This window comes from Ictidomys tridecemlineatus, chromosome 3, assembly GCF_052094955.1.
Source record: "Ictidomys tridecemlineatus isolate mIctTri1 chromosome 3, mIctTri1.hap1, whole genome shotgun sequence".
In the NCBI taxonomy this organism is placed as follows: domain Eukaryota; kingdom Metazoa; phylum Chordata; class Mammalia; order Rodentia; family Sciuridae; genus Ictidomys; species Ictidomys tridecemlineatus.
In genome coordinates this window covers 174,918,656-175,062,834 of record NC_135479.1, presented here as the reverse complement: position 1 = coordinate 175,062,834, position 144,179 = coordinate 174,918,656, and the positions used below count along the sequence as shown (strand labels likewise).

General features: G+C 40.8%; 2 long non-coding RNA genes across 2 annotated transcripts; one reads left to right on the top strand and one right to left on the bottom strand.

Annotated features, from left to right (window-relative positions):
* Nucleotides 1–28,118: 28,118 nt before the first annotated feature.
* On the bottom strand, nucleotides 28,119–33,394 carry LOC144375891 (uncharacterized). Its single transcript, XR_013435743.1, has 3 exons — nucleotides 33,217–33,394; nucleotides 30,434–30,564; nucleotides 28,119–28,873 (listed from the first exon to the last, which is right to left on the bottom strand). It is a non-coding gene; the product is annotated as an uncharacterized LOC144375891 (long non-coding RNA).
* Nucleotides 33,395–33,560: 166 nt separating this feature from the next.
* On the top strand, nucleotides 33,561–81,789 carry LOC144375890 (uncharacterized). The gene is made up of 4 exons (XR_013435742.1): nucleotides 33,561–33,714; nucleotides 72,260–72,434; nucleotides 74,113–74,233; nucleotides 81,627–81,789. It is a non-coding gene; the product is annotated as an uncharacterized LOC144375890 (long non-coding RNA).
* The last annotated feature ends 62,390 nt before the right edge of the window (nucleotides 81,790–144,179 follow it).

Sequence of the window (144,179 nt, the reverse complement as noted above, 5' to 3'; positions counted from 1 at the left end):
TCTTCTTGCCCCATCTCCTGACCAACTTCCTGCTGCCTCTCTTTCTTCCCCTTATCCTGGGGGATCAGGGCACCAGGCCTCTATCTGTTCCTTTCTCTCTTTCCTTCTATCCCCAAATGTTGATTCTTCTCTTTGTGGCTTCACTCATTGATTCAGATGTCTTCTCTTTGTGTGCTGGGGATTAAAGAATTCAGGGCCTTGCACATGCTAAGCACACACTCTACCACTGAGATGCACCCCATCAGAAATATTTCAGGCCCTCAAAAATGCTTCTGTACAACCAGGCATGGTGGCACACACCTGTAATCCCAGTGACTTGGGACACTGAGGCAGGTTTGAGACCAGCCTCAGCAAATTAGCGAGACCTTGATTTACACTAAAAAGTAGCAGGGACTGGGGATGTAGCTCAGTGTTAAAGTGCCCCAGGGTTCATTACCAAGTAGCAAAAAAATAAAACCTAGACACTGCACTGGGGATAGAAAGCACCCTGCAAACAGCATGCCCAGCCTACTTTCAGTGTGAGGGCAGCTGCAACACAAGGTCCTGAGCACCATGGGGATTGCCAAGGGTAGAGAAGAGAGAGGGTATCATGGGAACCATGTTGGCAACCCAGTTCAAAGCACACAGGTACATGAAGAGGAGAAGCCCAGAGAGTTAAGTGCTGAGACAGCTACTTCTGGTTTCAGAGGCTGTGTCCAATCCCGATAGAGTAGTTTGAAGATGTCTTCTGGCTTTGGCCATTAATGACAGCATCATCCTGACAACAAGGGCTGGGCGGACCTAGGCAAAAAGTGAAAAGTGAGCTAGTGAACAAGGTCAACTCTTTCAGGAATTAAGGTCCTGAAGGTACAACAGGTGGAGTGGAGCCCTGGGATGTTAAGGGTCGGATTTGTATGGCTTTTAAGAAGAGGAACAAACATTTGTAGATGACCAAAGAAAGGAATGGTAGTAATAGTAACAGCACCACTAAGGGCAATTTCTGGTAAAAGCCACTGTTCTATGTGGTTTACATGAATTCACGCACAATTCCCTGTTTTACAGATAAGGAAATTGAGTGACCAGGGGCTAAGTAGCATACACAAGGTCTCCTTGCTCTTAAATTCTAGAGCTGGGATTTTAACTTATCTGGTCTTCACCATCTTCACCAGAGTCTTTGCCACAAACCACCAACAAGTGACTCCAGAAAAAGTTGCAGTCTGGAGTATGGTGGGAATAAAAGTTGGAGCATGAGATCAGCGCCTTAAATGGGTGCTGCAGGTAACGGAAAGGAGCCCTGTCTGAAGAATCCCAAGGTGCAGACCTAATTTAAGTTCCTTGAGACTTGGGGAACCTGGATTTTTAGGGCCTCACGCTGAGCAGATGAGGAAGGGCAATGGCATATGGCCTAACCTGGGGCTGGAAGAACCACAGGATGTGGGAAGTGTAAAATCTGCCAGGAAAACTCAATGGTGATACTAGAAGCAGGAGAGAGGAAAAGAGAGGCAGACTACAGGGCTGTAAAATAAGGCCAAGCACAGGAGTCACAGGTGGGAGGGAACCACATATGGCAGTAGTGGGCTGGTGAATGAAAGGATGAGAGGTGATGAGCAGAAAGGCTCCTCTGTCTGTTCAGCTGTCTTGGGGTCTTCAGCTTCCCCGTTCTCACTGATGCCGACCACCAGTCTTTCTGAAAGAGCCTTTAGTCAAGTCATTGCCATATTAAATAAATCCCATGCCAGAGATGCCCACACCCATCATTCCTAGTCAAAGCTCAAAGAAAAAGAAATACAGACACACAGATGGGGAAGAAAGCAATGAAACTGGATGGTGCTTCCCATGCTTAGAAAGGGTATTTGTTTCCATTTGCTATCCCACATGCCAATCATGTCCAGATACATTCTCACTGACACACTCACTAGCATATGGATCCTCTGCATATCTTAAACACATCAAGTTGGCCATTGGAAAGGACCATTACACCCTGGTACAGTTAATAAATGTTGAAGAGGAACGGGAAAAAACCTGCAGACCTCTACTCCTAATTCTATTAGTGACAGTTTGCAAGTTGGGTTACAGAGAACTGCCAGTGTGTGAGTTCAAGGGATATTTCAATTGCACCAAAATTTCATATTTCACCAAAATTTCAATAATGTACCTTGCAATTGATGCCGTTAAAGTTGCGCATGAAATAAAGTATTAAGTTTGGGACTTTCCCTCACTTATGGTTCTTCCTGGTTGTGTTTGCAGTGTTCAACTCTTAAAAAATGAATAAAATTTTTTGGAAAACCCAAAGCCGAAAATTGAAGGACTTCCTTGAAGGCATATGCACATGTCTACAACTGATCTGGGTCATCAGTTTCTCTGGGAACATACATTGCTTAGCATGTTTTGCCTTTCCTAAAAAATATTCCTTTTGAATCTGAGAAAGTAAAACATTTGCCTGTGGTAAGTCAGAGGTGTAAAAGTAAGACTTTTGCAGTTCACTATAGGAAATGCAGGGAAGGGGTCCAAAAGTTCAGAAAACTCTGGGATTAAGTCCTGTGAATGTTTGGCCCCAGAACAATGAGAGAAGTGAGATGAGCTGAAGAATTCTTGTAATGAACATTTACCATACATTGATACTGAGCAGGATTCGCAGGCAAGGAAAAACCCTGTGTGGACCTGTGCAAAGGAGATCTCAGCATCCATCCCTTTTCCTGCAAAGAAAAACAACTGCACAGGGCCCATGCTGGCATCTAGCCAACCCACCTTTCATTACCCAATCTCCAAATCAAGCACACTAGTGGAAAACGATTGTTTCCATAATTTTATCATACAAGGGACAGAAAAATTCAGGAAAATCCAAGAAGGCATAAACTTCTCCCTCGACTGCTAATCTGACAATTGTCTATTTGAACATGGTTTCTTCTCAGAGAATCATACACTGCAGCATGTTCACGGAGACGTCAGTGCTCTCAAGCCACATGTAGGCAGCCAGGAGTCCAGAGCCTTCAAATGTAAAGCCTCTTCATGGGAGTGGAAACCTCAGGCAGAGGCTCCTGGCACCAGCACAGCAAGATGCTGGAAAGAGTATGGGCAATCTCGCGATCCCTTGGTCCAATGGGGCAGGCTGGGCACCGGTCTTCCTGGTTTCCTAGAGGAGTCCAACTCTCCTGGTGGGGCCTGTGGCTCCTGCTGGGTCTGAGGACTTGGGCCATGGCAGGCAGGCAGTTCTGGGCCTCTTCTCAAAGTGCTGTGCAATCCGGATCCGTGGATGGGCCAGTCAGAGCTGAGAAACCCACAGGGTCTTAAAAGTGTTTCGCGGTTGAAGTTCTGGTGATCCCCAGAAAGGAAGCCCAGCCTGGGATACAAAGGCAGAGGTCAGGGCCCAGCATCTGCTTCCTCGATGCCTGGCAGTGCCTGGGGCCCTGGAGCATATTCTCCCCAATCCTAGGCCTCCATCACACAGCGGGGAAAGTGCTTCTCCATAGCTGCAGACTCTCAGAGGGGGAAAAGCCTGCAGAGACTGCTTGCAAGATAATTTCTACTCTCCTGGGCTCCTCTTGACCTGAAACACAGGGTGTGGAACTTATGGAGACAGGATCTCATGGGTACATTTCTGCTGAAGGGCAAATTTAATCATCTTGGATGTCCGTGTTGGACTGAATGGATGTTGTTGAGAGATAGGTTTCAAACCACTTTCTAAAATCCCAGAATCCTCATCACCGGTGGCCATGACCCACACCTGACTATCCTGGTCTCCAAGAAGGGAAAGTGAGAAAAGAGGGAGAAATAGAGAGGGAGAGATTGAAAGAGACTATGAGTCAGCCTTGGAGGAGGCAGGGGCTGGAGAATTGCAAGTTCAAAGCCAGTATTAGCATTTGAGCTAGACAGAAGACCTTGAGAGGAGGTTTGTGGAAAAAAAAAGAAGAAAATGCTGAGAATGTGGCTCAGTGGTTAAGCAGTTTGGGCTCAATCACACTGCATTAGGGTTCTGGAGAGGAACAGAATGAAGAGGAAGTTTGGTTATAAAAAGGAGACTCACTGGGTTGGCTTACACACCAGAAGCTGGATAGTCCAAAATGGCAGTCTGAGGGCTGGAGAGCTAGAACAACAAGCAGATAAATTCCCAGAAAAAGAGAGATAAGGGTGCTCCCTAGTAGTAGGCCAAACGCTTCTGGAGAATCGCTGGCACAGCCTGCTTTGGAAGAGAGAAGAAGCAAGAGTCTTACATTCAATCACAGCAGCAATCAGCAACTGTTCAAGAGGAATAAGCTTGCATCTGCTGCTGCCTTGCTTTTTATTCCAACTTTTATTCTATCCAAGCCATCATCTTATTGGAGGGTGCTGCCCACGCTTAGGGAGGGTGTTTGTTTCCATTGGCTATCGCACATGGCAATCATGTCTAGACACACCCTCACTGACACACCCATGAGCCTCTTGATCCTCTGCATCTCTTAATCTCATCAAGTTGGCCATTGGAAAGGACCATTACACCCTGGTACAGTGAATAAATAAATAAATAAATAAATAAATATATAAAGTAATAAATTAATTACTATCCCAGGCTTCTGGAAACTCCCTGGACAATCCCTGGCAGAGTTCACTTTGCAGGAGTGAAGGAGCAAGAGTCAGATATCCTCAAGTGATGGCAGCAGCCATCAAGAAGAGAAGCACTGGCATTTGCTGCTGCTTCCTTGTTCTTTCAAAATTTATTCCAAGCAAGCCGCCATCCTATAGAATGCTGTTCTGCCCAACTTTAGGGAGGGTCTGCACTTTAGTTGCTATCTCACATGCTAATGATTACTAGACACACCCAGAAGGCTCTGAATCATTGGCATGTTCAAATCCCATCAAGGTGAAGGAATGTTAACAGTAAAGAGGGCTACCAACACTGAATCAACAAGAACACCTGAAAAAATCTACAACTTTATTGCCATTAAATCAGGAAGCAAACACAAGGTGAGGCTGGGGATAGAGGTGAGTGGTATAGAGCATTTGTCCGAGGCCCCACCTGGGTTAAGTGTCCATCACTGGAAGGGGGGTGGGGGAGAAACACTAATAAGCAAAAGTTCTGGGCATAGCAGTTTCATCAGTGAATTCTATGAAATATTAAAAGAAGCATGGCTTTCTACTCTTAATCTTCTTTCAAAATGTTGAAGAGGAACGGGGAAAAAACCTGCAGACCTGTACTCCTAATTCTATTAGTGACAGTTTTCAAGTTGGGTTACAGAGAACTGCCAGTGTGTGAATTCAAAGGATATTTCAATTGCACCAACAGAAGATAGAGAAATAAGTGATTAAAATATCAGAGCTTAGGCTGGATTGTCACTCTGTCGTAAGTCTACAAATATCCCTGAAGACTGTGTTTTGGATCCATGAGTTGATAAGACAGATTTCATTCAGTTTACCCCATTTTTGTGCCAAATCCCCAAATATCTATCAAAAGAAGGTAAATTTCCTTGTCCTCTTCTGGGAATATTCCAGAAAAAATCCAGTGTCTATTTAAAGAACTTGCAGGATCCAGCTGCTTTCCAAATGTGATGTGCCAGATTTTTGATTGCTGGAGAGCTACAGATTTCTTAGGATCCAGGTATTCCCTTCTTAATAGAACCTGGTGCCAAAAATGATGTACAGCAATCTGTCCCTTCCAGGGTTGCTGGCTGAGTCACATAAGAAGTTAGTAGAAGGCCTTGGATGTCTAAGATTTGGAAAATCTAGAGCTGATGACAGTTTGCTGGAAGAGAGCAAGTTTTAGAGGGTAAGCCACATCATTGCAATTAGGAAGGTACAACAACAACTGATGGACACTTCTTAGAAAACTCATAAACCCCAATTTAATTGTTAAATGGAGGAGATGATGCTAGTCTACATCACCCCTGCCTTGTCTTGGCATTCCAGCCCTTTTTTGAAGGAACAAAGACCACCCAGCCACAATTGTCCTATTGTAAAAGTTTCTGATTTTCTTCACCTCAAAATATCTATATTCATACTTTGAAACAATTTATTCCCTGAAGTACAGTGCATGCAGAAAAGTGCACAAATAGTTGTATTACATTCAACCTAGGGACTGTCTCAGGACCAGATTCAATTGCCCCTGGCTACTTCTTCATGTGGCCAAAATTATGTCTGTAGCTGATCAAAGCTGTTCAGTCTAACTGGGCTCCCCTGTGAACTCCCTGGATCCTCCTGCCACTATGAGGACACAACGCCACACAGAGAGTAGTGTCCATATTCTCAAGAGGCTGTCTGCGGGGCCATGTGATGCACTTCAGAGGTGTGGGTAAGTCAGCTTTCCTCAGGGCAAACTTGGGAAAAATCGAGGAAGGGGCTTTCTTTTTCCTTTCTGGACTACTTACTGTAAGGCATGTTTCCCCCATGTATCTGTTCCAAGTGATGGAGCTGAGTGACTATTACTGTGTCAACTTGTATTATTCTCCACCTTTTTTAGGCCTAATTTCACTTTTCTCTCCTTTTTACTGCCCTGGAACAGTAATTCCCAAATAAAGCACTTAATTCCTCTCTTAGGTTGTTTCTCAGGGAATTCAGGCTCAGGCAGTGCTCAGGTAACCACGACTTGGGTCAAGAAAGAGAACATTATTGGCCCTTCAGAGGACCTCCAATCTCCACCCTTTCCTGTTGCTCTGAGGTAACCAGTATTCTGATTCTAACACCATAGATTATTTTGCCTATTCCAGAAGATATTCTATATATGCAAATAATAAAACATGCACTTACCTTTGTGTGTCTGGCTATTTTTTACTCAACGTTATGTTTGTGAGCTTTATCTGAGTTGAAGTTAAGTTACTTACTAGAAGTTATAGTTAAGTAACTAGAAGAAGAATATGGTTAAACATACACTAGTCTGGATGAAGATTGCTTGAATTATTTTTTTAGTGTCAGATTTAAGAAATCTGCTTCATTTAAAGAAACAAAGATTGCCTTTCATATTTTATTCTAAGACTTTCAATTTAACATTTTACATTTAGGTCTGTGGTTCATTTGAGGAATTTTTAAAAAATTTATGGTGTGCAGTGTGGAAGTGTGGGTGTAAATTCCTTTTTCCCCTTCATCATTTGTAAGCTTATCTTCATTGAATTGTACTTGTAATTAAAAAAGGTTTAAAGAAACCACAATCTATTTCAAGACTCTTTCTTCTGTTCTGTCCCATAGATATATTTGTCTATTCTTTCACAAATACTATATTTTTGATCATGTTAACTTAAAGTTATAATAAGCCTTGAAATCAGGTAAAGTAAGCCTTTAATTTCAGTCTTCTGTTTTGAAATCGTTTCAGCTATTCAGTCAACTTTAATTTCCACATACATTTTAGAATCAGATTATCAATTTCTAAAAAAAACATACTGTAGTATTTTTAAAGAATTTCCATGAAATCTATAAATAATTTCTGGGAAGCACTGACATTAATAACGTTGTCTTCCTGTCTATTGACATGGCTTGTCTCTCTGTTTACTGAGAATTTGTTACTATCCATCAAAACTTCCTATTTTTAAAGTTTAAATCTGTAATTTATTTCCTTGTCTTTACACCTATGTTTTTCATGTTTTCACTAAACATGTTGTAGTAGTTTTCTAAAGATTCTTTGGGATTTTACTATTTGGAAAAGCATATCTTTTTCATATCTTTGTTTATTAATTTTATTTTTTTTTGTGGTGTTAGGATCAAACCAATGCCTCCCACATGCTAGGCAAGTGCTCTACCACTAAGCCACAGTCCCAGCCCCAGACAAGCATATCTTTTGTAAACAGAGAATTTTATTTCTGTATGTTATACACACAATATACTCTTCCAAAATCTTTTTTTGTTTTTATTTATATATGACAGCAGAATGCATTACAATTCTTAATACATATATAGAGCACAATTTTTCATATCTCTGGTTGTATGCAAAGTATATTCACACCAATTTGTTTCTTCATACATGTACTTTGGATAATAATGATCATCCCATCATTTCTAACCCCATGCCCCCTCTCTTTCCCTCCCACCCCTCTGCCCTATCTAGAGTTTGTCTGTTCGCCCATGCTCCCTATCCTTGTCCCACTATGAATCAGCCTCTTTATATCAAAGAAAACATTTGGCACTTGATTTTTGGGATTGGCTAACTTCACTTAGCATTATCTTCTCTAACTCTATCCATTTACCTGCAAATGCTATGATTTTATTCTCTTTTATTATTGAGTAATATTCCATTGTATATATATGCACATTTTTAATCCATTCATTTACTGAAGGGCATCTAGGTTGGCTCCACAGTTTAGCTATTGTGAATTGTTCTGCTATAAACTCTGATGTGGCTGTGTCCCTGAAGTATGCTGTATTTAAATCCTTTGGGTATAGACTGAGGAGAGGGATAGCTGGGTCAAATGGTGGTTTCATTACCACCTTTCCAAGGAATATCCAACTGCTTTTCATATTGGCTGCACCAATTTGCAGTCCCACCAGCAATGTATGAATATGCCTTTTCCCCCACATCCTCACCAACACTTATTGTTGTTTGTCTTCACGATAGCTGCCATTATGATTGGAGTGAGTCTTTATGCTTTAATTTCGATTTCTTGCCTTATTATATTTGCTAGAACCTCCAGTACAATGCTGATCAGAATGTTTGAGAACAATATCCTCACCTTGCTCCTAATCTTAGGGGCAAAATATTCAGACTTTTACCATAGTTTTGTGGACATCCTTTACTTAGATGAGGAAATTTCTTTCTTTTTTTTTTTTTTACTTCTAGCTCTCATGGATTTTTTCTTTTAAAGAAAATCAAAATGGACATTAAATTTTGTTCAATGCTTTTTCTGAATCTACTGGGATGATATGAATTTTCTTCTTTATGTAGTGAGTTACATTGATCATTGAATACTGAACCAATCTTGCCTTACTAGGATACAGCCCATTTGTTCATTATCTTTCCTACATTTTACTGGATTCATCGTTTCAATATCTTATAAGAATTTCTGTGGCTTTGTACATGACACTTTTTTTTGCTATTTGCTTTTCTGTTATGTCTTTCCTGGTTTTAGTATCAGGGTAACACTGGCTTTTATTTTTTAGGGATGAGGAAATTCATTGGTGTCTTTTCTTAAACTATAACTTCTGTAACTACAGCCTCTGTAAGTATAGTTTTCTGTAACTATAGCATGCATACCATTTCTTTATGCAGGCACCTATTTTCTCTTACATTGCAGATTGGTTGGTTGCCTTGGACAATCTGGATATTGCAGTTATATTTGTTTTTATTTTTTTTGTGTGTGTGTGTGTGCTGGGGATTGAACTCAGGAGCACTCAACCACTGAGCCACATCCTCAGCCCTATTTTGTATTTTATTTAAAGTCAGGGTCTCACTGAGTTGCTTATTGCCTTACCATTGCTGAGGCTGGCTTTGAAGTCACAATTCTCCTGCCTCAGCCTCCAGAGTCACTGGGATTACAGGTATGTGCCACTGCAGCCAGCTGTTTTGAACTTTATAACAGTAATATAATGCCATATATTATTTTGTGACTTCCATCTTTTGCTCAAAATCCTGTTTTCTATTTCATCAATTTATGAAATAGAAAGTTATAGTAATGTAATTTATTTGTTTTGCTAATTTTTGTTTTATGTTTCAAGGCTCATACACACACACACACACACACACACACACACACACACGCAATTGCTATATAATCCTGGTAAATTTTTATATCATTTCTAGTGAGTCTCTTTTCTCCTAGAATTGCTCCTTGTTTCTCCTAGCAATGCTCCTTGTTTCTCCATATTGTTTATTTTACTTACTATCAACATATTTATTTTAGTGATTATTGCATTATATATCTTTTCAATTCTTTTATATTCAACATTTCTGTAACATTCCTTTATACACAACATAATATTTGATTTTTAATATGAAATTTCATAATCCTTGTCTTTTAACTGGAGCATTTAGTCCATTTGCATTTGAGATAATAGGTGGCATATTTAGGTTTAATGCTACCAATGAATATTGTCCAGTATTTTCTGTTTTGTATATTTTTGTGGCCTACTTTGAATGAATTGAATGTCTATTATTCCTCTGTTATTCCTTTATTAATTAACTTCTATACTAAACCATGCATGTTTTACATATCAGAGTCTAGGATTAATGGAGTCTTTAGTTATTCAATGATTTTACCTCCCGCACCGCTCAAGCCATGCAACAATCTGAAAACATTTAAATCTCTTGCTTAAAATGCATTTTAATTCTATCTTTGATTTGTTTTTATACCCTCAAGACATTATTAATATTTTATCCAACCACTGTTCCTTTAAATTTACCTACATAAATACTACTCTTTTTGGGGGGTGGTTGCCAGGGATTGAACTCAGGGGCACTAGACCACTGAGCCGAATCTTAGGCCTATTTTGTATTTTATTTATAGAGACAGGGAATCATTGAGTTGCTGAGTGCCTCACTTGTTGCACAGGCTGGCTTTGAACTTGCCATCCTCCTGCCTCAGCCTCTGGATGATCAATGATCTTCTGGGATTACAGGTATGCACCACTGCACCTGGCTTTCCTTGATTTTCATTCCCTCCTCAACCCTTCGCTTTCCAGAACTTCCACTTTGTGATCTCTTTTTTATCATTTAGAATTTCTTTTATTGAGGGCCTTCTGTTGTAAACTCGGTATTTGCTTATTTCTTTAGTTTTCCCTTATAGGGTGAACATCTGTAAAAGACAGAATTGGTATTATAAGTAAGTAATGAAAGGGTAGACAATTCCATAGTAGATTCTGGAACAGTGACTTTCCATCTGAAAGAAAAATATATTCCTACCCTCAACTGTAAAAATAAAAAAATGAAATTAAATTAAAATTAAAAAGAAAAATTCTGATAGATCAATTGTTTAAATTGGGAAAAAAAATTTGAGATTTGATTAGAGATGTATGAACTATATTTATGTTGTATCCTGGGAAAGATTTCTTAAATTGAAACAAAATATAAATTATAAAGAAATGACCTTGAGATTTCAGTTTATGAGAATAATAAAGCCTGTGTATTGAACAAGTTAAAAGCCAAGGGACACATTGGAAAAAATATTTACAAGATATATAATGAGGGATCATATCATGAAAAAAATGTCAAATGAATAAGGAAAAATCTAATAGATGTAACAATAGAAAAGAATGGTTAAAGTATGTAAGTTGACAGTAAACAGAAGATCAGTGAACAGGTTTCTGCTTAGTTATGTAAAGAAAATCTTTATTGGACATACTTTTCATTTTTTATATGGGGCTATACCTCATAAGTTTGGGGGGTTTGAGCTTGGGATGGGGGAAGAGGGCCACTCTAACATCCCACACAAGTGAATCCCAGACAGGCTGGGTTTTAATTCTCTTTCAGATAACATGGCAGCTTGTAGGAAATGCTCACTGTGTGTGGATGCCCTCCTCTCCTGCTCCTCCTCAAAATGGTGGCTGGGTACACGGTGGATGGAGGCTTTCCTCACCTGAGTATCATCCTCCTTGTCTTTACCAGATTCTTAAACAGGAAGTAAGGCCAAAACACCTCTGTTTCTGTCTCTGTCTCTCTCTTTCTGGCCTTCTTCTCAAATAATATGAAGGATTTTGAATTACAGAAGCTAAAAGTTATGGTGTCTGGGAGTGATGAATGCTTTTTATTTTGTCTACCTTTTCTTTTCCACATTCTACTTTTTTGGAAAAACTAATCTTTTTCTCTTTTAATTCTTACCCAGTTAGATGTTGGTTCTCCTTGCACTGTTTTCTATTAAAACTCTATGTTAAGACCTCCAAACTTAGCTTTAAAATTTGTTTAATGAATTAAGATGTCAATTTTCTGCCTGGGGAAAATTTGATTCTCATGATAATTGCCTAATAATGGACTAAAAAGAAGCCAGCTTAAAAATAAGTGCTTTAATCCAGGTTGTACCTGTCCTTCCCACTGAACTTGTGGTAAATTGAAATAGTAAGATGTATTAAAGTGCATCGGATTATTTTAAAAGTGATCCCCTTGTACATATTTAAAAATTGCATTATCTTACCAGTAATTATGAAAGTACAAAATTTAAAACTGAGATACCATTGGAAAACAATTTAAAGTGATATGGTCTGATGAGAGACTTCTGGAGCTCTTCAAATGTTGTAATCACTCTAGAGAACAATTTGGTAAACTCTTCTGAAATTACAACCCATTAATATAACCAGGTGTATTTCCTAGAGACACTCTTCCTAGGCACACAGGATGAAAAGTTCAAGTTCATTTGTAATAGTAAAAACCGAAATCACTATGAATCTAATGAATAGATAAAATATGGCATCCAAGTGGCTCAGGAGGCTGAGACAGGAGGATCTCGAGTTCAAAGCTAGCCTCAATAACTGCGAGGTGCTAAGTAACTCAGTGTAACTTTGTCTCTAATAAAATACAAAATTGGGCTGGGGATGTGGCTCAGTGGTTTAGTGCTCTTCAGTTCAATCCCTGATACCCTACACCCCCCCCAAAAAAATGGCATATTCATATGATGGAAACTCAAATCTTTAGAAAACATCAACTATATTTGTAAGTCACTATTTAGAAAACAGAGTGAGGGAAAAAACAAATCAAAGAATATGAAGCCAGGTATGAAAATCTAATCACTTACAAAACAACATAAACTTTGCTTACTTATATCAATACTTATGTATAACGTATATGTAGCATTTGTATTTTGATTGGAATAATATCAACTTCATGTTGTGATAGGAATGTTCTGGAAACAGGAGTGAGGAATGCGGTAAAAGGATATACATCATTTAAACTAATTTCTTTGGGCCAGGGACGTGGCTCAAGCGGTATCTCGCTCGCCTGGCATGCATGCGGCCCAGTTCGATCCTCAGCACCACATACAAACAAAGATGTTGTGTCCGCCAAAAACTAAAAAAAAATAAATATTAAAAATTCTCTCTCTCTTTCTCTTTCTCTCTCTCTCTCAAAAAAAAAAAGTAATTTATTTGAAGTAAAAAAGACACTGAGGAAATAGTACTACGAATAACTCCAATTCTGGGTGGTGGGCTCATAGGCATTGGGAATGAAAAAATTCTCAAAAATAAATTAGACCTAATGTCTGTGCTTGAAACAAAGGGTGTGGTAGTGAGCAGTTGTACTTTTTACCACCCTCAGGATTTAGAAACATTTCCAAAAGGTCCAGTGCATTACATTTGTATTTTTTTTCATTTATTTATCTAATATATATTTATCTTGGTTGACCAGATCCAAGAAAAGAAAGTAAGGAAAGCAAGAAGAAACAGGAAAAAAAAAAATCATTAATCAGAAGCACCTCATAAGATATTGGAGCAATCCTACTTGCAAATTCATAATTACATAAAGAAGGAAAGACAACAACCTTGATCTTAGAGAATGGAGAGATACATATGGAAGTGGTGAAAAATCGGGTAAAATTGAAAAAAAAAGTTGAAATGAGTTTTAAGCAAGAGTTAGGATGAAACAGGGAGACAGGAGTTGGCAGAGGTGGAATAAATAGCTCAGCGGCAGAGGCCAGGGAACTAAAAGTCCATGGTGGGTTCTCTGAGGTTACTTATTCAAACAAAAGTGCCAGCCTTCTCTTCTTTTTTGGTGTCTTCACCTGCTACTGATTAAGAAATTTCGCTAAACAAAACAAAACGAAGGGGAGAACAATCTCAAACCAAACCAAAAAGAAAATATGTAGCTGTCCACAGTCCTCCAATGAAGATGTCGCGTCTCTGGGTGGTTGCTTTTTCTGTGCTTACAATGGGTCTTGCAGATCCACTAATACCCTCAACCAAATGGAGTCAGTTCACTCCTGGTAGAGGTTTTTGCTGCCACTGAGGTTCTGGACAGTCTCAAGTAGCAAGTACCCATGAGCACTTGGAAGGAAGGAGCCTAGAGACTCACTTGGAGGGAAGGAGCCCCAGTCCCTGGCCGGCTGGAGGGTCCATGTCCTCTTTCTCATAGGCTCTTCTTGGCTGGAGATCTCTGGGACAAATTCTTCTGCGAATCCCTGCTTGACGACCACGTCCTCCCTGGGGCGCTCAGGAAAGTGCCCAGTTCTGGGCCATCGGGAGAGTCTCCCTGGCCTCCTGGGCGTTGGTCGGTGGCGCCCACAAGGCCCTCAGGGATCAGGATGAGGGTGTGTCCTTGAAGAGACACTTGCAGGACCGAGGTTGGAGCGGGCTTCAACACCAGGTTGAATTCGTTCTGGGGGTGCCTGTAGATACCTGCGGCCAGGACCACCACAGAGATGAGCGCGGTGGCATCAGCTGTCCCCGCGGAATCTTGCAGGCTGGGCGCCGCCTGGAGCTCTGCAGAGTCTGCGGGGTCGTCCAGTCTTGGTATGGTCGGGTCCTCCCGGCTGTGGTCCCCACCAGGGCGCCGGGCAGGCGCTGGGGCTGCATGGGCACAAGGCCATCATTGCGGCGGCGCTCTCGGTCCCGGCCTAGTGAGTGTGGGCCGCGGATGGCGCGGTCCTGCGCGCGGGGCTATGACAGACAGGTCTTGATGACAGGTTAGGCTAGCTGGGAGGGCGGGCCGCAGTCCAGGCTTCTGGAGAACCACGCCCATCTCTGGCCTCCGCCCTGGAATAATTGGCTTTCCATCTGCAGGCGTGGACGACAAGGGCTGAGACTTTGACGGCTCAGGGCGTGGCCAGCGGAATGGCGATGTGTAGTGCAATAGCAGGGAAGGGTTTCAGGAAGGCTAGGAAAGGGAACACCGCCAGGACCAGTGGTCCTTATTGCTCATATTTCTGATTAAAAACAAACCAACCGACTAAAACTCAAAATGCAACCTATAAACGACTTGCTTACTTTAGAAGTAGCCTGTGTCTAATGTCTCTTCTAAATTTTCCAGAAGACTATGAAAGAGAGCTTTATCTCAGCACTCATCACTGCTTTTCCAGCCTATCTACATATGCTTCTAGAAATTTCTTTCATTTATGAGAGAAATTAGAAATATAAAATTTTCTTTGATAAAAGAGCTTTTTAGGAAATAAAGAGAATAGTATTTTGTTGTAAGTCAGGCCCAGAAAAAAAAAAAAGTTTTTTTTTGTATTCAAATCTGATATTTGACCTTTATTAAGTGTAGAAATTAGTTTATCCTCACAAATAGTTAAGAAAAGGAAAGAATGTTTTACAACATTAAATGCCTGATTTGTGTTGGACACGGGAATCAAATACACATGTTTATTTGGGTGCAGCTGTTCAAGCTTGTAATACCAGCGGATCATTGTCAGGGTGAGGCAGGAGGATCGCCAGATTCAAAGCCAGCTGCAGCAACTTAGCAAGGCCCTAAGAAATTAAAAAAGACCCTGTCTCTAAATAAAATATTAAAAAAGACTGGGGATGTGGTTCAGTGGTGAAGTGCTCCTGGTTCAATCTCATACCAATCAAACACCCCGTCCCCCCAAAAACACATGTTTAATTTTATAAGACACAATTTTTTATTTTTTAACCTTTAAGATTAGGGCAATTAGATATGAAATTTCTGGGTATTGAGTGGCATCTAAACAATAATAGATAATGCAAACTTTCTACCTGGCTGCCCCAAAGCATCTTTGTGTAAGGGAACACCGCTGGGAGGTTGTGTTCTCTCTGTACCGCATTCTTGACTACGCTTAATGAGGTTGGATTTTAAAGCATTTATCAGTCTGTTGGTATGAAATGGTATACCATGTGTTTTCTATTTCCCTGATTACTCAGACATTGATCATGTTTTTACATATGTATTGGCCATCCATGTAACATCTTCTGTGGAATATCTTTGTTGTTTGGCCATATTTTTTTGTTATTGATTTTTGGAACTTGTTTCTTACTTACATATATTGAAATGATCTTTACCCATTTTGTGATTTGTTATTATTCACCTTATTTATATTAAACAAATGCTTAATTTTAAAATGGTTTCAACTCCATGAGTTTTATTCTTTATGATTGTGATGTTTGTGTATTGTTTCAGAAATACTCCCTATTCCAAGGTCATTCTATATCTCTTTCAATATTTACATCTTCACCTTTCAAAATGTAAACTCTTTATCCAGATGTAGCAGGCTCTTTTGTAATCATGAGAAAGTGATCCAGTTTTTCCCCATATGCAAAACCAATTGTCCTGATATTTTTTAATTAAAAAATTCATCTTTCCTCACTGAACTGCACAATTTCATATATATATATATATATATATTCATTTAAGTGTGGATTTCTTTGATCTTTCTGTTGCATTGATTTTTCTGTTTAGCCAGAGATAATTTCATACAGTTGACATTTTAAATTATTACATTTACTTTTTTTTTTTTCTTTTGATACTGGGGACTGACCTCATAGACTCTTTACCACTGAGCTACATCCCTAGCCTTTTAAATTAATTTAAAAAAATTGAGACAGGGTCCTTTAAGATCAGGTAACAATTTTTATTCTTATTAATGGCTAACAATTACATACAATTATGACATAAAATGTGGTGTTTGATAGATGTACGAGTTTTGGGAAAATTAAATCAAGATAATTAACATACTCAACACTTCATATACTTTTCATTTTTGTGGAGCCAACATTTAGAACCTATTTTAGCAGTTTTGAAGTATACAATACATAATTATTAACAATAGCCATCATGCTATACTGTATATCTCAAAACTTATTCTGGTGAAACTGAATCTTTGTATCCCTTGACCAATACCATTCACTATCTCCCAACCACTAACTACCCTTATACTCTCTGTTTCTATGATTTTGACTGGGAGTTCACATAATAAATTAAGAAATGCTTTATTAATATTTTATTTTTTGTTTTTTATTTAACTTTTTATTTGTTCTTTCTAGATAAACATCAAAGTAGAATGTATTTTGAAATAGTATACATACATGCAGTATAATTTTCCATTCTTATTTTGTGCATATCTTAAAAAGATTCTTTCATTTAAGTGAAAAATTTCAGGCCAGAATTCCAGTTGTTTTGTATCAGTGCTTTGCAGCTGTTATTCCACTATTTTTTTGTCTTCCATTTTTTTTTCCTATTGAGAAATCAGCTTTCTAACTCTTTGCCTCTTCATTGTAGACATCTTCTCTTTCTGCCATCAATCTATCCCCCTTTTCTTGTTGTGGTGCTGATGATTGAACCTAGGGCCTCACCTACTCTTTCTATATGTCCTCTCCTTATCATTTGGTGTTTTGTAGGCTTACAATAATCTGTCTAAATGTGTACTTATTTATGATCTTGAACATCATTGTGCTTCTTTAAAAAGCTTGCTACAACTATGCCCAGAACTAGGTGTCTTCTTTCTTCAGCACTGCAAACCCCTACCTCTATTGCTGTAGGATCATGAAGACTAATCTCATGTGTTTTGTCCTTGTTCAAGGTGAGAATCTCTTTTTATCTCATAAGATTTAAATCCTCAAATACCCTGTTCATGACATCTTCTATCTCCTTCACTTCTCCTCCATCTTTTACACTTATTATTTGGTATTATGGAGCTCATAGTCAATAATTCAGAACTGCAAAATCTCAAGCTTCCCTTTATCTTTCTACAATTGACCTTGCTTGCTCTGAGTACCCTGCTTTCTTTGTAAGCTTCAACACTGGAGAGTGTCTTCCACAGCCCTAGTATTTTTAGGGGTTCCTCTTGCTCCCAATTGCTGTGTTCTTCTTCTTCTTTGTTTTTCTTGCTCCTCATTGCCACTTCCCAACCAGTTCTTTCTCCTTTCTAAATTTAATATTATCAGAGCCCACTTTTTTTTTTGGTACTGGGGATTGAACCCAGAGGAACTCAACCACTGAGCCACCCCCCAGTCATTTTTTACAGTTTATTTAGAGACAGGGTCTCACTGAGTTGCTTAGGGCCTCACTAAGTTGCTGAGGATGGCTTTGAATTTGTGACCCTCCCACCTCAACCTTCAGATGTTAAGATGATCTGCTGGGAATATGGGTGCCACCACACCCATCCCACCCACTACTCTTTCTTAGTGCAGCCCTCCACTCTCTGTCAAACATTGGGGCTCTTACTCCTCATTTCTTGAATGCTTTTTACTCTATTCCACATTGATTCTGTCACACTGTTCCACATTGATTCTGTCATAGTTCCTAATGATTTAAAAATATGCTTGGATAATACTTCCAAAACAATGGTATGTCTCCATCTTTCATCATTCTCAAGCAATCCAAACTCCTGTATCTCATTTTCTAGTCAATATCTTCACTTAGCTATGTAACGAGCAACTCAAATCATACATGTCCAAGACTGAACTAATTTAAAAATCATTTTCTAATCTCAAAGGCTTTCTGATCTCAGAAAACAATATTTCCATCTTTTTTGGTGTGTTCATGCATGCATGTGTGTGTGTGTGTGTGTGTGTGTGTGTGTATGTGTGTGTGTGTGTATGAGCTCAGGCTCCAAACATTCAAGTTACCCTAACCCTCTCTCATCTTTCACTTCAACAAATCTTGTTTTTTTTCCAATCTTCAAAATATATCTGAGAGCTGGGCCTGGTGGCACACACCTATAACCCTGTAATCCACTCAACTGTGATCCAATCAGCTCCAGAGACTGAGGTGAGAGAACCAAAAACACAAAGCCAGCCTTAGCAAAAAGCAAGGCACTATGCAACTCAGTAAAACTCTGTCTCTAAATTAAATTCAAAATGGGGCTGGGAATGTTTCTCAGTGGTTAAGTGCCCCTGAGTTCAAACCCTGGGAACCACTTCCGCCCCCAAGCACCAGAAAATATGTCTCAGAAATACCACTTCATATCATTGTTTCTGTTAACTACTTTCATTTAGGGCAGAATCATTTCTTCTGTGAATTATTATACTCCACAAAGATTGATTTTTTACCAATTTGTTCTTGGCTGTATTCCCAGGGTTTTGAAAAATATCTGGTACACAGAAGGTACTCAATACATATTTGTTGAATGAATGAATGAATGATTTTTCTATTAACACATCCACAGAATCCTCATTCATACTGCTTTCCCATTCTCTGGGTGCTCATCCTCTTCGTCTCTGACAGTGATGGTAGATGGAAACCTCTGTCTAAAGTTTGTGAGCTTCTCTTGCATGTTTTATATATTTTTACCTCTTCCCCTTAGCTTTATGGATGATTTTAGTATATTTAGATTTCCAGTTAGTTCTCTCTATTCTTAACCCATTCCTTATATTCACCACTACAATTTTTATGTATTTAATTCCTGTAAGTTTTCTTTAGTTCCCCTTTAATGTTTCCATCTCTCTCAATCAAATTACATTAATTGATTTTTTTTGTGGTTCTGGGGATTGAACTCAGGTCCTTGTGCATGGGAGGCAAGCACTCTACCAACTGTGCTTCATCCCCAGCCCAATCAAATTACATTTATTTAAAAATATTTTATAACTGGTAATCTATCACAACCATTTGAGGGACTGACTCCTTTGTCCTGTTTTAGGTCTACTTTTTCTCTTTTAGTGGTGTGTTTCCTTATGTATTCTTTAAGTTTGGGTTGAGAGCTTAGAATCACTAGAAGCCTGGGATTTTCTCTTCAGTGTTGTGTAATCACTGAATTTTATTTTCTGTCTCCAATAAATAGGCCATTACAACCAAAGCTCTAGATCACCAGAGATTCTTAAGGAGACTTCTTGCTTCAACATCTACTGTCTTCTCTAGATTCATGATTGGTCACTAGTTTTGGCTTTGAAGGATTTCTTTTACATTTTTATAATATGTGTTATCCCATTAAAATATTAATTTTTCTCCATGGCTTTCCAGAGAATTGTTTTTAAGGATCTCTTGGAACTGTTCCATTAACATGTGACTGAAAATGGATTTGCTTAGTGTCTAGTTTAGATTAGGAGGCTCTTGTAATAGAAGACACAGTTTTGTAGATAGGGCCACCGACCTACAGAATGAGCAGATAATTAGGTAGAGACTGACTAACTGCTGTGCTATTGAGGGAGCAGGAGGGAGCGTTGAGTCATGGTGGGAACTGTGGACAAGACAATAGTAAATACAAAGAGATTTCATCTACTGGAGACACGGCATTGATGTGTTAAATCATATTAAAGTAGGTATCTACTCTCAAAAGAAAGATACAGACTTCTAGGTATCAGAAATGGAGTAGGAAGTTCTATTTCTCAATGCAGAGCTGATATTTTCATGTATTTCTTGTAGCAAGACTAAAATATATAGTGGCATTTGGGATTTCGACTCCTTTTAGGTGTCTGAAAATCAGACTACTGCCATGGTCAGAGGCTGAGGAGGCACTTACCACTATTTCAAGAGGCCTGCAGTGGATCAGGAGAGGCAGGTGGAAACTGAGAATGAGCAGCTATGGGATTGCTTGGCGATAAAACCTATAATTTTTCAGAGAGACAAGTTATAAGTGTACCAAAGGTCTGATTCTGAGTTGTGGTCCTTGGTGAACTAGGAAGTGGAAACTGTGAATACTGAAGATGAATTCCCACTGTACTCTCATCAATGATGTATACTAAGTTTATGAGGCAACAAAATGTGATTAACAACAATGGGAGATTTTACTTGTAAAGAAATTGAATTAGCTAGGAATGGTGGTGCAAGCCTACAATCCCAGTAACTCTGAGGCAGGAGGGTCACAAGTTCAAAGGCAGCCTCAACAACTTAGCGAGGCCCTAAGCAACTCAGTGAGACGCTGTCTCTAAATAAAATATTAAAAAAGGCTGGAGATGTGACTCAGTGGTCCAGTGCTCCTTATTTCAATCTCTAGTACAAACACAACAACAACAACAAAAGGAAATTGAAGTAACTGAACTGTTAAGAGTTTAAAAATTTTCAAAACTTAAGTATCGAAGCAATATCCATGAACATACCTAAATAGGACTTTTTGATATCCAGTGGGAGAAGTCTTAAAACAAGAAGTAGGTACAAATCGAGGAAAAAAAAAATAATTGAAACAAAAACTTTCCTACAGAAGCATAAACAAAAGATAGATTGGATAATGCCATTATGTATGTGATTGGATTTTCAACCTGGGCACATGTGAGATATACTGAAATTAGAGAGCCTAAGATTTTGTTAAATTCTATCAAGAGGTAGTTAAATTCTATCAAGCCAAAGGGCAAGAGAGCCTGCCTAGAGACAACATTGCAGGAAGGCTGTAGACACGAAAGACAAATAAATATTTTTTAAAATACTAAAATGTGATCACCCTCTCCCCCTTTATTTTTCTCTAGCTTCTGCATATGAGAGAAAACATTTCATCTTTGACTTTCTGACTCTAGTTTATTTCACTTACATAATGTTCTCCAGTTTCATCCATTTGCCAGCAAATAACAAAGTATCATTCTTTTTTATGACTGTACACACACACACATGCACACACACACAAAATGTGTACATATACACACCATATTTTCTCTCTCCACTCCTCTGATGATGGGCACCTGGGAAGATTCCATAACTTGACTATTGTGACTTGCATTGCTATAAACACTGATGTGTCTACATCACTATAGTATGCTGATATTAGTTTTTTGGATAAATATCAAGGGCAGTTGGGTCATGTGATTGTTGTGTTCCTGTTGAGACTCAAATCTCCATATTACTTTACACAGTGAATCTACTAATTTGTAGTCCCACTAACAATGTTTGAGTGTATTACTTTCTCTACATCCTTGCCAGTATTTATTATTTTTTATTCTTGATGATTGCGATTCTAATTGGAGATGAAATCTCAATGTAGTTTTGATGTACATTTTCCTGATTTCTAAGGATGTTGAACATTTTGAACATTTTTTTTCATGTTTGTTAGTTGTTTGCATTTCTTCTTTTCAGAAGTGTGTTTAATTCCTTTGCCCACTTACTGATTGGTTATTTTGTGATTTTTTTGAGTGGGGATTCAGCTTTTTCAGTTCTTAATATATTTTAAGTATTGATTCCCTGTCAGAAGAGTAGTGGTAAAGATTTTCTCATTCTGTAAGCTCTTTATTCATGCTCTTATTTTTTTCCTTTGGGACATCAGTGGAATGGAGAAGAGAATTGAGAGAAAAGAAGGAGGGGTGGGAAAAGTGTGGAACTGTGGAGTGAAATTGATCATATTATGCTATGTACAAATGTGAATATGTCATAGTGCATTCTATCATTATGTATTATCTATAAAGAAACTGATTAAAAAGCTAAAAATAAAAAGAAGGAAGACTAATACAGAGGAAGAGGAACAGGGGAGAAAGGAGGTAATGAAAAATGGAAGTACTGGGTATTAAAATAGAACCAATTATATTCTATGCATGTATGAGTGTCAAAAATGAACCCCACTATCATGTATAACTATAATGCAATAATAAAAACATTTACAAATCAAGGAACACAAAAAGTAAAATAAGACAATTTAAAAATATACTATGATGAGTAGAAAAGTCACATATAAAGGAATAACAACTTGATTGGCAGACTTTTTATCTTGCAACCACAAAAATGGCAATAGGCAAATATTGTTCAAGCAGTTATATATCATTTTATATTTAAGAATGAATATGTAATAATGGCATTTTTTTCTTTTTAAAATTTATTTTGCATTACAATTCTTAATACACAACTACACAATAATTTATCATATCTCTGATTATATATAAGGTGTGTTGACACCAAATTCAAATATTCATACATGAGTAATAATGGCCTTTTTAGGCACACAATACTAAGAGAGTTTATCATGCAAAACCATGTTAAAACTTACAGAACCAAGATAGTTTACCACACGTAGGACATGGTGGAAATAACTATTAAAGATATTCTTCAGCCAGATGAAAATTGAGGCTAGACTGAATGAGTTGAATGTTAAGAATAAAAAGGTAGGAAAGAATTGGTAATGTGAGGGTGGAGTTGTAGCTCAGCAATAGAGCCCTTGCTTAGTCCATGGAGGCACTGGGTTCAATCCTCAGCATCACATAAAAAAATAGATAAATGAATAAACTAAAGGTATTTTGTTCAGGTACAACTGAAAATTAAAAATAATAATTACTAAGGTGCGGTGGTCAAGCTGAATATTTACTGATGTTTTGAAATGAAATGACCCTTTGACTTAAGTTTTGTAACATTTTACTTTATAGAAATGAAGCAAACATAGTAATAAATTAACATTCAAATGTTACAAGTTTTATTTACATTAGAAAAAAACAGGGTACAATTTAAATGGAGGAAAACACTGTGGAATAGCAGTAAAGCAAACATTTCCATTAGTCTATTGGTTTAAATCACCAGATGAACATATTTTAAAAATGTATTCCAATGCATGCTGACAACATCTGATAAAATTCCACATAAATCTCAATTACATTAAGAAGTAAATTTGAAGAGAATTTCTTCAACAGGTTAGGAGACTGCTGAGAACAAATACCATACAATCAGATGTAGCAACCATCATAGTATTTGGCAGTTCACTGGGGCAGCAGGTGGAAAAATCAAAAACTAGACATGCTATGGCTGAATGTCTTCATCACTCAATGGGAAAACACAAAAGAAAACTCACAGCATAAGAAATCCAGTGATTTCTTGGTTTGGGGGAAAAAGAGGGGAGTGGTGATATGAGTTTAAAAGTGCATTTGAGAGAAAACAACGTCTACAAAAGGCAGGGAAATGGTGTGTGTGTATGTTTAGAGAATGATCCTGTGAAGAATCTCCAAAATCTGAAAACACAGTTTTTGGTTTCCCTGAAGATTTTCCATTTCCAAGATGAAATGTGGAATCTGCCTTCTCTTTCTGATGTCTTTATTTCCTTACAATCGGGTACAGAAAAAACTATTGTCAGCACAGAATTGCTGACTATTGAGGGGCTCTGGGGATCCAGCATGCACCCCAGAAGAGTGTCCAGGAGTGTGTTCCGGTTGTGCAGTGGGGAGAAGTTCCTTTCTTCCTAGAACAGAGGTCTGCAGGCTTTGCTCCTAGGGCGTGGAGAGCGCTGAGGACGTACCTGGGGACTTGAAGTTGCAAAGGGAGGTAGAAGTTGCAGCGGTGAGGTGGGGAAGGGCCTCAGAAGGTGGAAATCCAAGTCATAGGCGGGATTAGAAGAGCGCCTCACTGGACTAGGGGTGGGGGCCCAAGCAGGGAGATATGGGATGGGCCCCTGCGGGCCGGCTGGAAGGTCCATCCATTGCTCCTCGAAGGCCTCTATTTTTCTGACGATCTCTGGCATAAATTCGCAGAAGAATCCCTGGTCGACGACCATGTTCTCACCAAGGGGTATCAGGAAGGCGCCCAGTTCCGGGTCTTCAGGACAGTCTCCCTGGCCTCCTGGGCGTTGGTCGGTGGCTCCCACGAGGCCCTCAAAGATCAGAATGGGGTTGTGTCCTTGGAGATTCACTTGCAGGACCGAGCATGGCGCAGGCAATAGCACCAGGTCGCCATCATCCGTGGGTACCAGGAAGGAGCAGCCCGCGGCCAGAACCACCAAGGAGGTGAGCGCGGTGGTGTTGGCTGCTGCTGCAGAGTTTTGCGAGGTGGGTTCCGCCGGGGCCTCTGCAGGGTCTGCAGGGTTGTCTATTGGCGGCGTTTAGCAGGGCCTGGTCCTCCAGGCTGTGGTCCACCCCTGGGCGCAGGGCATTCGCTGGGGCTGCGTGGACGAATGCCCACCATGTCGACGGCGCTGTGGTGGATGCTCCCGTTTCTGGGCAAAGTGAGTGCAGGGCGCAGGTGGCGCGGTCCTGCGCCATGGTGACAGTCAGGTCCAGAGGACAGGTGAGGTGCGCTAAGCTTTTGGGTGGGCGGCAGTCCTAGCTTCTTTGGATCTGCGCCCACTGCTGTGCTTGGCGTCCCACTTTGGAACCTTGCTCCTATGCACTGACCTGGATGCGCCCTGGAGGGCCAGTTATATTGCCTGCGCAACCCAAGTTCCAGTGTCACGCTAAGCTCCGCCCCTACGGAGCTCCGCCCCTAGATGGGAGGAGTCGGCTGGCTAATAGCTTTGGCTGTGGTATGTCTCTGTGGGGAAATACCTGTCTGGGCCCTTAGGGGGCAGAATCACTTGTGTTTCTTGGGTGGAGGGATAAAAACAGGCCTAGAATTTCAAGATGGCTAATGGTAGAATTCATGTTTTCCAGGATTCTGGGGAAAACACGCAAAAAGACCCTTGCACCTAGTAATCCCCAACCGCCAACCCACCCAGAGGCTACTTAAAGTTCCCCTCTCTCTCCCCCCACCCCCCCTCCCCCCAGCTTTGTCCTTTCTGCTGCTGGGGATTGAACTCAAAGACTTACACATGCTATGCAAGATTCCCATTCCGAATTTATTATTATTATTATTTTTTTTTTTGAGGGGAGGGGAAGGTACTTCGAACTAACTGTTGCTGAGATTGACTTTGAACTCCTGATCCTCTTTTCTCAGCCTGATGAGTGCTGGGATTGCAGGCTTGCACCACCATGGCCGGCCTGAAATTCTTTTTAATGTTTGACAATCGTTTTATCTTAAGAATAAATGAAAAATGTAGATTTTTCTTTTAGGAAAAGTGCTTTTTAAATACTAAAATGAAAAGCTTTATGGCAGTTTGTTCCTGAAGGTGAAGGCCTCTAATAAAATTGTTAATTGCATTATTAAAATTAAAGCAATACAATTAACATATTTTTTTTATTGAGCACTTATATGTCCACCATTTTCCTGTTTTAAAAAATGATTTTTCTAGGCATAGTGGTGCTTGTCTGTAATCTGGTAGATTTGGCCAGTTGAAACCAGAGGATCCCAAGTTTAAAGCCAGCCTCAACAATTTAAAGAGATCTTAAACAATTTAGAGAGACCCTGTCTCAAAAAAACAAAGGGCTGGGGATTTGGCTCAGTGGTTAAATTGTTACCCCTGGGTTTAATCTTTGGTACTTCCTCACCCCGGTTTCGCCAGATATGATCTTTTTTTCCCCTTACAACAGCTGAGGCTCTAAGTGGTAAAGCAAAATTTCCCATAATTAAACACTTCATTTATGTAGGTTGTAGAATCAAATGCAATCGTTACTTTAAATCATATACTTAATTTATATATTTATTGTGTACACTTAACAAACACTGATTTGGTACTGTGTGTCCTTTCATATTAACATGTGTGTCTACTCTGTTTTATTCCCAATGTTTTTATTTCTTGGTTTACATTCGCGGGAGCCCAATGTGTTTCAATTTCACTACATTCTTGCAAACATTTATCTCTCATATGCCTGCCTGTCTGCTCGCCTGCCTGCTTTTTTTTTCCCATTCATCAGTGCATATAAAATGTACAGAATGGCAACTTTCACTGTGGCTTATTGGTACATAAACAAAACCATAATTGGATTAATTTCATTCCCCAGTGGTTCCCTCACTGTTCCTTCTTTTGTCCCCTGATCCCTTCCCTCTACTCTCTTCTCTTCCTTCTAATTTCATGAGGTCCTTTTTTGCCTTCCTAGTTTCCACACAAGGAGAAAACACGGTACTTTTCTCTCTGATTTTGACTTATTCACTCAAAAAAATTATGGTCTCCAGTTTCATACATTTTTCTACAAGTGACATATTTGTTCTTCTTTACATCTGAATAAAACTGCATTTTGTGTGTGTGTGTGTGTGTGCATATGTGTGTGTGTGCATATGTGTGTGTGTGTGTGTGTGTGTGTGTGTATACAGACACCTTTGTTGATCTCAAAACTTGGCTAATGTGAATTGTGCTGCAATAAACATGGTATGCATGTTATCTGTAAAATGTGCTGTCTTTAATTTTTATTTTTTGATAAATACCCAAAAGTGGTATAGCTGGATCATATAGAAGATTTATTTTTAGCCTTTAGAAGAACCTTCATAATGATTTCCATAGTGGCTGTACTAATTTATATTTCCACCAACAGTGTGTAAGAGGTTCTTACCCCATCATGCCATCCTCACCAGCATTTATTCTTTGTATTCTTGATGGCTGCACTTCTAACTGAAGTAAGGTGGAATCTCAGTATAGGGTTTTTTTGTTTTTATTTTTGTTTTTGTACTGGGGATTGAACCCAGGGGCCTTTATCCACTGAGCCACATCCCCAGGTCCTTATTTGTATTCTATTTAGAGACAGGGTCTCACTGAGTTGTTAAGGGCCTCACTAAGTTGCTGAGGCTGGATTTGAACTCACAATCTTTCTGCCTCAGCCTCCATAGCAGCGGGATTGCAGGCATACACCACTGTTCAGTATAGTTTTGATGTGCATTTCCCTTTATTTATTTATTTTTATGTGGTGCGGATTATCAAACCCAGGGCCTTGCTTATGCTAAGCAAGTGCTGTGCTGCTGAGCCACATCTTCTACCCTGTTGTGCATTTCCCTGATGGCTAAAAATGTTGAACATTTTTCATATAATTGTTGACCCTTCATACTTCTTTTGAAAAATGTCTGTACAATTCATTTACCCATTTATCGACTGGGTTACTTGCCTTGCAAGCATTTCTTATTGCTGGATTCTTAAATCTTTTCCAAGCTACAGACCTCTGCTCCTAATTCTATTCTTGACAGATTGCAAGTTGGATTATAGAGAACTTCCGGTGTGTGAATTCAAGGGATATTTCAATTGCACCAAAATTTCAATAATGTACTTTGCAATTGATGCCATTAATGTGGTGCACGAAATAAAGTATTAAATTTGGGACTGTCCTTCACTTCTGGTTCTCTCTGGTTGTGTTTGTAGTGCTCAACTCTGAAAAAAAAAAGAATAAATTTTGTATGAAAGCCCAAAGCTGAAAATTGAAGGACTTCCTTTAAGGCATATGCTCATGTCTACAACTGATCTGGGTCATCAGTTTCTCTGGGAACATACTTTGCTTAGCAAGTTTTGCCTTTCTTGAAAATATTCCTTTTGAATCTGAGAAAGTAAAACATCTGCCTGTGGTGAGTCAAAGGTGTAAAAGTGAGACTTTTGGAGTTCACTATAGGAAATGAAGGGTAGGGGTCCAAAAGTTCACACAACTCTGGAATGAAGTCCTGTGAATGTTTAGACCCAGAACAATGACAGAAGTGATATGAGCTGAAGAATTCTTGTAATAAACATTTACCATACATTGATACTGGGCAGGATTAACAGGCAAGGGAGAACCCTGTGTGGACCTGTGCAAAGTAAACCCCAGCATCCATCCCTTTTCCCGCCAAAAAAAGACACCTGCACAGGGCCCATGCTGGCATCCAGCCAACCCACCTTTCATTTCCCAATCTCCAAATCAAGCACACTAGTGGAAAACGATTGTTTCCATGATTTTATTATACAAGGGACAGAAAATTTCATGAAGATCCAAGAAGCCATAGACTTCTCCCTTGACTGCTAATCTGAGAATTGTCTATTTGAACATGGTTTCTTCTCAGAGGATCGTCCATTGCAGCATGTTCACAGAGACGCCAGTGCTCTCAAGCCAAAGGCAGAAAGCCAGGAGTCCAGAGCCTTCAAATGTAAAGCCTCTGCATGAAAATGGAAACCTAAGGCAGAGGCTCCTGGCACCAGCACAGCAAGATGCTGGAAAGAGTATGGGCAATCTCGGGATCCCTTGGTGCAATGGGGCAGCCTAGGCACCTGTCTTCCTGGTTTCTTAGAGGCGTCCAACTCTCCTGGTGGGGCTGGTGGCTCCTGCTGGGTCTGAGGCCTTGGGCCTGAACAGGCAGGCAGGCAGCTCTGGGCCTCTTCTCAAAGTGCTGTGCCATCCGGATCCATGGATGGGGCAGTGAGAGCTGAGAAATCCACAGGGTGGTAAAAGTGTTTTGCGGTTGAAGTCCTGGTGATCCCCAGAAAGGAAGCCTAGCTGGGGATACAAAGGCAGAGGCCAGGGCCCAGCATCTGCTTCTTCAATGGCTGGCAGTGCCTGGGGCCCTGGAGCATACTCTCCACAATCCCAGGCCTCCACACAGCAGGGAAAATTCTTCTTCATAGCTGAAGACTCTCAGAGGGGGAAAAGTCTTCAGAGACCCCTTGCAAGATAATTTCTACTCTCCTGGGATCCTCTTGACCTGAAACACAGGGTGTGGAAGATATGAAGACAGGATCTCATGGGTACATTTCCGCTGAAGTTAAAATTCAATCATCTTGGATGTCCGTGTTGGATTGAATGGATGTTGTTGATAGATAGGTTTCATACCACTTTTGAAATTCCCAGGATCCCAATCACTGGTGGCAATGACCCACAACTATCCCAGGCTTTTGGAAACTCCATGGACAATCCCTGGTACAGTCCACTTTGCAGGAGTGAAGGAGCAAGAGTCAGATATCCTCAAGTAATGGCAGCAGCCATCAAAAAGAGAAGCACTGGCATCTGTTGCTGTTTTCTTGTTCTTTCAACATTTATTTCAACCAAGCCACCATCCTATTGGATGACGCTGCCCAACTTTAGGGAAGGTCTGTACTTCAGTTGCTATCCCACATGCCAATGATTACTAGACACACCCAGAAGGCTCTGAATCATTAGCATGTCCAAATCCCATCAAGGTGAATAAATGCTAACAGTAAAGAGGGCTACCAACACTGAATCAACAAGAACACCCGAAGAAATCTACAACTTGATTGCCATTAAATCAGGAAGCAAACACAAGGTGAGGCTGGAGATAAAAGTAAACCGCAGTAACAATACTAAATCCACTCTATCTTTTTTATGATGACAACCTGTAGAGTTCCCTACTAAAAGAGGATATAACATTAATACAAATGGGAATATATTCTTAATTTTTTCTTGGTTAATATTTTTTAAAAATCCCATTTTCTTTGTTTTAAACTATTTTTTAAACATCTTAATTTTTTTAATATGGCTTTGAAAATCAAACCCAGAGCCCCACACAGGCTAGGTGAGCGCAGTACTGCTTGAGCCACATAACCAACCCTGTTTTTATATTTTTAAATAGATTTCATGCATACCATTCTGTCTTTTTCAAACTATAAAATTCTGTTCAAGGAAAGATCTATTTAGTTATAGAGAGAGTAAATCATGTACAGTTTTTCCTCAATATTCGTAAATATAGTCTCTATCATTTGAGTTTTTCCTTGGTAAGATTTATTTTCTTCCCTTTGCCAAGCATTCTAAATTTTAAAGAAAGGTTGCACCTAATTGACCACTGTGTTCACTGATAAGTAGACTTTCTGTAGATTGACAGTACTTAGATTATTTGGTGACCTTCTGATTACATATAAATGTAGAATGCACCTCCTAAGTCTTCACTTCTGTGCATCAGTTAACACAAATCATTTAAATTGCTGTGAGATTTAACTTGCAGAAAAGTAATCAGTTTGGCTAAAGAAATGTAGGAACTATTCTTAATAAGTTTAGGTCGGTTGGAATGTTCTGAGGAGAGAAAACTATAATGCAGACAGATGCCCTTAAGAAGATCATCCCCATCACACCTTCTTCCTGTTCATTGCTTTCTACACATCATTTTCCTCACTTTACAATCACATTCATGCACCTGAGTTTTCTCGGGTGGCCCTTCTGGAAATGATGTCTGCACCCCAGCTTCTCAGAGTGCCATACCTTGAGTAAATCTGATTGTTTTTGAAATCTTGATTTCCAAGTACTTACATACCAGGGGTGAGTACATGGACTTGGATCCAGTAATAGATTCAGCTTTTAACAATTTCAGTTCACTGGCGACCTGTATCTGCATCCTTCTCATGCCATACCCTCACTTCTGAATGGCCTGTCCCGTCCTTTGTCCTGAAATACAAAGCAGGAGAGTAAATCTATTTCCCACATGAATATATTTTGCCAACTCAAGGTCTGATACTCCAAAAGTGGATTTCTTGTTTTGTACTGAACACCTTAACTGGATTTACTCAGAAAACTCAACACTACGTCTACCCTCCTTGTTATTTCCCTGTCTTGAATAATGATACCCAGAAATGTTAACAGTAACTCAGAAATCTAGGATGAATATTCCCTCCCTCCCTCTCTCATTCTTTTTTATTGGCATCCTTTTTCCTATTCTCCTTTTGAATTTCCCTACCTCCTTCACCATAATACTAACCCTGATTCTATCCAGAGACTGAACCCTCATGCCATATTTGTTATCACTGGTTTTAAAAAAAACTGAGATATTCTAAATTTCAAGATGAGGGCTAGAGCATGGAGAGAGAGAGAGAGAGAGAGAGAGAGAGAGAGAGAGAGAGAGAGAGAGAAGTTATTCAATGAGTTTACTTTTTAGGGTCAGACTAACAGATATGTACCACATTCTGGAATATACGCTGAAAATTTTTCTTGTAACCCCACCTGGTAGCCAACCAGAGCCACTATATATAGCTTATGTTTGAATTTTCTGGACTATGCATATTGTTCAATCCAGAAACAACAAGTGAACTGTCCCACTAGTCCACAAATTTTCCCATTTTGCTTTGTAATGCCTCTCTTATCTATAGCCAACGTAAGCTAAATGTGTACATTCCTTCCTCACATTTTCATGATAAGAATACTTTTGGCTCTTAGGCCTGGTATACATATTTCAAGCCACACTCCAGCCTTGCTACTGATGGTTATGGAACTTGTCTTGGCACCTGCCCCTTTTCTGGCTAGCAACCAGCATGGCCCAATGTGGACAGTGATTTCAGAGAACCATCAGTTTAAAGGGGTTTTGTTTAATATCACCTTCTATGTATGCATTACCCTTTCTAGGGGCAATGATGTCTGCATTCACTGTCCTCAGTACATGTTTCTCTGGCAAGTTCACTAAGACTCACTCCACAGTTTGTTGAAAGAAGAAATTCTCTCTAGGTTCTTAGTGGTTCACATTAATGCCTAACATTCATGGACTCTGGATGCCTTGTGTAATCTGAGCTCAACCAGGCCCAGGTTCATGCTGTCCCCATGCACTACTGCTTTCCTTTCACAGGAGAGACACAAAGTTTTATCCCAGAGCCGGGTGTGCTCCTGGATCCAGTACTGAATACAGTCCCAGATTATTAGAAACAACTGTACCAAAAATAAAAGTAGCACCAGGAATGGGACACTATGTGGAAGAATTAGGAAAAAATCTTTATAAATGTATTGTGAGTGCTACTCAGGAAGCTCATCTTTACCCTGCAGGAACTAGAGAATAGGGTACTTAAAATCCATCCATCTCTTCTAGAGAGCATCACAAACAAAGTCTTTTGAGCTGCAATAAGGATGAAAAACTGACACTAAATGACCAGAAAAAAAGGTTAATTTTCAATCCAGGAGACCTATGGAAAATGCTCTCTTTTTGGCTGGTGAATAAGGTGCACGTTGGAGTTCTCTGTTGAGACAAGAGGCAAAAAGGATTGTGAACTTTGTATCTCAATGTTACTGACCCTGGAGAATGTTCTCTTTTACTAGCTGCTCATTGGTTGCCATGGTCTTTTTCTTCACCTGAAATACCAGGCCCAGGGTTAATCACTGTTACCTCAGTATTGAGCCTCAAATTCACATTTGAAAGAAGGAGATGGAGATGCTTGCTATGGTTTGAATGTATCCCTGAAAGCTTATTCACAGAAATTTAATTCCCACCCCATGCAACAGTATCGGAAGATGGGGCCTGAAAAATGGGATTAGGTCAGCAGGGCTCTGCCTCCATGAAAGGCTTCCATGCCCTTTACAAAAGGGCTTTCAGTAGTGGGCCCTTGCACACATGTTCCTGTGACTTTCCATTATACAACAAGGTAGCACAAAGGCCCTTGTAAGTTGCCTGCACCATGTTTTTGACCTCACTATCTCCAGAACCAATAGAAAATATGTTTATTTTCATAATAAATTGCCTGGTTTCTGAGATTCTGTTATAGTGACAGAGACCAAATTAATATAATTGTTATAATTAGGAGTTCTCCTAATGATGAGGATTATGAAAAAAATCAGGATATGCCACCCTCAATATATGCCACTTTGGCCTAAGTATTATTTTCAACTAAAGGCATTTGAGTTTCTGAAATCTCTCTTTATACCTAAAAGTAGGGCTATCCCAAATTACTTGATCATCATTAATACTCACTCCAGGAACAATTACATCTCTCTCTGATGAGAGAATTTGCCACCACACTCAAACAGGCATTCTCTACAAACTATCTTAATTCCCTATTAATTGGATTGTAAATTCTCTAATTTTACCACTTCTTTGGAGGAATTAGTTCTTTCTGTGATGCATGCATACACACAAAACTTAAAATTCATAAATAGGTAATGCCTTTGGTCTTGTTCAGCTGTTTCCTAATTATTTCAGTCCCAACCAAGGCCATTGAATCTATCAAGGCAGAAGAAAATCTTTTCTTTGTTTTCCTAGAAAACATAAACATGTATTATTACTATCTTTCTAAGACATAGACATAGGTTCTGAGCCGAGTCCACACTTCCCACAAGACTCACCTGTGCACACTGCTGTGGTTCCAAACTTCCTTTCTGCATTTTTGCTTCAAATGTTAGAGAATGTCTTTTGTGTGTCACATTCTTTCAGTCAATAGTATCTTAACAAGTCTTGTTTTTGTCTTGTTATTGTGCTGCATTTCTTGGTTTCATAAAGCTTTCCTTAATGACATTTTACATACATATCTTTCTCTGTTTACACTTTGTTCCCTCTTTTCAATGACAAACAAGGACAGACACTGTGAAAGGCTCCAAATCACATGTTTTTCTGTTCCCCACAATTGGCCTTGGGGTGTTGAAACTATGGCCTGGCACTGATATGCCTGACATTGCCAGCTTGCCCAGAATGTAGCCAGTTTCAGACTGCAAAAGACTTAGAGTCTCCTCGTTGGGAATATGCCCTTCCCATGACCAGTGTCTGGCTATTCTCACAGGTGCACACCACACTGGAATTAGACTGAATTTTAAGACTTGAAGTAGCTCTGATGCACACTCCTTCAGGTGAGTAACTCCTACCAAACTCCTCTTAAGATTCCTAAACTGGAGTTGGTCACCCTTACCACTAGGGGTGCTAATTCTAACATTTCTGCTAAGATGCAAGGATAGGGTTCAGGGAAAGAGTTGGGGGTTAAGCTCAGTGATATAGCACTTGCTTAGCATGCCTCAAGTACCTGAGTTCAATCTGCAGTACATGAAAATATGAAAGAAGGAAGAAAGGAAGGAAGGGGTGGATTAGTGGGAGATAGGACTGATGGTCCCTCAATTTTTCTTTAAACAGTTCTCTTCCCTGGCCTCTTGATCCTGATAAGGTGGATGTAACTTTTCCTATGGGGAAAAGGCACTTCTTCCTTCATTCTGCAGACCTAGAGCAAAGGAGGCAATTGGAGATGCTTCAGGTACTAGATAGGGTTTTGGCTACAGGGGGAAATGGTAAGATAGTGGGGGAAGACAGTAGTAGTCATCTTGAGAGTAGGTGAGATAAGGGTTCAAATGGAGTCCACTTATCTCTCTGGGGCACCTGTCCCCTGCTCCAAACAATCGAGGTTTATCTGGGGAAAGGATAGAATTGATATGATGAGAGCCAGAGGAGTGTGGGTGATATTAAGGGCTGCTGGAGATGCACATGGTAGAGTCTGCAGTCTCTGTGGGGCATCCCTTCCAGTAGTGCAGATCTTTGGGAAATGCGTAAAAAGTCGTGGGACAGAGCAATTTCCACCTGTGCAGTGGCAACCCCATATTTTCTAGAAAATAAGTAATTCAGAGGATTCAGTTGAAAAACCAGCCTCTACCTCATAGCAAAGCCTGTCCAAGGAATGAACATGACCTTAGTCCTTGGAAAAACCCACAGAGCACTCCTAAGCACATTCTCACCCTGCTAAGTGGTTTATCTACAAATAACTGAGAGGCCTGCTAAGCCAGGTATCCCTGACTCAGTCAGGCTAGGTGGGGATCCATAGCAGCCCCCTAGAAGCCACCAATCAGCATGAGACAGGGAAATACCTGGGATGCGAGATAATCCTCTCAGAGGTTTATGTTGGTTGATAACAAGTTGGGAAACCATGTAATTCAGCACGTACACCCCTCATGGCTCAAACCAATCAGTTCAAAGGAATACCCCTTTTGTACTGACAAATCACCCCTACCCAACTTTTTTCCGCCAGTGAATGTGCTAATCATGTTTTAGAGTTGTTATTTGATTTTCCCCCAGTGCGTGAGATTTGCTAAAAGAGGCTATGATGTATGTGAAGTCCCTGCCCTCTCCAAAAAAATATATAAAACTTCTGCAAACCCTGGGCTCAGGGCCTCTGAGCATCACTAGTTTCTGTGTGTGCATGCGGAGTACAGAGCTAGCTCGCAATAAACACCTCTTTGCTGCTTACATCGATCTTGTGTCTCTGGTGGTCTTTGGAGGTCCCGAATTCGAGCATAACACAGTCTTACTTGAAAAGTGAGTGGAAAGAGAGGATTCAAGTGCTTGAAACTTTGCCACCATTGCAACATCTCAACACAGACAAGCCTTCAATGACTCATTTAAAAAATTAATTTGACAGAAGAACCCCAGCTAAGCAATTAGGGAGGCCTAGATTTAAGGTTTCGGGGGCAGAGTTTCCTATCGGAAAACAATGTGTTTCTCTGACTTGCCTTAAAAGCACTGAGGTATCTATAAAAGGGGAGGGGTCCCAGACCAAGATGGAGGGGGTGGCATGCAAAGAGGGCCCATCACTGCTTTATGCTAGCAGAGCTGTTAGTGTTCCGGAGGCCTTATTTTTCTCTTAGACCAGCCTGATTGGTGCCCACCTTGGGCGCTACTCAGCCTGCTCTCACCACGTGCAGCCCTCTGGGTCAGTTTCTGGAGGCTTTGGTAATCATGGACCCAGACTTCGCCAGAAAAAAGAAAGTTTTTGTTATGAAGCGTGAGTTTGGGGACAGCCAATGGGAGTGGAAATTTCACTAGCTTCATTGACTCACAGACATTGCTGCTGCCTTCTCAGAGCTGGCATAGATTTACCTGCTGCACCACTTATGGAGCCAGATGTGATGCCTCTGACCTCGGCAAAGCCATAAGCTGGGTTTGACTTTTGCAGGGTCCAGTGACGCAAGCAACTGGAATCTTGGTTCACTAGTGGTGCATCCAAAAGGAAAAGAGCCTGCTTTTCCCCTTAGCACTGCCATTAGTTGCGCCATGGCTCAGGAGAGAATGTTTCTCTGCACCCTGAGAGGTTCATTTCTCAGTGGATCCTAGGTGAGTTAGTGCAGCCTTTCCCATTCGCCTTTCCTGGAGTTTCCATTCGCTCTCTGACCAGCAGGGGGACCCGACAGTTTTCCAGTTATAGCACATATTTGTACTAAGCATGGGTGGCAGTAAGGCTTCTTTCTTTGGTTTGCCAGATTCTAGGTAACAGCACCGTGGTTAGCGCCAAAGTGGAAGTTTGTCACTGGCAAAAAGGCTAGTTGAGGTTCTTTTCGGAATCCCAGAGCACCGTTCTCTCCTGCCTACTTTCTCCTGGTCTGGGCTCAGCTAGTTGTGCTGTAGGTGCATTTTTCGCTGGCACCCCCTACTACACAGCGCTGATGAGTTCTAACATGTAGTTTCTGCTATTGCCTGGAACAGAGTTCCTTAGTGGCACCCAGGCTGGCAAAGCCAAGGCGCCTCTGCCACTGAGCCCTTCAGCTATGATCCAAGCGTCTTCCTCTCCTTGGCTGCCAAACAACTGAGTTTTGTTTTAGTGGCAGCTGCCCCTCTGTCTCAGGATCCCTGGCCTGCCTGCGCCATGCTTCTATTGGCTTAGCAAGCATCAATTTAGAGGCGCCTGTAATTTCCACTCCTTAAAGTGTCCTGATTGGAGGCGAAGCTAGAAGCCTAATCGCGTCCTGGGGTAACGCCCTGGGTTTCCTAGTCTTTGGAGTCCCTGTTTGTCTGTGGCCAGTTAGGAAGTAATACCAGAGGGCGACCTCTTCGTCCAAGCAAATCCGGGATTGGCCATTTTTTAAGCATTTATTCCAGCTTCTGGTGTTTAGTCGTAAAAACTCAAGTTTAGCAGCAGTGCCTGCAATTTAAGTGGAAGAAAGTTCCGAATTCCTGAGAACAAACTCCATTTCAGCTTTGTGGGTGATGGTTAAGTCGGGTACAAGCGTGAGTACAGGCGAAAGCCATTTTTCTGAAAGGCCACTTCAACAATTGCCACTTATCACTATCCTCAGTTTCTTTTTCCTAACCAGTTTGGTTTTGCAATGGAGAGTTCCGCTTTGACTATGCATGCAGCCGCCTGTGATTTTTTTACTCACATAGAACTCAGGGAACACCAGCTATTGGGACTTCTAGATGTCACCAATACCGATCTCTTTTTAATTTTAGGAAATATAGCTTTAGGCAGAAAAGGTCTCAGTTACATCACACGGGGATATTAAAGTCCAAGATCACACTGTGCAAAAAAACATGGTTTACAGTTTCCTTGTAGGGCTCTCTTTGTTTTGTTTATTTTGAAGACATTTTTCTTTTGGTAAATTTTGCTGTGCGTTTTGTTGTGTTTTCCTATTGGCTTTTAATAATTTTATTAATTGTTTATATTTACGTAAATGTTATGCTTTTCCTAGGGATTCCCTCAGTGTCACCCCGGGGCTTTCTGCCTGCAGACTTGTTCCTCCAGGAGGTGGTATTAAGGTTTATGTGTGGTGTGCACCAAAAGCTCAGGTGTGAGACAGTGCAAGGTTTGGAGGAGAAAGAATTGATCTTAATTAGCCTGGATTTAATGGGTGAATGGATTCCTTAAGTGATTGACTGGGTGGTAACTGGAGGCCCAGTGGAATGTGGCCTAAAAAACCAATTCCCTTGGGGCATGGATAGGGGTTATATATCCCTACCTGGCAGGTGGAATCCCTACCACCACCACCACCCTACAACATTAGCTGCTTCCTTGTGCCACTGTGAAGTTCTGCCTCACCCAAAGCCCAGAGAAATGAGGCCAGCCTTCCACAGACCAAGACCTTTGAAACTGTGGGGCCTTAAATAAACTCTTCCTTCTCTATAATTGTGCTGGTTGACTCCTTTTAATCACAGTAGCAAAATAGCCAGGAAATAGAGCTGGGCCTCTGGACAAATGATACGTGGCCAAGTTCTGGCGCCTGCACTCTCTTAGCTCTACAGGAAGCTGGGTTTCTCACCAGCCTTTGGGGAAGCAGCACCTAGAGGATCTCCAGGTTGAGGCTCTTCTCCAAGTGCCCCCCAAACCTTTTCTCCCTCAGGAGACCTGGTGGTTCCCTGTTCAAACACGCTTGTTCCTAGCATCGCTATTTTCCCAGGGCTACTTTTCTTCCAGGAGGTGTTCACTGAGAGGGCTGGGCCTCGATTTTTCTGTCACAGGTTGTGTTTTCACCACCTATGAGTTCAAGGCACAAGGGTAACCTAACCCCAAGAGATCGCCCTTCATTGACTGCAAAGCCAATCGGCACAGGCAGAAGTCCTGGGAAAAGTCTACTACTTGTAGTAAGCAAGTGGTGCACTGGGACCTGTGACCAGTGTCCTCTAAACAAGGAAGGCAGGGGAAACACTTACTGGGAAGACCTCATGCCTATTCTTGCTGCTAAGACTTGTGACAATTAGCAGGTGGGCAATTTTCTGCGAATGCTCAGTAGAGACACTTAGGAAAGCCAGTTCAAAAATCTGGGCTGTAAGGCACTGGGACCCCTCCTAGCCTGAAAATGTGTGCAATTGAGTGAACCCGTGTGGGTGCTAAAACAAGGTAGGTTTGGGGATCATCATGGACTCTAAGCTATAACACTACAACTTGAGCTCCTTTTGGAACTGTTTTATTGAAGCAGTTTGAAGTCCATTTCATTGTGGCATAAATCACAAATCAGATCAGTAAAATGGACATTCCTCATTTAAGTAGTCCAGAAAACAATGGTAATGTCCTAGTGGAGCCAGGAGAATAATATGGTGAATCAGTCATTTATTCCCAGGTGCTTCTGTGGATATTTTTTAAAGACTAGATGCCTGTTTTGAATTATTTAAAGGTGCTTTTGGATTTCACAAGTGTTCATATTAATGCTGTGAGAAGTATATTGGCAATAGAAAAATATCTTTCTTGCTGGGCTAGAATATAAACTAAAGAAATTTTATTATGGCACACTGATTTCCCTACAAATTCTATACCTTTTTGCTGGGTGCATGATGGCCCAGGAGATTTTATTAGTTGTACTCTTTCAGGGTGAAAGACTTGTCATCACAAGTAAAAACACAGGCACAAGCTGGAACTTTCCTGAGCATGTTCAGATTATGCTTCTTCATACCTGTGTTCACAGGTGGCAGAGGGAACCCCTCCAGGGTAAAAAATTCTGCATTATAAAGAATTTGAAGCAGTGGCCTCCAGATTCCTGATGAAGGGATGTTTCCAGGCAGCTTAGATTATGGTAGCCAGCTAGGTGTAGCTGAGCCTCCTCCTGCATTGCTTGGAACTGCCAATTCTAGTCTCAGGAGTCCCACTCATTCATCCCTGAGGACAAAAGCACCTGAGGTGTCACCTCAGGCTCCTGGGTCTTGTGTGAACTAGGGTCAAATCATGTGTTGGTATGTGTCTTCTTCCTCTTTGGAGAGTCTCTTTTGCTTCCCTAAAAACCAGAGAGGATCCAGCCAACAAGGATTTGTAGCAGACCAGTGGTATCCCAAGTTTCTAACTCAGGGACTCCAGGCTGAGAGAGTAAAAAGCACACCTACCCAGGGTCCATCAGACCCAATCCTTACCACCCACCACTAAGCATCCACTCTTATGTGCAGACTTCCAGCTTAACAAGGTCCCCCACCAGAACTCTAACAAAACATCTTCAAAGTCCCTGTGTTGAGAGTGATGAAGCAATAATGGATAGTTGCCCAGGTTTAAGTGGCCAATCCACTGCAGCTACATAGGATGCAAATCATGAAGACTCTATACTTGTATATGTGTACTTCTGCTGAATGAAACAAGACAGTGTCCTATAACCAATCATTCCTACTCATGTACATGTAAGCTGAGATTTTAAAAACAATAGCCTCAACTTATCCCCAACAGATTTGGCTACCAAATGAGCTTCACAGTCAAATGTATACTCCAAACACTAGGTTTAAACTTTTGAATTATTGTATTACTAATGAACAATCATTGAATTGTATTCCAAATTCTTTCTTGCAAGAGGCCTTTGGGAGCTGGGTGTCATGGTGCATGCCTTTAATCCCAGTGGCTCAGGTGGCTTAGGCAGGAGAATCAAGGGTTTAAAGCCAGCCTCAGCAACTTAGCCAGACAATAAGCAACTCAGTGAGGCCCTGTCTCTAAATATAATTCAAAAAAATGGTGGAGGGGTGGTCGCTGTGAATGTGGCTAAGGGACTCTGAGTTCAATCCTTTGTACCAAACAAAAAGAGACTGCTTATGGGGGCCTTTCATTCTCTTGGTGAAAGCAAAGAATATTACATAAATTTTTCACCTTCCAGTGAGAGGTCTTATTGATGTCAATACCAAAAACAGTTGAGGAAAAAAGCGAGAAAAATTTTGAGGAAATAATTCCTTTCCATTGATTACTGATAGTCTTTTTTATCTATACCTTCTGAGAAATAATGGGCAAAAAGTAAATTAGGGTCTTTACATAATGGCATTTCAGTGTCCCCAACATATGTCTGTGTCATCACTTCCTAGCCTAGGTCTTCTTTGGGCAAACTAACAAAAATATTCCCTGAAATACTGAAAACACAGAGTTATCCTTCAGTGGAGTTCAACACATGGAGAAAAGTAATACTTTGCAATTCACAATAGGGATGTGTATGATTCTTCATAATGGCATCCACATCAGCAGAGGCAACACAGAGAAGTGTGACTGCAAATGCAGAAGAGGATGTGCTGGAGATTGGGGTCTATCTAATTACCTGACATTTTGTAGCAGTCACAAAAGAAGGATCATCATCTCTGTAATTTCCACTTCCTGATATCTTTGATATTGTGCTGATCATCTATTTTATATAAGTGTTCTCCTTGCTTCTCAAAATGCAGTGGGTGCTCTCAATCCATTCCCTATTGAGAGGTTCTGGACTTGAGCCAATTAATGGATGTAGGAATTCTAAGCAAGACCCTGTCTCAAAAAAATAAAAAGGGCTGAAGACTGGTAGTAACTCAGTGTCATAGCACCCCTGATTTCAGTCCCCACTACCTGGAGGAGGTGGGGGAAACTGCACTCTTATAACCTGATGGCAGGTTGCCCTGCTTTCAGGCTTTTTATGGTTTAGGTCGTAGTTGGCCAACCTCCCCAAAGGTCATGTGTGAAATAATGCAAGAAAGTTTAGAGAAGAAATTACTGGGTTATGCAGATCTTAACCTAATTAATGTATCAGTATTCTGATAGGTATTAACTTGGGGGTAAGTATAGGCAGCTAGTGTGTGGATGGAGGAGGATGGAGAAGGTGGGTCCCTGGTATATGTTTTGTCTTCATTAAGTGGAGCTACTTTTTGCTCTCTCTCCTGCCACCCCACCCCTGCTCTCACTTCTTTCTAGTTCAGTGAGCTGAGATGCTTTTCTCTACCACACATGGTGTTCTGCCCCACCTTGGGCAAAGAGCAACAGATCAAGGGAGTTGGTCACCTATGGACTGAAATCTCTGAAACTGAGGGCCCCCAAAAAAACATTCTTCTCTAATCATTCTTCTCAGATCTTTTTATCACAATAGTGACAAAGCTGACAAAACAAAACCAGGGCCTGGCACAGTGGTGGCACATGCTCAGGTGCAATAGTGAACCATCTGCCCCCAAACAGCTGAGGAGGATGAGGCCAACCTTAGCAAAGTAGCCAGTCACTAGAAAACTCAGTGAGACTCTAAATAAAATACAAAATAGGGCTGGGGATGTGGCTCAGTGGTTGAGTGCCCCTGAATAAATCTCTGGTACAAGAAAAAAAAAATGGGGCTAGACTACCACATCTACTTCCTGGCTCTGTTGTTGCACAAATGTTACTAAGGAAAATTGAAGCCATGTGCCTGACACTCAACCAGCAGAAGAAGTAGTCGTTTACATAAAAAGAAAGAAAATAAGTCATGAGAAACATTTCTGCAGTGCAATTAGGAAACAATACAACAAAACATATCCATCCAGGGCCAAAGTATCCAAAAGAAAGTTTAAAAAGCAAAACATCCAGGCAAGCATCTCCACAAAGTGAAACTGCAAACTTGGGGCAGGGGCTGTTGGTTGAACTCAGTGTAGCATGCTCGAAGCCCTGGATTCAATACAGTGGCACCGAAAACAAAAAACAAAAAAAAAACCTAGTGCAGTCTGGGCTTTACTGATTAACCATGGAGCAAACTAATCCTACATTGTTGCTAACTGGGGCTGCTGGGTATGCTAAATTAAAAAGGATTTAAGAACTTGTGTACACTTGTGCAACTGTGATTGTTGCAAACTGAGGCTTCATGCGACCAAGAAATCCTTGACACAGATAAGAGGAAACTGGCAATGCCTACAGTCATCCACCAATTGAGTATTAGGTGCCACTAAGAAGTCTGAGGCACTGCTTAGCTAGTACTGGTTTCCTTCCACTAAGTTCTGACCTGAAAACGCAACCTTGTGGGGCACTTCAAATCTCATGCATAGCTAGGTGGATTTGACTTCTTACTTTTACAAAGAAAAAAAAAATTCACCAGAACTTGCTCAGAAAAAGAAAATTTAAAAGCACAACTAAGAAATCACAGTCAAAGAATAATCACTTAATTCGTTCACATTTGAGTCTACATCCAACCTGTACAAGGTGGAAAATTCTGAGACAAGGCTAAGTCAGACTTCAGTGGCCTACTCGCACTTGCCTGGGCGAAGAAATCTCAGATATGGCCATACTGAGTCCTGGTACACTTAAGTAATGGTAGCACTCACCTTGTGAGTTGGTAAACCTTGCCTTCCAAAGCAAACCTAAGTGGAAAGACTGCTAGACATGCAAATCAGTAAGGCATCTTTTCAAATTGGTGATCTGTGCACTTGTCCACTGTTGGAAATCACCTGGCCCTAACTCCAGAAATAGTATGATGGATAACCCCCGCGGAACTTTTGACAGGATAAAAATTCTGTAAAATGCAATGAAACACCATCCTTAAAAAACAAGGGAAGGTGTGAGAATAGAAATATAACGAACTGGGACTGAAACAAAATGCCAAAAAATATAAAAAATACATAAGTACGTTAACTAAATCAGTATTTAAAAACGGGCTAGAGCCTGGCATGGTGGCGCATGGCTACTGTAATCCCGGGGACTCGGAAGTCTGGGGCAGGAGGATCACAAGTTCAGGGCCAGCCTCAGCAACTTAGTGAGCCCTGTCTCCCAAGCAACTGAGCGAGAGCATGTCTCAATAAATAAATAAATAAATTTTTAAAAAACACGTTGTAAAATCGAAAGGTATATGAAATTAAATGAGAAAAGCCAAGGCGTATTTATATTGAAAATTATGCTAAGTAACAAAATGAGTATTAAAGATTACGAAATAAAATCGAGAAACCAATTCTTTCTTTAAGCCTACAAAATTCTTAGAGTGATTGTAAAATCGTACAAGTCATTTCTAAAAGTTGAAATGGATAAAAGTCTCAAGTTGTGGAAGGGAATGTGTAATAAGACAAATACAAATGTTTAAAACAGAAGAAAACAGCAAGTAAAGGGAGACCTGAAGACTATAGAGAATCGTCAGGAGAAAGAGAATTTTCAGAAATTGACAAGGAACAACTAAAGGCAAATCTCAGTGCATTTTAATTGCCATTTTGTAACTGAGAATCTTTTCAGAGAGTAAAATCATTGAGGGTCCTTCTCTAATCTGAAGCTGCCTCGCTGCCAGAAAAGGATGGGCAGCACCCCCAAAGCGTTGAGAACCCTGGCGAATCCACGCCAGGAGGCCCCAAGAAACTAGATGCGGGTTCCAACAGTTGGAGAATACAGGTCGGGGGCACTCAGAGAGACACTGGTCCACAGAGGTCTTGGTGTCTAGCGGCTTGTCACAGGAGTAAGGGACTGGGGGGCTACATCCTTGGCAGTGAACTCTGCTACACCTTGGCTGCCTTGGGTTCTTCCACAGGCTTCTCCCATCTGCTGGAGCCTCCAGTTTCTCACATCGCAGTTTCTCGGCCTTGGTTAGTTCCCAGGAGCTCTGGCCTCCCGCAAAATGTGTTTTATGGTGGACCCAGCGCCCCCCCCCAACAGAACTGGAGAGCCGCTCCTAGTTGAAGTGGCGGTTGTCAACAGAGAACTCTCCTAGGACAGGGTAGCAAGGAAGAGGCCAAGTTTCACTGGTTTCTAAGCTCAGCACAGGAGGAGGCCCCGGCTCTGGAACCACCTCCTCAAAGCCCAAGCCTGCTTCACAGGGCCCAGAAAATGCTACTCCATTGGGTGAGCCTCAGACAGCAGGACAGAAGCCTCTGCCCTGATGGAGACATAAGGCAGAGCCTCCGCACCATCGCCATCCCCAGTATTTATGATCTTCCAAGCGGAGGGCAGAGACAAGCCAGAGAGGCTAAAACGCAGTGATAGCAAACTCAGGAGCTCAGTAGGAGAAAACAATATGAAAAAAATTTAGATCCTACATAAAACCTATGTGATGGGAAAACGCAGCCTAATAACAAACCAAAGGGAACCTGAACCTAAGAAATCCAGAGCCTGCTCTGTGAGCCCGCATCACTATGCAGTCTTTGCACAAATTGCCTCCTGATTAAGTTTGCATGCGGCTGCTATGCCCGCTCTGACTCTCTCAGTACCACAAGAGTGCCCTGTTACTGGCACTAGTTTCCTATGGAGCCATGGCATTTCTCCTAGCTTGGTCTATAGATGGAGCTGCTGCACCCTCTCCCTAGCTCCTTGCTTCTCTGTGACCACCCCACTAAATGACTAAACACAGCTCAAAGAGGCATTCTTTTGACAACAGCTATTTTCTTCTAAAGCCCCAGTGTCTCCTGAGCTGCTGTGACCTTGTTCCCAGGCCAATAGGTGCAGCGCCTTGGGGCTCAGTGTTTCATGGGGCATCAAGGCTCATTGCTAGGAAACCTAGGGGCCAGGCAGGGATCACAGTCCTTTGTATGTTAAGTTCCCCTTCAGCTACATTGTCTTATTCAGCTAGGATTTCCTTTTGCCTTTAATCCTTTCGGATTTTATGTAGGAGACTCCACTGGCCAGATAGGGATGTATATCCCACAGCCACACCCCCAGAGAATCCTTCCTCAGGCCTCAACCCACAGGCCTCCAGTTACCACTCAGTCAATACCATCAGGAATTCATTCACCCATTAAATCAACGCTAATTAAGCCCAACCAATTCTTTGCCAAACTTTGCATGGTCTCACACGTGAGCTTTTGGGGCACACCACGTCAAAAACCATAACACGTGCTCCTGGAGGAACAATAGTAATTCTAATGAATATTTGGGAAATGATTCTGCTATACTAAATGGGCTAAGGCCTTTAATATCTAACTCTGGGAAGAAAGTGGATTCAGTAAGTTTTATAATTATAGCATCTATTTGATAAGACTCAAAGCAAGTGATGACTTCAATTTGCATCAGAAACATTACACACTGTAGTGTATAAGAAAATAGAGTATCTTGGTTTTAAATCAACACATAAGATGATATTTCATAGGTTTTTAAGTCCAGATATAAAAGTCTAATCCCTTGGATTGACATTTATGTTTGTATTTGTACTAGGTATTGGTTTCCTGGGTTGAATTTTCACCCTGAGCTTTTTTCATATAGTCATAGTTTGGCATTCTTATTTCATCTCAAGTGGCTCTCTCGGCTCTCTCTTTCCCTTCCTTTCTCCCTTCCCCTTCCTTCCTATCTCCTTTCTTCTTTCTATCTTTCCTTTTTTTTTTTTTTTTTTTTAGAAACTGCACACAACTTTGATAGATCCCAAACTCCAGGATTCCTACTGTGACTTCTATTGCCAATGCAGTTCCAGACACTGACTTCTTCCTGGACTCAAGGTAGTTTCTTCTTCCTGAATCTTTTTTCTCTGCTACATTTCCTTCTGGTACTCTAGAGCTCTGTTGAGTGATGTCCTCCCCCCACCAAGGTTTCACCCAATTCTGACTTCTGATATGTTCTTGCCTTAAAACTACATGAGTGTTTCTCCTAGAGCAGCAAAGTAATGATGCTTCGGGGCAGTGTGAACCTGGAATTTGGAAAGGAGAGTTCAGATTACACTGGGTATCCAGAGTTCTTGACTGTTATAGTGCTAAGTGGAGCTACAAAGAGATGTTATGAGGTCAAAGATTTGAAATCATAATTGAAGATTCATCAAGAAAACAGATTGGGATGAGTAACAGTGAAGAAAAAATGCATGTGAATGAGATGAAGAAGAAATAAGTACATAAGACTGGACACTTAATGGTTTTGAACATAATAATCATTGATAATTAGAAAGAATCAATAATATTCACCCAAAATTAATTAGAAAAATGCTGAAAATTACAGAACTCTTTTCAAATTCCCTCAGACAAATATATAATACTACTAGTTTCTATAGTAAAAAAGATAATGCTAGCCTCACTAATGTTAGACACAAGAAAAGTAAAAGAAACTGAAAGGGTAAAGTTTCTAAGCTGGAAAGCTTGAATGTAAAAGATTAGGTATTATTAAATTCCTCTGTTGCACCCAGATTCCTGAGATAGTTAAGAAAAAGCCCTACTGTCCATTTAGCCTAGGGCCCTGTGCAGTTTGTCACAGGGCCCAAACTAATCAGTTTAAATGTGTACCCCACTTAGAAATGACCAATCACCCCCTCCCAACCTGTTCCCACCAATGAATGTGCTAATCACGTCTCAGAGTTGTTGTTCAATTTTCCCAGAGCCTCATGATGATTTGTTCTGATGTATGCAAAGCCTCCCGCCCTCCGCAAAAAGTGTACTTAAGCTCTGCTTGAACCTCTGCTCCGGGCTCTGGGCTGCTCTCTCTTCCTGAGTGAGCCTTGAGCCTCAGCGCACTGAATTATGATCCTCTTCAATAAACTCTCTCCTGCCCATTGCATGAAGCTGATCTCTTGTGGTCTCTTTCTCCAAGGATTCTCTGGACCCTTACAAAACAAACATTTAAATGGCATATTATAAAGTGTTAAGAATTTTTATTACAGGGTCCAAGGATGTAGGTCAGTGGTGGAGCACTTGCCTAGCATGCTTGAGTCCCTGGATTTGATTCCTACTTTATAAAAAAAAAGAAGGATTGTCATTATAACCCATGTCATTAAAAAGTTGGCAAAAATACATTTCTCAATACTGGTTGTTTGAATGAGTTTGGTAGTGTTGGGGTGCAGCGAAGCGACGGAGGGGAGAAACCACACAAGAGACTCACTTCATGCAATCGCAGGGGGGAAGTTTATTGAGGATCCTGTTCCAGCGCGCTGGGACTCTGTGCTCACTCAAGAAGGGAGAGCAGCTCAGAGCCCAGAGCTGAGGTCAGGTGGAGCTTAAGTACACTTTTTGGAGAGGGTGGGGGGCTTTGCAGGCATCAGAACAAATCATCATAAGGCGCGGGAAAATTGAACAACAATTCTGAAACATGATTAGTACATACATTGGCGGGAACAATTTAGGCAGAGATGATTGGTCATTTCAAAGTGGGGTATACATTTAAACTGATTGGTTCTGGGGCCTAGATGCGTACGTGTCATGCTACCTAGAGCCCTTAGCTATTAATCAACCAGGGAATCAATGGAGACATTTACTGGGCAGTTCCCTCATTGTTCTAACAATTTTACAGGGATTACAAGTTCCGGGGATAGCAGAGGAATTGTAACAATAGACTTGTATGATTGTAACAATTGTCTTTTTACTTTTTAACCCAGGCCTTGTAATCTAGAAGCTTTACAATGCCCTAGTCTCTTACACTTTAACTCAAGCTCTTGCAGCTTGGAATCAGCTTAGAATTTTTACCTTTACATTCCCCACTCCTTTTTCTAACTACTTTTAATCTTAAAAGTACTGAATCATAATTATTGGAAGGTCTCATTTTCCATTTCCACCAGTGGAGCATATTGCTGTCTGATTACCATGAGTTTCACCTGCCCAATCTGAGCCTGGAGAAAAGAAACTATACGGTTAAGCAAACAGGGACCCACAGTTAGTAACAATATAAGAATGATCAAGGGTCCAGCTAGAGCTGATAGGAGTGTAGTTAACCAGGGGGACTGGGCAAACCAAGACTCAAACCACCCTTGTTGAGTCTCTCTCTCTTTCTGGCGCTCTTCAAGGCGTTTTCTTAGTTTACTCATGGATTCTTTTACAACTCCAGTATGGTCGGCATAAAAACAACATTCTTCCCTTAGGGCTACACAGAGGCCTCCTTCCCTCATAAAAAGAAGATCTAACCCTCGCCTATTCTGCAATACAACTTCAGAGAGTGAGGTTAAAGACTCCTGCAAGGCTGTGATAGAAGTCTCTAATGTCTTCAAGTCCTGATCTATTGCTGTTTCTAACTGGGCCATTTGTTGTGACCCCCGGATCATGGCAGCGGTTCCTGTACTAACTCCTGCAACAGCTCCTATCCCCAATAGTAGGGCCAGTGTGAGGGACACTGGTTCCCGACGGAAACGGGTTATTTGTCCCCCTACTAAACCTTCAAATGATTCTGCATCATGAAAAAGCACCCTGGGGAGTACTTGCACCATCACACAATAGTTTACTGAGCTGTCAAACACCTGGACTGAAATGCAAGGAGTTAATCCTGAGTCACACGCCCACCAGGTTCCTTTCTCGGGGACTAGAAAACCCTGCGTGACATTAATTTTTCCTCTCTGGGTACATATATGCTGTTTACTTTGGGGGGGGGGACCCTATACATAAACCTGCCCCAGTTACTTCTGGGAGAGTTAACTTTGGATTTTTACCCCAACTGCAAGTGGAACTCTGTGTCTTCACAGCGTAAGTCCCATTAACTGCTATTCCTTCATAGTAAGGGGGTGCGGCAGAGAGGCATAGCCAGCAGGATTGGGTGAGGTCTGGCTGTGTGGAGTTCAGCACCGAGAAGGTTCCTTTAATTAATTCCCAGGGGGAGGAGTCAGCTGTACTCTGTACTGGGGAAGTTGGCAAAGACGGATACCGGGAGGAATAGGATAGTAAAGGGGTTCCAGTAGTTCTAAGCAAAGGGGGTTTGGGAGGCTTAATTCCTGGCTTAAGGGGATTGGGCCCTATTGCTATGGGATTCTCTTCCTGCTTAAGTCTGATGGTGAACCAGAGACCAAAGTCATAGGTGGGGCCATAGACATAGAATCGCATTCCCCAGGTATTTCCCGTAAGCCATGTCGTCCTGAGGTAGCCCCTTGCTTTTGAGGTAAAAGTTATGTTAAGGGGGTTACACAGACTAGTTTTTCCACAGTGAGTGTTCGACACTCGGCTAGGTAAACAGTCCCTAGGGTGTATCCAGGTGTCATTTCGCCCTACCTGAATCATGCTGTCTGAGGAGTTTGGTTTCCACCATGCAGCTCCTGTTTGTTCACAACCCCAAGATTTGCAATAAAAGTCACTGGGCCCTCCACAGGTTCGGGCCTGTTTGCGACTTCGGAAATCAGCTGGGCACACATAATAATCAAGACTGGCTAGTCTACACCTATGATGTGGGCGATGACATCCATAATGCATATGGTTACCCCGTGGGGAACGTTGCCCTGATTTGGGGTCAAACGGGATCTTCGTGGGGTCCTCTATGTCAGGGAGGTCCCAGTCAGAGAGGCCTATGGCCAGTTGACAAATGTCCGGATGAAGAGATGGCCACCAAGTCCATAAGGGAGCTACATTCGAAATAGACCATACTACTTGTCCAGTGGGATTTATAACTTGCCAATGTTGTTGAACAGGCTGATGGGGATTAGGGCTGCAGGCGGTCAGGGGAAGAATCCATAGCCCTACCCACACGACGGACACGCAGCTTGAGAGGGTTACCAGTCTGTTCCAGTTTCCAGCCGGAGTCCGGACAGGGCGCAGGCTTGAGATGGGAAGCATGGATCCAGGAAGCGATCCCATCTACTTTTACCGCTGTAGGTGTTATGAGCAGCACCTGGTATGGCCCTTTCCAGCGGGGTTCCAAGGATGACACCTGATGTCGTCTCACGTAGACGAAGTCTCCCACTTGATGTCGGTGTGGGATTTCCTTGTCTCCGGGCTGATAAGCAGTGGCCAGCCGTTTCCACAGGTATCGTTGGGTGTGTTCAAGGGCTTTAAGTCTGTTAAGCAAGGGGGTGTGAAAGGAATCATTAGGTCTCAGGGTTGGTGTCAGGTCCCTGATTGGAGGAGGGGCACCATAAAGAATTTCATAGGGAGTGAGGTTGCACAAAGAGACAGAGGGGGTATTTCTTGCACGGAACAGGGCATAAGGTAGGAGCATGGTCCAATCTTTTATGCCGGTCTCTAAGCTTAATTTTGTTAAGGTCTCTTTGATTGTTCTATTCATCCTTTCTACCTGTCCTGAACTCTGGGGTCTATAGGCACAATGTAACTTCCAATTAATCCCCAGGGTCCTGGCCAATCCCTGACTTACCTGGGCCACAAACGCCGGTCCGTTATCGGACCCTATTACCTTAGGCAGTCCAAATCTTGGAAAGATGTCTTCCAGAATCTTTTTGACCACCATCTGAGCCGTTTCTTTCTTCGTAGGGAAGGCTTCTACCCATCCTGAAAAAGTATCTACAAAGACTAGGAGATACTTAAGTCCATACCTTGCTGGCTTGATCTCAGTAAAGTCCACTTCCCAGAACTGTCCAGGTCTGGTCCCTCGCAAACGCTTTCCTATTGGAAGCTTGGATGGGTATGCATTAACTAACTGGCAGACTTGACAAGCTTTAGTCACCTGCTCAGCTATTTATTTCCTCTGCGAGTCAGTCAACAATAAGTCCTTTCTTTTGTCCTTCAAGAGTGCCTGTAACTTCTTTGAGCCTAAATGGGTGAGCTGGTGTACATCTTTGACGTAGAGTTGAGCTTTTTGAAATGGTGAACTCGGCTCTGTGGGATCCCAGAGTTCAGTGTCTGTGTCCCCAGGCCATAAGTTGCCTGAATGTTCCTGTGCAGCCAGGTTTCCCGGTTGCTGTTCCCCCGACGTGGAAACAGTTAACAGGGTCACTCCTTTTAGGGCTGCCAACTTGGCTTCCTCATCTGCTCGTCTGTTTCCAACTGCCACAGGGTCATTCCCCTTCTGGTGCCCCTGGCAGTGCACTATAGCCAGTTCTTTAGGGCCTTTTACTGCCGAGAGAAGGTGGAGGATCTCATCTCTGTTCTTTATTTCCTTCCCGGCGGAGGTTAGTAGCCCCCTTTGCTGATAAATAGCCCCGTGCACGTGAGCAGTGGCGAAAGCATAGCGGCTATCAGTGTATATGGTGGCTCTTTTGCCCGATGCTAGCTCCAGCGCTTTCGTAAGGGCAATTAGTTCTGCTTTTTGAGCTGATGTTCCTTCTGGGAGGCTAGAGGACCAGATAACATTAGTTTTGCTAACTACTGCTGCTCCAGCCCGCCGCTTACCTTCCTGGAGGAAGCTGCTCCCGTCCGTAAACCATACGACCTCAGGGCGGGGCAATGGCTGATCCTTTAGGTCTCGGCGCACACTGGTCTCTTCTGCCAGTATGTGCTGACAATCATGAGCAACAGGTCCTGATGATTCTTCTGGCAGCAGTGTAGCCGGGTTAAGTGGAGCAGGAGGTCCCAGCGTTATTCTGTCTTTGTCAAGCAGGAGGCTGTGGTAATGAGTTATTCTGGAGTTTGACAACCACCTGTCTGGAGGCTGACGGATGATGCTTTCCAGGGCATGGGGGGCTATGATGGTTAGCTTTTGTCCCAACGTTAATTTATCAGCATCCTTTATTAGAAGGGCTGCCGCTGCTATAGCCCTTAGACAATGGGGCCACCCGCTAGCCACTGGGTCCAGTTTCTTTGATAAGTATGCCACCGGCCTTTTCCAAGGTCCCAAAGTCTGAGTGAGCACTCCCCGTGCTATTCCTTTCTTTTCTTCGATGTAGAGAGTGAAGGGTTTTTCTACATCTGGGAGTGCCAAGGCCGGGGCAGATAACAGAGCCTTTTTGATATTATCAAAAGCCTGTTGGTGCTCAGGGGTCCATTGGAATTGGGCATCCCCCTTTATCAATGGGTATAGAGGGGCTGCCAAAGACGCAAACCCAGGAATCCATAACCTACAAAAGCCGGCAGTCCCAAGAAACTCTCTGAGCTGTCTCTTATCAGATGGGGGCGGTATCTGCACAACGGTTCGCTTTCTAGGCTCAGTAAGCCATCGTTTGCCGCCCCTAAGAGAATAACCCAGGAAGATTACTTCTTGTTGACAAATTTGGGCCTTTTTGGCAGAGGCCCTATATCCGAGCTGAGCGAGCTCGGATAATAGTGCTCGGGTCCCAGACTCACAGTTCTCCTTGGTGTTGGCTGCCAGCAGCAAGTCATCCACGTATTGGAGTAGGGTGACTTCGGGGTGTGCAGTTCTGAAGTCGTTGAGGTCCCTGTGGAGAGCTTCATCAAAGAGAGTGGGAGAGTTTTTGAACCCCTGTGGGAGTCTAGTCCAGGTTAGTTGGCCAGATGTTCCTATCTCTGGATCTATCCATTCAAAAGCAAACAGCAACTGACTGTCCTTATGCAGGGGCAAACAGAAGAAAGCATCTTTTAAGTCCAGCACAGTGTACCATATCCGCTCCAGATTCAGGGTGCTAAGCAAATTGTATGGATTAGGGACCGTGGGGTGAATATCCTGTACTCTGTTGTTGATCTCTCTCAGGTCTTGAACAGGGCGGTAGTCCCCAGTTCCTGGCTTCCTTACTGGTAACAGGGGGGTATTCCAGGCCGATTGGCAGGGCCTTAGGACCCCCAGAGCCAGATATTTCTGAATATGGGGTCTTATCCCATCCCTAGCTTCTTTGCTCAGAGGATATTGCTTAACACTGATTGGAGAGGCAGAGGCTTTTAATTCTATTACTATTGGAGGTTGTTTTACCGCCAGACCTAACCCAGCAGTTTCTGCCCAGGCGTCAGGATAATCCTTTATCCATCTCTGGGGTAGTCTACCTGTTTGATCAGTCCCAGAGGCTGTGAAGAGTTGGTATTCATCTTCTACTGACATAGTCAGAGCCGTGGCTATAGGGGCCTTCACTGCAGGGTTTAGAAACTCCACTTGGGGGCCATCAGGGTCAAAAGTTATTTTAGCCCGAAGCTTGGTGAGTAGGTCCCTGCCCATCAATGGGGCCGGGCATTCTGGGATCACTAGGAAAGAGTGGTGGACTTTTCCCCTTCCTAGGTCCATAGTCCTCTTTGTTGTCCAAGCCCGATATTTACTGCCATTAGCCCCTTGAACTAAGGACCTTTTATTAGATAGAGGGCCCAGTGGGGCCTTGAGGGCTGAATATACTGCTCCTGTATCTACCTCGAAGTTCACTGGGGTCCCCTCCACTTCAAAAGTTACCCTGAGCTCGGGGAGGGGATCCGAGCCCCGACTTTCCTAGTCATCTTCTAGAGTCAGCATGGCAGGCCGGCGTGACTGCTTCTTTTTGGGGCACTCTTTGGCCCAGTGTCCTTTTTCTTTACAGTAGGCACATTGATCTGAGGCCAGGGGCGGCCTTTGGCGTGGGCCCAGGTATCCCTTTCTGTCTCCCTGCCTTCCAACTTCTGGCCTATCTGTGGCTGTGACCAGGACCTTAGCCAATGTTTTAGTCTGCCTTATGTTTCTCTCATCCTCCCTGTGTTCCCTTTCCTTCTCCCTCCTCTGTTCCTTTTCTTCCTCAGTTTCTCTCTTATAATATACTTTCTCAGCCTCTCTGACTAAATCTCTTAAGGTCATCTCTTGTAGTCCATCTAAACGTTGTAACTTTCTCTTAATATCCAGGGCAGCCTGCCCAATAAAAGCCATGGCAACAGATGCCTTTTGGTCCTCTGCCTGAGGATCAAAGGGAGTATATCTTCTATATGCTTCCATAATCCTCTCCAGAAACATGGAGGGGGATTCATTGGGTCCCTGAATTATCTCTCTTACCTTGGCCAAATTAGTTGGCCGCCTAGCAGCCGCTCGGAGACCCGCTACAAGAGCCCGGCGATAGGTGGACAGATGCTCCCTACCTTCAAAGGTGTTAGGGTCCCAATTGGGTCGGTTTAAGGGGAAGCCAGCTTCGATGATGTTAGGAAGTTGGGTTGGTCTCCCATCTGGTCCAAGAATATTCTTTCTGGCTTCCATGAGGATTCTCTCTCGTTCCTCTGTTGTGAAGAGAGTCCCCAAAAGCTGCTGGCAGTCATCCCAAGTGGGCTGGTGTGAGAACATCAGCGACTCAACTAGACCTGTAAGCCGGGTGGGGTCCTCAGAAAAAGGGGGATTGTTATTTTTCCAGTTATAAAGATCTGAGGAAGAGAAAGGCCAATATTGGTAAGCTTGCATCTCTCCCCCGTGCCCATCATCTATTGTGGGCCCATAGGGACGAAGAGGAAGCATCACCGGCGCTTCCAAGTGTTCCATTATTCTCCGCCTGCGGGTTCCTTTAGCTGGCCCAGCCTCCTCCAGTGGGGGAGGGGCTGCCGCTGCCGACGCTGCCGCCGCTGGCGCTGGTGCTGGAAAGTCCCCGGGCGGGCTCGGATCTGACCCCATTACCTCTAACTGAGGGGTGATCAAGTCAGCGGCAGGAGGGGCCCTGGGGGCAAATTGAGGATTTGGGAGCATGGGTAAAGGATAAGGAGGGGGGGGTGGAGTCCAGTAAAGTTAAATCCTGCGACTCAGGGAGAACGAAGGGACGAGGGGGAAGAGCAGGAGATTTGAGGGATAGGATGGAAGGGGAAGATACTGGAACAGATGCGGGAATAAGAAAAGGCTTGATCCACATAGGAGGAAACTCGCAGAGGTCTTGCCAGGTTAAAATATATGGCTGTTGATCTGGATGGCCACGTGGCCCCGGCTGAAAGACAGAATCTCTGACTTTACAGATTAAAGGGAGATGGAAGGACCCTTCTGGAGGCCACTCAACTCCGAGGGTGGGCCATTCTGAGGCGCAGAGTGTCCGCCAGGTCCTGCGATTCACTGAAAAAGAGAGATTCCGGGCCCTTGAATGGACATCCGTCCAATGATCTAGGGTCAGGGACAGAGGTGTGGAATGGCTTTGTCCCATACTGAGAGTTACTTGAACGAAAACAGAGACAAGACGATACAAACAAAACACAACGAGATGCAGTCACAGACACACAGTAAAGCGTTTAACACAAATTCAGAGGCAAAAACTAAAGACAGACAGCGAGTTCAGCCTAAGAAAAACAAGAAAATTGCCGGCAGAACCAGACGGGTTGGCAGCACCGATGGGGGTGTTTTCACCCCCCCAGACGAGGGACCTCTGTCCCTCTGGGGATCGTGGCCCGTGACTCCAAAGACACGTCCGTCACAGCCAGCCACAGCCAGGGAGAACTCACGTTTTCCACTGGGAACCACACGCTACCAACCCAAAACCAGAAAGGCTCTGAGACCTCACGGTCCCTGGAGGCTCACGCTCACCATTGAGCCAGAAACTGAACCTGAATGCACCAGAAAGGCTCTGAGACCTCACGGTCCCTGGAGGCTCACGCTCACCATTGAGCCAGAAACTGAACCTGAATGCCCCCTGAGAACTCACGTCCTCCACTGGGCCAGACACCAAACCGAGCAGAAACCGAACCCGAATGCCCCCTGAGAACTCACGTCCTCCACTGGGCCAGACACCAAACCGAGCGATCGCAAAAGAAAGACAAGAAGGAGAAAGGGAGAGACAGAGAGACAGAAAGAAAGGCGCCTTACTTACCCCCGAAGCAGTCCGTTGTTAGGGTCTCCCTGTCCGGCGATGCGCCTTTCCCGGCCAATGCACCAAATGTTGGGGTGCAGCGAAGCGACGGAGGGGAGAAACCACACAAGAGACTCACTTCATGCAATCGCAGGGGGGAAGTTTATTGAGGATCCTGTTCCAGCGCGCTGGGACTCTGTGCTCACTCAAGAAGGGAGAGCAGCTCAGAGCCCAGAGCTGAGGTCAGGTGGAGCTTAAGTACACTTTTTGGAGAGGGTGGGGGGCTTTGCAGGCATCAGAACAAATCATCATAAGGCGCGGGAAAATTGAACAACAATTCTGAAACATGATTAGTACATACATTGGTGGGAACAATTTAGGCAGAGATGATTGGTCATTTCAAAGTGGGGTATACATTTAAACTGATTGGTTCTGGGGCCTAGATGCGTACGTGTCATGCTACCTAGAGCCCTTAGCTATTAATCAACCAGGGAATCAATGGAGACATTTACTGGGCAGTTCCCTCATTGTTCTAACAATTTTACAGGGATTACAAGTTCCGGGGATAGCAGAGGAATTGTAACAATAGACTTGTATGATTGTAACAATTGTCTTTTTACTTTTTAACCCAGGCCTTGTAATCTAGAAGCTTTACAATGCCCTAGTCTCTTACACTTTAACTCAAGCTCTTGCAGCTTGGAATCAGCTTAGAATTTTTACCTTTACATTAGGATACTTGAATCTGCAACATAGCCATGTATACTATCAATTTTAAACATACTTTTTGACACAGGAATTCCACATTTAAAAATTTATTCCATAGATTCATTCCCAGAAAACAAGAAACTCCATGAACAGCAAGAACAGCAAAAAATAGTGGTCTTTCATTGTACAACATAAAAAAGATCCACTTAGTTAGAAACAAAGCGACCTTTAGAAATCAAAATGGAATTGATTGTATAGAGGTTCTAGGACATATTAAATGTCCTTATAAATCCAAGAGGTACAGAGTATTAGGGATTTCTACATCTATCTATGTACATGTTTATAGTAATGAAAACATGGCTTCCAATTGACATGGAATCATGCAGATTTTAAATCTCTAAAAAAAAATAATGATGCTACACAATTCTATAGATTTTGTGTAGGACTGAAAGGGTAAAGTTTCTAAGCTGGAAGGCTTGAATTAAAATGTAAAAGATTAGGTATTATTGAGTTCCTCTGTTACACCCAGATTCCTGAGATAGTTAAGACAACGCCCTACTAGCCATTTAGCCTAGGGCCCTGTGCAGTTTGTCACAGGGCCCGAACCAATCAGTTTGAATGTGTACCCCGCTTAGGAATGACCAATCACCCCTGCCCGAGCTGTTCCCGCCAATGAATTTGCCAATCACATCTCAAGAGTTGTTGTTCAATTTCTCCGCGCCTCATGATGATTTGTTCTGATGTATGCAAAGCCCACCGCCCTCTCCAAAAAGTGTACTTAAGCTCTGCTTGACCTTTGCTCTGGGCTCTGGGCTGCTCTCCCTTCTTGAGTGAGCACAGAGTCCCAGCGTGCTGGAATGGATCCCCAATAAATCCCCTTTTGCCAATTGCATGGAGTAAGTCTCTTGTGTGGTCTCTCCCTCCGATGATCTGCCGGACCCCCCTTACAGGACCTTTAATTTTTCACTTAAATTATGAAATAGATGCAAAAGATACTGAAGATTATTAAAAGACACACTTTTAAACCATACAAAGTTTAGTTAAAGGTTAGTTAAAGATTAGTTAAGTAAAAGTGTCATAGTACAATTAAATGGAGTTCTACTCAGGACATACCTTCTTTTCTTCCTGGTACATTCCCTAACTCAGACTAAAGCACTTGGCTCTCCCTTTGCTACTTGTCAACATCTAAGACTTCTTCAGGCTGAGGAATTGGAACAGAACATGTAGCCCTCTGCTGCTGAGGGCCATTGCCAAGTAGGAATGAAGCATCGAAATTTCCTTGCCAGCCCCCATGTTAAATGGACTTGCCTTGAAAATTTGCTGTGACCTTGCATGTGTGTTTGAGAAAGGTGACCCTGTTCAAGGACCAGGTGGATCCAGGATTAGGGTGTATCCTGCAGGTTTTAGGAAGTATCTGGGTTTAAGATAATTTGGGTTTAAGGCGTTCCTGTTTTAAGACAATGTGGTTTTAGGGAAGTTCCAGGTTTAAGTTTATTGCTGCTGAGAATAGGGCATTCCTGCTGCCTGAGTTCCCGCTGAGTTCTCTTGGAATTGAGAAAGTATTCTTGGGACGTGAATTGTGCGGGCAGAACTTGGAATTTCCCGAGAACGTGTTTGTACAGGGCCGATGTGAGTTCGGGAATAAAGAATTACTGTTTGAATCTACAAGGTGAGGGCCTCCTGATCTAGTGCCCAGACAAGACATTGGCACTCTGCCCCTTGCAGGGACCCACACTGAATCTTGGCCCCATGCACACTTGTAAATTCAGGGATTTATTCCTGCATTGAGTAGGCTATCAATACATTAAATTAAAAATTTTTTCACTATGATTTTTAGACAAAATGTTAAGATTATATATCAGATGATATATTAGGTATGTGAGTTAATTGTTTTCTTTTAGTTTTACAAGAAATGAAAACAATTTTGTAGGCCCCTAAAGTATTAAAAGGCCTTAGGCACTTTGCCTAGTTGGTGGGTGAGTCCTGCCTGGTATCTTAGGGATTTGTGTTAGCAACAGCTGGGGCTCTATCTCTAGAGAGGCCAAATTATAAACCCACTTTAAAGCAGAATTCACTTTGTCCTGCATGGTTAAGATGAAACTTTGTGAACTTTGATGAACTTTGCTTCTGTGTGTGTTGTTAGACTCCCAAGGAGAAAAACTCCTCCTACTAGGATATTTGTGAAAAAAAATTGTGACAGTAAAATCCACACTGGCTTCTTTCTCTCAAACAGAGATTTCTTCATATATCATTCTTCTTCATGTATCATTTTCAATTCAAGATCATGAGACTCTTGATTGTATTTCAGAAAAACAATACCATAGAGAAAATAAATGTGAACATGATCTCCAAGGAGATTCTTGCCATAAATTAAAAAAAGAAAAAAGAAAAACAACTGCTGGGGTTGTGACTCAGTGATAGAGCACTCACCTAGCATATTTGAGGCTCTGGGTTAGATCCTCATCAGCACATAAAAATAAATAAATGAAAATAAAGGTATTGGGCCTGGGGATGTGGCTCAAGTGGTAACATGCTTGCCTGGCATGTGCGAGTTGCTGGGTTCAATTCTCAGCACCATATAAAATACAATAAAAATATTGTGTCCACCGAAAACTGAAAAATAAATATTAAATATTCTCTCTCTCTCTCTCTCTCTCTCTCTCTCTCTCTCTCTCTCTCTCTCTCTCTCTCTTCCCCCCCCACTCTCTCTTTAAACAAATAAAAATAAATAAATAAATTAAATTAAAAATTTTTTCACTATGATTTTAAGACAAGATGTTTATATTATATATCAGATGTTATATTAGGTATGACAGTTAATAGTTTTCTTTTAGTTCTTCAAGAAATGAAAACAATTTTGTACGCCCCTAAAGAATTACAAGGCATTAGGCACTTTGCCTAGTGGGTGGTTATGTCCAACTACAACTAAAAAATAAATTTTAATTTTTTAAATAAAGCATAATTCCTTTCAACATAAGATTTTGAAATAGAGTTACTGGTCTTAAAAATCAGTCAGCTTTGTGTACTAAATCTATGAAATTAACCATTATCAATCCCTAAAAGTCTATAATTCCAGCTACTCAGGAGGTTGAGACAAGAATATAACAAGTTCCAGTCTAGCCTCAGTAATTTAATGAGGCCACAAGCAACTTAGTGAGAGTCCCTTAAAAGATAAAAACAGCAGAGGTTGTAACTCAGTGTTAAAGTGCCCCAGGTTCATACCCAAGTACCTAGAAAAAAACAGTTTAATGTCAGTTTTTCTTTTCTTTTCTATTATTTTATTTTGCCAGCATTATTTTTTATCATGTGCTATGCTATGTGTTTCTTTTCATGATTTTCAATACTGAAAGCATAAGTTGTATAAAGACTTCTAGGGAGTTCTAATTTTGTGTTATGCAAATTTAACCAAAAGAAAGTACATTATGAAAATGCTAATTATTTGGCTAGGCAGTGTGTCTGTGTGTGTGTGTGTAAAACAATGAAAACTTTCTCAAAAATGAAAAGATGTTCTTTTGTACAACTACTTTTGTAAAATAAAAAATTTCTCAATGTCTGAAAATGTTGGGAAGTGGCATGTGTGGTCATGTCTTATTGTATTGTTTTTTTCTCTTCCCCTTGTTGGTGCTGGTGATTGAATCAAGGGCTTCATATATGGTCAACAAGGCCTCTATCCCTCAGCTCCATCTCTAATTTTTTGTTGTTGTTGTTGAGACAGGGACTTCCTTATTTACTGTGGCTGGCCTTGAACTTGTTTCCCTCCTCCCTCAAAATCTAAGTCCTTGAGACTACAGGACTGGGCCACTATACCTAGCCTCCTGCCTTTATTTATTGTGGAGCCTAATCCTCTCATTGTCCCCAAGTTTTAAAAAAAAATCAACAAGGGGAGGGAGAGGAAAAAAAGCTGATTAAGAGTTTACATCTATAGAAGTAAGAGTGATCACATGGAATGTGCTCTCTATATCTGAACCACAAAAACACTCCAACTCCTCTTTGACCCTCTACTCCCATTCCTTGTCATGGAAAATTAACACTCAATTCAGCTGATGAGAAAAAAGACAAACAAGTCTGATCCCACTGTTCAGGAGGACCTAGCACCTAAGCCCCTCTAAATTCAAATCCCTTCATCCAAAACCTACTGGATTTCAGGAAACAGAAAAATTTAAAAGTCCATGTCCATGCTAATGAAGGCATTTACATCCCTTGAAGCTCAGCCCAGTGTGGAGTAATTTATCTTTTTATTTTTTAAGACAGGATATTGCTCTGATGCTCAAAGTGGCTTCAAGCTGTGCTTCTGTCTGAGCCTCCTGTGTAGCTTGGACTACTGGTACACAACATGGCACCCTGCTGATGATAGCTGGCTAAAGCAACCTGAGCAAACTGACTTTTGCCATGTGACTTCACTATCATGATAGGCAAAAGATGCAACTTACGCAGTCCAGGGGGAGAAATAAATAATGTCCATGTGCTTCTGCCATTTTCAATGCTTTATTCACTCAAATAATCCAATACAATTTTACTCTATAGGTTCTTAATCAAAGAACTGACAATCCTTAATGTTAGTACTTCAATAAACATAATCAACTAACAGCAAACAACTCTAGATTAATTCAAAGCACTAAAATCACACTTTATGATGACATGCTTATGATAGAAATTTCCACTCATGCTAAGCTTAAGTATCATATCAAAAGTCTCAAGCCTTGGACTCTAAGTCCAGCAGATGAACACTTACTTTGACCATGATGATCAGGTCAGAAACTAAGGCAGGCTTCTCCTGGGGTGGAGCTGATGGCTGGCTGAGGAAGTTGTCATAGGAAAAAGTCCTTTTCTCACTAGAGTGAAGAGGCTGCTGTAGAATTTGAGAGAGATGAGAACACGGCAGAGGATTAGGCAGATGAGAAGAGTTGGGATGTCATTCTAGGTCCTCATTAGGGTCTCAGGCTTTTTTGCATCAGTGTTAGCTGGATGAATGTGTATTCATTTGCTCAATCATTTATACTAAATTTGGGGCTTCTGACCACTCTTTCAATTTCTATCAGCTGCCCCCAGATTTCTCAGTGGCATAATTTCCTCTGGGGTTAAAGCATCTGGTCTGTTTTTCCGCACCCTGATTTTTTTGCTTCTTGCTGTCATCAGAGTGAGTGCAACATAGGAGAGACTCAACTCTGAACTTGTCAGGGTAGGGAGAAATGACTAGTTTGTGTCTGAGGGCCATACTAGAGGGCTCTGTAGGTAGACATGCCTGGTGAGACTGCAGGTTTCAAACTGCAGTTTTAAAATGGAGTTGCCTAGGCTAAGGCCTAAGGCCATCCTTACACCCACCACTGGACAGAGCCCACCAGAGCAAGATTCTGTAACTGCCTGGACATGTCTGTCCTACAGCTGATGTCTTGGATTCCTTGGTTGTCAACTAAGAAGGCCCAAGACTAGAGATTTCATTTGGCCTTCTTTCCTAAGTAATGTAACTGGAGACCATTTAAAGAACACTTATTGATAGTGGTTCTCTCCAGAGTTCAAGAAGGTCACATTCAGTTTTAAAGAAACACCAGCAAGTGACTACCCAACTACACATTCTGTTAGCACCCTACCCTCATATCTTCAGAGATGCTCTTGGGTTCAGCCCACAGCTCTGACCTGGCTAATTGTCTCATTCTTGCTCCAGACCCACCTATACAGCTCCCTATCCTGACTCACCCCCTCAAAATCAATAGACAATCAGTGAATAAAGGAATGGGTTTAATTATCATGAAAAATTTAATCAGATTAGAAACTATGAGAATTCTCAGTCCAACTAAAATAAGAGTTCCTTATCAAATTAATTTTAAAAAGTTTGTTGTTTCTTATTGAAGAACCTTTATGCTGCAAGGCATCCTCCAGGCTGGGGTTCCTTTCTATTTTGGGTTCCTCTGGGATGTAGAGCTTGGTTTTCAGCAGCTTCCAGGGATGAGCTGGGCTCCAAAAGGCAGCCTGAGTGTGTGTCTGTTCAATAGCCCAGTCACTGGAACCTCCTGGGAGGTTCAGGGCCCATTAATGGTAGGGCTTGCCTCTTCTTGAGGTGACTAGAGCTCCTGAGTGGATTCAGCCATTGGCTCCTAGATGTTCAGGTCTAGACCTCATTTTTGACCCCTCTCAACTCTGCTCCTGTGTAAAAAAATAATTCATTAGTACACTACTCTAAGATCACCCAAGACAGCTCCCTGTTCTATGTAGGCCCAGTGAGATACTTAGCTTACCAAAAAATTCTCATCTAAACAACTCTGGAGGCACTGCCAGGAGTGGTGGCTCAGAGCAGGAATATTACCCATTGCCTAGCCCCACGCCTGCTCTGGGTTCAGACCTAGTGGCATGTTGGTCTCTGGACATGCCCTCCTGGGAGTCAGGGATCCTGAGGTTGACAGAGGGACCACCATAGTTTCAGCTTCCCTACCAGGCCAAGGTGTGTTCCTGGACTAGGAAAAGGAGCAAATTATTCAGTCTGGTATGGACTGCACTTTTTCATAGTGGTCTGTCTTGTAGCTGACCTCAGAAGACATATCCAATCACTTTCCTGGGACATTCATTTGCATCACAAGTTTATTGAAGAACCTGATAGGATTAAGGTGCAAATGGACTAATCCTCAAGCAATTGTTGAAATTTCTTGGTTTTGATTGAATTATATAGTGAAAAGGTGGGTGGGTGTGGGTGGCAAGACAAGCTCCAGTCCTTGACTGTTTCAAATCATTATTAAAATTCTCTCTCTATTTCAGATAAATGTAGACAAATTAGCTGGGCATAGTGCTGCACCCCCATAATCCCAGTGTTTTGGGACAGTGAGGGAAGAGGACCTTGAGTTTAAAGTCAGCCTCAGTAAGGGTGAAGTGCTTAAAACTCAGTGAGACCCTGTCTCTAATAAAATACAAAATAATAATAATAATAATAATAATAATAAATAAAAGAATAAATAAATAAAATAAAAATTAAAAAAAAATATGGCTGGTAATGTGGACCCAATCTTAAGTGCCCCTGAATTCAATTGCTAGTATCCAAAACAAAAACAAACCACATAAAGTAATGACTTAGTCCAATCTTGCATCCCATTTTGTTTTTTCCTGTCATGCTGGTGATTGAATCTTAGGCTTTAAACCACTGAGCTTCTTCTTAGCCCTTTTTATTTTCTGTTTTGAGACAAGATCTGGCCATGTTGCCTAGTATAACCTCAAACATTGTTTTTCTTCCCTAAGTCTTTTCATTTGCTGGGATTATCTGAATTAGCTGGGATATAACCTAGCTAATTCTCCCCATATGTGCAGGGATTGCCTGGTTTTAGAGACCAGACTCAGTGGAGCTGAATCATAGTCTTAAAACCATAAGCTCATTCATCCTGGAACTGGATAGAGAAGCTAAATTTTAAAGCATTCATGGCTAAGTAGAGAAATAAGTAAGGGGAGCAGGTTGTGTTGAGAAAAGGAGAGTCCTATGGCTATTTTGAATTGTAATTTTTCTTTTTTAGAAAAAAATTATAGATGGACACATTTTCTTTATTTCTTTATTTTTATGTAGTGGTGAAAATCAAACCCAGTGCCTCACACATGCTAGTGAATGCTCTATCACTGAGACCCAACCCCAGCCCCTAGAATTGTAAATTTTCTAACCTATGCCTAGATTTTCTGCCTTAAAGTGCATCTAAATTTCCTATAATTTTACTGTCTGAAGGACAAATCAATGGAGTTAATCTCACATTTTCTGTACCCTCTCCCAGAATCCTAACCTTTTCTAATGTAAATAGAAGTATTTTATCCTAAGTAGTTCCTCTTTATCTAATTTCCTTTTTATATAGCAATTCATCCCATTTCTATTTTATTTAAATGTATATTTAGCCAGCTCTGCTGCAGCACAGATGTAATCTGAGTTACTCTGGAGCCTGCAGCAGGACAATTTAAAGTTCAAGGCCAGTTTTAGCAATTTAGAGACATCTTTATTTTTCTTTTTTTTTGTTGTTGTTGTTTGTGTTTCTTTTTTGTGCATGTTTTTTTTTTTTTTTTCATGCCTGTGTTTATTTTCTTCTTCTGTTTTAGAAAACAATTCTTTTTCAGTAAGGGTCATCTCAATGGGGCAGGGGAATTCATGTATGGGTTAATCTTGCCATGAGCTCTATAAATGTGGCAGTATATCTTGGTTCTTTATTCATTGGATACATTAAATGACCAAAAAACTCATATCTATATCCTCAACTTTAACATTACTCTTTCACATTTAAAGATGTCTGCCAAAACTGAGTACTTTTTTTGGTCTATGGACTCTATGTCAGTTCTACTCTTTAGACACACCAATCAACTCTACCATTTTAACAGTGGAATGGCACACATTTTTTGTTTATTTATTTTTCTTTTCTTTATTGGTTGTTCAAAACATTACAAAGCTCTTGACATATTATATTTCATACATTAGATTCAAGTGGGTTATGAACTCTCATTTTTACCCCAAATACAGATTGCAGAATCACATCGGTTACACATCCACATTTTTACACACTGCCATATTAGTAACAGTTGTATTCTGCTACCTTTCCTATTTTCTACTATCCCCCCTCCCCTTCCCTCCCATCTTCTCTCTCTACCCCATCTACTGTAATTCATTTCCCTCCTTATTTATTATCCCATTCCTCTCACAACCTCTTATATGTAATTTTGTATAACAATGAGGGTCTCCCTCCATTCCCATGCAATTTTCCTTTTCTCTCCCTTTTCCTCCCACCTCATGTCTCTGTTTAATGTTAATCTTTTCTTCCTTCTTTTCCTCCCTGCTCTGTTCTTAGTTGCTCTCATTGTTATTGCCATCATCTATTTTGTTTATTTTTGGTTGCTTGGTTACTGATTACTGAACCCAGGGGTAGTTAATTCTTAGTTAATCCCCTGGTCTTTTTAAATTTTCTGTTTTAAGATAAGGTCTAACTAAGTAGTATAAACCCTCAGGAGGTTGCTGAGGGTGGCCTTGAAATCTGGAATCTCCTGTCTCAGTCTCTATTGCTCCTAAACCATTATGCCAAAGCACTTTACCTTTAAAGTAACATCTTTCAGACACTTGGTGGCCCCTTTGGATATGCTTACCCTTCATGACCTTGGCAGTTTCTTTGTGTTATAAAAGTGAACACAAAGATTTGAATCTCAATATTTGTAAGATTTTGTGGGGTTTTATGTATCAAGACAATAGTGAACCATCTTCACAGATCACCTAGAACAAGTTATAGGAAGAGGAATGATTCATTCTATAGGTGATTATATTTTCATTTGACATAAAAAGTTTCAGGAGACATATATAATTTTATTAAGAATGAATTTTTAACATTTTTATTTATTTATTTATTTATTTATTTATTTATTTATTTATTTATTTATTTATTTATTTATTTATTTATTGTGGTAGCAATGGGAAGTATCACCAGGGCCTCATGCATGCCAGGCAAGAACTCTACTACTAATCTGCAATCAAAGCCCTTCTTTGTGAGTTACTAAGATCTTTTTATGTACATTTCACCTGCAGCTTTGAACTCTGACACAGTAGCCTGTGATGTACCTTAGCATACTCTACCTCTCCATTGTCCTGAAGTGGACATTTGTATTTCTGCTTTCCCCTATCATCACACATGCACTCGTGGGAGAATTTCCCTAAGGCAGGTGCCCATAAACATAACTCTTTCCTCAAAAGAGTATTACCTGAACTTTTCTGAGCATTACCAGATTGTTTTTTAGGGTGAATGCAGCGTTTACTTTCCAACAATAGTGTTGTGCAGTACTGCATGCACACATTTCTTACAAACACTTGAAGTGACCCAGTATTCTGACATTTGCTAGGGCTTTTGAGGCTCTAAAGAGGTTTGCTTTGGGATTGATGCCTCCTGATCCAGTTTTTTCTAATTTTTTAAAGTCTCTATTTGTGAGTCTGTTGCTGTGTGTTTTTTAAACATTCTTTGATGTTCAGTCTTAAATCTATCTTTGCTTTTTGATCAGATTATGAGTTATTCTAATCTCTCATGCTTAAACTAAGTGTGTTCAGTTTCTGTTCCTAAAGGCAAAAGGAACACAACTCTGCCTTAACATTCCTCTTGGTGCCTTTTAGCCTGTTACAATCCCTTTTATTTTTAACAACCACAGAAGAATGGACTTAGGTTTTATTCATAAAATTCACATTTTCTCCATGAAAAAGTATTAAAATACTCTGTTTTCAGGATGTTCTTATCAAGTTAGTTTAACATTTTTATTTCAGCAAAAATAATGCCTTTCAAAATTTTAAGGATTTTTACAGTTTTCCTTTTATATAAGCTTTTCAATCAAAAAATAAATTGTCTAAACATACATTTTTATATTTTCTATATATATATTAACTGCATTAACACAGAGATTCAGAAACCAGAAGCAGAAGTTTTGCCATCTAAAACCTTCTCTCCCTGGTGGGTATTAAACCTTATCTGAGTGACATTAGTCTGAATGGGGCCAGTGTCTGGGAGAGGCTGTGCTGGCTAGGGGCATCTGTGTGAAGGCATTAGAAACTGGAGACTTCCAGGCCCTTCCTTAAGTAGATGCAGAACAAAAGTACTATCCAAGGAGACACACTTCTGATTTAAGGAACTCCTGCCACACATTCTTTTCTATACTTGGATAGACTGGTTTGAGGCCAACAGCTAAGCTCTTTTGAATTGTTCCACCTGGATACCTTCCATACCTCTGCCCACCAAAGGAAGAGGAGCCCTTGTCTAAGACTCTGATATATAGTCCATAGCACAGCTTAGAATCAGAGCTTCGTCCTTCACCCCATGCAGAACTCCTTCATCTCTGTTCTCCCTTTATTCTGTGTCCTGTTGAACAAGAGAATCAAATATTTTTGAGGGCCTATAAAAACAATATGAAAATAGCTATATATATGGCATATTCCCTCTCAAATGTGGAGTCTTAAAAACTTTTACTTTAATGTAGAATAGGGATTGTTAGGGCTTGGGAAGGTGTGAGAAAGTGGAAGAAGAGTGGATGGATGTGACCAATACATTCCATATGTATATATGGAAAGATGACATGAATTTCCTCAATATGTACAGTTTAATATGTCCCAATAAATATATCAATTTTAAAACCACTACATAGGCAAAGATGAAAAAAAATCCATTTTTTCCTCTCCTGTAGGAGCAGGCACAGAATTCTGCAACTCTAGAGCTCCACCTGGAAAGAGAACAGGGTTGGGGGAAAATTCCCCAGCTTGGAAAGCCTTGAGGATACCAGAACCCAATCTAGTTTACTAGGGCTGCTGAGCAGAATTCTTAAAGGCACAGAAATGACTTCCACATAGATAGGATTTGGAGACTTCTGTCTAAGCACCTGTCTGGTTTTGGCAGCCCCACCCTGCTGCAGATGAGGTCCTTGTCCCAGTAGATTAGTAGATGCAAAAGAACAGAAAGAAATAAGAATCGGTTGAAGGCCATATGTGCCCCCCAGGGGCATTCCCACAGCATGCACCTACTTTCTTGGTCTCTGAAACTCATTTCTGTTTCTGATCCACTGTCCTGTGCTGTTATCCCCACACAGGAGCCTGCAGATGCACACCTCCCTCAGTTGGGTTGGAAAGGCACAGGGTGAAGTGGTGCCCAGATCTTGAGCCTGGAATATGCCTTGCACAGGGATACTTTCCTTCCGGTTCCTTTCCTTTTCCAGACATTTAAGAAGTTTTGCAAATTAAATCAACCATATTTGGTCTGTAATAACATAAAGATATTTGTCTTAATTGGCTTTATGGATTGTGAGGGAATATTTCTTGATGACATTTTATCCTCACTTCAAATAAAGAAAAAATAAGTAGTCATTTTATGAGTTTATTCAATTAGTTGTTAAATAGGAGAGCAAAACACTCAGTGAATGGGAAAACATAAGACCTTTTTTTGTCCATTTGCCTTTAGGTTAAGTCTTCACTTTTGCCTTCCCATTCTGAACTTATCTGTTACCAGCACTAGCTTCTGGATTGGGCCCTGGCTTCAATCCTATTCCTATATTTCAGAATACCTTAAGTGAGTTCATGCCACACCTATCATTGAAAGTACATAATTTGTTATGGGAAATTGAGATTTCCCATTTATCTTGTTTTATTTAGAGTGAGAAAACTAGAGGGCCATTATGAATGGCAGAGTGTGGAACATGACAAAGAGCCCCTCTCAAGAATAAAGGAACTTACTTCCATGCAAGGATACAAGGTGGCTGCATCCCTGCTCTATGTATATGTGGTTCAGTCCCCTGCCATTTGCCACAGTGGAGCTCTGTACTGTTCTGATGCTGAATGCACTTAACTGTCTATGCCCCACCAAACAAAGAACAAGGACTTTGGGTTACTTCCTTTTTTCAGCAGAAAGTAGCTTGGGAGATGTCATTGCCCGCTTTCCATAAAAATAGAGGTAGAATTTGACAGTGGGAAAATGTAACAGGGGTTTATTTAATGCTTTGACTATATCCCTTGGGGCTTTGAAATTTATATGTTTTTTTTTCTTTTTCCCAACCTTCTTCTCTCTGATTTTCTCCCTAATTTTTTCCCTTACCTTCTTTTCCCTGATCTTCTCCTTGCTGATCTCTCCTCCCTAATCTCATTTTCTCTGAATCACCTCTTTAAAAGCTCCCTGTTCCTGCTGATGGGCCTGATTACAGCCTTTGAGACAGGAGTACTCTGTGTTTCTCCTTTGCTAGCACAGCAATAAACCTTGTTTTTCCTTTTTTCTCAAAAAAAAGAAGGGGAGGGGAGACAATTTTGATTCTCAATTGAATCATTTGGATAAATGGATTCTACTCTTTTCCTGCCATTAGATGTGAAAAGACAATGACTCTTGATCTCCCATTGCTAATTACTGTTCTAAACTTATGAAAAGGTGTTTTAGAAAAATAGAGAAAAATATCTAAAGCCAGAGATAAAGTAGGAAATAGTGATGAATCATAAAGGGTATTTTTTAATCACTAAAGGCCACTGAAATTAAAATGATGTTACTGAGAGGTAAGTTTTCACTGCCTAAAATAATACTTTATTTCCCAAGTATATCCAAGCATTTGAAAGGGCAGATGTTGGAGCACCAAGGTACCGACAACAAGCATTTTTGACTGATCCAAAGCAGAAATAAAGAGTGCGGAGTTTCCTTCATACTTCCCTGCCTAATGGCACAAGTAATCACAGCTCTTCATACCTCACCAAGCAAAGAACTTCTCTTCCCTTTTCTATACTGGTGTTTGATGTGCTGCAGCAGCCAACTGCAGGGTCTGGTTTTTGAAAAGAAAATAGAAAAAGCTTTGCCCTGTAGGCCCTGGTCGTGTTGGCTGTGGTTTTTAGTCTTCCAGTACTCTGTGCTGTTGTCCCTTTCTGAGGGCTTCATCAGAGGGCTGGTTAGAACTGCACTCTCAGGTTCCATCTACTGATTCAGAATCTCTTTTTAAATGATGGTCTGGTGATTCCTTTTCACATTAGAGTTTGAGGAGCACTCTGCAAATCTGGTCCTGAGAGTTTGGAAACCATTTTCCAAGGGTGCAAGGTGAGGGGAACCTGACTCAGTACCTCCAAAGCAGAGGGCATCCTCTCTGCTCCATCCAGAAGAATTCTGGAATCCAGAGTGCAGCCCCCTTCTCAGTAGCTACCCAACTTCCCTAAAGACTGGGGCCAATTGAAGCCAGTGTCACCTCCTGGAGACACAGTAATCTCAGGAGACTTTGTGAAGTACAAAGAGGTGGCCATGTTTGCAGTTTCTGAGGCTGCTGAAGACCAGGACTGCATCTAAGATTCAGGAAAGCTGTGTTCCTCCTGTCCCAGCCAGTGGCAGTCGGGGAAATCTGTGGTCCCAGATCAACCACCATAACTATGTGGCTTGGGCAGAGCCCTTAGGACCACCTCCTGCCATTGCGCTACCCAGTGTCTGCCTGTGACCTAGGGCGGGCTTCTTCCAGCCTCTAGGGCTCAGCCAACTGGAGGCAGATAGATCTTTGAGTGAAAATAATAAAAAATAATAATATGAATGAGTGTCAGGTTGTTGTTTGTTTGTTTGTTTTGGTACTTGTCCTAATGGGGAATGTGATGCTCTACCACTGAGCTACACATCTTGTCCCCTCTCCCTTTTAATATTGAGACAAGGCCTATGTTTCCCAGGCTGACCTAAAACTGGCCATCCTCCTGCTTCACTCTTTCCAGCAGCTGGGATTACAGGCCTGTGTGCCACTGTGCCCATCTATATGAATTTTTTTTACATAATTCACATCTGTTACTTTCACTTCAGACTAAGGAATTTCTCTAACTCACAAACAAACCAAAACCAAAGTGCTAAGCATGGATTGTCTACCATGTACATTTCAAATAGCTGAGGGGCAGAGATTAGACACTTAGCTCTCTTATCAGAATTGTCTGTATTCAGCCATTCATATACACTAACAAAACATTTAAAAGCACTGTGATAATTACTAAGAATAAGTGGAACACTCCATACATAGAGTTCTGCCCTCAGGCTGCTAACTCTCTAACCTACCACCATCCCTTGAAATTTTTATTTTCTATAATGGATAAGGATCCCCTTTCCAATCCTTTTTTCTGGTGGCTGCATTGGCATCAGAGGATGATGTTATATCATCAGGCTCTTGTTATATATTACCCTACCTGGCTCCCCATTCATTATCTCATTTCTATCACATAAATCAAGGTATGGGAGGAAGCTGGGAATTAAGTGAAGCACTGGAGTTAAATGAGATCATTAGGGCAGGGTCCTAGTTATGGAACTCAGCTGCAGCAGCTTTTTATTCTTTATTAAAGAGCAGAGAGGGGAATGAGCTGAGATGCAAGAGCAAGTTTGGAACTGTGATCAGCACCATTCTCCCAGTCCTTGGCCATCCTAACAGTGTGTGTGTATTGGAGTGGGGGGAACTTAATTAAGCCTATTGAGGGTGTGTGGGGCTGGAATGGGGAGGCAGTCAGGAACTGCTGTTGTATTGGCTCCAGGCTTGTCTGCAACCTAGATGGTTTGAGAACATAGGAAGAGAATCTAACCTTGTTGGAGAGTTGTAGGAGCTTTTAGGAAAAGGAACACAGAAAACAATGGTAGAAAAATGGAAAGTTGGGAAACATGGTGGGAGTAAAGAGTTAGAACTCACTACATTTTCTTGAAGCAGTGTTCTCAGCCCTTCCTAAGATCAGAATCATTTGGGGAGCTAAAGAAGAACAACAAACAACCCCAAATCCCCAGAAAGTTAAAAACTTAAGTCATTGGTTGGGGTTAGAGTTGTAATATTTTGGGTAAATTTTAATTAACTACTGTGAACACATTTTCTCATTTGATACACTAGGATTACAGATTTCTTCCAAGTTAGGGTTAAATGACAGCATATGCAATGAAATTCCTACATTCAGTTATGATTCAGTGAAAAACGTAATGCTAGCACAGTAGCCTACAGGGTTGTGTTATTATATAGATTTACCACTTGCTCGTATACAAGCGACTCGAGCTCTGCGTTATGCCTGCATATGCTGGAGAGAAGCACCCTGGCATCTACTTCTTGCCCCCAATGGTGATGATGCTGTCACCTTGTTTTTCAGGTGAAACCTTCTCTCTGCTGGTTTCCAAAGGGTGAATCCAAAGGCTTCCACAGATTCCATGCCTTCTAGGTGTGTTCAGCTGAAAGACTGTGATTGGTATCTGGGAACCTGGTGGAGTTCACTCCCTCTGGCCTACTTACTGTGACCAGGTGGGAGAGGCTCCTCCTGCACACGTGGCTGGCAGTACAGGTGGTGTTGAATAATAGGTAGGAGGCCCTAGTAATAAAACAGAAGGCCTAGGGTGACTGGGGAGGCATACCACAACGACAGGTGTACCATCCCAGAGAAGATGAAACCCAGCTTTCGCCTTTTGGATACAGGGCCCCAGGAGAAGAAGGGACTGTGCTCAGGGTGGGTGCCTGTGCTGACAGCTCAGGGCCCTAGGTCTTAGGTGTAAGCCTGGGCAGCAGCACAGGCTTTGCCTCTGCACCTTCCTTTTTCCTAAGAGCAGCTCTTTAAGCTGTGTTCTCCAGTTTCCTTTGCCTCAGTTTACCTGTCGCCTACTCTGATGCCTGGTGCAATGGGTTTTTCTTTCCACAGGGGCCCAAGGAGACTTCAGCAGCGCCCTTCAATAGCTAAAAGAAAAGAGAAAGGACTCTTTTAGCCATCCATAGCGCTTTACCCCAAAAAGCTGTCCGTGATGTGCGACCTTCCGATGCCACCTAGTGGACAGCTAACGTCAAAGCACCGAGAGGCCAGAGGCTGTGTGAAGCAGGTGAAGAGCCCACCAGAAATGTGGATTTTCTAAGTGGGTTTACTGTTGCTCAGACTGATGACAGTTTCCAACTGAAACAAAGTTCTGAGAGACCTTAAAGTAGTTGTCTTCTTTCTCTCCGTCATTTCTTTTATCCCCCCAATTCAAGCGTGAAGGGCTCTGACCATGGATGGAAAATGAACATTCAGGTAGTTCAACAGTTGGAGAATGCAGTAGGAGGAAAGTTTCTTATAAAAATAATCATTCTAATAGTTAGTTAGTTCTCTTATCAGGGTTCTCAGAAAGCCCCTAGCCATGTGTTTTTGTAACTTGCAAACTTAATGTTTTCCAGTCTTTCTTAAATAGATTTCTCTAACCCTCCCCCAATTACATGACTGTCTTCCTCCACAAAATCTGAATACACCCCTAGCTGGACTGGTGAGTATCACAAGTGTACCTGGGAATTTCAAAGGATATGGCTGTCAAAGAGGTGCTAGGGAGAGAAGAAAGAGAAATAAGGAACTAGAATAACCTGATGGGGAAGGAGGGGGATTGTGTTGGCTTTGGGATAGAACTCAGAGCATAGTAAGAACTGAGAAATAGCCCTGTGCCTCAGGCTGTCCTTTCTCTCTCTTCCTGCTTCTGGATTTGCCCACTTCATCTCCTTATGCCTACCCAGGGCCACTACAATGGCACCCTCATGGGTAATGATAAGTTGCAACAGATTTGACTGGTGGCCCAGAGTAAGTAATCTTTTGTGTGATGTTGTGATGCATAGAGTATCCCCCTCAAAACCTATAAAAGTTCACTGAACAATGGACAGTGGGTCATTTCTCCATACAGCTGCTTCAGAAATGGTTGTAAGTCCAATCTCGAGCTTGCAATAAAGACTCTTGTGTGATTGCATTGGATTTGGCTTCTGGAGGTCTTTTGGGGTCCCATAAATCTGGCATTACAAGAGCAGAGAGAAAGAGAGTAGAAGAGGGAAAGAAGAGGAAGAGAGCTGAGAGGAAGAGGAAGAGGGTAGACAGTGTGAACTTTCAAGCTTTTGCTTATAAACGGTTTCATAGGCGATGTGGTGGGTGACACACATTGACAGGATGACTCAGAAAAAGAGAGCAAACACTCTGTCCAGAGGGTATTGGTCAAGAAAAACCTTTGAATTGCATGCTTCTCAGCTTGGTACCCTTCAGAGAGGAGGGGAAGTTGTAAGGGATTCCATAATGTTCTTTGGAGACTTAACTTCTGCAGAGAGTCTCCTTCACACCCAACATGATGTGCTTCTCTATTGTTCAAACTTCAACATGTGAGGAAGCAGAACTTGTCACTAGTAACTTGCGGTATCACAAGGACAGGCTACAACTGGTAAAGGATTTTTTAAAAAATATATTTTTAGTTGTCAATGAGCATTTATTCATTTATATATGGTGCCAAGAATTGAACCCAGTGTCTCACACATGCTAGGCAAGTGCTCTGCAACTAAGACACAACCCCAGCCCTGGTAAAGAATTTTCAAGAAGCAGCAGCAATCATTGGTAATAGCCAAAGTAGGGAATATTTGGTCATTTTTTTGTGATCAGGACAATACTCAGGATTTTGGCTATGTTCACAATTGATTGTAGAGTGATCTTGTATTCATTCGATTCACTATTGGTACAAAGGATCTTGTCTGAAGTTGATTTTCTGTGAAATTATTCAGTAGGAGATCAACAAGGCCTAGCTCCTTTCCACACATTTGAGCATAGACGAGTAGCACCCAGCTAATGGATCCCAGGACTGCTTTTCTCCTTTTAATGTGGTCTGCCATTATGTTTCTTAAGGTAAGCCTGAGTGTACACATTGGAGAATGAATTCATTTTGTGTCTGAAGTAGCAAAAATAATATGCTGTGGTCATAATGTAGGTTAAAAGTAATATCTTTTTACTAACCACAGGCCTGTGAGAGCTTTCATACTGAAAAAAGGCTCACAGCACAATGGGTAGCACAGAAAATTGGACAATAGAAAGGTGAAGTAAGAGGAGTATAGTAATTAAAATTACAAAAGTGGATCAGTGCTCAATGCTTCAGGTCCGTAGAGTCAAAATGTTGCATAATTTTTGCTCCAGTAGAATAACAAAAAGAACAATTACTTAAAGTAATTGTAATGAATACATGGCACACAATTTTCTTATGCTAGATTGTGCTAAGGTCTTCTAATATATAACTCTGGGAAGAAAGTGGATTCAACAAGTAGTATAATTATAGCATCTATTTGACTAAGAAGAAAAGTGATGGATTACTTCAATTTGTATCAGAAACATTATATCCTGTAGCATATAAGAGAATGAATGAGCTTGGTTTTGAGTCAACACATGAGATGGTAGTTTCCTAAGTTTTTAAGTCCAGGTATAAAAGTTTAGTCCCTTGGATTGACATATATGTTTGTATTTGTACTTGGAATTGGTGTCCTGGTTTGAAATTTCAACCTAAGTCCTTTCCATGTACTCTTGGTTTGGCATTCTTGCTTTATATCAAAGGGCTTTCTTTTCTTTTCTTTCTTTCTTTCTTTCTTTCTTTCTTTCTTTCTTTCTTTCTTTCTTTCTTTTCTTTTCTTTTCTTTATTTTTTTTTGCATGAATATTCTGCACACAAGTTTGACAGATTCCAAACTTCAGGAATAGTCTTTGCAGATGCAGGGAGCTCTGTGACTATTATTGCCAATGTAGCTTTAGACACTTACTTCTTCCTGGACCTCTAGATGGTTTCTTCTTCCTGAGTCTTTTTTTCTGTTACATTTGCTTCTGGCAATCTAGAGCTATATTCAGTGATTTTCTTCCCCCAGCAAAGTTTTATCCAATTCTGTCAGTTGATACATTCTTGCCTAAAAACTACATAAGTGTTTCTCCTAGAGCAGGAAAGTAATGATTCTTAGGGACAATGTGGACCTGCAATTTGAAAAGGAGATTTCAGATTACAGAGGGAATCCTGAATTCTTGACTCTTATGATGCTAGGTGAAACCCTAAAGAGATGTTGTAAGTTTAAAGATTTGAAATCATATTTGAAGGTTCTGCAATAGAACAAATTAGGTTAAGTAATAGCAGGGAAGAAAAAATTTGGATGTGAATGAGGCAAAGAATAAACAAAGAAAACATAAGAACTGGACAATGCCTTCAAAAGTACTAAATATTGATAATTAAATATAATCAATGCAATATAGGCTATGCATATCCTAGAGTCTACTCAGGTCATAGACATATTGCAGGCCAGTGAAGCTACTCAAATCACAAAGGCTACTAAGGCCATAGAGTTTAGTTAGGTCACAAAGGCTGCAGATATCATAGAGCATATGAAGGTTAAGTAGGTACTTGGGTCATAAAGGGTGTGCTCAAGTCAAAGATGATACATAGGTCTAGAGGCTAGAAATCATAAAGGCTATGCAGATCATTAGCACTACAAAGCTCATATAGCTACAAAAATCACTTGGACTATTAAGGTCATAATGCTATATGGGTCATTTATGTTGTTCAGGCCATAATGACTGCACAGGTCATAGAGGGGATGCTGGTTAGAAGCTACTATGTCACAGAGGATACACAGGTCATAGATGCTACTCAGTTGGTATATAAGAAGCAGCTTATAGAGGTTACACAGTTTATAGAGGCAACTCAGGTCATAGAGGTAATATAGTCCAAAGATGGTACTCAGGCTGCAAAGGCTGTTCATGGGCATAGAGCCCACTTTGGCCACAGAGACATTAGTAATCACAGAGGCTATGAAGGTTATAAAGGCTACTATAGTCATAGAGAGTGCTTAGGATGTAAGATTTTTTTAAACCAAAGAGGCTATGTAGGTTCTCAAGGCTAATAAAGCAAAAGAGGTTATGCAGGTAATAGAGACTATGCAGGCTATTCTGCCAAGGAGAATACTCCGGCCATAGAGGCTATATAGTTTATAGAGTCTATGCAGTTCATAGTGGCGATTCAGGCTATAGAGAATACACAGATCATAGTGGATTCTGTTGTCACAGAGATTATTGATGCCATTTAGGCTACACAGGTTATAAGGACTATAGAGGTCATAGAGGCTTTGCAGGCCATAGAGAGAAGCTAGATTCTATGCAGGTCATACTGTAGTCATAGAGACTATTCAGGTAACAGAAGGAACACAGTCAATAGAGGTGATTTATATCATAGAAGCTACACAGGCCATAAAGTCTCTTCTAGTCATAAAGATCTTCCATAGGTTAAAAAGAGTACCCAAGCCAAAGACGATACAGAGGTCATAGTCTACTAAGCTCATAGAAATACAGAAGACACAGAGGCTTCTACACCACAGTTTGTATAGTTTATAGAGGCTCATCAGGTAATAAGGGCTAAGGTCATATGGGCCACAAAGGTCATAGAAACTACTTGTCATTTAAGCTACTCAAACCATAAAGGCTACATAGGTCATAAAGGCTGCACTGTTCATAGAGGCTACTCAAGCTCATAGCCTATGTGGGTAACAGAGGCTACTGAGGTCATAAAATATACTAAGGTCATTTAGTTTACTTAGGTCATAGAAGCTAAATAGGTCAATTAGACTACTCAGTTCATATAGGATACAGAGGTCATAGCATACACCAAGGTCATAATAGGCAACCAGGCTATAGAAAATATGCAGGTCATAGAACTATACATATATATACTATATTATATTACTATACTATATTACTAAGGTCATAGAGGCCACACAGTTTGCTGAAGTTACTCAGAGCATAAAGCCTTTGAAGATCAAAGTGGCTACCGAGATAATTTAACTATTTAGACAATAAAGCCTATGAGGTTCATAGAGGCTGTGGAGTCTATAAAGGCTAATAAGGCCATAGATTATAAGCAGGCCTTATGGACTATTCATGTCTTACAGGTTACTCAGGCATAGAGGCTATGCAAGTCATTGCAGACAGGCAGGTTGTGGGTGTTAAAAAGGTCATGGAGGCCACCCAGGTCATAGAAACTACTCAGAGCATATAAGCTAAGTAGATCATACAGGCAAGATCCTTAGTCTATTCAGGCCATAGAATCTATGGCCTAGCTCTAAGGCCATACAGACCACAGAAGACAAAGAGGCTAAGCAGGTCCTAGAGGTATACATATCATAGAAGTTACACAGGTCATAGGACCTATGCAGGCCATGGAAGACACATATTTCATAGATGTTATATAGGTCATAGAGGTTACTTTGGCCATTGTGGCTATGCAGATTGTGAAGAATATGCAGGCAATAAGGACTTTACCCATCAGAGAAGCTATGTCTGTCAATGAGATTACCCTGGTCATAGAAACTTCTTAGACTAAAGAGCCTACATAGGCCATTGGGGCTCCACAAATCAAGAGAGGCTATAAAGCTCATAGAACTTCTGAGGTTATGGAGTAATCTATGAAGTCTTAAAATAACGTAGAATATTCATAAGTCTATTTAGGCCTTATAGACTGCAAAAGTCATGGAAGCTACTTAGTTCAAAGAGTCTATTCATGACATAGATGATACAAAAACAATCGGGGCTACTAAAGTAAAATATGCTACACAAGTCATAGGAACTACTCAGGTCATAGAGGGTCTGTAGGTCAGAGAATCTATGCAGTTAATAGAGGCTATTTAAGCTATAAAGGCTACATAGTCCATAAGGACTATTCAGGTCATAGAGACTATGCAGGAATAGGGCACCACAAGTCATAAAGGATTGTCAGGTCATTGTGGCTACTAAGGTCATTTAGGCTAATAAGGGCACAGAGGCTACAGAGGTTACTTCATCTACTCAGGCCATAAAGGCTACATAGGTTACAGAGTCTATAGTAGTCATACTCAGGTGATAAAGGCTACGTAGGTCAGAGAGGCTACTCAGAAGACAGAGGACACTCAGTACATAGATTTTACTTTGGTCATAAAGTCTCCCCCTTGCATAGCCCATAGAGGCCACTCAGGTCCAAAAGAATATTAAGGTCATAGAAGTTACTCAGCCTGTAGAGGGTACACAGTCTATAGAGTGTACAAATGTCATAGAGGCTATAAAGTTAATAGGAGCTGCTAAGGTCATTTAGGTCACTAAGAACGTAGAGATTATGCAGGTCAATTAAGTTAAGTTTCAAGCCATAAAGATACTGCAGGTACTACAGGCTAGCCTGATCATACAGAGGCTACTATGTCACAAAGGCTAAGCAGGATTAGTTGTTACTCAGTTGTTAGAATTTATGTAGTTCATAGAAGCAAATCAGGTTATAAAGGCCACAAAGGCCAAAGAGTGTTCTTAGATCATAAAGGTGACTCAGACCATAGAGCTTACTTGTGCCATAGAAATGCCAGAATTCACAGATGCTATGCAGGTCATAGAGGCTATTCAAACCCAAGGTGATATAAGTCATATAGCTGCCAAGGCCATGAAGGCTATGCAGGAAATGGAAGAAATATAGGTCCTAGATATTGTACTGGTCATAGATGCTACACAACCATACAGGGAATAAAAAATCTTGGGGATTATGAGGTTATAGTGATTATGCTGGTCATAGGGGCCACTCAGTTTTTACAATGTACTAAGCATATAGAGAGTACACAGGCATAAGAGGCTTCTCAGGCCGTAGCTGCTACATAATTCATAGGAGCAACTCAGGCTATATAGACTACTTAAGTCATAGAGTATATGCAAAACATGGAAGATATGCAGGTCATAAATGTTAGGCAGGCCACAGAGGCTACTGAGACCTGACAGATATACCAGAAATAGAGGTTGTGCAAGCCATATATGCTATGCAGGTCATAGAACTTATGCTATTCTTAAAGACTCATCAGTTGCAAGAGGTTACTTGGATCATAGGGGCTACTCAGGCTGAAAACTCTTTGTAGGTCATAGAAGCTACTCAAGTCATATAGGCTACATAGGCCATAGAGGCTACACAGGCCTTAGAGCCTACAAAGCTATAGAACTTTAAAGAGTCTTAGAAACTTTATGCTTGTGACAGAGACCACTTAGTTTACAGTCTACACAGGTCATAGATGCTGCCCTGTAATAGATGATACTCAGGCCATAAGATATATTCAGGTCACAGGGGCTACTCAGATCATAGAGTCTACAAAGATCATGGAATATACAAGTCACAGTGTCTATTTGGGCAATAGAGGCTACACAGGTAGTAGAGTCTACTTAGGGCACAGAAGATATGCAAAATATTTGAGAGATTTAGTTTATAGGATGTATGAAAGTAGTATTCAGGCCACAGATATGGGTACATCCTAAAAGCTACACAAGTCATAGAGGCCATTCTGGAAATTGAGATTAAGTGGTCCCTTGAGAGAGAAGATCACAGGTTTTACTCAGTTGTGTTAGACCACTCAAGACATAAAGGATATACAGTTATACAGGATACTCAGGACACAGAAACTATGCAGATCATCCAAGCTATACAAAAATAGAGGAAACAAAGGTGATCAGGGTTACTAAGATTCTTTAGGCTACACAGGTAATAGTGGAAATGCTGGCCAAGGTATTTTCTTGGTCATTGAAGCAACAAATATCTAAGTAGCTACTGAGATCATAGAGGCTAAAGAGGTCATTTAGGCCACTGAAACCATAAAGGCAACATAGGTCATAGAATTACACTGGACACAGATGCTATCCAGGTCATACAAGATAAGCAGGTCATAGATATTACTTAGTCAGAGAGCCTATACTGTCCATAGTGGCTATGAACATAATAGAGGTTACACAGATGATAGGAGCTTCACAATAGGAGCTATGCATGTCATTGAAGTTTCATGGGTCATAGAAGTTACTCAGATCATAAAGACTACATAGGCCATGGAGGCATCATAAATATAGAGGATCTCACATTAAAGAGCAAGCTATGTAGGCCATAAAGTCTATGAAGTTCACAGAATAAATGCAGGAAAAATAATCTATATGATAAAGACTACACAAGCCTTAGTTTTCTTAGCTTGTAGATCTTACACAGGTCTATTCAGGTCTTTAAGGCCATACAGGACATAAAGCTTACACAAATCTTAGAGGCTGCACAATGGCATAGAGGTTATGCTTATCATAGAGGCTCTTCAGATGTTAGAGGCTTTTTAGATAACAGAGTTGTTGAAGGACATGCAAGGTACAAAGATCATAGGGGCTATTAAGTGAATGAAGTCTAATAAGGCCATACAGGCCAGGAAGGTCATGTGGGCTACACACATTATAAGATCATAGAGGATATGTAGGTCTTAGTGGGTACAAAGATCATAATGGTTACTGAGGTTATGTAGTCTCTTCAGGTCATTTAGGCAATCTAGGTCATAGGTACAACAGAGGTCATAGAGGCTATACAGGATGTAGAAGCTTCTCAGGCATAGAGATGACACTGATTAAAGGAGTTTCTCAGGTCATTGGGATTATGCATGTCCTAAAACTTAGGCTAGCAATAGAAGATTCTCAGTTCCATAGAGCTATATCCATTGAGGACTCAGAGGCAATAGAGACTACTCCAGTCATACTCAGGCCTTAGAGGCTTTATAGGTCATAGAACCTAAGCAACTCATAGAGCTGAAGCAGATCATAGATACAACACAGGCTATAGAATCTACTCAAGACATAGAGGCTACTTGGATAATAGCTAAAGGTGTCAAAGACTCTCAGAACATTAAGATTACTCAGGCCATAAAGGATATTCAGGTCACAAAGGCTTAACAGTTCATTGAGGCTACTCAGTCACAGAGGCAATTCAAGTCATAGTGGCTGTTAAGTCATAGAGGCTACTATATTGTTTAGGATCTCCAAGTCATTAAGGTGGTTCTTGGAAGCAGAACAGACCATAGAGGCTTCTCAGGGTCTAGAGCCTACAAAAACCTTTTAAACTATTAGGTCATTTAGACTACCCAAGCCATAGAAATGTGTCAGGATATAGAGGCTGTCATAGAGACTACACAGATCCTAGGGACTAAGCAGGGCAGAGTCTTCTCAGACCATAAAGCCTTTGCAGGTCATAGAGGCTATTCAGGTTATCATGGCTACTAGGTCATACAGTTTACTCAGGACATTTAATTGATGCAAAAATATTTAGAGGTTAGATAATTAGATTATTAGAGCTTTAACACAATTATGGATTAGTCCACTAATATGAATTAATTGGGTGATGACTGTAGGAACATAGGACGTGGCTGGAGAATGTGGGTCATTGGGAAGTGTGTCTAAGGATTTACATTTTGTCTCCTGCACAGACCTCTCTCTGTTTTCTGGTGATCATGGCCTGAGAATATTTCCTCTGATATGGGATTCCACCATGATATTCTGCCTCTCCTGGAGCTCCAGAATTATTGAGTCAGCCATCTATGGACTGATACCCCTGAAAGCATGAATCCCCAAATAAACATGTCCTCTACATTGTTCTTGTCAGATCTTTTGGTTACAGCATTGAAAACACTGACTAAAGTGGAAATTTTTACTGAGAAATAAGATTATGTCTGTGAAGAACCTGATCATGTATTCAAAAGCCTTTAGAGATGTTTTGTTTTGGGAAAAAATTTGAAAACTTCAGAGATATGCGAGCTAGAAAAGTTTCAGAAAGTTGTAAGTAGATCTTAATGGGTGACTTTGGGGAGAGCTCCAAAACTGGAATGTCAATAGAATGCTGAACAATAAAGACTGAGCTCACAAGGTTTCAGAGGAAGAGGAGTCAATTGGAAATTGGACTAGGGGCCATTCATGAAATTTCTGGTTAGAAAGTTGGCTATATTTTGCTTCTGTGCTGCATCTTTTTGCCAGGCTATATTTAAAAGTGATGTACTAATTAATCTGATGGATGTAATTTCAAATATGTACAGCATTTAGTGGGTGGTATGGTTATTGCTGGCCACTTTTAATCAAGTTTACTGTGTTAATCAGGAGCAGAAAGCAAAGCAGAAAGATTTGAAAACCTTGGAGTTTGGCCATTAAAGTCTGACTAAATTTGTGTTATTAAAGAAACACTGTAGTCTCCAAAGAAATGCTACAGATTTTACCCAGAAACAATGGAAGATGTGACTTGAGGGCTTCTCAGAAATTACTAAGACAACACCCATCTCAGGCTTAAGGTTGTAAAGGTAAAAATTTCTTTAAGAAGAGGTAATAGGTATGCCTGCTTGCATACTGAGGCAGGTTAAGAAGTTTTTAAATGATACTCAACTGTCCAGGCACTCAGCAAGAGCTGCCACAGGGATCTCAGTAGCCTTGCCTAGTGCTCAAAATGGTGGTAGAATTTGGTGTCAACCTCATAGAGATGGTTCTAAGGGAATGCATGGGGCTGTGGATTGGGAGTCATCAAGACAGGCAATGAAATTTGAAAAGAAGGCTTGGGAGGCCAAGCAAAATGAAAGAATCAGAATTCTGTTTGGCTGCCCTGATATGGTGATGCCTGAAGATATGAAAAGATAGATATACAAAGGAAGCCAAGATTCAAGCAAAGAAACCTGAGATTAGGAGATGCCAGTAAAGAGGGACATCTGCCTAGGAAAGCTACAGTAATTGAGTAGAAACAAGACTAGACTGAGGTCATGTGGGCTGCTACCAGCAAGGCCACAGGAGTGGAGCTACAGGAGCACTTTGGAGGAAACATCACAATGACATATGCCACAGATGCTGGATATGGAGATACAGACTTGCTTACCCAGCTGGGTTTTAGTGTTCTTCTGCTCCCATCTTTCTCTATAGAAAGAAGTCTCCTTTGTGACACTGAAATATTTACTCTGTGCCATTATATATTGAATATATGCAATTTGCCTTTTTTATGGAGCTGAGAGTTTGCCTTCTTTCAGGAGACTTTGGACTGTACATTTTGGTAATTCTTGATATGGTAAAATCATGGAGACTCTTGGAAATGCACTAAATATATATTGCATTGTGAGATGAGGATGAGGTGTTGGGGACCAAGGGAAGCATGTTATGGTTTAAATGTTGGGTGTCCCCCAAAAGCTCATGTGTGAGACAACCTGGGAATGGTCAAATGTAACCAAATGAGTACTTAAATACCCTTATCTATCAACTGGGTGTTAACTGTAAGAAACTGGCTGGAAAAGGTAAGTCACTGCAGGCATGACTATGGGATTTATATTTTGTTTCTGATGAGGAAATCTCTTTTTCTTATTCCTTGTGGACATTTCCTGAGCTGTTCTCCTCCACCATTATATTCTACCATTATATTCTGCCTCACCTAGAGCCCAGAGCCATGAAATCAAACATGACTAAGTCTGAATTCATTGGCTCCAAGCAAACTTTTTATACTTTATGTTGTTCTTCTCAGGTCTTTTTATCACAGTGTTGAAAAAAATGAAAAAAAGCGTTTCTGACACTGGCACTTTTATTTTGTTAGCCTCCCCTATGATAAGTTAAAACTTTACTTCTGCTTATTCTGCCTACCCCAGAAGTTCCCACATACATAGTTTCATTAGGGCCCTACCAGCCAGCTCTGAACAATCCATCTATTCCTCAATCTGACCAGCCAAGAATAATCCTCATGACCCAATGTGGAGTCTCATGAACACTAAGGAATAAAAGGAATAAGACCATGGATGGCCATTGTGCAGATATCCATGCATGTACTCTGGAAATCCTGAAAAAATGACTATAGACAAGGCAAACTTACTGCCTGAGATATATAGTATTCATTTTTCCACAAATTTCTCCCATTAGTTCTTTTTGTTTTTCTTTTATTGTGATTCTTAGAATAAAACCCATAACCTCATGCATACAGTTAAGCACTCTAACACTGAGCTACACTCCCAGCTTTGTTTCCCCTTATCAGGAATGGTGTAAGGGTACCTATAATTGAAAAATTTACATTGTGATTGCCCTCTCCTTTATGGTTAAACTTTATCTCAGGCTTTTCTTTGTCTTCCAAAATGAGAATGTGAATTGTATATCCTAGCCCATTCTGGGGACAATTCTTGCCCCAAACCAGAAAGTATTTAATCCTTACTAAAATATATTGCTCACTGTGATGTCAGGAAGACCCTTAGACTTCATTAATTACACAAATTTTTATCCTGAGTGTCCTCTGCATCATTTTAGAAATGTTTAAACTAGCTTCCTCTCAATTATCTTTGCATCAAGACCAGGGAATGTCCTTTGGTGTCTTAACTGCCTCACTAGCTGTGGTAAATTATTCTCATTACTTTAGCTAGAAGCAGATTCATAGAAGGTTTTTGTGTGGCAACAAAGGGCCCAAGATGTTTCTGACATTTTTCCAGATCTGGGCCAGGTATTCATACATGCAAAATTCCACTCCCAGATTAAATGTGGGTCCAGACATATTCATAACATGAGAGAAAATTTCTTTCAGTAATATTATACTCCTTTTTTGTGTCACAAAGAGCCTCAGGTGGCATATACGAGGACCTTTCCCTCTGTATTTTTTACTGATGGGATAAATCATGAAGTATGGATTGCCGCTCTGCTCATAGCATTAGCCACATGGCAAGGAACTTGCCTCAGCATTCAGCTTCTGTGATTTGAACATCTGATCTCTTCCTAATTTTTCTATGTTTCACAAGGGAGGTTAATTCCAGTCACCCAGAATTGTTCAAGAAGTAGTATTGTGTTTATTTTGGACACGAGACATGGTATAGGGATTTGCAAATTCATACTACATATCATACCAGAAACCTGGGGTCATGAACGAGAATTTCCATAGTCTCATCATTGGGGCAGATGAACCCTAAGCATTGTAAAAGTCTAGGACTTTATCTACAAATATTAACTCAGAATCCTGAAAATTTCCCATGACCAAGGAAACCAACTCCCTGGAATATAGTTATATCCAGGAATTTCTTTCTCCCTATTCCTATTATGAATGGCCTCAGACTGCCTACAAATGACAAATTTTTATTTGGATTGTCCCCTGCTCCTTGGGTAAAACTTACTTGACCTTTCCTTATTTATTCAGCATTTGAAGAAGAGACATTCTCTTATTGGAGACATTCATCCACAGTTTGACCAATTTATTTAGTCCCTTTTTTTAAGCTTAATGGGGGTGTTTTCAATACCCAAATAGTGGGCCAGAAAAGCTCTCAGAAATTTGGGATTCTGGATGGAAAGCCTGGAGGGAAAAAAGCTCTGAGCCTGTGCACTTTGAATCATATTTACCCGAGGGTCAGATCACCCCTCCTCTGAAAAAAGCAGCTCTCCCCCTGGAAAATTCTCCTCCCTGTTTCTGTCTGGAGTTATTTCAGCCACAGTACAACTGATCATTTTAATACTGGTGTTTTATTACTTCTTTGTGATACATTTATGTCAGATTTATCAATTTTCCTCTGTTTTTGCTGCAGATAAAAGCTGTCATGTGGCTCTGGGTTCCCCAGAGAGATCATTAAATCTAAATCTGTCTAAGAAAGGGTATTTTAAATGCAATTATGTTGAATTAGGGGGAGCCAGAGCATGTAGTGACATGGGACCCTATTACCAATATCTCAGTCTTTGTCCATAATGCCAATGTAAAAATGAGAACACAACTTTGAGAAAATGAAAAAAAAATATTATTGCTTTCCTTGAAAAGAAGAAAGGGGACTCATGTCTCAGAGGCTGTGATTCTGACAGTCAAAAAGATCAGAGAAATTTTCAAGAGATTTTTGATGTCTAAATTCCAGGTGTGGCAAGTCAGGCTGATTTACTTGTAGTGTTGAGAGAGCTGTTTCTTAGGGTTTCTTGTGCCTTCCCTAATATCTTAATTACTTCATTTTTATGCCATGTGTGCTTAACTCAGCCTATGATGAAAAAAAGAATAATCTTGTTTCTCTCAATATTAGAGATAAGAGAGAGAAAGGAGAAAGGGAAATAAACTATGTTAATTTGAATATAAACTGCAGCAGCAGAGCACACTGATTATCTTCAAAGTCTAAAATGGACACCTGTTACTTTCGCCACTGTCAATTTTTGCCTCCCATTTCTATAATTTTATAGGGGACTGCATTTCCAAATTTCTTTCTGCTAAATCTTAGTGAACTATATGTTCTTAAAATGGAAAGTTTCAGGCTTTCAGGCTACTCTGCAACAGAATTTACCCTGGTGATTTTGTATGATTTGGGAAACTCAAAGAAATCTCGGTAAGAAATGTTTAAATTGCCAAGACACTTATTAATTATCAAAATAGAAACTCCAGCTGAGTGTAGTATTACATGCCTGTAATTCTAGCAGCTTGAGAGGCTAAGGCAGGAGGATCACAAATTCAAAGCCCAACTCATCAACTTAGCAAGGCTCTTCATAACTCAGTGAGACCCTGTCATTAAAAAATATATATAAAAAACAGCTGGTGATGTGGTTTAGTGAATAAATGCCCCTGGGTTCAACCCTTAATATGAAAAAAAAGAAATATAAATTTTATTGTGGAGGGGCTGGGGCTGTAGCTCAGTGACAGTGTGCTTGCCAAGCATGTGTGAAGGACTGAATACAATCTTCAGCACCACATAAAAAATAAACAAATAAAATAAAGCCTGCTGTCCATATTCAACTAAATATATATACATATATACATATATATGTGTGTATAGGAAAACTCAAAGAAATCTCGGTAAGAAATGTTTGAAAATATATATGAAAAAGAAATATCATTGTGGAAAGAAAAAGAGACAGTGTAGCTGAATGCAATGAACATAACCCTGGAATCTTGTATTCTGTGAAACATAAAAGTCGTCCTGTTTTCTGGTGCAGAATGAGGACATTAGGAAGTACTTCCATAAGTGGTACCCTTTAAGAAAAGTTTATTATTTGTCACACCAGTTTCTTGAAGGAGCCTATGGTGAGGGAATAAATACTGGCAGTTCCAATTTACCTGTAAATATCTGAGAATCTAACCATACGTTATTCACAATTTCCAATACAGGTTTGTCTAGTATGTCAGAGAAACCATTGTTCATGTTATAGTACATTTGTTATTTGTGGGAGCCCAGGTCAGTGTGGAAGACAGACCAGCTCAGGGGATGAGATTTATGTCACTGGGTGCTTATAGATCTTTAAGTGATCTCTCTTAATGTTTTGGAGTGAAGCTGTGACCAGGCCAGAAAGAAAATAAATTTGAAAATGTAAAATTCACCTGAATTTCAGGCAGTGTGGCCCCAAACTGTAAGTTTAAACTCTCTTGTCTACTTCTAGCTAACTCTATGTAACTTGGAATAAGCCTCGCCTTGCTAGAATAAGAGGTTGATGGAAAATTTTTGGAATGCAGGGGTCACAAGAAGAGCTTTGTCTGAATGGAAAAAGGAGAAATTTCCTGAGGAAAAAAAATTGAATCCACTTGTTTATATAGTTTTTGTATGATTTTGTTGCATTGATTTTTAATTTTATTCCATTGCAATCTAATAAATGCAAGGAATTATATCAGTTTTGTATTTCCTAAGAGTTAGTTTATTGTATAAAATATGTTCTATGTTGGTGAAGGTTCCAGGAGCCACTGAAAAGAAAGTGCATTCAGGTTTTATTGGAGAAAAAATTCTATAGATTTCTGTTAAGTCCATTGGATTTATTATATATTTCATTTCCACAGAGTCTTTACAAAGTTTATGTCAAGATGACCAATCTAATGGTGAGAGAGATATGTTGAAATCTTGAATTTATTGTACTGAGGTCTATCTGAGACTTCTATCTGTGTAGTTTCACTTTTATGTAAATAGTTGAACCCAAATTTGAAGTATAAGCATTTCTAATTTTTATATCTGCTTATTGTATTGTTCCCTTTACCAGTGTGAATTAACATTTGTCTCTTATTATTTGGGGGTTGAAGTCTGCTTTGTCAGATATTACAGTAGCTACTCCTATCTCTTTTGAGCCTCCATTCATACAGTATATCAATTTTAATTATTTAATTTCAGCCTGTGACTCTCTGCCTATAGTGTGCATTTTTTGCAAACAATATATTGTTGGTTCATTTTAAATCCATTCTGCCAGCTTTTGTCTTTAATTGGGAAAGGTTTATAGTGAGTGATTTATTATGTATTACTTTCTACTATTTTTGTTTATTTCTAATGTTTAACTTGGTTTTGCTTGTCATCATTTGCTTAGCTAACCTTCAAGTGGGATTTGTTTATTTGTGATCTTTGTTTTATTTTTCTGGACTATATGAAGTTTTTTTTAACTGTCTTCTGTATTGCCACTTCAGTAGTCATATATTCTTTTAGTTTCTGCTCATCTTTGAAGGATTTTATTTCTGCATTGAAATTGAAGTATATCTTTGATGAATGTCTCAAATTTTGTAGACAGTTATTTTCTTTCAGTTCTTATAATACATCATTCCAAGTCATCCTGCATTCTAGAGTTTGTGCTGAGAAATTCAAAGTGATTCTGATTGGCTTGCTAGAGATAATTGTTTTTTTCAAATTTATTTAATCCATTAAGCCTCGCTATAAAGCTCAGTTGTGTGGAATCAGATTGATTTCCGACTAACAATATTTTATCTCCAAACCAAGGTGCTCCTTTCCTAAGAAATTTGTGGTATGTATCAATGGAACCCATGGTAGCATCCCTTTTGTGGCATGGAAAGTACTTTTATATATTGAAAAGAAATGCATGAAAAAGACAATAGGAGCACAGTAGTGCTTTGCAGTATGTTAGTGCTAGTAACACAACACAATCTTGTCCTATCAAACTGTGGTAAGAGTTTCAGCATTTTATGTACTAAAAACATGAAAATAAAGTTTACACATAGGGTAAGGGTGACTGCATCTGGAAGCAGAAACTCCAATCATGAAGAAGGGCAGTGACATGGAAGGCCAAGCCTAGGCCTTGGTTTATTTTTTATTTTTATTCTTCTATTCTGTTTGACTGGTCTCCATGTTAATTGTTGTACCAATACCATGTCATTTTTGTTACTAAATTATCTATAGTATAATTTAAGGTCTAATATTATGATGCCTTCTTCTGGACTTTTGCCACTTGCTTTGGCTCTTTAGGGCCTCTGATTTTTCCAAATAAGTATCATGACTGATTTTTTATTTCTATAAAGAACATCATTGAAACTTTAATAGGAATTGCATTAAACCAGTATAGTGCTTTTGATTGTATGGCTACTTTGAAAATACAAATCCCAAGGGGCTGAAAGGCACTTTGGGGTGGTCTTACTTCAGATGAGGTTCAAGTAATTGAAGAGGTGACCTCAATTTCTTGGAATTAGAACCTCACAGAACTTAGAACTCTGGTAACCAGTCATACACATTCTAGAGGTAGTACCTTGTCCGGTTCATGTGAAGGGAGATGCTTTAAAGAACAAAATATTTTCCTGATGATTCCAAACTTTCCAAGTTTGTAGCACAAAAATTTCCAGAGAATCTGAAGTGAATGACTAGAACAGGTTATTCCATGTTGAAATTGTGACATAGCTGTTACGTTTGTACCACTGGACATGGCTGTCAGGATGGATATGTAAATATTGGATAATAGTATTTCTACTCGGATATTTATTCAAAGATCTCATTCCATAATCTGGTGTCATCACTGGATGGAGATCTATGTGCACATTCATGTATATCTGATGTGGGACTAAAAATTTTTAACTTGAGTCAGCTGGAATAGACAGCACTAAAGATTGTCCCACATGTCAATTTTTCTGCAGAGTTCCAAGTAGATCACCAGGGATTATTTATTAAATCTGCCTCAATGAGGGAAAGATCAAGAACACAACACAACCAATAATGATATCTCTGTTTTTAAGTAAGAAGAGTCTCCAGAAGAAACTCTGTAAATAGGAAGTTGAAATATCCAGAATGGGCACAGGACATTTACCAAGTTTGGGAACTTTTCTAAACTCTATCCCTAACCCTTTACTTCTGAATGACCTATATTTGTATTCCCACAGAAATCTAGACTCTATTACTCCTCTGGAAATCTAAAAGGTGAAAATCTTCATATCACATACTTGTAGAAAGAATAGAGAATATATTCTTGCATGGTTTTCAATTTAAATGGATAAGGCATATTTCTTCACTGTTGCTATTATTTTTGTTTTACAAACCTGTTCCAGGTAGCCAATGTAGCAGTCAACTCTATTGTACTTTTAATTCTTTGATAAGACTTCAATACCAGGAAAGAATTTTCAAAAAAAAGAGTGATGGTTACACAAACTATTCTATATATTTTTGTAAATTTACCATGTGATAAACTAACCTCTATTGCCCCGCCAGGTAACAGGCTGTGTTCTCACATGCTTTCATACTATTCCAGCAACAAATGCCATTTCTTGCAGCAGTTGAGCATAATGCTGATAGAATGATGCAATTCAATTGCACCTTTATTCAGCCATTTTTCAGAGATAAAAAATGTGTGCCCTAGTAAGCTACATCACTATCATGGGCTGTAATAAGACAAAGTCATAAATTGGGGTTTAAGGACAAAAATTTGTTGGTCCTAATTTTAGAGGCTATATATCAAAATGCTTGCTGGAATGATTTCTTTGTGGCCCAATCTTTGGCATGTAGATTGCTTTCTTCTTTCTCTATGTTTGAGAGTCATTTTCGTGGGCTTCTCTTATCTTTATTTCTACTTTTTATAAGAAGAAAAACTTAACTGGATTAGATCTCACATAAATTAATTAGATTAACATTAATCCTGTTTTTAAGAAACCTACATTCAAATGGAGTCATAGTCTGAGGTACTGAGTATCTAAAATAACAACATATGAGATTTAGGAAGGGGACACAAGGCAGCCCATACCATAAAATAGTCTTCTTCTTCTGAGACAGGCTCCCGGCAAAACGAATACTGAGCAATAAGATTTGCACATGTAATATTTTTAAAGTTATAGTCAGATTATATCACATAGTGCTGTTAAAGTTTCATTGCCACTAGAAGTCTCTGCTGATAGCTATTTCTCTGCAGCCACAATTCCCTGGGTGTTGGCTGACATTAAATAATATTTTGGTTAATCTTTTTTCCCTGTGGCAAATAAAATCACCTTGTGCCATTTTTTTTTTCAATTTTCCAATTGACAAGCTTGAGTTACCTTTCAGTTGATTTTGAGCCATTTAGATTTTTTTCTTCCCTGAGTTATACTCAGATTTGGGCCCTGTGATATGCTTTCTTGTAACTTGTATTCTCCAAGCATTTGCTTCTTTGAGGAATCTGTGTTGACATAGCTTAGGTTCTGAAAACTTTCCATAACATCAAAGGACAAACAATTTTGTCTCTTAATACAAAGGGACCTCCTAGGGTGTCTTATCTAGGTTCTCTCTTTAAAGAGGGGAATAAAAATATTTCTCCACACTGATAGTCCCTAGCAGGAGCAAACCAGACTTCAAGGAGCTTCTAGGAGGAATTTCATACAGTTCTGTCTGTGGATAATTCTCAGTTCTGATACATGCTGCTGAGAAGCCATTGATATCTACAAGTCTGTCTTTTCTCATGTCTTAAATGGGGTGTTTTTAGATGATAGTTGGTAATGGCTTAATGGAAGGTATTAGTATAAGTAGGTTTTTGGGCTCCACAGCTTACAAAACATCTTGGAAGTTACTGTGTAGATTCTGCTTAAACATTATCTGACAACTATAACAATTTTCTTTCAGAAGTTTACAACTTTGTCACCATGGGCATTCTTGTCATTCACCAGCCCAAGTACATCACCTCTTCATTGTCTAAATTCCAGATTCTAATTCTCCAATGATTCATGGTACTGCCAAGAATTATATGTCCTTTTTGACCTCCTTTTACTCCATGCCTCAAATAAAAAAGTTTTCTGCTACATGCCTCTATAACCTGTGTTCATCTGTGTATAGAAAATGGAACTTGGTGGTCTATTTCATCCCTCTAGAACAGCTTTTTCTGCAATTGAAACACTCTTTTGAAACCAAATTATATCACGTCAATTTTATGCTTAAAGAGGGGTTGAGATGAATTCTAGCTGGTGTTTGCCAATGATGTTAACTGAACTCTGATTCTCTAGATCTTAGAATGGGAGCCCTGAGATGACTCACATTTATGAAAAGGTTATGTCTGTGTTTTAATATGTAATACATGGTTTGGAATTTTTTGTACATGCATCATAAATCTTGATATTTAAAAATAATTATTATTTTTAAAGTATGAAGAAAATATAAGGAATGTTTCAAGAGTTTTATGGTCTGGTGGAGGTATTTTGGCTTTGAATTGAGAATGAGTTCATCCTTTAGGATGCCCAATTGCTTATTAGTTGTGGAACTTTGATAAGAGGAGAAAGCAGATATCATAGCCTGGCCTAAGGTCTAAGGCCACACTGCCAATGCAAAGTTCACTTTAAATGCAGTAGAGTTAGGGATGTGGACATATTGAAGGGTATGTGTCCCCCACATTTGGGAACCCATCTGCATTTGTTTGCTCTCTGATATCTGCATTAAAAAAAAAACCATGACCAAAATCTAGTGGACTTCTGCCCTCTATGGCTTCTGCCTCTATGTAGTCCTGGCTAGGTGCCCAAGTGCCTCCAATGCTTACTCAGAAGGATGTTGACCCCCTGAGCATAACTTTTTTTCTGGACTTGGTGATACTAGAGACTGAGAGATACCCCACCTCTATCCTCACCTGCTTAAGCTCACCATGGCTCCTTATCCATTCCCTCTCATCCCCTAGGCTTCCTCCTGGCTTACTGGGTCTTTTTTCCTGTACCTACCCCCCCAACTTATCAATTTGTGCAATAACACCTGGTATCAATATTCTCTGGATAACAACTATTAATGGCCATTTAAAGGACTCTAGATCTCAGTATTATTAGGGATCTTTTCAACTATTGTGAACACTGGAAAATGGAAACTGATATCATATGTTCAGATCTTCTCCTCTCTTCTAAGCCCTCTCTGCAACTCTTGATCTCCCACACAAGTCCTCTTAGCTCTCACATCCCCTTTCTTTCTAATGAAGCTGCCACAGCACTGTCCCCTTGGCTCCTATGTCCTTCTCTTCTCCTGCCCCATGTTCACAGGCTACTGATGACCCACCCTTATCTCTGTGTCCCTATCAAGGTGGCTGGGATCAATGGTGTAATCTGTGTCCATGTATCTTTCTCTTTGTTAGATCTTCCACAGATAGAAAAAAGGCTAAGTTCCTAAACTTGAAGTCCCACCACACAAATGCCCTTATGTCTTGTCTAACACCCCCCTGTCCAAAAAGCACACACAAGTTTTGAAGCAAGCTAGAAATTATGCTGATAAGGTACAAAGAGATCTCTCTGAAGCCAAACCTGATTAAAACCCTAATAGGAATTATAATTTGCTTGGAGTAGTAACTAGTAAAAACCCAATTCATTACTTGCCTCATGGCAGGACTTAGAAAGGCAGCCCATAAGGCTTTCAATTTCTAAAATATCCAGGAAGTCATTCAAGATATAAATGAAAACACTTTAGCATTTTTAGGTCTCCTGGTGAAAGCTTTATTTCAAAATACTAATCTGGCCCCTAGGACTCCAGATGGAAGACAAGTATTAATGACCTACTTTTTCTTCCATAGTATCCCCAATATTAAGGCCAAACGAAAGTACCTCAAGAAGGGGTCCCTAACTCCCCAAGCTGAGGTTCTCAGAGTCGCCTTTAATGTTTATAACAAAAGAGATGAGACGGCCCGGAAGCAAAAATAAAAATTATCAGATGCTCGCTCAAGCCATCCATCCAACCTTAGCATCTGTCTCTGTATTCACTGGCCCATGGAAGAGTCCCTTGGGACTGCCTGGACCCTGTTTTAAATGTGGTCAGATGGGTCACTGGGCTCATACATGTCCTAAGCTTTGAAGCCTCCAGGACCTTGTCTTAAATGTCATCAGAAGAGACACTGCACCATTGACTATCCCCAAGTCCATAGAGACACCCAGCCCTCCAGCCCTTGTAAACATCTAGCTTTTTTTGTGCCTTTTGCTGTCTAGTTTTCACCCATGCCTTTTGGTCATTCCACAGTACCTGTTCCCTTATGGGTAGGGACATCCTCACAAAGTTGAAAGCTATGCTTTCCTTCTCCCCTCATATATACTTCCATCCAGACTTACCTGCAGCTCCCCTGATCCTCACCCTTTTCTTAGGACCATCCCCTTTTTTGTGTGCCAGTGACTTCCCATTACCCACTTCTGAGGTGGTCCCTACTTATTTGGGATGTTTCAAGTTCTTCTATTGCTTCACACCATGAGCCCATTCACATTCATCTCAAAAAATTTTGCAGAGCATCCTTGATCATGTTCGCCCATTAGTCTTGCTCTCCCCTCTGGGCATATGAGCTGCTTTGGAATCCTGGCCTGATGGTCCAGGACTATTACCCTTCTCCCATTAACCTAGCACTATTTTTCTTCACCCACACTCCGCCTCATTTGGGTACAACTCTCCTCTCTAGAACTTAGTTCTTGGCGCAGCATCAAGGTTCTCACCCATCTATTCTGTTGGGTGTGTGGGAGACTCCCCACTGAAGTTTCCATCTTGCAAGAACATCACAGAATCCCTTACTCTGCCCTCTCCTCTCCAAAGAGCACCAGGTTTATGAGCGCCAAATTTAAAAGTTTTTTGACCAATCCCCGCAGGACACAGTGAACACTTGCTGTTCCTGAGTCACCCTGCCAATCGGCACCTACCATGCCACCTACGCAATCCTTCTTAAGATGAAGATTGCAAGCTCACACTCTGCCCTCAAACTCTGCTCTCTTCTTCTTCCTTCTATTCTCCCTCTACTCTCTTTCTCTTTCTCTCACCTCTCTTTCTCTACTCTCTTTCTCTCTGCCCTCGTCCTCTCCTCTCTCTGCTCTATACCTCTTCTTTTTTTCCCCTTTAGGCAGCCCCCCAATAAAATCTCTTGCTTGAATCTCAAATGAGTCACTCGCCTTTCACCTTTCCCTTGGCAAGTTCACTCTTTGCTCTTGGTTTTTAGCTGCTCAGCAGAGCGCAAGAAAGCCCTGGCCAGACAACCAAGACTCTCTACAGGCAAAGCCCAAGACTAGGGAAGTAGCAGGTGACTTCCTCTATTAGTCCCAGACACTGAGTCTTGAGGGTATTGGTTGAAAAAACCATTGAATTTGGCACACTCTTCGGCTGGAGCCCTTCAGAGAGGAGGGGGAGGAGTAAGGGATTCTATGACATTTTTGCTAGAAGGAAACTTAACTTCAGCAAAGAGCCTCCCACACACACGCAACAATGGGGAACTCTCAAATCCCACCTGATTCATGACTACTTTCTTCCCTACTTAGCCCCACTCCATTTGGCTCTGATCTAAAGGTCTATTGACCAATTCAACCTTCAAATCTTCATAACTTTTGCTAGTGCTCAGAAAAATGGAAGAAAATCACTTATGTGCAGGCTTTCTCTTTTCTCCATTCAAAGCCTTCCTTTGCTTCTCTTGCTTCCCTCCTCAGCTTCTACCTGCCACTAAAACTCTGGATTCCTCCAGAGACCCTATTTCTAGACATACAAAGGACCTAGAATTCACCTACATGGTAAAGTCCTAGACATAATATTCCTGGCCAAGGGCACACTGAAGCTAACATTGAAATACAAAGGACAGACTCAGTAGGCTCAATAGGAGGCCTAAGGAAAAAAAAATTAACTTTACCCTTACCTAACAATGTTGGCCACAGCCTCTCTACTCATTAACAAGTCAAAGAAACTCACCTTTGAGGCCACACTCACCATCCTGGTTCCCCATCACCTAAAGGAACTGCTCACCTACAAGGGTTTACATTCCTCACCCCCTGTTGCCTTTTAACTCTATAGGTTTCTCTAGTGGAAGATCCTAGTCTCACTTTCCACACGTGTTCACCTTTAAAGTGTGTTGCTCTCTTCCCTGCTTCTCAGGACTCTTCCACCTCTTCTCCTGTTACCCATTCATGCATTGAAACTCTGGAGGAGTTTCTTACACATTTCTCCCATATACAGGAAGACCCCTTGCTCCAGGCAATATACACATGGTTCACAGATGGCTTCTCCTTCCTTTAGGAGGGAGTTCATTGGGTACGTGTGCTATAGTCTCTCTAACCTTGGTTGGTTGTAGAAGCAGCTCCCTTCCCTAATAATACATCCAATCAGTAGGCTGATGTAGTTGCCCTCATCAAAGCCTTCACTTGGGCAAAGGGAGCCTGCCTCATTGCCTACACTCACTCTAAGTCTGTTTTCCACATATTTCTCTCCCATATTGCTATTGAATGGAGCAGAGATTCCTTACCACCAAGGGAACTTCAATTACTAATGCCCCTTTATCTCTGATCTCCTTCAGGCCTCCAAGCTTCCCACTGTCATTGGAACTGAAGGATGGCAGCTAAGTAACCCCCTTTACTAGTGAGCACTTCTTTCCTGACTTCTCTTCTTGTCATAGGCCTTTTACCAATGTTTGCCCCCTACATCATTAGATTCATTCAAAACCAGAGTCAAAAAATCTCTAACCAAACCATGAATCAGCTTCTGTTACAGGACTTCAACCCCTCAAAAAAGTCGAGCTGTCCAGTGTCAGCATTGTCCAGCACCACCTGACCATCACCATTGCCTCAGTGACACCCTGCACCTCTAACAAGGGTCCAGATGCTGGCCCCTCTCAGCAAGAATAAGCTACAGAAGGTTGATCTATGACCCTGTCCCTTATGGGGCCCTAAAACGAGCAAAAAAAGACGGGAATGTAAGGTCCTTGCTAGGATCTATATGGCCATCTTAAGTGACAGCTGCCATCTGAAGAAAAAATTTCACTTTCCACCCAAAGGCCTTTCTGAGAAAGGCTCACCACTCCCTCATACCAATCCCACCCTTAACTGCCCACAATAGGACCCATGTAGCACTAACCATTGAGTCACCCCTTTGAAAGTCTCTAAACCTAAGCCTGTGTTGCCACTCTCCATCTATGGAGAGATGGAATTTATTTGTCAGCTCTGACAAATAAACTGTGTGTATCTCTGCCTGATCTTCACCTTTCATTTCTCGCTAGCCTGACTCCCCATTCCTCATTTTCCTTTCAGTGTCAATGTATTCTCAGATTATTTTATTTGCACAAGATGTCATTTGTGAATGGAACAGAGACTGCCAGTTATATTCTTTCATCCTGGGCATACTACTCAATTATATTTATCAAGCTGCCTTGTAGTTAGCACTGATTATAAGATTAAGCTTTCTAAAACTGGAAATGAGTGGAAGAAACATGTGCCACTGCCAAGAATGTGCATACAAAAATTCCATTGTTTCCATGCTATTTTTTTTTTTTTTTTTAGGTTTCTGGGATGATTTAACTAAAGGTTGCCAACATATTGCGATGCCCATGATGTCAAAATTTCGTCCATTCCAGTAAATGAATCGTGAATTAAACCATGGAAAAACATACCATTTCTACCTGCTTCTATGTTCTAAATTTGACTTAAGAGGTCCAATATGTTAGTGACTATTGTCTCAGCTGCTGCTATGAAGTCATTAGGTACATTTATTTTGTAGATGCAAATAATCTCACTAGGTATTAAGAGGTGGACAATTATGATAGATGCAAATATTTATTTTTTTTCCTGTCCTACTTAAGTGTTTTATGTGTTTGTATCTACATGGATGTGATTAGGTATATGCTCTTGGTATGTCTCAGTTTATACTCATTAGCATCTTGAGCATCTTGAATATGTATTGATTTTGTTGAAGGTGCTGAAGACAGCTTTGATCTCCATGCCTCTCCAAGTGACCATTAGGAAACACACAAGTCCAAAGTATCATTGAAAATATCAGATTATCCTCAGAAGTTTTTGTAGGAAATATCAGACTGTTTTCAGAAATATGAGCTACACTTTTGTATGTTATGGTTGACTCCAATCTGTCTCCTACAACCACTGAAAAATAATACTATCACATAAGTGTGATTTTTTTAAACTTAATCTGTATATTTACCACCATTATCTCATTTCCCTTTAAAAGCCAAATCTTATCTCAATTTATCCATCATAGCTAAACAGTGTTTGTCTTTTTTGTTCTATACATTTCACATAGGTTCTGCAGGTTTCTATCTTAGAGTCTGAAACAAAATAGTTTTTACTCCTGAGTATATAAAGTCTATATAATTTCATATACATCCCTGCATGGCCAGTTTTAAATTGTTTAAATTTTCTTCAGGATTTTCCTCATCCATATGAGCCACTAAATAGAGCTGCTAAAAAGTCCCTTTCATCTTGGTGTATATTACTTCTTGCCTTCTTTTCTTTCTTTTTTTCTTTCTTTTACCCAATTCTTCTTTTTGCCTTGTTTAATGTTTTAGCAGTTTACTATATTTAATAACTAATCTTTCAATTTGTTTCAAAACTCTACTGCAAGATTATACCTGGATTACAGGAACATTGAAGTACAATATCAACAAGTTTTTTATTTTAATAAAGCAGAAAATAAATAGGGTTCAATGACTTTTCTCAAATGGTACTGTTACAGAGATTATAAAAAGACCACACATTGAATTTACTTGTCCAACCCAAGGCACTAAAGATAAAGCTTACAAAGTAATCCCTTTTTTAATTGAAAAAGAAATAACCATCCCAATAGAGTAGACATGGAAGAAATATGAAGAGACTTCAAATGGTCTATAGCACTTCAGCAAGTGACTGCATTGAACAATGGCTGAGAAAATTTTAGAGAAAAATATTGAGAAATTCATAGTTAAATTTTTTCAATGAGATAAAAGAAGATGTAAGGAGTAAAATGAGAAAACACAGTAAGTGTCAGATCAATATAATAGAGATGGAGATTTGAAAAAAAAATAGAATTAAAGCCAAAATTCTTCAGAAGAGACAAAGAAAATCACCTCATTATTGGTTGAGGGAATCATCCAACAACAACATATACCAATTATAAATATTTATATTTTATGTACATAAAAACTCTTCTGGATATTAAGAATCAAATAGACCACAATTCAATAATACTAGGTGAAGATAGCACAACTCTATCACCACTAGATTGATAATACAGACATAAACTTAGGGAAAATTGCACAAAACTAAAAAATACTCTGAATCAAATGGACCTAACAGACATCTATAGAATATTTATTTAATCAATGATTGAATTTACTTTCTCAATATGACATGAAATATTTAATCATATTTTACATCACAAATCAAACTACAACAAACATAAAACTTAGGAAAATTTCTTACAAACTAACAGATAATAAGCAATAAATTAGAAATCCGTGACAAGATAAAAAATAAAAGCCTCTTTAATACCTGAAGATAGATTCATCTTTGAAAAATAAATAAAGATGAAATTAGGGAACAAATAAAAATTCTTAAAATCAAATGAGACTTAGCAAGGGAAGGAAACTTGAAGTAAATACCTTTGATGAACATAGATGCAAAATTTCTTAATATAATATTGGCAGACTGCATACAAAAACACATCAAAATGTTAGTGAATGCCTGGGCAGTAGCTCAGTTGCAGAGTGCTTGTATTGCATGTGTAAGGCACTGGATTCGATCCTTAGCATCACATAAAAATAAATAAAATAATGGTATTGTGTCCATCTGCAACTAAAAAAATATATAATTTTTTTTGTTGTAGTTATAGATGACCAGAATGCCTTTATTTTATTTATTTTTATGTGATGCTAAAGATCAAACTCAGTGCCTCTTGCATGCTAGGCAAGTGCTCTACCACTGAGTAACAACCTTGACCACAACAAAATATATTTTTAAAAAATGTTAGTGCATTGTAATCAAGTGGGTTTCAGTCCAGAGATGCAAGGTAGGTTCAACATATACAAATCAGTAATTGTAATTTACTACATAAATAAATTTATGAAAAAAATCACATGATTGTCTTAATAGATCCAGAAAAAGTATTTGAAAAAGTACATCTACCATTTATGTTTAAAACATTAGAAAACTAAGGATATAAGGAAATTACCTCAAAATTGTAAAGCTTACATTATACTAAATGGAGTATAACTGAAAGCATTTCCTGTAAAAACAAAAACAAGAAAAGGATGTCCAAACTTACCAGTACTTTTGGTTCTACTTAGTGCTTAAAACTCTATCCAGAGCAATTAGGCAAGAGAAGAAAATTAAGGGAACATTATAGGAAAAGAAGAAATCAAATAGTCTGTTTCCTGATGACATGATTCTAAATTTAGAAGACTCAAAATATTCCACAAGAAGATATCTAGAATGATCAATTTAGTAAAGTATAAGGATACAAGAAGAACATAAATCAATCATTTTCAGATACTGCTGTGATAAATATTCCAAAAATTTATAGAAAACTATCCCATTCTATCAATCAAAAATATTTTGGAATTAATCTAATGAAGTATATGAAGAAACTCTATAATGAAAACTCCAGAATATTGAAGAAAAAATTAAAAAAGACCTTAGAAGATGGACAGATAGGCAGAATAACATGATCAAAATGTCCATTCTATCAAAAGTATAATTCAGGCTCAATGCAATCCCCATAAAAATACAAGTGACATTCTTCAAAGCATTAGAAATATCAGTTCTAAAATTCACAGACAAACAAGATATTCAAAATAGCAATAGAAATCCTGAGCAAAAAAAAAGCAATGTTGGAGGCATCATGATACTGAATCTAAAATATACTAAAGGGCTATAAAAATAAAAACAACATGGTACTGGCACTAAAATAGGAATGAAGACCAGTGGGATACAATACAAAAGACAGACAGAAACCCATAGTTATCTGTTTCTAGACAAAGGTGTCAAAAACACACATTGGAGAAAAGAAAGCCCCGTCAACAAATGGTGCTTGGAAAAGTGAAAATCCATGTATAGTACAATAGAATTAAACCCTCTTACCCTGCACAAAACTAAAATTGAATCAAATACCTAGGAATTGAAACAGAAATTCTGCAACTGCAAGAAGAATATGTAGGCCCAACACTCCAATATGTCAACACAGGATACAACTTTTTTAACAAGACTCCTAAATGTCTAGAAATAAAATTAAATTCATTAGGTGGATGGCATAAAATTAAAAAGCTTCTGCACAGAGCTCAGCTATAGAGTGCTTGCCTAGCACGTGCAAGACCCTGAGTTCAATCCTTAGCACCACATAAAAATAAGTAAATAAAATAAAGATATTGTGTCCAATGACTATATATATATATATATATAGATAGATAGATAGATAGATAGATATTTTATATATATATATATATATATATATATATATATATATATATATCTGAACACAGAATATAGAACACAAAAAACTTGATAGCAAAAAACAAATGACCCAGGGCTGGGATTATGACTCAGAGATAGAGCACTCACCTAGCATGCGTGAGGCACTGGGTTGTTTCCTCAGCACCACATAAATATAAAATAAAGACATTGTGTTCACATATAACTAAAAAATAATTGTTAAAAAAGACCTAATTAATACATGGGAAAAAGAACAAAACAGACACTTATCAAAAGAAGAAATGCAGAAAACATATGCATGAAAATAATGTTAAACATCTCTACAAATTAGATAAATACAAATCAAAACTACACTTAAATATTTTACTCCAGTCAGAAGGGTAATTATTAAAAGTACTAGTAACAATAAATGTTGACCAGGATGTGGGTAAATCATAAACTCATACATTGCTGGTGGGACTGCAAACTGGTGCAACCCCTTGGAATGCAGTATGAAGATTTCCTCAGAAAACTTGGAATGGAACCAACATTTTATTCAGTTATCTCACTACTTGATTTATATTCACTCATAACAATTCATCATATGAAATTAGACATTGATATTTTAATATCAGTATCATTGATACAGAGGCATTAATATTGATTAGGTGATATCTATTCTTTGATAGAGATTCATTGATATTATTTCATTGATATAGATTAATTCATATAGTCATTGATATTGATAAATCAATATCAATTCATTAATATAGATTCATTGATATGACATATCTGCCGTGTCCAGCTAATGGAGCCGAGTCCAGCGAGAGACAGTGGGGTTAACAAATACACAGGACACCAAGGTTCTTCATCCAGGAGGAGGCGTGTGCGTATTTATTGCCAAATTTGTTCTCCTTATATACCTTTATTAACAGCTGTGGGAAATTACTCAAAAGCGAGGAGGGAAAAGTGGTAACTGTGTCCTTGGGTTAAGCCACCGTCCCCTATCAGAAAGCTCAAACAGGTCAAGCTGTTCCCAGAGACACATATCCTTGAGGCAGATAAACAGGAAACCGCAAGCCTGTGTCATGGCCTTGTGAGCTGGCCACATTGACATGCATAACGAAAGACTGGGGGTTGAATCCCCAGGGGCCATGGCGGGCCTGCTATCAGCAATATCGATATACATTTAGTGATATTGATTCATCGATTATATTTATTGATGTAGATTCATTGATATCAATTATTTAATATATAATTTCATTGATATAGATTCATTGATAACCATGCATTGATATAGATTCATCAATGTCAAATCTTCAATTTAGATTCATCAATACATAATCATGGATATAGATGCTATGTGGTTTGCATGGTGATTGCCAATGGTAGCTCATCATGATCATGGGGGTGCTGTATGAATCCAATGAATGAATCTTTAAAAAGCACACAGAAGAGGTCCTGGCACTTAGGTGGCACTCTCTGGGTGGCTGTAATAACAGTATTGAGTCCCAGCTTCTTCTGTTGAACTCATTTGTTTAACCCTCTGCAGCCCTGTTGATCCCATTTGATGGACAGTGTCCTGCACCTCCATTTGGGTAAGTGATCATACACTGAGCAGTGAGATGCTCTTTGGAAAGCAGACAGATGTCCTCCCTGACAAGGGTAGGCTCTTGGAGCCAGGCCCCTTACTTTCCTGGCTTTCATTCATGGCCAAGCACCACCTGGGGCTTGGAGTAGGCTTGAGAGTCAGGTATTATGTCTCTTGGGTTAGACTGTACTTTCACTCATGATGTTCTTTCATGGACAATTAGGATCAATGCTTTGTTTGCCCACCTCACCCAGTGTTACAGAGCCACTAGCATGGCCATTGCTGAACAGTATCAGGCTTTGAGCCCTCCCAGCATCCCCATGGTAATAGGTCTCTAAAGTAACCCTGGCTCTATACCAAGAGTGTTTTTCCCCAGTGTTGAATATGCTCAACCTGTGAGAGTGAAGTTCCCCAAGATGTGAAGCTGGCTTCTGTTCCATTACACAAAACCTGGGTTCCTACCCTAAGATTGCCATGCATTATGACCCTCACTGGTGAGCCTGCTAATCAGTGAAGGCCAGATCCCCTGGAGCTCTTCCCAGAAAATGCTTCCTGCAGATTTTCATCTAACCAATAATTTTCTCACTCTTGTTGAAAGCAAGGCTGAATGCTGGACGCTTATTTGGGGTATATTTATGATTTCCTCCTGGGAATCAATGTGGCCAGAAGAACAGGCCAGCTGTGAACACCCATAGTCCTTGGCACTTTCAATTCTGGACAGATTGTTTTAATTGCAGCTCCCCACCTCAGAGAAAAACCTTTACCTGAAAGGTTTTCTGGCCACCAGTCTTCCTTCTTCCCATCAGTGAGGCATGTTGGAAGTGTCAGAAATTCAGCATTCTCCCTGGAGCATCCCTCAGCCCATGGCTGACAGTGTTGATGCATAAATACCCAGCTCCCTTGCACCTCAGGTGAGCAAGCTCTGAAATGTGCATGCTGTACACAGCCCCTCAGGGGTCCCCAAGAAGATTAGGCACAGTTGCCTCTTTTAGAAACCACTTGGTAATGGCCCCCTATTCTTGATCTTTACTACACTGTCTCACTTGACCTCCCTGATACCCATGCTTCTTAGGAGCACCTCCCAAATTGTCAACTTACACTGGAATCCTTATCTGAGGAAACCCTGATGAAGCAGTGTATTTAAGACAGGGATTTTCCATCTTAGCCTTGCTGTATGATGGCTGGAAGCATCCTTCATAGAATGAGGTTTTCCTGTTCATGAAAAAATACCTGAGCAGTATACCAGGGCTCCACCCCTTGTGGCCAAGTAGCAAAGCTTTAATGTTTTTCCAAGTTGTGACAACAAGAAATGTCTCTAAACATTGCCATGAGTTCTCTTGGTGGGCATAGAGTTTTCCAAATTCCACCTGCTTGAAAATGAATGATATAAAAATAAAACCATCACCATATTCTCTTCTGCCACTGCAGGACACCCCCATGATCCTTCCTGTTCAAGTCTCCTTTCCTAGTCTGGAGAACAGGGTAACAACACTCCACACTCATGTTGAATTCTGAGGGGCCAGAGCGATGATTGTAAAACACCTTTCACCAGGTGTAGGTCCTTGCTGGATTTCTGTTCTCATGACTAAAAGGCTCAGGTGTCACTCCAGGAAAATTGTGCTAATCCGGCTGTGCAAAATAATCACACAAGAGACACAAAGACCTTTTTATTTGGGGTCGCTGTGAGAGCTCCTCTGACATTAAGGGTCTGCAGGAAGAGAGAGAGAGAGAGAGAGAGAGAGAGAGAGAGAGAGAGCATGTGGTGACCCTTTTTATTGAGGAGAAGCTATTCAAATGAGGCAAAGAGTTAGGTTTCAGGGGGCTGAGTCTATTTTCTTGATGTCCACTATCAGCAGGTTGACTGACATCTGGGTAAGCCACACCCAAAGGCATAGTGAGAGAAGGAGACACACAAGGTACTTCTCTGGATGATTCTACCTAAACACGGCAAGGGGTTATATTACAAAAGAACAGGTGCGCATAGCTTCACCCATGGGGCTGTAGCAAGACAAGCCTGGGAAGGAAGACACAAGTCACTCAAACCCTAGAAGAGTGGGGCAGTCTAGCAACATGGGTGCCTGATGCCACATCACACAGCAGGGGATTTAACTTAGTCACATGAGAGGTTGATCTCCCACAGGCCCTATCTTTGGCAGATTCTCAGGTCACAGTTGTATGTTTCCAGTATCAAACACCACATGTTCCTGGCCCACTTCTGCATTCTTTGTCTTAATTAATTAAATCCCCACCACAGCCTCAAAGGCAGAATGTCATCACCATCCTCTGTTTTGCAGAGGAGAAGACTGAGGCATCCAAATGTAAAAAAATTGATCCAAGGTCACACAGCTGTTTTTTTTGTCATGGCTGGGCTTTGAACAAAGGTGGTCTGGTTCCCAAGCCTGTACCTCTACCAGCAGTCTAAGACACAATGGTTTGATGGTGAGGTAGAGGACAAAGTGGTTTCACCCCCTTCATCCTCAAGTCAGAGGCAGCCCTCAAAAATGGTGACCTCATCCCCATCCTTGTTTGAAATATTCAGGGGCCTTAGCCACATAGGGTTTACCAATAATAATAATGATGATGATAATAATAATAATAATAATAATAATAATAATAAAGCAAATGAAAAAAAAGAAAAATAAACAGATGTTGACAAACTTCTTCCTATCGGCCACATTTTGCAAATAAAAATTTATTGGATCCTAGTCACATTTGTTCATTTACATATTGACTGTGGCTACTTCCATGCCTTAATAGCAGAGTTCAATAACTGTGACAGAGATCATATTGCCCACAAAGCCAGCAATATTTATTTTCTGGCACTTTGTCAATAAAGCATGCAGATGCTTGCCTTAAATGAGAAGACAATTATTTCACTGTGAACCATGGCCCTGTAAAGTTACTCTTCAAGGAAATAATGCCCCTTATTATTCTACCCATAATATCAGTTTAAGTATTATTGCAACCATAATTTTAAAACAATGAACTCATGGATGGGTTCCAGGTCTCCTACCTGTCCATAGAATAATCTCTTATCTATACCCAATGATGAATTAATAGTACTTAGTCATAAAGGTTTTCTCACTACTTTCAGAGCCACTATTATTGCTATCATTGTTGCAGCAGCAATTGTTCCCATAGCTGCCAGTGTGTTAGCCACTTCCTTGCAAACAGCTCATAAATTGAATACTTTATGCAACACATTGTATCAATCACAATTATGAGAACAGATGCACATTGATCAAAAAATATTAAAAAGATTATTAGTGAGGGAAATTAAGATAAAGAAAGCAAGGAAGGAATGTAGGAAGGAAGAAACAAATAGCTTTATTTTGGAAAATATGGCAACAATATGAGGGAATGAAATCTTCAATAATTGTGGCAAATACTTGGTATCATTAATGTATAAAGAGTTCTTAAAGACCTTTAAAACAGAAGACAATACCACAATATAAACATGGGTAAAAAAATGAACAGGCTATTCGAAAAGGGGGAAAATTCAAGTGACTAATTATCAGCCTTTAAAGGTTCACTAATGAAATAGATACATGAGCTGGGCATGAAGGTGCACATCTGTAGTACCAGTGACTCTGGAGGTCAAGGCAGGAGGATAGCACGTTCAAGCCCTGCCTGGGCAATTTATCAAGACTATGACTCTCAAATGCTTTTATCTAATTCTGAAGACAGGGAAACTCAGTGTGAGATAACTGGTATAAAACTGACTTTGTCATTGCTTAAAGCTGGAGCATGGGCTCTGTGAACTGCAGGGATCTCTGAACTCTCAGGCAATTTAAACATGTGTTTGTGTTTATGGGCTTCCTTTTCTTTTTTTTTTGTTTTTGGGGAGATCACCTGAAGTTTTCCAAAGGGGTCTAAGATTCATGATTATAAGAATATTTAAGGGGTATGGAAAAGTTGAATACACCCATGTCAGTTGAAGCTTGAGGATCATGAAATTAAAGATGTGCCTTTGAAGTATTTTCCTTTGGAAGAGAATTGAGTCAGATTTGCCTGGAAAGTTATAGCAAAACTACACAAGAAAACTGGGGAATAGCTAAGAATTGGATTGAAACAGGCCCACATATAAAATAGAGTAACATTCAATTATATAGAATATTTAAAAACACTAAAAGTGACTTAGCAAAACAAAGTTTATTTTTCATTCACATAAATATCAGTTTGGAAATTTCTAGTCAGTAGGCAGTCTTGTCTGCCATCATTCAGAGAACCAGGCTCCTTGCATCCTGCCTCTGTCTTCTTGTATGGCCTTGGAGCCCTCTATTAGAACCCTGTATCTAGACAATCCATAAGGGAAGAGAGAGAAGGTGTGAGGTCAAAAAAGTAAGGACATCATTTCTGCCCACATTCTTTAGTTGGATTTTAGTGACATGACCAAATCTGACTGTAAGGGAAGTTAGAACATGTAGTCTAACTCCACCCTCACAAGGCAGAAGAAATGAGTTTTGGTTATCACATAACAACTCTAACCACTTAAATGAAACAACAGTATCAGAAAGCAGCTGGAGGTAAAAAAAAAAAAAAAAAAAAAAAAAAAAAAAAAAAAAGACACACTGCTTTAAACACCAGATGTGTTTGTAATTCTTTCAAATGGGATTCTTCCTTATACCTTGTTTTTGAGATTTTGATAAGCTCAGAGCTGGGATACCATCATATGTTAATTAAGTTTATATTAAATATGTTTCAGGAATCATACTCAGGTCATTAATTGTGGCACAGTTTGAAGGTTTCTGCCACTAATCCAATGTAAAGAATTTGCTTTTTACTTTGGAATTCTAAGAGAAATTTTTAGAAGCTAATTATGCTCCAAGATGTATTTTTCATGCCACATGCTTAGTCTCAAGCAAAACATGAACAAGGTTCAATCAACAGAACCAAATACGAACTCAGATTTCTTTCTTTTTAAAAAGTTTTCTTTTTTTTATTATTATTTTGTTTTCTTATTTTCATGTGGTGTTGAGGATCAGATCCAGTACCTCACATATATTAGGCAATGCTCTTCCACTGAAATACAGCCCCAGTCCCAGTACTCAGTTTTCTACAAACAGGGTCTATAAGAGTTTTAAGGTTCTTGCTGACCTCAGTGAAAAGTGCATCACCCATGACAAAGACATGTATTCTGAGTTACCACCCTAGGCAGGAGAGCAGGAAAAAGACCTAGAGAATGCCTCATGGCCTGAAATACTGATTGGCTTGAAAGGCTTTTTACTATATGGTCCTCAAAGTTATATGCATAGCCATGAAGAACTCACTTGGCTAGCAGCATGCCAATCATTCAAAGACTGGACAAAAAAATTCCAGAATGCTTTTTCCATTTTGATTTTCCAAGTCATATGATTCTAATTCTAACGGATGATCTTCTAATGTTACATGATTACTTGTTTTCCACTGGAGACCACGCACACCACAGTGTTGACACAGCTAGTTTTTACTTGGCCTATAATTTATGGAAAAATAATTTTTCTAGCAGGTTAAAAAAGAGTCAACTCATTGATCTTCACTAGATTATTTAAACAATCAAAGCAAGGTGACGACTCTTCTTCTTAGGTACTTGAGCAACTGTTAATTGAAATGTGTTTGTTTTTATTATAGTATATACTTAATTAGAATCCTGAAATTGAACTCAGACTTTCTCCTCATATTCAAGAACACTGTAAGACAAAACTGGCTGAAAAGAGGCAACAGAATGTCTCTAGGCCTTTTACTTACTCTCCTGCTAGCCTAGGGTGGTAAAGAGGCAAAGGCATCTAGTTAATTCTGCAGAGGGGCTCTTTGTCAGTGTTTTTGTGGGGAAAATACTGACCTCCAGAGAGAGTTTGGAAATTTGCAGGAGCAGTTTATAGTTATAATAATATCTGAGGTTGCCAAAGGAACATACTGCTGAATTGTTTTCTTTTTCTTTTTTTTTTTTTTTTCTTTTGGTACCAGAGATTTAACCCAGGGTCCTTTAACTACTGAGCCACATTCCCAATTCTTTTATTATTTTATTTTGTTTTATTTAGAGACACAGTCTTGGTAAATTTCTTATAGTCTCATTAATTTGCTAAGGCTGACAAGAACTTGGGATTCTCCTGCCTTAACCTTCTGCACCACCATATCTGGTTAATATTTATGTAGGTGAAAGCATCAGATTTTTAGCATTTTCTGAGTCTAGATAACAACTCTGACTTACACATTAAGAATCATTTGCATTGTGTAGATATACACTGAGTATACTAAATTTAGCTCTATCATCCACTGGCACCCTTCCTTATTTTTTGTCTTTTGCACATGGAATAGCTTCTAGCATTCTTATTTGTCTCACATCCAATACTTTCATTATCTGAGTAAGCATCTGACAATTTTTATATCTTTTCTCATGAAGATGTGCATAATTGTTATATTGAAAGTCATATTATGAAAAATTGATTTCTTATTTCTCCAGCCTGAAGATAGATTCTGAAGCAAGATTTATCTGTCCTACAATAATCTTTCTGCTCAGTCCTCCTGCCTTTACCTGTTGTGTATTTTTTAAAATATTGTTAAATCCTGAGAAATTCTAGCATTGTTATCATGTAACAGGTAGCTTACAAACATATACCTGGACTTAAAGAAATAAAATAATTTAGTAATATTACTGAGGTAAAATTATTTGGAGACCATAACATAAAAACTGTATATTCATTTTATATAAAGGATCCAAGGATAATTTCTTCCAAAAAGGCCTTAAATTTATATTTCTTCAAATAATTTGGGAAATCATTGTTATTCTGATGTCACTCTGAAGCTTAATCTATATAATATACCATATTTATTTTAGTTAGTGTGCATATTATTTGTCTACAAGTTTTGCTTAATTTCTGATTAAATTTACTTTAATGGGCATAGTCCCTAATAGAACTATATTTTTTAATAGCTAATGAAAGCAGTGTGGTGAAAAAAACTCTATATATCTAAAATGAGCCATAGAAGGATACAATCAAGACTTCAAAGCACTTTAATATTTATTTTAATTATGCAGATAATTTATACAATAAACATTTTTTGGCCGTAGTGTTTTACTTTTGCCTAGTCATGTAATTCAAGTAGAAAAATAATTATTGTTATGTAAGATGTAGAAAACTTGTACATATTCTGGAATATGAATTGATGATATATTTTTGGCTATGATTTGAGAGACTTCTACTAACTACCTATGCCATTTCTTCTATTCAGCAAGTCTGTTCATCTAGAGTCACCCTCACAGAGTAGCTTGAAAACACATGTTCAAGTTTTTTCATTGTAACTTTTTTTATAATAAAAGAAAATTGTTTAAAAAAAATGAACCTAGCCTCAATTATATATAATTAAGGCATGCACGTTCTTTAGTTCCAATCTTAACTTTTTACCCTACTCAAGTAATTGTCCTCAAGGCCTTCTCTCCTTGGGTGTCTGAATATTCTCATCTTCAGAAAAGTGGGCTTTTAGAAATATTCCCTCTCACCTTATCTAAATGAGAAAGATTTACTTGAGCTCATTCCTGCCTTAAATACCATCTGGAACTTTTTTTCATGCCATGTTTTCACAGAGAGTAGAGAATACATCAGGCCTTGGTTCTTACCTGTGTGTATTAATTCTATTTCAGAGACATCCAGGTCCTAGTATAAACTTACATAGACAAAAAACTTGTGTGCTGACCTGGTTTTAATTATACCAGGTGTTGAACAGAGGCTCTGAAATTCCTCGCCAGGTTTGCATCCTGGGAAAGCAGAGTGGTAACCTGTGGCAGCTTCCCTGAATGGTGATATCATACTTGTACAGCTTGGTTCTATATCCCAGAAAGCTCATATTCAGGGTTTGGTAAGTAGAAGAAAATGCAAGGCATGTTTGAAATATGGGCCATCTTTTATTCAGAGGCAGCCATAGCAATTAGCCAGTATCTCTGCCCCTTTAGCTTCAGCCCCTAGCCAATTCCATTTTAGCCCCTTCTAACACCCATTTCCATAGGCCCTTTTTATATGCAGATGAAACAAGGAAGACATACTACCAACAGGTTACATGGGGTGGGTGGGGATGCTTCCAAGTTCATGTTTATAACCTTGATTCTATATGCTGAATCACTGTTAATGACCTTGGCTAACCATAAGAGCCAATTTATAGCTCTGGCTATATAACATAGCCCACCAGAATTCTCAGTGAGGCACCCTAAATATAGTCATTTCTGGCTTGCCCTCAAAATCTACCTCTTTAGGATTCCTTACTGTATAATCTACACATCTGAAGTCTTTTGCAATAATCCCTTTGCAAGGAGAGCAGAGCTCTGTATTCATAACAACATGAGCTACAACAATATACAACTTAAAGACAAGCCCCATCCCTTATGATTACTAAAAGTAATTGCCAATTTCATCCCATACTGAGATGGCAATTAAAGTTTTTCTAGCCATGTTCAATTGTTCAGGAATAGACTCGATTCACCAGGGTTGTTCTGCAAAGCTTACAAGCATTTCAGTGCATACCCAGAAGGAATCACTGTTATAGGTGTGTATACAGTTCACAAAGGTGTTGGTGAGGACACACCTACAGATGAAAAAACAAAGCAGTTACAAGTATTAGCACAGGCAAATCACATGCATCTGGGAAAATCCTTGCTAGTTTGAGTCCTGAGAAAGCACAGTGGCTGCCCCTGGCAGCTTCCCTTATGGTGATATCATATTTGTACAGCTTGGTCCTGAACCCCAGCAAGCTCAGTGTGCATCAGCACCAGGGAACTCATAATGGGTCAAAGGGAAATAACAAATGTGCACTTTAGAATTTGTGTCCCATCGGTTGTACCTGGGCCAAGTCATCCAGGGGGAGTGGCTTTATTAGTTATCCATGGCTTTACAAGGAGATCACACTCCAAACATGTTCCCTGTGGGGCTAACAGGGCTACCCAGTTAAGGTGGGAGAACTTGTGTGTCCAAAGTCATGTTCAATCTACAGTCTGTCCCTAATCATTCCAGTGGGAGCAGGCAAAAGAACATTCCCTCATTTCCCAAACCAAGTCTTAAGTTCAGCATCCTTAGTTGTCACTTGGATGCATATTGGTGTTGCTGTGTGACACAGCAAAGCTTCCACAGTAGATGTTCCTCCTCACTGAGACCCTCATTCAGAGCCTTCACAGCTAACCATAGGCACTGTTCCCACCCCTTTTGTGGAAGGTGTGTTGGCTGCAGACCTTGCTTAAACAACCCATTATATTTCTCTATCATGCCTGCACCCTGTGGGGGACATGAAATATACAGCTTCCATTTAATCTGAGTTGCCCATCACTATATATCCTGACCTGTAAAATGTGTACCTTAGTCACTTTCTATTGTGATGTGCTGGTTATACAAGGCTAACAACAAAGGGTGAAATCATAATGCACTGACTTGCTTGACCACTGTGTCAGGCAAACAACAGGCCTGTGGTCATATCAAATGCTGTCAAGGTTAACAATATAGGGTGATTGTCAACCTACCATTGTGTCAAAATTATGTGTCTCCACATTACCTGGGAATCTGAAAATCCAAAGCATGGTGGGTGTGTACACTCTGGAGCCCAAACCACACATGCCTGGTAAGGCTCCATTGGGGCATCCCATAATTAAAGGCAGACCCCACTCTTTGACTACATTCCACATCATCTTTATACCTGCATTTTGAAGGCACTAGTGCAACTAAGCCACCAAGTTGGTGGGAGGCACCCACTCTAATTACTGCACCCTAGCCAAAGCATCTGCTTCATCATTCCCTGGGCTAGTCATGGGGGGCATGGTCCATATCATGCCCCAGAGTTACCTTTTTTTGGTGGCTTAGCTTCCAACACTCTTGACACAGAACTTGTGCCCAATACACAGAACAACTATCAGTACATATCACTATGGGGAATGCTTCATTTTCTATCACCATTTAGTTCAGCTAACTGGCTTCCTTGTCTTATACCTTAACAGACAGTGCCTGTTTCTGACTTCAGAGCCACTTCCAGCCACATGGGCAATTGTCCATGACTGGAATCATTAGTGTAACAAACACTAAAGAATATGGATGCCTTACTTCTGCGGTATGGCTTGTAATGTCATTGTTCACCTACATAGGTAATAGGCCCTAGCACCTCTCTCTTTTTTGGCTCATGCCAGCTCCTAATACACTTGGGCTCTCTTGGCACTGGCAGGCTCCTGGCACATTTGGATTCTCTGGTGCCTACCAGATTCTAGTATACAGGGCTCTCCTGGCTCCTGATGGCCTCCAGCACATCTAAGTCAGAAGTTTGTGCATGATCCATAACATGTAGCACATGGGGTGTCTTGCCCTTGACGGCGAGCAGCACCTTTAACTCTCACAGGCATAACAACAAATTGGCCAGGGGCTCTCTTGGCCTCTTTCCAAATTATTTTCCCAAGTTCACCATCTCCAACTTTAGAGGTGGAATAAAGTGAACTTGACTACTGGGCCAGCCCTGCTGGCAGTTGCCCATCAGAGTCATCGGCTATGCTGTTTGATTTTTCTTCTTGACCAGTGGCTGGGCTTGCAGGCGTTAACCTTCCTCCTCCTACTTGGACTTCGTCAGCATGATCGGGGAGGCTGAGGGGTATTTTCAAGGTATGCAGATCCTCTTCTGGCAACTATCTGGTTCTCAAGGCTTCTTTCTTATCTTGTGATTTCTTCTTCTTGGCAGTCTCTGGTAAAGCTGCATCAGTGTTTGATCTCAGAGCTGTAAGACACATTTACCCCATGGTCCCAGCAGCTGTGCATGCAGCTCCTTAGTGTGTTACTCTGTCTCACTGGCACCACCACTGCCATCTTTGTCCTTGGCCATGGGCTGGCACCTGGGCACCACTGCTCAGTTCACAGTCTGCTCCATCAGGTCCACATTCACTGCAGGGTAATCAGAAGTCTTCTCTATGCTCACAAGGGACCTATTTACCATATCCCAACTCTACACAGGAATTTGTGCTAACAAGACCTTGGCAACTGAGTGCTACCAGGTGCTCATTAGCCACAGGTCCCTCCTGTCCACCAGGGTTAAAGCATCTCTCACCTGTGGAACATCCTGCTAACTAGCCAATTATCATGCAGGGGCTCAGAACCAAGAAACAGGTTTAGCAGGTAGAAAAAGATATAAGACATGGTGGGAATATTGGTCATCCTTTATTTACAGGCAGCCATAGCCATTAGCCAGCTTCAGCTTCAGCCCCTAGCCAGTTCCAATTTAGCCCCTCCTCACAACCATTTTTATAGGCACTTCTTATATGCACTTCAAACAAAGTAGTCACACTGCCAACAGGTTACATAAGGGGATGGGGGTACATGTGTTGCTCCCTGCGACAAGGGTACGCGGGAGACAGGCAGGACCAACCTGTCGTCTCCAAGGGACTGAGCGACAGGGTAAGGATTGCGGCCCAGTCCCCACCCCAAGATTGGGAAAAAAACCACACTGAGCCAGAAGTTGTGTCAGCCATGAAGACTCAGCAAATATCAACTTTATTGCATCAGGGACAAAGTTATATAGTGATAGAAGGAGGGAGTAATGAGAGAAAGTAGCGAGAACCAATAGGGCGCAGTTACCTTACTATCACTAGGGGCCTAGTCAGATTTCACGTTAAACAGGTGGAGCTAAGGTCAAAAGCCTGTGCTCGGGGATTAAAAGCCCACTTATGCCAATCCAGTCTGGTAACTTATACGAAAATTCTGTGGAGAAAACCATGAGGCCACCTCAGCCAACACCTAATAATGGCCGGAATCCCAAAGGAGGTAAAATGTTCCAACATACATGATCACAAGTTGAGGTTTATTACCTTAAGTCTATACCCTAAATAAGTTTCCTGGGTCAGAGTCCTTGCACAATAGCAGGGCACAGCTAAAACAAGACTGTTTGCTTTGCAGCTTCAATACCTAGCTGGTGAAGTGTCTGTGGTGACAGGACAGGAAAGAGGTGTGCTCTGAACTGAGATCAGGCACTGGTTTTTTAATTTCTGTTATAATTTTGTCTTTTTAAAGGTAATCAGACATTCCTGTACCTAAAGTACAGGTATGGTAGTGGCTTCAAAGAAATATTTTATGTAATCCCCTGCACACACACACATGCATACTTGACTAGTTTGGTGATAAGCATCAGTAATTTCCACCCATCCTCACTGACCTAAACATAATAAAGACATGAAAAATCCTCACTTTTGTCTGACAAAGTAGATCTGGTTCTGTTTGGCAATTGTCCACTAAGTCATTTATTTACCATTGACCATTTTGGGATTTCAAAATTTAACTCTGGGTCCTAATATTATGAGCCAGGCTAACTGGGCAATACTAAACAGACTCCATCTTGCCCTGAGACTCCACATCATATAAGAAATGCTTCTCCCATGGAAAGCCCCGCCTCTGTACCCACCAACAGTTGCTGAGCATAGCATGTTTGGCAACACAAAATGGCAATTCTTATACAATGTAAAAGTGTTTTATCTTTGGTTCCCATTTTTTTCTTGGACAATATCAAAAATTGATTGTGTAGATGTTAGTAACCATTCTTTCAATTGTACTCACCTAGGGATGTTTTAGCCCACTCCCTTTTCTGTTTATGATTTTAGATTTCATGACATTTGTTTATGTTTTTGGATCATAGCAGCAGCCACCTGTGCCTTAATATGGTTTTGGACTATAAAATAATGCAGTAATACCCTGGGAGGGGGTCAAAGGGTGTAGACTTGCAGTCTACCTTTTGGCCCACAAGTTGGTGGATCTGGAATGCTGGCTGATGAATAAAATTTCCATCTCCTGCTTTAAGCTTTGCTCAGTGATTTATTTTAATCTCTCCTTAACAATAATGACTTTTGAGAAGTTGAATAGCTGCTAGAAGTTAAAAAATATTCAACAGTTCAGTAATGTGCTGTGAAGCTTAACACTTTGGTGTTTTTGTTTTTTTTCCTATGAGTAATACACTTATATCTGGAAACATAGTTTTTCATTATTATACTATTACTAATTGATTCATTGATTATACAGCCATTGTAAAAACAAAGAGTAGAGATCCATTTTAGCCCCCCCCCCCAAAAAAAGAAAGAAGAAACTGTGTGTGTGTGTGTGTGTGTGTGTGTGTGTGTGTGCATGCATGTGCAGAGATGCAGTTCAGTGGAAGAGTGCTTGCCTATCATGCAAGAGGCTCTGTGTTCAATCCCAGCAGCAAGAGAGAAAACAGTGAGTGGTGAATAAAATACCTGTGTACTGGGCACAACCAACATGTTCTTAATGTTGTAAGTGTTCTGTATATGCTGCTGAATTTAATTGAAAACTCATTAAGCGCAAAAAAAACCCAATTATTATAAATAAATTTCTTGAGTTGTATTTGACTTACAGAGCTTGTGAACTCAAAAAACAGTTGTGAGAAGCTGGATACGCAGGTCCGCATACCTGTAGTCCCAGGTACTTTGAAATTTGAGGCAGGAGGATCACTTGAGTTTAGGAGTTGGAAGCAAGTGTGAGCAACACACTGAGACCCTCTTTGAAGGATATACTTTTAAAAAGACATTCATGTAAAACATTGGAGATGTGTGATTTTGCCTTGGTCCCCCTTCCTCTCAGCTGGGTGAGCATATTTGATCAGCATGGATACAGCCACTCTGAACTTGACTCTATCCTTAAGAGCACATGCTTAAATTCATAATCCTTAGCCAACCTACCTCAGATTATTTAAACCAGTTGGTGAAAGTGTCATGTATGATTAACCCTTAAATTCTCTGGGTAAAAATCAGAAAGCTGGGGAACAGGAGGATTCTATCTTTAACCTGGGTCTACTGATATTTTTATCATTTTACATTTATTGCTAAAATATAGATAAAATTTTCGAGAAATTTTTTAAAGGCAAAATCAACCAACATTATCTGTTGAACAAATATGAAGGAAACACCAAGTCCAGACATGGTGCTAGGTCCCTTTCACTAAAATGGTAAGTTGAAAGTAGGTCTAGTCTCTCATCATTTACAGTCTAGTGGAGGAGACATCTAGATCAACTGTCAAAGGAGATTATCAGCATTGGGTAATACACTTATATGGGTATTACCCAATTAGAATCCCATCATTCATTGAATGCACATTATTTCACAGGAGCACTGTCTAAAAATGCAATGGGAAAAAGGATTTGACAAAATACAGCACACATTCATGTTCAAAATGCTAGAAAACCTAGGGATAGTAGGAACACACTTCAACATTGTAAAAGCTATCTATGCTAAACCCAAGACTAGCATCATTCTAAATGGAGAACAATTGAAAGTATTCCTGCTACAAACTGGAACAAGGATGTTCTCTTTTATCACTTCAATTCAACATCATCTTTGAAACTCTAGCCAGAGCAATTAACACAAGAGACAAATTAAAAGGTTACAAATAGGAAAAAAAAGAACTAAAACTATAACTATTTGTTGATAACATGATTCTCTAACTAGAAGATCAAAAAAATTCCAACAGAAAATTTATTGAATAAATGAATTCAGCCAAGTAGTAGGATATCAAATAAACACCCATAAATCAAATGCATTCTTATATGTCAACAATGAGTTCACTGAAGGAGAAATTAGAAAAACTTCTTCATTTACAATACCTTGAAAAAAATAAAATACCTGGGAATTAATCAAACAAAAGACATGAAAGACCTCTACAATGAAAACTACAAAATACTAAAGAAAGAAATTGAAGAAAACCTCAGAAGATGAAAAGATCTCGCATGCTCCTGCATAGGTAGAATTAATATTCTCAAAATGGCCATACTACCAAAAAGTGTTATACAGATTTAATGCAATTCTTATGAAAATTCTAATGACATTCTTCATAGAAATAGAAAAAGCAATCGTAAAATTTATTTGGAAAAATGAGATACACAGAATAGATAAAGCAATCCTTAGCAAATAAAATGAAGCAGAAGGCATACAATACCAGACCTTATACTACAGAGCTATAGTACTTAAAATGGCATGGTATTAGCACCAAAATAAACTTGTCGATCAATTGTACAGAATAGAGGACACAGAGATAAATCCACATAAATACAGTTATCGAATACTAGACAAGGGTGCCAAAAACATTCACTCGAGAAAAGATAGCCTATTTAACAAATGGTGCTGATAAACTGGAAATTCATATGTAGCAAAATGAAATTAAACCTCTATCTCTCACCCTGCAAAAAAAATCAACTCAAAGTGGATCAAAAACTTAGCCACTAGTACAGAGAACCTGTACCTAATAGATGAAAAAATATATCCAAATCTTCACCATGTCAGCCTAGAATCTTACTTCCTTAATAAGACTCCTAAGTGCAAGAAGTAAAATCAAGAATCAATAAATGGGATGAATTCAAATTACAAACTTCTTCTCGGCAAACAAACAATAATGTAAAGAGAGAGCCTACAGATTAGGAGAAAATCTTTTCTACATGCACCACCAATTAAACATTAGCCTCTAGGATATAAAAGATCTCAAAAAAAATTACCACCAAAAAGAAATATATATATAAAACCCGATTAATAAATTGGCTAAGGAGCTGAACAGACACTTCACAGAAGAAATATAATTGATTATGAAATATATAAAAAAATGTTCCACATCTCTAGCAATTAGAGAAATGCAAATCAAGACTACTCTAAGGTTTCATCTTACTCCTGTCAGAATGGCAATCATCAACAATACAGGCAACAATAAATGTTGGTGAGGATGTGGGGGGAAAGATGCACTCATACATTGCTGGTAGGATGGCAAATTGGTGCAACTGCTATGGAAAGCAGTATGGAGATTCCTCAAAAAATTGGGAATGGAACCACCATTTGACCCAACTCTCCCAATCCTTGGTTTATACCAAAAGGATTTAAAATCAAAATACTATAGTGACACAGCCACATCAGTGTTTATAGCAACTAAATTCACAATAGCTAGACTTTGGAACCAACATAGGTGTCCCTTAATAGATGAATGGGTATAGAAAATGTGGTATCTATACTCAACGCAATGTTATTCAGGTTTAAAAAAGAGTGAAATTATGGCATTTGCCAGTAATTGGTTGGTGATGGAGAATATCATGCTAAATGAAATAAGCTAATCCCACAAAACCAAAGGCCAAATTTTTTCTCTAATATGCAAATGCTATTCCACAATAAGGACAAGGGCTCTAGGAAAGAATAGCATTACTTTAGATTAGGGAGAGGAAAGTGATAGAAGGAAAGAAGAGGGGATGTGAAGATAGGAAATATAGTAGAATGAAACAGAAATTATTACTGTATGTATATATAGGACTACATTACCAACATGATTCTACAACATATACACTCAGAAAAATGAGAAATTATATGTCATCTATGTATGATATATCAAAGTGCATTCTATAGTCATGTATAACTAATTAAAACAAAAAAAAATATTAAAAATGAAATGGGAGTTATATTTAAAGGGCAAGAGTGCTGATATTGATTAAAGAAAATAAAGTAAGGGAATTATGGCAACAGATTCGTTGATTCTACTAAGTGTTAAGTGTTCTCAAAAATCTATGGTTCAGGGACCGAGATTGTAGTTCAGTGGTAGAGTGCTTATCTAGCATGTTCGAGGCCCTGGGTTCAATACTGAGCATCACATAAAAATGAATAAATAAATAAAATAAAGTTATTGTGTCCAGTTACAACTAAAAAAATATAAAAAAATAATAGCCATGGTTCAAATTCTCTTTTAGATAATTAATACAAGCAACTATAAAGAAAGACTTTCTCATTAGAGAAATAATCTTGCAGCATCTTTCCCATGACCATCCCATGTTCAGACAGTTATGTTCCCAGCAGGTTGTGTGAAAACATAAGAATATTTATGTCAGTTTCATAGAACAATGTTATAACAATATATTAATGTAATTTTTTATATTTAATTTTTATTAAATTTAGGTTTTAAAACTTTTTTTTTTATTGTTGGTCGTTCAAAACATTACACAGTTCTTAATACATCATCTTTCACAGTTTGATTCAAGTGGGTTATGAACTCCCAACTTTACCCCGTATACAGATTGCTGTTTCACATCAGTTACCCTTCCATTGATTGACATATTGCCTTTCTAGTGTCTGATGTATTCTGCTGTCTGTCCTATTCTCTACTATCCCCCCTCCCTCCCCTCCCCTCCCCTCCCCTTTTCTCATCCCTGTTTAATGTAAATCTTCTTTTCAAGCTCTTCGTCCTTACCCTGTCCTTGTTTACTCCCCTTATATCAAAGGGGTCATTTGGTATTTGTTTTTTAACGATTGACTAGCTTCACTTAGCATAATCTGCTCTAATGCCATCCATTTCCCTCCAAATTCTATGATTTTGTCGTTCCTTAATGCAGAGTAATACTCCATTGTGTATAAATGCCACATTTTTTTTATCCATTCATCTATTGAAGGGCATCTAGGCTGATTCCATAATCTTGCTATAGTGAATTGTGCTGCTATGAACATCGTTGTAGCAGTGTCTCTGTAACATGCTCTTATTAGGTCTTTAGGGAATAGAACGAGAAGGGGAATAGCTGGGTCAAATGGTGGTTCTATTCCCAGCTTTCCAAGAAATCTCCATACTGCTTTCCAAATTGGCTGTACCAATTTGCAGTCCCACCAGCAATGAACAAGAGTGCCCTTTTCCCCGCATCCTCTCCAGCACTTATTGTTGTTTGACTTCCTAATGGCTGCCAATCTTACTGGAGTGAGGTGGTATCTTAGGGTAGTTTTGATTTGCATTTCTCTAACTGCTAGCGATGGTGAGCATTTTTTCATGTACTTATTGATTGATTGTATGTCCTCCTCTGAGAACTGTCTGTTCAGGTCCTTGGCCCATTTATTGATTGGGTTATTTGTTATCTTATTGTCTAATTTTTTGAGTTCTTTGTATATTCTGGTTATTAGGGCTCTATCTGAAGTGTGTGGATTAAAGATTTGTTCCCAGGATGTAGGCTCCCTGTTTATCTCTCTTATTGTTTCTTTTGCTGAGAAAAAACTTTTTAGTTTGAGTAAGTCCCATTTGTTGATTCTAGTTGTTAACTCTTGCGCTATGGGTGTCCTATTGAGGAATTTGGGGCCCGATCCCACAGTATGTAGATCATAACCAACTTTTTCTTCTATCAGATGCCATGTCTCTGATTTAATATCAAGCTCCTTAATCCATTTTGAGTTAACTTTTGTGCATGGCGAGAGATAGGGGTTCAGATTCATTTTGATGCAAATGGATTTCCAGTTTTCCCAGCACCATTTGTTGAAGATGCTATCCTTCCTCCATTGCATGCTTTTAGCCCCTTTATCAAATATAAGATAGTTGTAGTTTTGTGGATTGGTTTCTGTGTCCTCTATTCTGTACCATTGGTCCACCCGCCTGTTTTGGTACCAGTACCATGCTGTTTTTGTTACTATTGCTCTGTAGTATAGTTTGAAGTCTGGTATCGCTATACCGCCTGATTCACACTTCCTGCCTAGCATTGTTTTTGCTATTCTGGGTCTTTTATTATTCCATATGAATTTCATGATTCTTTTATCTATTTCTACAAGAAATTCCATTGGGATTTTGATTGGCATTGCATTGAACTTATAGAGAACTTTTGGTAATATCGCCATTTTGATGATGTTAGTTCTACCTATCCATGAGCAGGGTATATTTTTCCATCTTCTAAGGTCTTCTTCTATATCTTTCTTTAGGGTTCTATAATTTTCATTATATAAATCTTTCACCTCTTTTGTTAGGTTGATTCCCAAGTATTTTATTTTTTGGGGGGATATTGTGAATGGAGTAGTTGTCCTCATTTCCGTTTCAGAGGATTTGTCACTGATATACAGGAATGCCTTTGATTTATGCGTGTTGATCTTATATCCTGCCACTTTGCTGAATTCATTTATTAGCTCTAATAGCTTCTTTGTAGACCCTTTTGGGTCTGCTAGGTATAGGATCATATCATCTGCAAATAGTGATAATTTAAGTTCTTCTTTTCCTATTTTTATGCCTTTAATTTCTTTCGTCTGTCTAATTGCTCTGGCCAGTGTTTCTAGGACTATGTTGAACAGAAGTGGTGAGAGAGGGCATCCCTGTCTTGTACCAGATCTTAGAGGGAATGCCTTCAATTTTTCTCCATTCAGAATTATGCTGGCCTGTGGCTTATCGTAGATTGCTTTTACAGGAAATGATAGAGTTGATCTGGGGATGGGCAGCAAGGCAGCCAGTCTCTCTGTTGTCCTTGGAACAGCCTCATTGATGTGGCAGGACAAGTGATTTAAATATAGTTCCATGATGGTGATGTACATTGGTAATTGGTTTCACCCAGTGAAAGTCAATGTCCAGTGGTTATGTACACATTATGAGATAATTTGTATTTGCAACAAGACATGTTCTTTGTGCATGTCCATGGAGTTGTGCTCCCTATCAATTGTAATCAGCCATTGTTAAATATGCCTATTGCTATTACTCCTTACAGCTTCTAATCAATTGCAATCAGACATGACAAAGAAAGCCTATGGCTGTTGTTCCTTATGGCCAGCAACTTAATGAGTCCTAGCATGTCCCAACAAGTCCATTAAGATTATTCTTCTTGCACCCAGGAACTTCTAGGGAAGTGAGCCACCACTTGCAGTTGTCATGCTTTCATCCAAAAAAATATCTCCAACATGTGAACTAGAGGACAGTGATAACTGTCTTCTCTTGGCGTCCATGAGGATGTCATTCCTTCATCATATACCCCTACTAGGTATAGAATGACCATCTCCCACTTCAATACCTGTTGTGATTGGTGAAGGTGCAATTTAGCAGTCAAGGGGGAGAAATAAAGAATGTCCACAAGCTTCTGCCCTTTGAATGCTTTATTTTCATCATTCAATATAGTTTTACTCTATACGCTTATTTATATATTTATTTATTTATTCATTTATTCATTTTAGATGTTAATGGACCTTCATTTTTATTTGTATCAAGTGCTGAGAATTGAACCCAGTGCCTCACACATTCAATGTACATGCTCTACCACTAAGCCACAACCCCAGCCCCATCACTCTATAGATTCTTAATCAAGAAAATGACAATTCTAAATGCTAGGCACTGCAATAGACATAATCAATCTATAGCAAACAATTCTAGATTAATTCTAAACACTGAAAACACTCTTAATCATGACAGGCTCATGATAGGCATTTTTACTACATGCTAAGCTCAAGTGTCACGCCTAAAGTCTCAAGCCTTAGGCTCTAAGTTCATCAGATGCACACTCATTCAGGCTGTGGTGATCAGGTCAGGGATTGATGTAGGCTTCTTCTGGGGTGGTGCTGATGGCCAGTTGAGGAAAGAGTCATAGGAAGAAGTTGCATTTCTCACCAGGGTCAAGATGTGGCTGAGAGTGGTGAGGAAGAAGCAGAGGATCAGGCAAACTGCACATTGGGATGTCAGTCCAGGTCCTCATCAGGCTCTCTAGCATGAGGAAACCAGTGTTGGCTGGCTAAATGTATATTCACTTACTCCATCATTTATACTAAATTTGGGGGCTTCTGACCACCCTTTAAATCTCTGTCAGGTACTACAGATTTCTCAGTGACATCATTTGCCCTGATTTTAAATCATCTGATGGTTAAAGCATCAGGTGGTCCCCACCCTGATATTCTTGCCTCTCCCCTTTTTGGGGCAAGGGCAACATGACACAGACTTCACTCTGAGTTTGTCAAGTTGGGGAGAAGGGTTATGTCTGATTATCATATTGGAGGGCTCCATAGATATTCCTGGTGGGGTTGCAGGTTTCAAAATGGAGTTTTAAAATGAGTTGCTAAGGTTAAGGCCTAAGGCCATCCTTAGAATATCCAATGCACACAATACTACAGACACCATGAACCCTAAGTGGGGAAAATGACAAATGGGTCTGGACTGGGTCCCAGTGGAGCAGGAGTAAGGGCATATCCAACACCTCTAATTGAGAGATAGTTGGTAAATGAACACACTTTGACTCTGTAGGAGATTTCTTTCATCCTGCCCTTTTCTCCCTGAAATGAAACAATATTTATTGAAACATCTATTACAACAATTACAAATATTTACAGGGCTGGGGTTGTGGCTCAGGGATAGAACTCTCACCTAGCATGTATGAGGCCCTGGGGTTGATTCTCAGTACCACATAAAGATAAATATAGGCATTAAATTAAATAAATCAATAAAATATTTACAAATATCAGAAAGAAAATAAAAAATATTTAAAGCTGAGCTAGGGGTGTAGTTCATTGGTAGAGCACTTGACTTGTTATAGGGACAAACGAGACAAACCATCAAAGATGGCAGGAAACAGTTTTATTTGGCTTCATCCAAGTTCAGAGGGAACAGCTTTTGCTGTAATCGATTAATCCCCCTGAACCCCGAGTTCAGGTAGTTTCAGAGTTTTATACCCAGCATAAGGGGAGGGACACAGAAATTCACAGTCTTCAAAAGTTCACATAAAATGAGCTTTCTACCCGTTTTGTGAAATTAACCCCTAGAGGACAACACCTGAGAAGGGGAGAGCTTCTTCTCCTGTTTCTTTCCTCCCCCTGCCAATTGTTAACATGGAGCCCAGTTGGTAACTTATCTTAAAAATGTAGACATCTCTGTGAATCCTCAGTTCAAGGCCAGAGCTTGTTTGCACATTTTTACAAACTACTATAATGGATATGTTTGTGAAAATCTAGTAAGGTGGTGTCCAGCACCTGGAGTGTTGGTATCTTCTCTGCCAGTGGCCAACTAAAACAGAGCAATACAAAAATAGGAAGTTTATCGATATTGAACTCTTTTGCAGAGACTCTTTTGCTGACAGTGCTAAAATTAGCCATGGTGAAGATTTCTGAAGAAGCCTACTTAAGACTTTTCTGTGGAGAAAGGGGGTGCCACTCCAGCCTAGCATGCACAAAATGTTGGGTTCAATTTATAGCAAAGAAAAAATTTCAAAGTACTGAAATCCATGGCTCTATGTTTACATTTTTGATGTTTCAAGAGCCTCATTATGATCCTATTGTTTTTTGAAATATATGGACTTTCCTAAGTGTGATGGCACAGGACTGCCATCCCAGTTATTCAAGAGGATAAGGTAGGAGGATTGAAAGTTTGAGGTCAGCCGTAGCAACTTAGCAAGGCCCTCAGCAATTAGGAAGACCTTATATCAAAATAACATAAAAAGGGGAATGAGGTTGTGGCTCAGTGGCAGAGAACTTGCCTAGCCTGTATGAGGCACTGGGTTCAATTATCAGCATTGCATATAAATAAGTAAATAAAATAAAGGTTCATCAACATCTAAAAAATATTAAAAATGTAATAACATAAAAAGGACTGTGGTGGCAAGCAAGGTGGCACATGCCCCTAATTCCAGCTCCTCAGGATTCTGAGACAGGAGGATCACCACTTAAAAGCAAGCTTCAGCAATTGTGAGTTGCTAAGCAACTCAGTAAGAACCTGTCTCCAAATAAAATACCAACTAGGGCTGGGGATGTGACTCAATGTTTGAGTACCCCTGAATTCAGTCTTTGATACATAAATAAATAAATAAAATGCAGGGGAGTGGCTTTGGATATGGGTTAGTGTTCAAGTACTAACTCAGAAGTTAGTGGGTTCAATACCTGATACCTCTGGCCTTGCTCTACTTCTGAAGATGTTAATCTGAGGTCAAACAAATAAAATATTTAGTCACCAAAGTAATAGATTAAATAATTCAAGTAATCTCCTTATTAGCAGAGACAGAACATTTGTGAACCTAAAAACATCTTTGTTATTCTAATGTCCTTATTAAAGACAGCTATGTTATTTTGTTTGGCATTAAATATATCTCTAGCCAGGCACGGTGGTACATGTCTGAAATCCCATCTACACAGAGACCTGTGGTAGGAGGATTATAAATTTGAGGACAGCTTGAAAAGCATAGGGAGAAACTCTCAAAAAATATGCATACCTTGATATAAAAAATATAAATATAAATAAAAATAACAATAAAAAAGAATAAAATATGAATAAAAATTTATCTGAATACTTACAAACAGAAGAGAATGACATAGTTGAATATTTATGCAGCTCATTGAAGTTATAGAGGATCCCAAATTGTACAGAATCAACTTGATCAATAGTAGAATGGTTAAAATGCAACAAGGACATACAGTGGGTAGAAATATAACTTCTAAATAGAGATAGGCTAACTCAATCTCAATTCTGTTACACACTAGCTGTGCCACTTTGGAAAAATTAATTAAGCATTCTGGGTTTCAGGTTTCCTCCTCTATAACCTGAATCTCTATTCTTCATATAGGATTCTGAGAGAATGAAAAGCAATAATGTGCTCAAAGTACTAAATTTGTAAATAGGCACACAGTTAGTTTACAGTGAATATTAATTATCATTGCTTTTTTAAATAAATAGTTACTTTGTGCATTCTCTATGCTATTCTCATTCATCAAGAATTTTCATGCTAAACACTATTTTAAAATGGTGCAGATTTTAATTCATTTGATCCTCATTTCTGGCCTATGGGAAAGGTATTATTATTATCATGATCATGAACATCATCATCATCACCTCTCATAGATAAGGAAATTAAAGTCCAGAGATTAAGTAACTTCTTTGAGACAACACAGTCAGTAAGAGTAACAGCCAGGAAATCAAATTCAAACAATCAACTTCCACCAAAACTTCTTTTCCCACACCCTTCCTGGCATTGGGGATTGAACGCAGGAAGACAGTACCACTGAACTACACTCCCAGGCTCTTTAAATTTTGAAACAGAGGCTCTCTAAATTTCCCAGAATGGTATGAAACTCAACCTCCATAGTAGTTGGGACCATAGGAAAGCACCAACCTCTATGCCTGGCCACAGAGCATGCTCTTAACTAAATCAGACTTCATCATTATCCTTGCTGTCATTGTCATCATCATCATCATCATCATCATCATCATCCCCATCATCTTGAATCATATACTAAGGGTGATGCACAAGGTGTTAATATATACATATTAATTATTAAAGTTTTGTTTACACAACAAATGTTTTCATAAAATGTGTACATTACTCATGTAAAGTAAATTATATTTTAAGTAAAAATTTTGACTTGCAAATGAAAAAGTACATATGGAATCATTCTAGAAAGGTTAAAAACATTGTTAGGTCAAAAACTATAAGAAGGGATGGGGTGATAGCTCAGTGGTAGAGCACTTGTCTAGCATGTGTGAAAAACTGGGTTCAATCCTCAGCACCACATAAAAAAAATAAATGAATAAAATAAAGGTATTGTGTCCATCTACAACTAAAAACATTTTTTAAAAAACTATAAATAAAACTTAGGTCTCATTCTTTATCTTTTTATTTGTTTGTTCTTACTGAGGATTTAACCCAGGATCTTTACCACTGAACTACATTTATTCTGAGATAGAAACATTAGGTTGCTTTAGGCTTTGCTAAGTTGCTGAGGCTTGTCTTGATTTTGTAAACCTCCTGTCTCAGCTTCCCAAGTCACTGGGATTACAGGTATGCGCCACTGGGCCCATCTACTTTCTCTTCTTATAAATTTGCTATAAAAATCGTTCAATTAATAATTCCTACTTGTTCCACGCCTAGTGGCACATGCCTGTAATCCCAGTGACTTGAGATGCTGAGATAGAAGAATCACAAGTATGAGACCACCCCCAGTAATTTACTAAGGATCTGAGCAACTTATCAAGACACTGTCTCAAAATTTAAAAATAAAAAGGGCTGGACAGGCAGGGGCTATAGCTCAGCAGTAGAGGGTTTGCCTCATACATGCAAGGCACTGGGTTCCATCCTCAGCACTATATAAAAATAAAGATATTGTGTTCACTTACAAGTAAAAAATAAAAATTTTAAAAACAGGGGGGTATGAGGATATGCCTCTGTGGTTAAGTGTAGTTAAATGCCTGGCTTCCCCTGTGCCACCTGCTCCCCTCTCTCTATTCCCTTCCCTACCAAGGCCTGCCAGGTGCCCAGGCACATTGCTCTTCATGCCTGAGCCTGGCTCTTTGCCAGAGCCCTAGGCCACTCTTCTCCAGGACCCTGGCCCTGTCTCCATTTCTGGATTTCAGGCCCCTTTCTCCGCTCCCCTCCTGGGCCTCCCCTCTGTTGCCCTGGTGCTGTGGTATCATGGCACTGCCCTGACTCTCCGCTCCCCCTGATTCTCCCTAGCCTGGGCTTCTCTAATGGGTCCCAGGTCCCCTCCCACCCTGCCGCCCAGCTTCATGCTGGAGCTTGCAAGGTTTCCCCACACAGGGCCCTCCTTTGGCCCTGCTTGGGTCCAGGTGCCTCTCTGAGGATCTTCTCCCCTGGATTGCAGAGGAGTGCCATCAGCTGACCTCTGCACCCTGAAGGCTCCCTATGGGAAACAGCCCTGCCCCTCGCCTGGGCCCCCTTGGCTGCCAGAAACCTGACACCTGGCAGGGACAAGGGCCTTGCACCCACCTTGGCCTGCGCGATCCCCTCCCTTCCCTCCCCTGCCCTCTTGCCTTGCCTGTTGCCCCTAACCCAAACCAGCCTTCCAAACCCCTGAAGCTTAAGCTCCAGTGCTGGGGCCTGGCTCCTTAGCTGGGCCCCTGAGCGTGTTCCACCTGTGGCATGGCGTCCTGTGGCTTAGGTGGTGTAGCTCAGACCTGGAGGCCCCTGGTTTGGGCCCCCTACACCACGCTCCCCTTGGTTTCTCTTGATTTGGCTGCAGCCCACTCTATCCTCATCCTGGCGCCGCCCCTTCCTCCCCTTCCTGCTTTCCCCTTGTGCTCACTCCCTTCTCCTTGGGTCCCTTCCCTCCTAGTCCTATGTCGCATGGCTCCCTAGCCTGGACTCCTTGCTTGAGTCCTGGCTCTCACCCCTCTCTGCACCCACCGCAATCCCCCCCCACCCTCGTGACAAGCCCTCCCGTCCCCTCCCTCTGGTCCCCGTCCTTTGCCAGGACCCCTTTGCCAGGTGCCTGGCCCAGGATTCTCACCTGAACCAGGGCGCCTCTTGGGAAACACAGCCCCGCCCCTCACCTGGGACCCTTGCTCTTCCTGCGCCCTTGGTCTTGCACCCACCCGGAACCTTGACACCTGGGCCTCGAGCCTGCCTCGGCCTTGTGCTGAAGGATCCCCTGCCTTCTCTCCCCAGCCCTGTCCACTGTCCTGAGCCTCCTTCCCCAGCGCCAGCCCTTGGCTCTCCAATCCCCTCCTCGCCCTGCTCCTTCCTTGAGCCTCTGAAGGCCCTTGTTGCCCAGCGCGACCCTGGGCGTTGGCTGCGGGCCCCTTGCCTGGGCCCCTTGCCTGGGCACTTTGGCCTCCCTCAGCCTGGGCTGAGGTGCTCCCCCACCCATTACAGCACACAGTGGACATGGGACTTGAGCCTGCCCCCCACTGTGCCACCTGTTCTCTCCATGCCTAGGCCTGGCGACTTGCTGGAGCCCCAGGGCACTCTTCTCCAGGACCTTGTCCCTGTCCCTGAATTTAAGTTGCCTTGCCCCGCCCCCTCCTTGACCTCCCCTCTGTTGACCTGGTGCTGTGGTATCCTAGCACAGCCTGGGCCCTCTGCTCCGCCTGATTCTTTTTAGCCTGGGCTCTTCCAATGGGTCCCGGGTCCCCTCCCACCCAGCCACCTCTGCCTGTGCTTGTGCACACAGCGTTTCCCCACACAGGACCCTAATTTAGCACTGCTTGGGTCCAGGTCCCTCTCTTGAGGATCTACTCCCCTGGATTGCAGAGGAGTGAAATTAGCTGGCCTCTTCATGCTCTGCAGGATCACTATGGGAAACAGCCCTGCCCCTCGCCTGGGCCCCCTTGGCTGCCTGAACCCTGACACCTGGCAGTGGACAAGTGCCTTGCCCTAACCTTTGCCTGCTGATCCCCTCCCTTCCCTCCCCTGCCCTCTCGCCTTGCTTGCTGTTCCTAACCCAAGCCAGCCCTCCTGAACCCTGAAGCTTTAAGCTCAAGTCCTTAGGCCTGGCTCCTAGTTTGGGCCCCTGACTGGGTTCATCCTGTAGTGTGTCTTTGCGAGGCATCGCGTGGCATCGCTCCAAGTCGGGTTGGACCTGGGGGCCTCTTGCTTGGGCCCCCTACCGTGTGTTCCCCTTGGTACCTCTTGCACCCGACCCTGTTCCTGTATTTTGATTTCAGGCCCCCTTTTTTGGACTTTTACTATTTCTTCCCTCTGTTTAATTGTGCTGTGGCATTCTGAAATTGCCAGGATCCTCTCCTCACCCTGCTTTTTCCTAGCTAGGGCTCCTGCAATGGCTCCTGGATTGCCATTGACCACCCGCCACCTCTGCATGCCAGGTATCCCTCACAGTGCCTTCCTTTGGTCCTAATTTAGTCCAGGTCCCTCTCTGAGGATCTACTCACCTGGGGCAGAAAAGTGGTATTGGCTGGCCTCTTTGCCCTGAAGGCTCCCCATGGGAAACACAGCCTGCCCCTGGCCTGGGCCCCCTTTGCCACCTGAACTTGCAACCTGGCAGTGGACTTGGGACTTCTGCCAATCTTGCCCTGAGTGATCCTCTCCCATTCCTCCCCTGTCCTTTAGCCTTGCATGCTGCCCATACCCCAATTCAGCCCTCCCTAATCCTGACCCTGCCCACTCCAGTTCCCAGGCCAGGCTCCTTTCATTAGCCCCTGATTGCCTTTCTAATGTTGCATGGGGGTAGCTTGTCCTTGCTTCCTGATGGATATTACCTGGTGGTCCCTTGCTAGGGCTCCCTAGTGTGCTTCTCTCTGTGGCCCTTGCCTAGTCCTCTGTCTCCTGGTCATTTCATAGCCAATTTCTCCCCTTTGTGTACCTTATTAGAAACAGAGCCCTTCCCCTTGCCTGGCCTCTTGCTGTCCTTGGGCCTTCGTTCCTGCACCTGGGAACCTGACACCTGGCAGTGGTACTGTTTTTGGAGGCTAGCTCTCCCCTGCCAAATCCCAAGCTTTCGCTGCCCAGCCTTGTCCACTTACCTGACTCCCTTGCCCCAATCCTGCTGCTTGGGTCTTCATACACTGGTCTGGCTCCTCACTAGAGCCTCTGGTGACCCATCTTGCTCCATGAGTCCCTGGGCTTTGACTGCAAGCCCCTCCATTAGGCTGCTCCCCTGATCCCCTTGGCTTCAATGTTCTGCAGTACCCTAGTGCTGCTAGCCTTCCTTGCCCCACCCTTCCCTGCTCTTCCTGGCATGGGCCCTGCCCTAGGTCCCTAACCTGGGCCCCTTGCTGGGGTCCTGGCCCCCACCCCACCAACCCCCATCCTCTAGCCCTTCACACTGTACTCTGCCTTGGCCCTCCTTTCTTCTCTGTTTTGGCAGGGTCTCTTTTCTAGATGCCTTTCCCAGAATGCTCACCCTGGACCTGGCCTCTTGGTCCTGCAGGCTCCCTGTGTGAAACGGTAGCCCTGCCCCTTGCCTGGGCCATTTGGCCTCTCTCAGCCCTGGCCTTGCTCCTGAACCCTGACACCCTTGAGCCTTCCTCCTCTTGTGCCACCCACTCCCCTTTCTCTTCTCCCTCCCCTCCCCAGCCCTGTGAGTTTTCATGCACCCCTGCCCTGGCCCTGGCATGTGGCTCTCCATTCCCAGGCATGGCAGTTGCTTGAGCCCCTGGCCACCCTTCTCGAGTGGGCCAGTCCCTGTCCCTTGATTTCAGGCCCCATTTCCAGCCCCCTCATATGCCTCCCCTCTGTTTCCCTTGTGCTGACATATCCTGGCACTGCCTGGACCCTCCCCTCCCGTTGTTTCTCTCCTAGCAGAGGCTCCTCAAATGGATCCTGGCTCCCCACCTTCACCCTCCCCACCGCCGCACGTCTGGAAGCCCCTCTCTGTACTCTCATTTGGCTCTATTTATTTCCAGGTTTTTCTCTGAGGATCTACTCTCCTGGAGAAGAGCAGTGGGATGGCTGTTCTCAGCTCCCTGAAGGCTCCCTATGCGAAAAACAACCTCGCCCCTCACCTGAGCCTTCTTCACTGCCAGCACCTTGATACCTGGAAGTGGACTTGGGACTTTTGCTGACCTTGCCCTGAGCTCTCTCCACCCTTCCCTCCCCTGACCTCTAGCCTTGCATGCTGCCCCTATACCAACCCAGCCCTCCCTAATCCTAATCCTGCTTGCTCCAGTAGTGGGCCTGGCCACTCAGCTGAGCCCCTGAACCCATTCCTAGTGTCACATGGGATAGTGTGGCAATGCTTCCTGTAGGGTCTGACCTAGGGGGCCCTAACTTGGGCCCCCTAGGGCACTCTTCTGTGCCCCTTGCACAGCTCTCTGTCTCCTGGTCCTGGTGCAGCCCCTTCCTTCTCTTCCCCTCTAGCTTTCCTCTGGGACACTCCTGGGTCTCCTGCTTCTTGGTTACCTCATCCTTGGTTGGTTGCATGGGTCCCTTTCAGCCACTCCTGGCTTAAGTCCTGGCTCTTGGCACTCTTCACACCCACCACAATCTTCCTCCATGCTCTCCCATCACCCTCCTCCTTCCATTGTCCCTTGCCAGACCCCCTTTGCCTGGTCTCTGTTTCTGGATTCTCAACTGGGACAGGGTGCCTTATGGGAAAAAGAGCACTGGTCCTCACCTGGGCCAATTGCTCTCTCTTGGCCCTTGGTCCTGCTCGCAGACCCTAACACCTGGCAGTGGCCCTCGGCCTGGAGCCTGCCTCCTTCTGATGGATCCCCTGCCTTCCCTCCCCAGCCTTGTCCACTGTCCTGAGTCTTTTGCCCCAGCCCTGGCCCTTGGTGCTGCATTTTCTTACATGGCTCCTCACTTGAGCCTCTGGTATCCCTTGTTGCTCCATGTGTCCCTGGGCTTTCACTGCAGGGCCCTCGCTGGGGCTGCTTTCCTGATCACCTTGGCTCCCCTGCACTGCAGTACCCTAGTGCTGCAAGCCTTCCTGGCCCCACCCTTCCCTGCTCTCCCCTGGCATGGACCCTCCCCTAGGTCCCAAGCAGGGGCTCCTTGCTTGGGTGCTGACCCCCACCCAACAAATCCCTTCTTCTGGCCCTTCATGCTCTGCCCTCCTTAGGCCCTTCTGTGGTCCGTGTCCCGACCACACCCCTTTTTCAGGTGCCTTTCCCCGGATGCTCACTTGGGCCAGGAGACTAGACCTGGCCTCTTGGCCCTGTGGGTTCCCTTTGGGAAAATAACCCTGCCTCTTGCCTGGGCACTTTGTCCTCTCTCAGCCTGGACCATGCTCCAGAAACCTGACACCCTTGAGCCTCCCTCCCACTGTGCCACCCACTGCTCTTTCTTCCTTCCCTCCCATCCCCAGCCCTGTGAGTTTTCATGTACCCCTGCCCTGCCCTCCCCTGGCCCTGAAACATGACTCTCCATTCCTAGGCCTGGTTCTTGCTTTAGCTTCTGGCCACCCTTTGGATGGATCCAGTGCCTGTCCTTTGATTTTAGGCCCCTGTTACTGGCCCCCTCCTATGCCTCCTCTCTGTTTCCCTTGTGCTGAGGTATCCTGGCACTTCCTGCATCCTCTCCTACCCCAGCTTCTCCCTATTAGGGGATCCTCAAATGGGTCCTAGCTCCCCACTGACACCCCCCAACCTCCACATGCTTGGAAGCCCCTCTCAGTGCCCTGCTTTGGCCCTCCTTTTTTCCCAGGATCCTCTCTGAGGATCTACTCTCCTGGAGCAGATGAGTAGAATGACTTTCCTCTGTGTTTTATAGGCTCCCTATGGGAAACACAGCCCCACCTTTCCCTCTACCACTAAGCAACAACCCCAGCTCCTAGCCCAGATGTTATTGCTCACCTTTTTGCTCTTAAGAACTAGGCTAGAAAGAAGTCAGGTACTCTGAGGAGTAAAATCATTTGTGTTCCTATCTCTAGATACTAGAAGTGATAACTGTGGGTCCACCTCCCTTTGAAGTCTAATTTTCTCCTCACAAAAGTGGAATTTCTATTTCTAAGAGCATTCTCACTCACATACATAAAGTATCCACACTAAGATGCTTAATTTGGGTTGCCTTATTGAGTTTCTCTTCCACTCTCTCTCCTCAGCTCTCAACACTTTGTGTTCTGTGGCTCTTGGGATCAGAACCAGAGCCTAAAGCCCAATAGGACAATGCTCAACATCTGAGCTGGATTCCCAGCTCCAATATTTGCTTTCAAGTGTTCTTATCTTATGTATTTTTTTTTAAAGAAAGAGGAAGAGAGGGAGAGAGAGAAAGAGAGAGAATTTTAATATTTATTTTTTTTATTGGCCGACACAACATCTTTGTTTGTATGTGGTGCTGAGAATCAAAAATGGGCCGCACGCATGCCAGGCGAGCGCACTACCGCTTGAGCCACATCCCCAGCCCTATCAAACTAACAGTGTTTGAGAGTCACTAAGATATAACTGTCTATCTACCTACCTACTTTGGAGAAAAGGCAGATATTTAGCATGTGACATGATACTAAAGAACATTGTACCTCAAATTTGAAATTTAAATTTTTCTAATGTTAATGATCTTATACATCCCTGTGCTCTTCCTCTGGCCACAGTTCTAAACATACTGCTTCCTCTCTTGACTTCAAAACCACACAAAATTTTCATTCCAAAGGTGAAGGGAAAAGGCTTTAATCATGTTGTAAATTTTAATAAGACAAAAACCACAACTCTGAGTAGATCAAAAGAAACACAAATAGGATAAATTAACCACAGAATAGGATAAATTAAATAAAGATATTTTTCTCACTGAAAAGCGTTCAGTCATTCATGAAATGAAGAACTGGTTGGCACTGCAGAGACCTCAGGCTTCAAATGTCCAAGTGCTAGGAAAGAGAATGAAATGTTGGGGCATCAGAGTTTTACAAAGAAAGTGACAAAAATGTACCAATATTTACTTTCCATTAGGGAAAAACAGAACCATGAGGAAGTTGTGAGGTGAGACCACCTATGTTCTCCACTCTCTCTCCCCTTCTAGTTCCTGTGTCTTCCCATATTTTCAGAGACCTGCAGCTTTGAGGCAAGTGAGGACTCTCTGCTGCTCTGCATGCTTAGTAGTGAAGAGATACTGCACCGCCTGTTCACTAGACTAAGAATTACACAGCCTCATCCAGGTCCTAGCAAGTTATTCCCAGGAATTCTTCTCTCCAGAGTAATTAAGCCCACCTTGGGCCACTGAGTCCCCACTGTATATAAGCAATGAGTTTATACATTTGTTCCTATAAGAAGGTATTGTCAATGTGTTAACATCCACTCTGGAGAAATGAAAGCATCTTACACAAAATAGAATTTTGTTGAAATGAGATTCCTGGCTTTTCCTATTAGACATAGGATATGAAAATGATATGAAGCCAATTCTTTGAAGAAGGGCTAAAACAAGTAAAGTATCAGGACCTTTAAGCTACCTCAGGACTGCCAAGCTGGGTTTGGCTCTAGACTTGGACGTGAGTCAGAGAAGGTCTCAGAGTTTAGATTTAAGAATTACAAAGGCTGGTTCTGGAGAGGAAGAGGATGACAGCCCAGTGATAGTCAGTGTCCAGCTCCATTGGTGATCAGTAGACATCAGCTGAGGAGTCATCTCCATTGTCACCATGCCAACTGCTCTGTTCTTCAACAAACTGTACACAGTGCTGATGCAGCAGGCATTTTTCCAGATTCAGGCAAAGTAGAGGTGAAGAATATTCCTGCCCTTTTTCAGACCAGGGAAAAAAAGTGTAGAGAGAAACCAGGGCATCAGGTATGACACCTGACATATGATGTGCCCACTCCAGGAGAATGATTAGCCACCTGGAATCCATTCCCCTTTGCTCAGTATTTTAATCCTTTCTGGAGAGACAGTTTTGTAGAAGGAAGATCCTAGGGGCTGAAACAGACACAGATACAAATATTAGTTTTCTATAAAATGAAGACATTTCATATCAATAAGCAAAACCAATTTTAGAATTTGTGATTTTCATATGCCGATGAAATGGTGAACTTCTCTACCTCATACCAAATAGAAATATAAGCCATAAATAAGGACCTCAGCATAAAAATTTACATTACACTGTTAGAAAATACTAAATAACTATGACATTGCAATTAGACAATATTTCTTAAACAAAATATAGAAATAACATATCATAAAGTAGATTTCAATAAAAAATTGATGCATGTAAACTTTCTGAACTGCCTACATCTGTTGATAAAATAGAAGAGACAAGTTAAAATTGGCATCACTCCTATAGAACTCATAGTAAGTAACAAGAGACAAATACCCAGGATACATATATTTTTAAAGTTCTAAAGTTTCTAAATTTAAGAAAAAGGATTTCAATTTTATTAATTAAAAGTTACTAAATTATTATAGCAAATGTTTTAATCCAAAAACAAAACAAACCAAAAACAGTAACCTTTTCACCAGACATACTACTCTGAGCCACCAGCCAAATCTCTTTCAATACAACATTCCTGTGAGGAAGCCATCTTGGTGGCCCTGCATGGGCACAAGGAGATCAAGAGGGCATATTCAGAAGAAGGTAGAGAGAGAAATGAAAGCCTGAGGCACTGGGCAATTTCTCAGGACTTACTAAACTCTGAGATTTAGCCCAAAGCCAATCCAGTCTGCCTCCTTCCCCATCAGGTGCTCCTATTTTCTTCTTTCTCTTTTCCCTGTCCCTAGCACCTCTCGAAAGCCATATCCATTGAAATTCCCAGGCATACTTTTGATACTCACCAGCCCAGCTAGGGGTGTATTCAGATTTTGTGGAAAAGGAAGCTCATGTAATTAGGGGTGGGCTAGGGAGAGCTATTTAAAAAACTGAAAAACAGTAAGTATGCAAGTTACAAGAACACAGGACTAGGGGCCTTCTTAGAAGCTCTGAGGGCTTATTAACTTTATTAGACTGATTAACAGTGAACTTTTCTCCTACTGAGTTCTCTAAATGTTAATCCATGTTAATATTTATTTCCCATCCATGGTCAGAGCCCTAGTCTTTTTAACAACTAGGTGTGAGTTTACAGTGGCATAGGTCAGGGCTTGAATGACACCCGTGGCGTGGGGATTACAGAAAGCTCCAAGCTATGGGAATCCCAGAAACCCCCTTGCATTGGGAGGATCAAAGAAATGATGGAGATGAGGAAGGCAACTGTTTTAAGATCCCTCAGAACTTTGTTTCAATTGGAAACTGCCATCAGGCTGAGCCACATAAACCCCTGCTTAGCAAAGCCTCATTCCCTGGGGGCTTCTCCCACTTCATACTGCCTCCAGCCTCATGGTGCTATGACATTCTCTGCCCACAAGGTGGAATCAGGAGGTCATAAACCTCGGGTTGCTTTTGTGGAAAAGCGCTCACCACCACTGAAGGAGTCCTTTCTTTTCTCCTTTAGCTATTGAAGACAATGCTGAAGCCTTCTCGGGCCCCTGTGCTGAAAAAACATGGTTGCACCAGCATCAGAGTGGTCGACACATAAACTGAGGCAAGAGAAACTGGAGAACACAGCTTAAAGAGCTGTGCTTAGGAAAAAGACATGTCACAGGCACACAGCCCGCACTGCTGGCCAGGTTTATACCTGAAGACACAGGGTGGTGAGGCTGTCAACATAGATGCCCATTCTGAGCAATGTCCCTTTACCTTCTGGGACTGCTGTATTCGAAAGGTGAAATTCAGCTTCTTTTTGATGGTACATCTGTTGGTGTGGTCAGGCTCCCCACCCACCCTGAGGCTTTCTGCTCATTTATTAGGAACTCCCACCTGCTTACCTAATACCTGCACTGCCTGCCAGGCCCCTCCTCTAAGCCTCTCCTGACTGGTGGCAGTAAGAGGGCCAGAGGGAGTGAAGTGCTGCACTTCATGGAATCTATGGAAGCCACTGGATTCAACCTTCAGAAACCAGCAGAGAGAAGGTGTCACCTAAAAAACAAGGTAACAGCATTTTCACCATTAAGGGCAAGAAGAAGATGCCAGGGTACTAGTCCTTCTTCTCTTCAATTTATGTGAAGGCATGTGGCAGAGCTCCATAGAGCAGAAGGTAATCCATGGTGTGCAAGTCAATGTTAACCCTATATAACAACACAACCCTGAAGTAACTGTTGGACTTCAGGCTGCAACAATACCATAGAGAAAAGTAAATCATAACTGAATATGAGAACTACCTTTCATGTTCTATCATTTAATCTTCATAGGGAATAAATCTCTTCTTCTAGTGTATCAAGTGGGAAAAAATGTGCTCACAGTAGTTAATTAAAATTTACACCAAATACTAAACACTCATCTCAACCAATGCCTTAATCTTTGAAATTTCTGGGGCTTCAGGGTTTATTTATTTAATTTGTTTAGGTGCTGATGGATGTAAATTTTACTTATTTTTAGGTGGTGCTGAGGATTAAACCCAGTGCCTCATATATGCTATGCAAGCACTCTACCACTGTGCCTCAACCCCAGCCATGTTTGTTTGTTGTTTAAGCTCCCCAAATGATTCTGATGCTACCAAGGGTTGAGAACACCACTTCACAAAAAATGTAGTGATTTTTTAAAAAATGTGTTTTAGTTGTAGTTGGACACAGTACCTTTATTTTTTATTTATTAGTATGAGGTGCTGAGAATCAAACCCAGGGCCTCACATGTGCTAGGCAAGTGCTTTAACACTGAACCACAACGTCAGCCCCCAAATGTAGTGATTTTTGAGTCTCTTTACACTCACATGTTTCCCACTGGCAGAGGTGTCGAAAGTACCCAATCAGACTAATGTCACTTAGATCAGGTTTTATACCCACCAGTCAGTAAAGGTACTAGAAGGCAGAACTCCTGCCTCTGGCCTTTTGATTCCTGTGTTATTGCAGTTAATATATACAGAAAATGTAAGAATGTCTGTATTTAAACAATTTTTTTGTTGATGGAAAGGCTTATATGAAAGAAAAACTGTTAAATATCAAAATGAAATTTTGAAAGGCATTTTTTTCTCTTTTTACCTGTAGTTTTTCTCAAATAAAAATTATGTGAAACTAAACTGATAAAAACAACCCAAAGCAGAAAGATTTTAAATACTTTTAATGGAGAAAATGTATATTTCATGGAGGAATCCTAAGTCTATTATTTTGGGGTTTTGAACAATAAAAGAAAATGTGATAGAATAAAAGGCATGAAGTACAATGCTAAGGCACAATTGTGTTCCTTCTTTCTCCAGGGAACAGAAACTGATTACAATCAGTTTAAGTATGAGGGATAAAGATAACTCATAATCTGATGAAAAAGCAAAAGCATATTTAAGGCTACACATCAGAGAGTGTCTCTCAAAAACACATAGCAACTGGCCCATAGAGAGAGACTTTCAGAAATTAGAAAAGACTAGAGCAGGAAGCCATTAGCACCAGTGTAACCCTCTACAGGCCCACAAAGCCCCTGGAAAATGTTAGAATACTATGTCATTCCAAGTGTTTGTGGGGAATGTGTGTATGCAGTATTGCACAACAATACATGTTGGAAGGTAAATGCAAGGTTCATCCTACGAAAAAATATGACAATGCTCAGTAAATTTCAGATTATGTTCTTTTGAATGAAAAAAATTATATTTATGAGTACATATGCTAGAGAGATTCTCCCACAGGTTCATAGGGACAATTATGTGTGTTGATGGGGGACAGCAGCCATATGACAATGCTGCAGTACAGCAATATACTGCAGGACAATGGAGAGGTAAGGTGTGCCAAAGCACATCAGAGACTACTATGTCAGAGTTTGAAACAGCAGATTAAATGTACATAAAAAGAACTTAGTAACTTGCAGATGGGGTCTTTGAGTGCAGATTAGTGGTAGAAGTACTTACCTGGCATGCATGAGGCCCTGGATTCAATTCCCAATGCTACTCAAACAAACAAACAATCAAACAACAAAAAAGAGAATGTTAAAATTTCTTCTAAATAAAATTAGTTATGTCCCCTGAAACTTTTTTACATCAATTAAAAATATAATCACCTAAAGAATGAATCACTCTTTTTCCTCTTTCTGTAACTTGTCCAAGGTGATCTGTGAAAATGGTTCACTATTTTCTTGATATACAAATTTTCAAAAAATTTTGCAAATCAGGAGGTTCAAATCTTCATGTTCATTTTGAAACACAATGAAACTGCAAAGGCTATCAAGGAAATGCCTATCCAAAGGGCCAATAATATCAGAGAAAATGTCACTTTAAAGAAGCAATGTGGTTGGTCATAGTGGTTCATGCCTTTAATCCCAACAGCTCCAGAGACTGAAACAGGAGGATCCCAAATTCAAGGGCACAATCAGCAAATTTTTGAGGTCTTAGGCAGCTTAGTGAGACCCTGTCTGAAAATAAAAATTTAAAAAGACCTAGGAATGGACTCAGTAGTAAGTATCCTTGGATTCAGTCACCAATATCCAAAATAATAATAATAATAATAATAATAATAATAATAATAATAATAATAATAACAACCAATAACAAAAACAAAACAATGTGTGCCATTCCACTGTTAAAATTGTAGAGTTAGTAGGTGTGTCTAGTCTAAACAGTGGGGCTGACACAGGTCCATACACCTAAAGAAGTGCTATATTTTGGCAGACATACATAAATGTGGAGAAAGTAATAGTGATATTGAGGGTTTAGATGTGCATTTTCTGGTCATTTAATATATCCAGATGAACAAGGAACCAAGATACACTGCCACACTTACAGATCTCATTGCCAAATTAACTGATACATGAACTCCCCCTGCAACATTGAGATGAGACTTACTGAAAAAGAATTTTTTTCCTGAAGCTAGAAGAAAATGTACACATGTATGCATGCATACACACACACACACACACACACACATGTCCCTAAATTTCTGAGACTGTTCTTGGACTTTAAATCTTCCTGTTGTAGGCTCTTGCTTCCTGTTTTGTTCTCCATCACACCTGGCTAAATACACATTTAAATAAAGTAAAAATGGGAGAAATTGCAATGAAAAAAAGGGAGAATCACATAGGTTACACATGGTTCTGCACTCTGCATTTGGGGTAAAAATTTGGAGTTCATAACCCACTTGAATGTAATGTATGAAATATGATATGTCAAGAGCTGTGTAATGTTGTGAACAACCATTAAAAAAAAGGAAGACTTGAAATTCTTCATGGAAAAAAAAAGAAAAAAAGGGAGAGTAGGCAGAGAAAAAAACTCAGGATAGAATATGCATACTTACATTAAAAAGTTTGAAGATCCTGAAGAAAACACTGTGGATAATGTAACATTTACTCCATTCATTAGCCCTTTAGACAGGAAAATCATAGCAAACTTGGATACTCTTTAAGGCAGGAAACCTAGACAAAGATTATAAAAATTATAATTCTAAATAGCCATAGGATATTTTTTTTCCCTCAACAACCTGCTCCCTTACTCATATCTCCACTTAGCTATGTATGCTTTAAAACTTAGTTTCTCCATCCATCTCCAGGATGAATTAGCTTATGGTCTTAAGACTATGATCCAGCCCCACTGATTCTGATCTGTAAAACCAGCCAATCCTAGCACATAAAGGCAGAATTAGCTGGGTACAGTGACCCATTCAGGCAATCCCCAAAAATGAAGAGGCTGAGAGAAGAAAAACACATATTTGAGGCCATCCTGGCAATTTAGCCAAATCTTGTCTCAAAACAGAAAAGAAAAAGGGCTAAGAGGAAGCTCAGTGGTAAAGCCTAAAATTAAATCTCTAGCAGCACTGAGGGAAAAAAGAAAGAATAAGAAAATGGGTGCAAAATTAGACACGGTAATTACACCACGTGTATGTTTGTGGGTATACCAAGGATTCAAATCAGGGGCACTTGAGAACTGATTCACATCTCCACATGACCATCCCAGCCCACCATGCCCCAACTTTTTATTTTTTTGTATTTTATCTAGAGACAGGTTCTTATTGATTTGCTTAGCACTTCAACCTTTTTGAGGCTGGCCTTGAACTCAACATTCTCCTCCCTCTGACTCCCAAGACTCTGGGATTACAGAAGTGCATCACCATGCCCAGCTAATTTGTCTATGTTTATCTGAAATAGGGAGATAATTTTTACAATGAATTGAAACTGCCAAGAACTGGAGCCTGGCTTCCATCTCACTCACACCCACATTTTCATGAATTCAATCAAAACCAAGAAATTTCAACAATTTCTTCAGGAGATCCTTACGTGGAAATTGTGTTTCCTTGGACAGTAGTTTTATTCTTTAGATTGGCCCATTTGCAACTTAATCCTGTTAGGTTCTTTAATCAATTTGTGAAGCTAATGAAGTTTCCTCCCACATAATTGGGTATGGCTTCTGAAGTAAACTACAGGACAACACTGTAAAAAGGTACAGTCCATAACAGACTGAATGATTTGCTCCTTTTCCTAGGCCAGGTACACACCTTGTCCTGGTAGGGAAGCTGAAGCTGTGGCAGTCTGTCTGGTCAACTGGGGATCTCTGACTCTCAGGAGGGCATGTCCAGTGATCCACATGCCACCAAGTCTGAACTTAGACTAGACATGGGCCTGGGCCCTGGATAATTTTCCTGCACTGAGCCACCACCCCTGCCAGTGCCTCTAGAGCTGTGGAGATGTGAACTTTCACAGAAGCCAACTGCCTCACTAGGCTTACACAGCAGAGAGCTGTCTTAGGAGAACTGTTAGATCTAGTGTACTAACAGAATATGTTGTTACACAGAAGCAGGAAGTTGAGAGGGGCCAGAACCAGGTTCAAGACCCAAGCATCCAGCAGCCAATGGCTGAAACCACACCATAACTCCAATGAAAGGATGACCTTAGCCTAAGCAACTGAATTTTAAAACTTCATATTAAAATAAACCTGTAGTCCCCACCAGACACAAGTCTACAGAGCCCTCCAATATTGTCATCAGGCATAATCTTATAAAATAAGTCACTTTTCATAACCTTGATAAGTGTAAAGATGAAATCATTTGCCTCAGCCTTGATAAGATCAGAGGTATGACATCAAGGCAGAAATCACCTAACCTTATGTCCTGACTCTGAGATGTAAAATGTCACTAAAACCTGGTAGCAGCTGATAGGAATCAAAGGGAGTAAAAAGTCCCCAAAGTTTAATATAATGATGGAGCCAATGAACAAGACATTTGGACCAACTAATACTGATATACAGAAGCCTCATAGCCTGATGAGCACCTGGACTGACATCCCAACTCTTCTCATCTTTTGCCTGATTTTCTGCATTGTACTCACTGCTCTCAAACTCTGCAGCAGCCTCTAAACCCTGGTAAGAATGGTGACCTCTCCTTAGGACTTTATCTCCTCAGCCAGTCATCGACTCCACCCCAGAAGAAGCCTCTATTAATTCCTGAACTGATTGCTGAGGTCTGAGTTAAGTGTGACTCTGCTGGATTTAAGACCTAAGACTGAAGACTTTAAATCTAGCACAACTAGAGGATAAGTCATGGTTAAGAATATTTGCAGTGCTTTAGAGTTAACTTAGAATGTGTTTGCTTTGAATTAGTTGTGTTTATTGCTTTTATCAGTCTGAATTATTGTTTGTAGTGCCCAGCATTGTCATTCCTTGATTAAGAACCTATAGGGCTGGGCTGGGGATGTGGCTCATGCAGTAGCGCGCTCGCCTGGCATGCATGCGGCCCGTGATGGATCCTCAGCACCACATACAAACAAAGATGTTGTGTCCGCCGAGAACTAAAAAATAAATATTAATGGCAGTTCATAACCCACTTGAATCAAAGTGTGAAATACGATATATCAAGAACTATGTAATGTTTTGAACAACCAACAATAAAAATAAAAAAAATAATAATAAAAATAATTCTCTCTCTTTCTCTCTCTCTCTCTCTCTTTAAAAAAAAAACCTATAGGGCTGGGTTATGGCTCAGTGGTAGGGTGCTCATCTAACACTAGTGAGGCCCTGGGTTTGATCCCAAACCACACATATAAATAAATAAAATTAAAATATTTTGTCTACCTACAAATAAAAAAAAACCTACAAAGTGAAAGTTATTGAGTGATTTTGAGTGAATAAAGCATTGAAAAGAGCATAGACCATGGATATTCTTTATCTTTCCCCTTGACTTCAGATGTCCTACCTTTGTCCACCACAACATCCAGTAACCTCAAAAAGGGACAAGCACTACTCTCAGTGGGACCCAATGGACCCTGAACCTTCAGGAAGGTGCCAGTGCCTGGGCAATTAGACAGACACATACTCAGGCTGTCTCCTGGAGCCCAGGTCATCCCCAGAAGCTGCTGAAAACTGAGACTTATATTGCAGAGGAACCCAGAAAGGAAAGGAACCC